This window comes from Cornus florida, unplaced genomic scaffold, assembly GCF_030987335.1.
Source record: "Cornus florida cultivar Cherokee Brave unplaced genomic scaffold, ASM3098733v1 CherokeeBrave_3.0.0_Hap2_Chr04, whole genome shotgun sequence".
Lineage (NCBI taxonomy): Eukaryota > Viridiplantae > Streptophyta > Magnoliopsida > Cornales > Cornaceae > Cornus > Cornus florida.
Genome location: NW_026775574.1, coordinates 98,205,642 through 98,349,820, shown reverse-complemented (window position 1 = coordinate 98,349,820; position 144,179 = coordinate 98,205,642). Strand labels below are relative to the sequence as shown.

The 144,179-nt window shown below is 35.3% G+C and overlaps 5 protein-coding genes across 7 annotated transcripts in view; 2 read left to right on the top strand and 3 right to left on the bottom strand.

The window, feature by feature from the left end:
• Positions 1-8,354, bottom strand: part of LOC132304138 ((S)-ureidoglycine aminohydrolase) — a 9,232-nt gene extending 878 nt beyond the window's left edge. The window contains exons 1-11 of the mRNA XM_059801694.1: positions 8,155-8,354; positions 7,907-8,035; positions 7,052-7,139; positions 6,892-6,968; positions 6,375-6,414; positions 6,155-6,221; positions 4,418-4,503; positions 3,801-3,882; positions 2,829-2,885; positions 1,471-1,509; positions 959-1,029 (exon numbers count right to left, since the gene is read on the bottom strand). Coding sequence (XP_059657677.1) covers positions 959-1,029; positions 1,471-1,509; positions 2,829-2,885; positions 3,801-3,882; positions 4,418-4,503; positions 6,155-6,221; positions 6,375-6,414; positions 6,892-6,968; positions 7,052-7,139; positions 7,907-8,035; positions 8,155-8,212 — 794 coding nt within the window. The 5' untranslated portion in view covers positions 8,213-8,354. The remainder of the gene's footprint in view (positions 1-958; positions 1,030-1,470; positions 1,510-2,828; positions 2,886-3,800; positions 3,883-4,417; positions 4,504-6,154; positions 6,222-6,374; positions 6,415-6,891; positions 6,969-7,051; positions 7,140-7,906; positions 8,036-8,154) is intronic.
• A 15,706-nt stretch (positions 8,355-24,060) lies between these two features.
• LOC132304137 (uncharacterized) lies at positions 24,061-76,917 on the top strand. 3 transcript variants are annotated; one of them, XM_059801692.1, is made up of 36 exons: positions 24,061-24,432; positions 24,640-24,733; positions 26,602-26,696; positions 26,808-27,328; positions 27,458-27,668; positions 27,797-28,105; positions 29,734-29,887; positions 29,984-30,121; positions 30,678-30,759; positions 35,865-36,151; positions 36,242-36,355; positions 36,451-36,713; positions 37,984-38,229; positions 38,641-38,793; positions 39,679-39,801; positions 39,955-40,197; positions 40,831-40,958; positions 49,071-49,194; positions 55,750-55,911; positions 56,023-56,170; positions 56,335-56,435; positions 59,626-59,784; positions 60,895-60,942; positions 61,200-61,307; positions 63,978-64,052; positions 68,029-68,079; positions 69,418-69,561; positions 69,649-69,779; positions 70,848-70,935; positions 72,931-72,990; positions 73,055-73,289; positions 75,044-75,195; positions 75,349-75,419; positions 75,822-75,978; positions 76,156-76,399; positions 76,530-76,917. In XM_059801692.1, the coding sequence occupies exons 1-35, from the start codon at positions 24,256-24,258 to the stop codon at positions 76,318-76,320; spliced, it is 5,517 nt and encodes a 1,838-aa protein (XP_059657675.1). In that variant the 5' UTR covers positions 24,061-24,255; the 3' UTR covers positions 76,321-76,399; positions 76,530-76,917. The 3 variants fall into 3 exon arrangements, with proteins under 3 accessions (XP_059657675.1, XP_059657674.1, XP_059657676.1); XM_059801691.1 differs by having other exon boundaries at positions 39,664-39,801; XM_059801693.1 differs by lacking the exon at positions 39,955-40,197 and having other exon boundaries at positions 39,664-39,801.
• Positions 76,918-77,640: 723 nt separating this feature from the next.
• Positions 77,641-79,410, bottom strand: LOC132304136 (ankyrin repeat-containing protein BDA1-like). Its single transcript, XM_059801690.1, has 2 exons — positions 78,756-79,410; positions 77,641-78,581 (listed from the first exon to the last, which is right to left on the bottom strand). Exons 1-2 carry the CDS (start codon positions 79,338-79,340, stop codon positions 77,781-77,783), a joined length of 1,386 nt encoding a protein of 461 aa, XP_059657673.1. The 5' UTR covers positions 79,341-79,410; the 3' UTR covers positions 77,641-77,780.
• An 18,524-nt stretch (positions 79,411-97,934) lies between these two features.
• Positions 97,935-101,274, top strand: LOC132305458 (protein FAR1-RELATED SEQUENCE 5-like). The gene is made up of 7 exons (XM_059803098.1): positions 97,935-98,169; positions 98,689-98,898; positions 99,195-100,093; positions 100,576-100,656; positions 100,770-100,913; positions 101,016-101,063; positions 101,179-101,274. Exons 1-7 carry the CDS (start codon positions 97,935-97,937, stop codon positions 101,272-101,274), a joined length of 1,713 nt encoding a protein of 570 aa, XP_059659081.1.
• A 37,885-nt stretch (positions 101,275-139,159) lies between these two features.
• On the bottom strand, positions 139,160-140,364 carry LOC132305457 (ankyrin repeat-containing protein BDA1-like). The gene is made up of 2 exons (XM_059803097.1): positions 139,786-140,364; positions 139,160-139,645 (listed from the first exon to the last, which is right to left on the bottom strand). Exons 1-2 carry the CDS (start codon positions 140,362-140,364, stop codon positions 139,160-139,162), a joined length of 1,065 nt encoding a protein of 354 aa, XP_059659080.1.
• Positions 140,365-144,179: the final 3,815 nt, after the last annotated feature.

The window sequence follows — 144,179 nt, the reverse complement described above, 5'->3', positions numbered from 1 at the left end:
TGGGAAAGGAATTTGTCAACAGGTCATAAATATAACAGTTTTGACATTATAAAATATCAATTTTTGTGTGCAAATGATACACAAAATTAGAAGTCAAGGGGAGAAGTCCTGTCATAACGATATTGTGACTCATTTCTTTGTATCTACAATATTTTTCTAAAGAATTCTAAGGCCATGCTGTGCAATTACCAGCACAACTGATATATAACCTTTTGAGGCCTGCCAAAACCAAAGGAAGTGCCATCACTTGGACACTTAAAATGATACTCCATGCACATTGTTGTTGACAGTACAAACAACCGATTCAAGACATGCCACCAGATGCAGTATATAACTCCTTTGCAGAGTGTGATAATGACAACATTTACTATTGAGGGGTTGGGACTTCTGTTTATCTATAAATGTTGCCAAATATCATGCCACAACTAGTAGAGGCAGCACACTAAACAAATGCGGACATAAATTTGACACTGGTATCACTAACCAAACTAACCATATATATATGCATAAATGTGTAAATATACATATATAAATAGTGTTCATAAGTTTAGCACACGCGAGTTTTATATAGACAAATTCAAGTTCATGCCCATGAAAAGCAAGCAAGCACCATTGCGAGCCATGGCTGCTTTGAACTCAACTGATGATATAATGTGGGGAACTCCTGTAAGACTCATCCAAAAAACCATATCTATAATAATGTCATCTGGGAGAAGCTACAGCTTTTTGAATCTGGAGAATGATTTTTCTTGCTTTTGGTGTTTCGAGTAACTGATAAAATTTGAGATAGTCTTCAATATTTTTGTCCCAAAAACAATTACAAATATGCAACTTCCATCCAGACAGGCATATAAATAATAATGTCAGCAGGTATTCCATCTATTTCAAAAAATCTTATGAAATCAGCAGTATAAATATATGTACTCGTGCAGTCTCAACTACTGAACAAAACTCTTACCAGCTATCACCTAAGCGATAAACACCCTGTCCCTCTAAAAGTAACAAACCATGCTGATTGTAATGGACCTCCTGCCACAACAAACAAGCCGAACACATGGTGTAATCTTCCACAAACAGAATTAAAGAAACGGCACCTCAAGAATCCCAAAACCAGGATAATTAACGAAACCACGATGACCTCCAAGAAAAAAATATTATAACCTAAAAATTAAACATGATTATATATTAGAATATTTAATAAAAAGTGGGTTAAAAAACATGGTTTAACGATTGAAAAGTTCCCATGGATTATTTCACTTATGGTCTGAACAGAGCATAGCTTGAAACGAGAGTTTAAATCATGTAATATGTAATTTGTCAATTTGGTTTAAAATTTCACAGACTTCCGTTTACTCCCTAGGATTAATTCCACTCTAAGCAGCAAAAAATTAACGTGAAGTATAAATTTTATGAAATAAGACCTTGGGCATTATATATAGATGTTTCACTCAGCAAAAATGAATAGCATACCTTCACATTAAGAAATTCTCCTGGTTGAAAATCCATGATCTGCAGCAAGGGAATTAAAAAAGAAAAACAAAAAAGTGTAAGAAAAAGTCAAGACCAAGTCTGAAAGATACGATATGCATCAAGTGCCAACCAGATACCACAACAAGGAACCTACATTGAAAGTTTTTTTTTTTTTTTTTTTTGATTAGCAAACCTACATTGAAAGATTTTACATTCAAGATTCTGGATGTAACCATTGTCTATATAAACCACATATGTGAAAGTGAAATTACAACTGACATTATGTAGAACTCTCATGTCCAATACCAGTAGAGCTAAAATCTATAAGGGTATGTTTGGCGGCACCGTATTGGAGCTTGTGAATTGGGATTGGGTGTCCCAATTCCAAATCCGCTGTTTGGATATGACATATTAATTTGGGATTGGGATTGCATTGTAATCCTAAACATTGCAAATCGGCAATTTGAATCCTACAATCCAACCAACGATTTCCAATACCAGAATAAATTCTACACAACACCTCTCTCTCTCTCCCATGCTCTCTCAACACACTCATGCAATATCAGAATTGGGCAAATGAAAATTTCATCTGTGACATTTAATAGTGTCTCGTTCTCGTGTGTGTGTGTGTGTATATATATACACACAGGATTATTTGACATTAAAAAATGATGAGAAAAGAGATAAAACAAGAGTAATGCATAACTGTACTTGGGTGTGGTATCCTGGCAGCCTTTTTTTTTTTTTTTCAAGGCTGAAATTTTTTTCTGGGGCGTTTGCTGAATAATATAAAGGTAATGTGGGTGTTGTCTGCTGGCAGCCTTTTATTTTTTATATTATTTTTTCACGCTGAATTTTTTTTCTGGAGATAATTTTAAAACGCTGAATAATAGAAAACATTATCCTTTTTTTTTCTTTTTCTTTTTAATCAAACAAATGGCCTTACCTTTTTAAAAGGCTGAATAATAGGCCCAGGTCACATAGATTATGTATATTCTGGCGTTATATATATATATTTATCAACAACTGGCCTTCTCTGTTTTTATATACTAGTACAATCTTGATATAAATTTGACTTATATATTACATGTGTCCATATAAATTTTTATACATATACCTATATTCATATCTATTTACAATGTTTAATACAATTACAATTGAATTCCAAAGTTAATCCAAACAGTGGATTTGGAATTGAATTGGTGGGATTGTAATACCATAGAATTACAAACCCAATGCAATCCCAATTCAGCGCAACCAACATAGCCTAAGACATTTCAGGTGGAAAAAGCTGGAATTTGGAGATAACGTTCATAAGTACATGATGCATTTAATACAGAAATCAAGTTTGGGCTCACATGGACGTTAAAGTCATAAGGCATAGATGTCGGAAGAAGCTTCCGGAGTTCAAAAACCTGATAACAAGAAAAGAAAAGATGAAAGATGCAACTAATAGCAATTCACAGGGAAAAAAGATGCAACGAATAGCAGATGAATCAAGTTGAAATACCTTGTAACCAAACTTATATATATACATTTGATAAATATGATGTTAGGGACACAACTCATCAGGTAGGTTGGACAAATTGAGAAGTTAGTCCAAGCTCAGCTCAAGGTATGGAACCTTCAACCCAACCCAGCTTTAATCTGCCTTCAATCAGAGTTCTCCAACCCACACTGGAATCGCTGAACTCCGGTTGTGTTTGGATTGGAAAATTTTGACTTGAGAACAGGTTGGCCTTAGGTTAGACCTGAGTTAGGTTTGTCTTATATGTCCTGCCTTTGTTGAAATTGAAAAGAAAAGAAAAAATATATATATAATGAAAAAGAAAATTATGAATTAAGGATCACACGACTCCCATCATTTAGAAATTTATGAATTTGAGTAAGAAGTTTGAAATCAAGCTTGGTAGAACTTACTCAATTGGGTTATTCAAAATTTCAACTTGTACTAACCTCAAATCGGGATTTTCCAATCCAAGCAAGCTTGGGTTTAAAAAACGTAATGGCCAAGCCCGTTAAAAAATTGGTTGGGTTTGGGTTGGCCCGCACAATTTGCACCGATATATGACACACACTTGATTCTTTGGATGATGTACAACTCAAGTTAATAGCTCTTTATGGGAAACATATCAAAATATATAAAGGAGACTCATTAAACTCAATAAATCCAAAGTTTGGTTTTCATGCAGAACGCAGCAAACTATAAGAAAATGTATAAACATGGTCTTCTGAATTTAATAATTGAGAATAAACTAGAACAAATACCCTTGATCATTTTTTAAGAGAGAGTTGGAACATCAGATCATAATATGTAATTGACAACTGACCTCGCCAGGAGTTTCAAGAAGTGGCTGCTTGTCTGTTGAACCAATGATCTGTTCAGTAGTATAACTTCCCAGGTAGGCATACCTAAGAGAAAGGGAAACCACTTGGAAGTCAGAAGTGATAAATGAACCATCACAACTATTCAGAAAAAATATGAGAACAGTAACCTCATCATGATATAACTCAAACTTTTACCTCCTGCATCATCATTATTGTTTTTTTATATTAGAGAATTTATAGTCCTGACAAATACCAAAATATAGCAGAATGATGAAACAGATTCATGTAGTTGACCCCAAACAGTTGGGAAAATGCTTTGTTGAATCGAGAGAGACCCAAAAAATTACCAATAAAGGAACTCTTAGTGAACAGCTGCGCAAAGCATGCCGTGAAGATCAACAACATCCAGGACATCATAGAACGAGAAATTAGCTTATAATCGGCTTATCTTCATTTAACAATAAATTATATTTTACGTTTCCAACCATTTCCCAAAAGTTTCTGTCATTTTTTGCTGTGCTTTTGAAACATTTCCAAAATGTTTTGCATTTTGAACTAAAACCGAAATGGCTTATCAAAATTAAATTTCAATCCTTGGGTAATCTATGGGAAAGCAAACCTTCTTTCAAATACAACAAGTGTAGCAGATGCGTCACACTTGATGGAATGTTCCAAGTTCGGAGGTAGATAAACATATGAATCCACCTACATTCCAAAGATAAAGTATAAAAATTTCTTGAAGCCTTGGTTGAAAAAATTAGAAGGGAATTGGTTTCTTCAAGTTGGAAGAAATTAAGCATGAGAAAATGGCATCAGTATCTAATTTTCAAATGTGGAACCTCATATGCAGCAATTAAGGAACATAAACATACAATCCACCGTTAATAACTTCAAATACCATATAGTATGTACTGAAAACTTGGAGAACTACTGGACGGGTAAAACCAATATATTCACCTTAGCAAAGAAGCCACAGATAGATAGAATGCACATGTCAAGTACTTCACCCATATTTACTCTTGTATAATATACATTTTAAACTTATAGGGGCCTAGACACTACATTATGGGTTATGTGTATCTTTTACACTCTCTTACAAAGTGTGATAGACTGATAGGGTATCACAGCCCTAAAGATAATCTTCATTACCTACAAATTTTAGAGCCGATGATTACATAAATGCAACCTATAGTTTGTTGGTGCAATGGAATTTCTGCTAAAATTAACTGTCGGCCAATTGAAAGTTGACTGATCTACTAAATGGTATCTCAAATATAAGTTCCAGATTTTCCTACATAAGCCAGAATTTGTTGAATTGACTGACTGATTTGGACAACTGATAATTGTGCTAGAAGAGAGTTTATCATGAAAAATTCCTGACAAAGCCAAGTCTGATTCTGAAATGTCCTGAAGGTCCTCTCAGCTTCACTCTCTTGATGTTTTGCACTTTATTATGGAGTACGAGAGATAGAGAAGCATACCTACTCCTCTTTGTTCAAATACTTAACACAATGTTATTCAGTTGGAAATGATTTGTCTCACTTCCAATTGTTCTCAAGCTGGTCACTCCATGATACATAATAACTCACACTAAAGTGTATAATTAACATCCCTTTCCCTTACAGAATCCAACATCACCTCTCTAGGGACTCATCACATGCTTTTATAAGTCGATACGAACTACCTGAAGATGTTTCTTCTTCCCTCTAAATATTTCCAACAATTGCCCAAGAAATGAAGATTCTATGAAGATGTTACCAAAGCTTCACAAAAAAGTCAATTTCAAGAGATGCATTACATTGTTGGCATGATACACGTTATTCAGTTTGAGAGGAGTGCTAATAACCATACATTGTTCATGATCATAGAAGATAATCTCTCTATTTTCACCTTTATTCTTGCCCCTTATCCTGATCTTCTCTTTAGATTCGAAATATCCATTCTAACTAATTACTTAGTGTGATACCAAAGATTTTGAACAATATATGGAGTAATGCAATACTCAACACAATAAAGCCTTTTTCCAACTGGTGTTAAATGCAAAAAACAGCTAGTATGGATTGTTGGCATGTAAGCCTCCACCTCTCCTTTTTGGAGGGCATCGCCGAAGCCATCAATTATATGATGGAACCTGGTGTTGATCTGGAGTTGCGTTTGGGCCAACCCAATCGTCATTGTTCTTATAAGAATCACAACAACTCATTCCCCTATGGACATAAGGATGTGGCCAAAAGAAAATAATACATTTTATAACATTTTACAATCCAGTGTTCAGCAGCATCACAAATTAGACATAGTAGCCTCACAATGAATATGAAATAAAATAAAATAAAAAGGAACAACTCGTCTTTCTTACCATCAGCTTGTGTTCAATGCCAGATACATTAGAGAATGTTGCAGTACCCTGAACCACGAACATGAACCTAATGGATGAACATTAAAATGGAGAATGCGAAGCATGTCAAGTACATATATAACCAGACAAATAATTATATTAGAAATTGTCCATATCTCAGGATATGAAAAAAATTCTTAAAAACATATTTCATGGGGAAGACTCAAAAGGGTAACTACACCTCTCAACATCATTTGGAGGGAGCCCTGATTTTGAATTTTCTGCACAAAATAAAGCACTAATCATAATCTTACATAAAAAGAAAGCTAAACATGGCCAACTATAAGCTGCAGAGTTAATACATGGAGTCGCTTAGAGGTAATATAGATGAAATGCAAAAATTATGTGGCAAATAATTAACACAAGGAATTGATTATCATACAGTACTTAGATTCATAAATTAAAACAATTGCAAGGTAAGCAAGCCATAGCTTGAATCACCGAAAAACAAGATTATGTAGAAGAAACTAGCTCAATCAACCCCAAGGGGTTGGCTCAAGTGGGTAAGAACTTGGCCCTGGTGCCTTAGGAAGCATCAGGTCAATGGTTCGAATCCTCTTGGGTACAAACAATTCCGAGAGGGGGGGAGTATCAACTAGGGAAAAAAAATAGCTCAATCCCAGCAACAACCAAAAAAAAAAAAAAAAAAAGGAACTTAAATGTAACAGTAATATCAGCCGTTTCAAATTGAACCACACCTTTCATCTTTGCAAGGTACATAACAAAGTGTGAACCCATCGCTGGTGAAATCAGATACGCTCCAAGTGTATTCCTCCTATTAAAAAAATTCAAATAACCAAGTCAACAATGGACTAAATCATGAAAAACCAAAAATAAACCAAAGCATGTTGAATATACCACTCGGGTAAAGGGCTGAATACATGACTTTCTGGGGTAATTAAAGCATGATCTCTTTTATACACGCTGCGAGTAAAACCCGGCAAGTCTGCCAAGATAAATACCCAAATTAGCTTTAAAAAATCTGTCATTTTTCCTGTACACACCCTTAAAACAAAAAATGGAAGTCCATGCAACACAAAGGGAATAGCTAACCTGTCTAGTAAAGATGAATCTCATCATTGTCCAACTTGGTGGGAAAATGTATGGTTATGACTAAGGTGAAGAAACCTCATGTTGTATACCCAGCTATTGGACCAAAAGAAAGTGATACCATGAAATTGCATTGGTTTTCACAGGCATCATCTTTTTTTGTTAGATTCTCTCTCAAACCATCATTTTGCAAGAAAACCAAGTAAAAAGCAACTCGATTCCACTCGACAAACCTTTTCCCCAACGTCATGGAATTGGCTAAAAGTTATGAAATTTCATTCTTTTTACTTTTCTCTCTTTTTCGGGGAAACTAGTCTTGAATTTTTACAAAAAAACCACCACCACTTCTTCTTTTTTCTTTTTTTCTCCTAGTTAATAACCACCAACACTTCACTGTATGCCCAATGTAACTATATTAGCTTAATTAATTTTTTCATTGATGAAATTTGAAACTGATCTCATGTACTTGCAATTATTTTCTCAAGTTTCATGACTACCCAGTACATGTTTTCTCTTAATTCTCGCAATAATGGACAATTCCTTTACTATTTAATACAAAATACCATGACCAGAATCGAAACAAATAGCATACACTATATTTTATTTTTCTTTTCTCAGCAAGCAAACGGCTATAGAATCGTCGCGATTATCACAAGCACTGACCTTGTAGATGAGAAGGGGAGAGCGTGGGGTTCGTGACTTTCCAATAGAGAGGCTGTGAGTTCGAGTCAGCATCGATGATTGACGGCGAAGAACAGAAACCCACTTCACTGTCTGCGATTCTGACGAGACCTGAAATAGTTTGAAGTGAAATAAGTTTGATCAGTGAGCCTTCTATAGTTAAAGAAGAAAAAGAGAGGAACTTTGAGAAGTTTTTGTTTAGTTTGAATGGCAATAGAGTCAGTTTGTACAGAGAGTGATTGTTATAAGGAAGATTGAGTGGCTTGAAAATGGTGATGAACTCTGCATTTTCTGGGCAGTAGAATCAAGACTCTGAGATCTGCTTCTGGTGTTCTGATTCAGTTCTCACGCACCCAATTTTGCGTTTTTCGGTATTTTTGGTATTGTAATGAATATATATATGTATATATATAGTAATATTCAGAGAAATAAAGAGTGTGAGAGAGAGGGAGAGAGAGTGTGACGTACCAAGCAGTATATACACAGGCTCAAAATTGTAACTTCCCAAAGGGTTTTCACTCTAACCAAGAGTTGAGCTTTCTCTGTAAGCCAATAAGGCTTTCATCATAAACAAGAGTTGAACTTTCTCCGTAAACTAACAATGCCATCATGGGTGACTTAAGATTGTGGATCCCATAAACATATATATAACACTCTCTTCGGGTTCACAATATTATATTAAGAATATGCCTCGTTAAAATCAAAACTTTACTAAGAAAAACCCAATGAGACAAAACCCTAGTGAAGGAAAAAGAGTACAATATTCTTGTGTATGGTATTGCATAGATTAAAACTACCTTATTAAAACCTTGCTAGGAAAACCCAGTGAGAAAAACCATAGCAAAAGAAAAAAAAATACAGTACGTTAATACTTTTTCGATCACTTACTCCCTCTCATTAGTTCAACCCTAAAGATTCTTTAGTTGACGCATTCCAATGTTTTCCACTAACTTATTGAATGTTATAATTGGAAGCGCTTTAGTGAATAAATCTGCTAGATTATCACTCGAGCGTATCTGTTGAACATCAATATCGTGGCTCTTATCACCACAAGTAAACAAGTACCCTGTTTGTGATCGGGCTGTATGTGGGTCAGAAAGAAAACTTGCATCTGCATATCTAATCAACTGGGGCTTTGATTTTCTTGAATAAAATAACCCCATATCAGTCATTCCTCGAAGGTAACGCATAATGTGTGTGACCCCATTCTAATGTCTTCGAGTTGGTGCAGAACTATACCGTGCTAGTAAGTTGACTGCAAATGCTATATCAGGTCTGGTACAATTCGCAAGGTACATTAAAGCACCGATTGCACTAAGATATGGTACTTCAGGACCAAGAACTTCTTCGCCTTTTTCTTGAGGACGAAAATGATCTTTCTTAACATTGAGTGATCGAACAATCATTGGAGAACTCAAGGGGTGAGCTTTATCCATATAAAAGCGCTTTAGGACTTTTTCAGTGTATGTTGACTGATAGATAAGAATTCCACTTGGTAAATGTTCGATCTGCAGGCCGAGACAAAATTTTGTTCTACTAAGATTTTTCATTTCGAATTCTTTCTTTAAATAAGTAGCAGTCATGGTGAGTTCTTTAGGAGTTCCCACAAGATCTAGATCGTCAACATATACAGTTATAATGACAAATCCAGATTTTGATTTCTTAATGAAAATGCATAGACAAACTTGATTATTCACATATCCTTCTTTTAGTAAATACTCGTTGAGTCGATTGTACCACATGCGTCCTGATTGTTTCAATCCATATAAGGATCGTTGTAGCTTGATCGAATACATGGTACGTGGTTTCAAGCTATTTGCTTTAGGCATTTTAAATCCTTTAGGGATTTTCATATATATGTCACTATCTAGTGATCCATATAAATAAGTTGTAACCACGTCCATCAGACGCATATCCAGTGCTTCTGAGACTGTCAAACTGATCAAGAAGCGAAATGTGATTGCATCCATCACAGAAGAGTAGGTCTCCTCATAATCAATACCAAGTCTCTGTGAGAAACCTTGGGCTACAAGTCGGGCTTTGTATCTTACAATTTCATTTTTCTCATTATATTTCCTTACAAATACCTATTTGTACCCTATAGGCATGACATCTTCAGGTGTCTGGACTACAGGTCCAAATACTTCACGTTTTGCTAATGACTTTAGCTCTGCCTGTATTGCTTCTTTCCATTTTGGCTAATCATTTCTACATCGACACTCTTCAACGTTTTGAGGTTCAGGATCCTCATTATCACCTGCAATATCAAAAGCAACTGCAAAGGAGAATATATCGCTAATAATAACTATATTTCTATCCCACAATTCTGTATAGTTTATTAAGATTTCATTATTTTCAGGTACCAGTACCTCTTCAGGGGCATGTGCTACTTCCGGGGCTTGCTTATCTTCTGGGGCTACTTGCTTATAAAATTTAGATTGATCAATCATTTTCATTGTTCCTTTTGCAAGTATGACCTCTTCAGAAGCGTCAATTTCTTTATTTGATTTCTCTTGTGTTTTCCTCTTCCAGGGAACAGTGTCTTTTGCACCGACTGGTCTACCACGCTTCTGGCGTGTCTTAGATGCATTTATAATAACATTGACAGACTGTCCTACAGGGACATCAATTATTGCCAGAATGTTTGCAGCTGGTATATGTGATTTCATCACTTTCTTTGTGTCAGTGAATGCATCGGGTAATTGATTTGCAATACTTTGCAAATGAATGATCCTTTGAACTTCTAGTTCATATTGATTTGTGCAAGTATCGAAATGAGATAAAGTCGATACATTCCAATTAATAACTCATTGCTCTTCTGGCTTTTTCTTCCCCCCCCCCCCCTAATGGAGGGAAAACAGCCTCATCGAAATGACAGTCAGCAAACCGCGCCTTAAAAACATCACCTGTCATAGTTTCAAGATATCTAATAATAGATGGAGAATCAAAACCTACATAAATACCAAGTCGTCGTTAAGGACCCATTTTGGTGCATTGTGGGGGTGCAATGGTAACATATACAGCGCAACCGAAAACTCGTAAGTGAGAGATACTTGGTTGTTGACCAATCACAAGTTGTAGTGGTGAAAAACTATGATATACAGTTAGTCTAATGCGAACTAATGATGCTGCATGCAATATCGTATGTCCCCAAGCAGAAACAGGTAGTTTAGTTCTCATAAGTAATGGTCTAGCTATTAACTGAAGACGTTTAATAAAAGATTCTGCAAGACCATTTTGGGTGTGAGTATGTGCAACAAGATGTTCAATAAGAATGCCAATTGACATACAATAGTCATCAAATGATTGAGATGTGAATTCCCCGCCATTATCAAGACGGATAGTCTGGATTGGATAATTATGAAATTGTGCTCGTAATCGGATTATTTGAGCAAGGAGTCGAGCAAATGCAACATTACGAGTAGAAAGTAAACTTACATGTGACCACTGTGTTGATGCATCAATTAAGACCATAAAATACCGAAATGGTACACACGCTGGATGAATTGGACCACATATATCCCCTTGAATTCGTTGTAAAAATGGTGGGCATTCAACGACGACCTTGGAAGGTGATGGCCTGACTATTAATTTACCTTGTGAGCAAGTAGTACATGGATAATCATTTGTTAAAAGAATCTTCTGGTTCTTTAGTGGATGACCATATGAATTTTAAATTTGGCACATCATTGTTGACTCAGGATGACCAAGGCGATCATGCCAAAGTATAAAAATATTTGGGTCAGAGCACTTCTGGTGCGTCACTGCATGTGACTCAATTACTCTTATATTTGTATAATATAATCCAGAAGATAAAGTAGGGAATTTTTCTAATATATGCTTCTGGCATGTAATACAGAGATATTCAACACCCCATTCATTTATAGTCTCAATACGATAACCGTTGACACATATATCTTTAAAACTTAATAAATTTCTTTTGAATTTGATAGAGTATAGAGCATCATCAATATTCAATTTTGTTCCACATGGTAACACAATGATAGCTCTTCCGGAGCCTTCAATTAGGTCTGCTGGACTTGATATTATATTGACACGAACTTCAACTAATGTTATATTTATATACAAGATAGCCAAAATAAAAACATAATGTTACAACCTAGATAGAGACATATTGATACATTGAAAATTTAAACATACTGATACAGATAAGATAAAACACACAAGGGATAACATGCTAGAGAAGGACACATTAATTGGTATGGACAATTCCATCACCAATCAAATGATCAATACTACCACTAGATCAGCAAAGAAGTCAAAAACATCAAGGTGAGTAATATCAACTGGTAAGTCGTCATCCACAAAATTCATTTCAATTTCCTTTCCTTTTCCCTTATCATTCATTGAGGCATGGTAAAGATCAGCTAAATATTTAGACGTACGACAGGTACGCAACCAATGACCTTTCATTCCACATCTATAGCAAGGCTTGTCATCATATATCTCAGGAGCTTTGTTATGCAAAGCTTTTCCTTTTGCTTGCTTGGTCGCATTTGAATTCCACTTCTGGTGGAACGGTGTGAAGTTCCTTCTGGGAATCAATGAAGAATTATGACCACCACGATTATTATAATTATTTCTATTGCGACCATATCCACGACCACCACTACATCCGCGTCCGCGTCCGCGTCTATAGCCTTGAAATGAGGACACATTCGCTTCTGGGAATGGTACAGATCCAGTTGGACGGGACTGGTGGTTTTTCATCAAAAGGTCATTATTCTGTTCAGCCACCAGCAAACAAGAAATCAGCTCATAATATTTTGTAAATCTTCGCTCTCTATATTGCTACTGCAGGAGCACATTTGAGGCATGAAATGTGGAGTATGTTTTTTCTAACATATCATCATCAGTAATTTTTTTCTCCACATAATTTCAATTATGAGCTGATTTTAAACAAGGCTGAATTGTCAGTAAGTATTTTATACCAAATATTCGTGAAACTTCAGGCTCACAAAGAGTATATTAATATATGCAAAACTTCGAGTTTGCCAAGTAAATATAAATAATTTAGTATTTACGAGACTTCGGGCTCAGCAATTTACTTTTCTATAAAAAAAAATGGACAAGAATATTCTAATATAAATAAATATTTGCGAGATTACAGGCTCAACAATTTTAATTATATGTAAAATTTGAACAACAACGGTTTAATATAAATAATTATTTTTCTTACCCTTTGAAGTGAGAAAGAAAAATTGAAGTTTCTTCTCAATTGACAGAGTCTCATGCTAATAATGTGTAATGAATATATAAGTATATATATAGTAATATTCAGAGAAATTGTAATGACTCGGTCATTTTCCTTCCTTTCTTTTTCGGTAAATTTTTTTTTCGTCTTTTTCCCTATTTCGTTTTTTTCTTGTTTTTCATTTTTTCTTGCATAACCTCACTTTTTGTGCTCGGACTTGATTCCAGTCTTGCATACATCCACGATATTTAAATTCCATGATATCTACATTTTTACTTTTGTATAAAAGCATATTAAATGTTTACTTTTCTTGTAAATGACATAGATGCATAACTTTTGGTAATTATTCATAACTTGAGGGGTTTTTGGGTAATTATGCAAAGTAATTATTTTTCGTTTTAGGGACCATTTTACAATTTAATTTGGAAGATATTTTCAAAAAGGACATTTTTGCAATTTCTGGGAAATGTGACAAGCGTCACATTTCTAAGGTGCCACTTGTTGACATTGTGAAAGAACTACTTGGAGGCTTAATCTCTTGACACAAGGAGGGTGGAGATTCATCCATTTGTTAGCCTAGGATAGGAGCACTTGTTGGCCTAGATAGTTGACAAGTGTAGGCTTGATATTTAATCTTGGAAGCTTACTTAGATTCATGACAAGTGTAGGACTCACCTTTAGTCTTGCAAGTGTGTGTGTGTGAGAGGTAGTGCAAAATCACCTAGTGAGTGGAGAATCCCACCACTTTAACTTGGGGTTTCATCTCATTTTACTCATTTCATCTCTTTCCTCTCAAGAACCCTAACTTGGCCACCATTGGAGCAAAGTTTGATCCAAGGTTTTAAGCTTCATTTTAGTGCCCTTCCACTCACCTTAGACTTATAAGCTTTGAATACTTTATATTCCTCTCACTCTCCTCTATAAAACCCTAGCTTGGTTTCCTATTTAGAGCTTGGTTGTCTTGGTTTATAGAGATACAATTCTCTATTAAGGTAGGGGGTGTTATAATTTATTTTCTAAGTGATTTGATTGTTCTTATAGTGATATCCAAGTTATATGCTTGTCTTGTATCGAAATAAGAAATAAATTATTAATTGTAGCTTGTATATAATTCACTTTAGACTTGATATATGGCATGGCATGACTTGATCTTTGTTGTGTATTAATTTGGCATGATTTAAATGAGCTTTTAAATCTAGAGAATTAATTGATTTAAGTTGATTTAAATTCTAATTAATTGTACCATGCTTGTATTCCATTTTAGACTTGATATATAGCATGGCCATGAATTACTCCCTGTCATATATTAAATTGGAATCATTCGGACAACTCTTTAAACCTAGAAAAATTATTTAGTTGGTCTACTTAATTTCCATCATGTTAATCTAATGATTTAGTCATGTAATTTATGGAACTTATCGTGTTTTATCACTTATCATGACTTGTTGCTCTACTTGTTGATTTTGGAAACTTGGGATATCATCAAGAACTTGACATGGCTAGGACTTGGTTCTAGTACGAGAGATAGAGAGCTCCCTAAACTATAGTGCGCACTAGGGGAAGTGTGATACCCCTCGATTCTAGAACCACGGGTGATCAAGCCCGAGCACAAATCCGAGTCATACTAAACAATTAATATGTAAACAAGCAAGAATACAAAAGAATTTTAAATAAAATAATAAGCTGAAAAGAATTCTAATATGAAAAATCCTCAAAAGAATAAAAATATTAATATAACTTAGTCTTTCCAATCCGTACAACTCGGGAATCCATCAAGTGGACCCCTAATAATCCCCAACTGTAAATGAAATACAGAACCAAAATCCAAAACTAAAATAATAAAGGAACTCCTATGTAGTCGGAAGAGTGAGTGTTTGTATCTGATTCATCACGATCAAGCTTTAAGCTTGGTACTGGCGAATACCTGAAAAGTAAGAGTGGGTCAGGCCCACATGCAAATTCCATCGTACTACAATCCATACATAAACCCGATACACAGATACATTCTAGATAGCTCGGCAATAGCAAAAATAGTCCATATAGATATAGATAAACACTATAGGACCTCACTAACCTATAGTCATCACACCTGAGTAGAAGGTAACACACAAAATGCACGTAGCGTAGTCATGCACACCTAGACCTACCAGGGAACGTCATTAGGTCCAGTTATCCATCCAAGGCAATTTACGCACCCTAACCGTGATCAGGAGACTCAAGCTCATATCACGGTACTATAATGATATATATTTAAAGTTCTCTCCTATCCATCCATAAGAAAACCAGTTAGTCGTTCAGCTTATTCAACTGCACAGATTAAAAATAAATAGGATTTTATATTCACAATCTATTTCCTTCCTAATACAGAAAAGTCAAACAACCATCCGTTATGTCGTTCAACTGTTTTAGTTGACAGGACATGCATTTATGTTGGATTTAACTATTTTAGTTAATCCGTTCCGTATGTATGAAGAATTAGGACTTAACTTTTTCATCTAATCCATCTCCAATATGCCACTGTCCCATACCGATGCATATAATGCAAATCATCCATAAAATGATGCACACTCAATTGAACATCAAATACATCCCCAATATCCATATAATTGATAACGTCATTATTTAATGGTTCAGCAATTAAAATTCAGCACAATGTCCATGTAATTGACAGACATATTTTAATAGTCCAGCAATTAAAGTCCAAATCAATAATTCAAGTAATTGTAGAATCAAGTTTAATATTTCAATAATTAAATTCCAAAACCGTAATCCATGTAATTGCAGATTAAAGTTTAATATCTCAGTAATTATAACCCAAAGTAAGTGTGCCACTCTTCGAATCTGAGACATGACATAATGCTAATCAGAAATATAAACTGAGCACATTAATTGTGATATCCCTTAGATCCGAGACACGGGTTGATCAGGCCCAGGCCTAAACCCGAGGGAATATCCAATAATTAATATTTTAAAACAAACACAGATGACAAAATAAAATAAGAATAAATATTAAAAGCTGAAAAGAATACTAATATGAAATCCTCAATTGATAAAACTTAATAAAATCCCAATAATCCAAAACCTCCAATAGATTAAACAACTCGGGAATCTATCTCTAGTGGACCCCTAATAATAATCCAAACTGAAATAAAAACAACTGAAAGAAACATCCAGCAATAAACTATGGAGAGAGTCCTACGTAGTCGGTGGAATGGAAGTCCGTATCTGCTCTACACGACCAACACGACCAAGCTCTAATCCTGGAACTGGTGAGCACCTGAAAAATAAGAGAGTGAGTCAGGCCCACATGCAAGTCATAATCTAACTACAATCCATACAGTGACCCGATACGCAGATACACCCTAGATACCCTCAACATATCTATTTAGTCTATAAGTATATATATATCCACACTAAGGACATTCACTGGACTATAATACGGGTCTCAACCTGAATAGAAGACATCATGCGAAAATGCACCCAAAGATGGGCATGAGTACCGAGACCTAATAGGGTACACCTACCTACTATATCCAGTTACGCATCCACTGCATATACGCACCCTAACCAACGACTCTGAGACTCAAACTCATATCGTGGTACCATAATCATATATCTAAAATCCGTCCAAAACTATAGTATGTCATTCAATTATTTATTAAGGAAACATACAAAACACCGTCCATATAAGCACTCAACTTATTCAGCTGATGTGACTTAACTATAACCAATTAATCCAGGAAGTCATTCAACTTAGTCAGTTGATTTGACTTAAACACATTGATGGATTCAATATTTTACAATCCATCCTTTCCATCCGGTAGGTTAGGTCTTAGCGTTTTGAGCTAAACCGTTCCCAGTATGCCACCGTCCCATACCAGTGCATACAATCCTCCATATCCATGTAAATTACAACATATAAATCATAACTGAGTAATTTATAGTCCCAACTAGTATCCAAATAATTTCATAAATGGTTTTGTTATACTAGCAATTGAAATTCAACAGTAATCCATGTAATAGTAGAAAATGTTTACTATTTCGACAATTAAGATCCCAAAGCATGTATAGATCAAAATAAATATATAGAGGACCCTATCATGCGTTTAAAATAGGTTTTTACAAACACCCTACATCCCATTACATTGCCAAAATTTAGCTAGGCAATTAATCCATCTTTCCTCCGTTAACAGCATAGAAAATTAGTAATTTTATACCGTTTGTCCCATTGACTAGAAGTAAGCTTTAATCAGTTAAAGGTCTTAATAATACCTGGGATTAACTTTTTAATCATACAGTGAAGTCCCAAACTTAGTCCAAACAGTCCCCAACTCTTACAGTCTCAAAATTAATCGTAAAAACAAAGTTCATAAACTATATGTGAGAAAGAGCCTTCTCCAGATTTTGGAGCAGGCTCTAGAAACACTTGGAGCCGCCTCCTAGGAGGGTAGAGCCAGCTCTATAATGGGGGGAGCCGGCTCTTTGCATTCCAGAGCCGGCTCTCTCCTTTTCCGAGAGCCTTTTTCAACCTTGTTACTCCTGCAACTTTCTGCAATGTTTCCGGCCATTCTCAACCTGTTTATTTGGTTTTAAACTGTTCCTAAGAGTCCTAACTGTGTCCAGTATAATCCCCAAGATATGTTTACAGCAATTGAAACGAAAAACAGAGGCTACAAGTTCTACAGATTTTTCATGCTTTAAGAAACATTCTGATATCAAATATGCACGAACTGTAGTCAAACAAATTTTAACACATTCAGATCATCGATATAGCATCTATTATACATATAAATCCCAGTTAATGTTTAATTAAACTCTAGAGGCTATCTAGGTGCACAGAACACAGGCAAAGGGAAGGAGGAAGAAAAGAACTTGCCTGTTCAGAACTTGCTTGTTCTGGCAACACGAACCCCTGTCCAGCCTCTTCTGGTTCTAGGTAGTCCACCACCACACCTCCTTGGTCCTCCCTATTCTTCCCTTGACAGACCCTACAATGCTCTGCTCTTACAAAACCCCTCCCTGTTTTCACTCTGTAACCTTGAGACGTGAACAGAGCTTTTGTATTCTAAAACCCTAAATCAATACACTGTCTATACATATAGAGAGACGTAAAAACCCTATTCCTTGTATGTGTAGAGATAAAGCCCTAATCCTAATCCTTATCGGCCCATAACAAAACTTACGTTTTAAAACAGTGTCGGCTACACACGTGAATTCCATTACACAGTTAAAACTATAACCTAATTTAATAAATAAAACACTTAACTTAATCCAATTAAAATAAACCATGAAATTAAAACAATTAATCAATTAAAATAAAATAATTAATCAATTAAAGCAAAACAAAAACCAATTTAAATAACCATTAAATAAACACACAATTAATGCAACCAAACACACAAACAAATAACCAATTAAATAAATTAAGAATGCAATTAAACAATTAAATAAATACCAGGACTATCCTTATAAAATTAGGGGTATTACATTAATCTAATTCATGACGTACAAATATAAAACGGTACATCAAATAGTCCAGAATATCATGAATAATATCATATATTCAATTATTGCATTTAATCTAAACAATAAAACAGTTCTAAGTAATACGCATTTAATTACAAAATAAGAAATTAACATGCATCTCAAATAGACTGTAAAACATCCACAGCATGATTAAACTATTTCAATTCAGTTGATTGATTTAAAATAGTTTAAAACAATATCCCTAAATTAACCATTATGTTAATTTTATCCCAAACCTAGCATACTATTTTATATTATGCATTCCAGTTAATTGTCGGGTCCCAGAAATTCATTAAAATTATTTAACCAGGCCCAACCATCCCTAGATACCAACTCCTGTGCCAAAATCCAACACTGGACAATCCATATGACGATTCTAGGAACTAGTTGATGTAAAACCCCAAGTGTTGACTGGTTCGCCTAAACCGGTTGATGTAAAATTCTAGATGTTGACTGATTCGCCTAAACCGGTTGATGTAGAATCCCTAGATGTCAACTGGTTTGCAAAAATTCACTGAATCTAAAAGATGTCAATTGATTTATCATAGATGTCGACTGGTTTAATAACAAGTTGACGTTTTTCCCCAAGGTGTCAACCGATTTTAACCAACCAGTCGACTGAATTACCAAGGTGTCGACCGGTTCATGCAAACCGGTCGACGTATACATTAAACCGGTTGACCGAACTGTGACAGTTCGTCTTCCACGACTCCAGCGATTACGTCTTCCTCCGTTAAGGTCCTAAGACTATTGTTTTAAGTCTAAAACAACCCTAAACATTATGTAAACCTCTTATGCATAATTTAAACAAGTTAAAATCACAACTTATGCGATAAACTTTAAACAAAATTCAAACATATACACATACAATTAACATACTGTAATTCAAGTTTTAGCATGCATATATGGTTGATTTTTAATAACTTAAAGTTCCTGAAGACTACCTAGGCATGCCCAGAACACAGGTTTAAGGGAAGGAGATAGAAATAAAACTTGCCTTTAGGTTTCGGTTTGAAACCTTTCAACGTCGTCTCTAAGTTCCGGCAACCCCAAGTAATTCTCCTCATCTGATCACTGTTCCATTCCTCTGTTACTTCTTGGTTCAACCCACGAGTAACTCTCTTCAATAATTTCTTGAGCCTCTATATGCTTCACTCAAGCCTCTCTCTGTTCTCTCTCAAGAACCCTTACATGAATAAGGTTTATTTTCCAATCATATTCGACGTATACCATTCAATATATATAGGCATTTACTTAAAACCTAACTTTAATTCCCAACCTAATTATAAGACTGCTAACCTAATTACATAAAATAAAACCCTAAACTATATATGACACCTACAAAATATAAACTAACTAAGTCACACAAGCCATTAAATAAAACACGTCACTTAAACACCAATTAAATTAAACAATGAATTTAAACTAAATAAACAATTACAATTAAACATATAGCCAGATATTAAACATTTAAATGCACATAAACCAAATAATCAAATAAAATGCACATAAAACAAATAATCAATTAAAATGCACATAAAACAATAATTAAATGCCAATAATATCCTTTTGAGAAATAGGGGTATTACAGGAAGGTACCCATGGGTTAATAACCCTAAAGTGATCTCAAGAGTACGGTTTCAATCCGGGTAATATCCAAGTATTTATATCCTTGTGATATTTATATCTCATTGTGCTATGTTAAAAGTTCCAATGTCATTTTAATAGCATGAACTAAATTTTTATGGGATTGTAAACTTCATAATAAATTGAACTTCTGCATGCTCATTCCCTATGAGTAAACTTGTTTACTCACCCCGAAGTTACCAGGTGTTTTTCAGGTAAAGAAGCATCATTGTGGGATGCACAACACTCTTAGGATTGCTTGACTACTTGGAGTATTTTTGTATGTTAGAATATGCACTTGTTAGCATATCATGCTCCATTCTTGTTTATTTGACAAAACATGTATTTAATGCTCAAACTATGTAATATGCACTTAAGTGCACCTTTTGATACTCCTTAGTTGTGTGTGTAATGAGGCCAAGGGCCAAAGGTACTTATATGCTATGTATGCTACTTTATTTTCATAGTTTGTCTATGAAATTTAAGGGATTTCATGCATTGAAGGGTCATATTTTGCATATGACATGCCATGAAGCCGTAGGCCATTGTAGCGCGTCTACTTTTGCATTTTACGTATGCGTGCATGGTTACATTTCACAAAACTCTCAAGTTCCAACTTTTGAACTATTTATGGAGGATTTATGAAAAATTAAAGCAAAATCCATGCATTGAGTTATGATTCAAAGCTTCACTTTGATTTAACATGTTTTAGATATTTGTATGAAGTTAGGGAGTGTTTTGAAGCTTATTTGGATCACTTAGGATGCATGTATAACCTTAGAACCAAGCCAAGCACCTTCCCATGGGTTACAACAGCATTTTCTGCTGTTAACAGGTCCATCGGTCGGTTGATAGCAGTCATCGGTCGACCGATATGTGTTAAAAATGAAATCGAGAGTTTGTATTTGAAAAAGGGTGTTTCGGTTGGCTGGTACTATACATCAGCCGGCTGATGATGGAGTTTTGGCCGGCTGGTACTGTTCCGTCAGCCTACTGATCCTCCCTGAAGCTTGGTTTCCTTTCAGCTTCTTGGACAAATTTCTTGGGTCAACTTCAAAGGGCCATATCTCCTTCATTTCTAATCTAAATCAGGTTATTCTTGAGTCTAAACTCAAGAGCTTGAAGTTAGCTTTCCAATGATACCAACCACACTCAGAAAATCCAACCATAGTGAGAGTTATATCAATTTTAGTAAGATATGGTCGTGCTGTCTCTTAAACGGAGGATGCCTCTTCGTTCTATTTTCATATCTTTTCCATCCGGACTCCAAGTCAGGTGATTCTTGAGTCTAAATTCATTAATTTTTGATTGTCTTTCCAATGGTATGCTTGGTAGCATCCATTCCTCTATGAAGACCGTTTTGCCCCTAAGCGCATTCTTATCCGTTTTTGAAACGTCGCTTCCGCAATTGTTTTCTTTAGATTCCGAGTCCTCGTTGAGGGTCACATTGGTGTCTTATAGACATGTAGTATCTCTAGAGACCATTATTTTACTTCTTGCATTCGCATTCTAGATTCATCATTGGATTTACCTTCGGTTTACTATAGGACGCACTGGTCTAAAAACCAGGGCCGGCACAGAAATAAATCTTTCAAAGAGAGAGAGAGAGTGGAAAGCTTTTCATTCACGTGTATCGTACCAAGCAATATATACACATGGCCTATTTATAGGCTCAAAATTGTAGCTTCCCAAACAAGCCATAATAAGGCTTTCATTGTAAACAAGGATTGAGCTTTCTCCGTAAGCTAACAAGGCTTTCACTGTAAGCAAGAATTAAGTTTTCTCCGTAAGCCAACAATGCCATCATGGATGATTTAAGATTATGGGCCCCAGAAACATATATATATATATATATATATATATATATATATATATATATAACAGGTGTCTGTTTTTTTTAGTTAAAGAATTTTTGGTATTTGGTGATAGTGAGAGCTGAGTCGAATTTTACTAGAAAAAAAAAATACTCTGTATGATGAGAGTGAGAACTGAGTCAGCAGCTGTTACGCGAACCACTCAAATTTTCCAAAATTCACAAATTCAGACTTTATTTATCAGTGTTGTAATTTAATAATATTTTTAAGTAATTTTTTAGAGGTAAGATGATTGCAATTTCTTGTCAAAGTGAAATAATAATAATAATAATAGAAAAAAAAAAAAGACGACGAAATATATGTTAGAATAACTAAGAGCTTTAAATCATTAATTAATTAATGATCCCTCAATATATAGTGTGAGAGGTCATTTTTATTTTTATTTTTAAGCAACTGAATATACGGTGGGTCAGAGACCAAATAACTGCCCATTTGAATGGGACACAAGAAGTCAAAATAGGGCAAACCAAGCAAAAGCCTAGTCCAATCTACTTAAACCAATAACCAAAATTAACAGAATGATTAACTGTTAATGGTGGTTATCATTGCTCTATTTCAGGTGAGCCTCAGCTAAAAGAGAGTAGAGAAAACCGAGTCCAACGGTCTTGGTGGAGGATGACAGCCAGAAGGAGATAGGTTTCAATCACTCAATATTCATCTTGAGGTTAGACAATTATGAAGAAATCCCAATTTCAAAATTGAAGTGACAGTGGAGCAAATTTGGAAAAAAACAACTTTTTATAAAGATTTTTTTCCTTTGAAAATCCATTCATTTCTCTCTTCCCATATATGATAGGTATACCATTGATGAGAAGTAGATATTGCGAGGTAAGTTTGTAACAGAATTTATCTTCCATTGAATGCTTAACCAACAAATTAGGTTCTTCCAATTTGAAATAGGGGTGCATAAGTGACATTTGTCTTTGACTAATCTTCAAATTGGAAAAACAAAGCAACAATTGAAAAATAGATGGTGATGGGATTCTTGAAAGTTTTGGCAGAGGGCACATATGTTTTGATGACGTGCAATTGATTTACAATTCAGATAGTCTTGAATTGCTGATCATAAGTATGGTGGGAGAGGTGACGATCTTAAAAAGTGAGAACTAACCAAAAAATAAAAAGAGAAAAAATAGATGATAATTAGAAATAAGGGTACTCTCGCATGTGTCTTTAACAGTTAAAATGAGAGTATAAAGTCATTTAATTAAACAATTTTGGTAGGGAGTTTATATGAGTGTTCACGGGTATTTTTTTTCACACAATACAATATTATAAAATACAAATTATTACTATATATCAAAAGAAAACTTGTAAAAAAATCGTAAATTTAGATATTTTAAATTGAACTATCACAAATTTAGCTTTTTAATTTGGACTATTAAATATAAAAATACTTGAATTTATGTCACACATAATAGAGTCTATTGAGATGCAGTAGCTTGGGTAATTTAAGAGTGATGGCTCGAAATTGGAAGGGTTCATCACTGGGACAAAATGAAGCAATCTAAAGCCCAAATTGGTTGGGAAAAAATGAAAGGAAGATAAAGAAAACAAAGGGATATAATTATTTTTAAATTTTTTTTTGTGTGTTTGGTATAAAATTTTGAAAGAAAAAGAAAGAGAATAGAAGGATTTGAAGGAATAAATTTTAAACTTGATGAGTTGATGAGAGAAAATGAAAGAAAAAGGGCTAATATTTTTAGTAATTTTTTTTTTAATACCAAATTTTTTTTTATAAAAAACAAAATCTATAAAAAAATGTTATGGTAAATCTCTAAAATAATTTCATTTTCCATTTATTTCTTCTTTCCTTTATTTTCTTTTCCTCTGTTTTCTACTCTTCACTCTCTGCTTGCTCTCTTCTATTTTCTGTTGCTCTCGTAACTAATATTATACTTTATTTTCTTTTCAACTGAAAATAATCTTAAAAAAAGAAAAAGAAAAAAGAAAAAAGAAAAAAGAGAAAAAGGAGGACACCAGTGCAAAGTGTATACCACTTCAGCTTGACAAACCCCTTTTTGTTCCAGGGTTTATAACAGACCACTGAGAATCAAACCCCGTCACTCTCTTTCTCTGTGGGGGGCAAGATGGCCGATATAGAAACCGATTCAATAGTCTCTCTCATCACTTCACTGTTGAACAGCTTCCGGCAAGTTCCTCCGGCGGCTATTCCGGCGATGATAGACTGCGTCATAGCTTCAACAAGCTTATCTCCATCCTCTGTTCTATCTTTGCTCTTCAATGCTTTCCCTAATCTCACAAAGGTACTACCATTTCCTTAAAAACTCATTTTCTGAAATCATCAATAACCTGTTTGGTTGCTAGTATAGCTAAAATACTTCTTTCTGTATTAGGCTTAATTGATTTTTTTTTTTTTGGTCTGGGTCCTAGATAATGAAAAATCATTAAACTTTAATATATACTTAATCTTTCTGAGTTTATACTGAATTGGGTTTTACTGTTTTGGATAGGATATTATGAAGGAGAGTGGAAAGTTGGATTCGGAGGATTCTAATTATATTGGGTCGATTGTGGCTGCATTCTGCTGCCTTCTAAAGAAATCTGGTGAGTTATGGTATTTGCTTGAATTCGGGAAGCTGCTATTCTTTCTGATTTATGTCCATAGATGTAACCTGTTTTATGACCCAAATGCTTTACCCTGTTGTTCAGGTCCGTGAATTAAAAATGGGAAGCTCATTTTCTTTCTGATTTTGGTGCAAAAGAGTCATCTCTAATTTTTAAGTTTTAATAAAAGAGGTTAATTCCACCACGGAAACATTTGTGTTTGTGAATTAAGCAACCATATCTTTAGCAACATGTTCAATGTAATTGAAACAAGAATGAATTAAAATTTCCTTCCATCTTTAATTCAGAGACAATTTTTGAACCTCACTAGAATGACTTGAATTTAGTTGTGCGTTGTGGAGAAGTGATTATTAACTGGAATATAATGAATTTTGAGGTATACAAATAGTCCTATTAGAATGGACTCTAAATAGAATTTACACACAGACTTCTTAATAGAAAATCAATATATCAGACATAATCACGTTGTGAATTGAAATAAAAACAATAGTAATATATATTTAGCTTCAAAGAAACCATAACAATTAAAAAGCAAAAAATTTAACAATGGAGATGATATTGAGAAGAAGAGGCAGTTGCAAGTTCAAACAGGAAGGACCAAGACAGAAAAAAGGACTATGGGATTGAGCATCACAAAAATAGTGATCAAACATTACATGAAGGACAAGGTGTTATTTGATAAAACTGAAAATCAAGCGCCAAAAAAGTTTAGAGCTGAATTTTAAGTAATAGTTACAAATTGAGACCTTTTTTTTTTTTTTTTTTTTTTTTTCTTAATACATTTTTGAATTTTTTTGTGTTCAGTAATAAGTGAAGTAGCCCTCGCCTAAAGCTTCACCTCATTTTTGTTGTGTTATCAAACACACTCACTTCATTAAGTACTTAATTATTCAAAATTAAGTCAGTGATGACTTGAGTTTCAAACTACACATAAGCAATCGTCAAATCCCATAAAAGGTACTCAATATGCATTCAAATTTAGAGCAAACATTATGATTATTATATTAAAAAGGAACTATTCAGTTGTAAACATTAACTTAAGGTATATATTCTTTTGACAGGTTGAGTTTGTTGCATTTTCTTAACGGCCAAAAATTTGCTTACAACTTTATGATTATAGAATGTATTTGGAATGTACGGAATATTTTATTTTATTTTTTGGACTAGGGTAAAGATGACATGTAGTGCATAACTCACCAAAAAAAAAAAAGGTGTAGAAACAACAGATGTAATTCCCGGAGTGACAAATAAATTATTTTCACTCAGCTTTTGAAGAATTGACTGCAGTAATGAAGCATGAAAAGGGCATGGACTCCAATAAATAATAAAGAATGTACCTTGGAGGATGATATGTGAATGCATGGATGATCAAGGACGAGATTAAGAGAAGATTTTGGAGGGTGGTATGGAGGCTAAACTTTAGTGGAATTGGTTACTAGTTCAAATATGTTGGTTGAGTTTCCAGTCCAATGATCACTTATCCAAATAGGACCCTGAGGGGATTCTTTCGACTTGGGAGGTAGATCAATACATGTGGTTTGGTGAGAATTGTAAGTTTCAAGAAACTGGTCGGGAGTGTAGCAACAATCTTTGCAAGAAAACCTCTATTGAAGCTTGAGGCCAAGGGCAGTGATGATATTGTAGCTAATAAAACACTGTGTTTTTCTTATATATATATATATATATATCATCCCATTTATCTATTGTTGTTTTGTTCAAGTCTATTGACCATTGGTTTCTATTGGGAAAAAAAGCTATTGATTGTTAAGTTTTAAGGTCAACAATATTATACTTGTTGTGCTAAGCATAGAGTTTATCTAATTTTATTTAAGGAATTTTCTCTACAGGGGCTAACACTGGTGCTTTGCAATTGTTTATTTGGAAATTTTTTATTCCACTGATGAAGTTGGTACATGATTATAATCTTGAAATACTTAATGAGGTAAATGCCAAGGCAAGATTATTGTGTTCGTACTAAGTTATCCAGTGTCATATATGTGATGGTCGTTGCTTACATTTTATTTTCCCTCTTCGCTTCTGATTTTGGATTTAGATTGTAGAATCATTCTTTGATGTTGTGATTGGAACAAACACCTGGGTGGTTGTGGAGGTAACATTGGTGCCTTTTTTTCTGAGATTGGTTGGTTTATCAATGGGGATGCTTCATAGTGAAGATTTGGCTATTTACAAATGGAGTAGGCATTCTGCCCCCCTGGGTTTTGATGACCAGCTAAATGAGTTGGACATGGATGAAGAGTTCATGCTGTCTAAATCTGTATCTTTTCCATTGCGTGTATCATGCCATATTTTAACCTCTATATTGAATGCTGCTCTACTAAGTCAACATGCAGCAGGAAGCATCTCAGAATCTATTTTAGTAAACGGGTCTTCTGCAGAAACAATATCTGGAAATTTGCTTTGGGATCTTTGTAATATGACTATTAGAATGCTTTCACAAGATTCAGAACACAGATCTGCTGCAATGGGCCTTCTCCTGCCAACCATATTCAAAGCATTTGTTTCGAACTGCTCATTTGAAATCTCAACTCATGGGCAGACATATATTCTTTCCAGGTAGAAGGCTAATATTGTTATGATGGCGACAGTCTTTATGTAGCGTCAATCCATTACCACATCTGTTAGCATTTTTTTTTGTTTTTTCCCCCCCTATAATAAGCATGAGATATCTGTTTGGTTTCCCAGGAATCATTTATTTACGGAAATATGGAAGTGCTGCAGAATACTGTTTTCTTTGGGACCTTTGGAGAGAAAAGATGCATATGGTGTGTTATCTCTGCATTTATCTTTTTTCTCTTACATCAGTGGATGTGAAGATGTAGGTATGGGTGAAAGAGATGGCGGATTTGATCTAAGAGCAGAGAAGGAATTTTGGGAAGAAATTAAAAGAGGCTTGGTACTTGAGCACTATCTTTCTATACTTTATGGTGTTGGATTTATAATGATTGTATCTCTTGAGAAGTATTGAGAAGCTTTTATCTATGTTGGTTTGTTTGCCTTTTGACTTTTGCTGGGGCTTTCTAGGTTGATAAGGAAGGCTTAGTGAGGAAGCATTCGTTACACATACTAAAGATGGCACTGCACATAAATGAGGGAAGCCAATGCTATAATGGTGTTTCAGAAACAATATCCAGTGGGAAAGATTCAGCCCCTTTAATAACAAAGAGGGAGATGTGGGCTGACAAAGAAGCCAAGTCATTGGGCGTAGGGAAAATATGCCATTCAGCTGAATCCTCTTTGAATAGTCAGCAGAAATGGGGGGCATTCTTACTTCTCTATGAAATGCTTGAAGAGTATGGTACTCACTTGGTTGAAGCAGCATGGAATCGCCAGGTTTGTCATCAATTTTATTGTACATATCATTTAATATCTTTCTTGAATTTGCTCTTATGATTTAGGGTGCAACTTTGGTGAGCTGAGCAGGTTTTGGTGTCACCATGAGCCTCGGCCCAACTTAGGTTCCACAACAGCCTCCAACTTGATAAGCCAACCTGAGTTTATTTTACTGAGCTTGAGATAAATTCAGGTTGGTTGGGTTTGGTTTGGGTTAGGCTTGGCTGGTAGGGTTAGGTTTGGGTCGCTAAATCTTAATAATAGTACACTGAATAATATTGATGGTAATGAATAGAATATTTGTTTGTTCGAATTGAGTTTGGGTTGGCCAACATGATTATCCAAGCACAATCTGATTTGAGGTTGGGTTGAAACTTTTTAACACCCGCGTTTGGTTTGAGTTGGTTTGCCCTAGTTGCATCTCCCAATTAAGATGAGATTTCCACTTGTGAGGTAACATGTTATGTGCTTATCACTGAATAGGATATGGGTAAGTGGCCTCACCTCTGGTATTCAATTAAAGAGGAGTGTGGATAAGGTACCAAGATTCTAAGATTTTTTCACATTTGAGAAAAGGAGGTCATGTAAGCATGAAAATTGGCATGGAAATGTTCAAATTCAAATAAATACTACTATGGGGTTAAAATCCTAGTATTATTTCATTGGCATATCTATGAAAGGTGCATTTGGGTATGAACTAGGAAGATCTCGCTAAACTTAAGGGCTGACTAGCTCAAGGCACTGTTTTCACCCTTGCAATGTGTCTGCATGATAAATTTAACTCATTCCATGGTTGCGTCAAAATTGTCACTTCCTCAGCCTGTGTGTGGACAATACGGGACCATCCAATAGCAACTGCAACTGCTATTCAAAAAGTAAAACCACCATTTAGTCAGAATGATGATTACAGCTACCATGTCCCCAGAAGTCCACTATACAGTAAGAACTTCATGAAACCCACACCCATCACTTTGTTTCTATAATGAGAATGTTAAAGAAGCGGAGAAGGTCATGTTATGCTCCTCACATTCATTGCTTCCATGGACGTGCTGGTTACCTCTCAACCATTTTCATCACAGATTTGGTTACCTTCACTTGAAATCACTCTGATTATTGTTGCTTCTGTTCATGGCTGTTCTCTATTCCAAGTGGATTTAAATACTGCTAGTTTGAGTGGGGATTTTACAAAGAAGTTTATATGTGTTCTCTCCTTGGCTTAACTCATCTACGTGAATATTTATCGTCTTTGTAGTGCTATTTATGGTCATAAGAAGCTCCTAGAGCTTGGTTGGAGAAATTAAATTTTACCTGGCCTTTAACTCCAACCTCATGATTCTCTAATGTTTTTATGTGATTCACCTCATTGTCGTGTTGTGTTGCTTCCTTAGATTGATGATATGATTACCACTGTTAGTGGTTCAACATGTATTACTAATATTAAGAGCAACTTCAATTATATATGTTGTGATGTTGTTGCCCGAATTTTGTTTGGGCTCGGGTCGTGTTGTGGCCCGAATTTCATAATCACCGTGCAATCACCAGCAATGCAGAACTTCTGTTTTATATGCTGAAAAGTGCAAATACTCTTTTTTGTTTTTTTATTTTTTAATTTTTGTTTTTTTTCGCAGATAACCTTGTTGCTTCATTTATCTTTCCCACATGATAACTCCATGAACTCTATTACTGGGGAATTTTATCAAAATCAGATGGATATGTTGGGAGGAATATTTATTTGGTTAGCTGTTTTGTGGGAGCGGGGATTTTGTCACCATAATCCTCAAGGTAACTGGAACTTCTTAGTATAACTAGTTAATTTTATTATGGAAGTTAGTTTTCTATAAACTATGGAATAATTGTTTAGTCTTGTTTATGTTGCAGTAAGGTGCTTGATTATGCAGTCATTTTTGGGCATTGAATGGAAGACCTATGGAAATAATGCAAAATTAGTGCCTGAAGAGTTTGTGATTGGTCCGCTTATAGAAGGGTTGAATGATCCTGTGCACCACAAAGATTTTGGTTTGTTCCTAGTTTAGTTGATTATCTGCATTAGTTTCAATTTTAAACAATACTCGTTCCTTATTTTATTTTATTTTTTTTTCTCCTGTTGAAAATAATTAATGATTTTTATGTCGTAAAAGCCATTATCTGGAATTGTTACCAATTAATTAATATGCATGGACTCAGTACATACTTAACAATTTCCATCATTTCTATCAAGTACCTAACTTTATAGTCCAATCCCCTTTCTCACCCTTGGTAACCCAAGCTTTTACCATTATATTAAGCAATTTTTTATACTCATTATACTGATATAAGAGTTGGCATCAGTGCTCGCCATGGGGTACATTGGAATGAATGTATACTTTCTACAGCTGGTGACCGAAATAATTTTTTTGCTGCCCATTATGGCCCTACCTTTTTGCTTGTCTGCTGAAAACTGTTTTATTTAGATATTGATTACATTTATTTCCTGAACTTCTCAACAATTAATTACAAGAATGTGAATTCGTATCTTGCTCTCTGTTTTATGTTTCTTCTTTCTTTAAGATGTTTCTACATCTTCCTGTTCTAGGAATAAAAGGAGTTTACTCTTCAAGGACAATTCAAGGTGCAACCAAATTTTTATGCCACTATACTACTGACCTAAGTCCAAGGTAAACTAGCATGTTTTGAGTGCGTTAACTTTTTAGCTTTTGTGTTTTTTCGCAAAGAAAAAGGGACTTCAGGAAAATTCGATGTCTTTGCTTGAATATATCTATTTAGACCAGGTTACTGGATTTTTTTGCATGTCTTCAAGTAGGAAAAATGCAAATCTTTACTCTATTTTGTATATACATGATAGAAATCGGCTTCATCCCTGGTTTCTCTTGCATTAGAATTGTGAATAACAAAGTTTGTAATTGTAACATTGCAAAAAATTTCTAGGATAATAAGGGAGTAAAGATGCTGTATTAGGCCTTTCGAGAATGGGCGACTTAGGTTAAATTTTTCCCAAAAAGATCTTTGGAGACTTAAATGAAAAAGAGGAAAGGAAGTGGGTCAAGTCCTAGAAGACTGAAATCAAAATATTAAAGTTGGCGGAATTCGATGAATCGACTATAAAGCCAGTGATAAAGGCATTAATTAAGGTTGATCTTATTCTCCCCCACAGCAATGAGTCACTTGAGGGAAGCGTGACGACTACACCTTGAGTTCATTTTTTAAGCACCTCGCCCACCTATTCCACAGTGCTTGGAAATTGGGGATTTTATATATTATTTATTTATTTATTTTTATATTGACTGGAATTACAATGAATGTAGGGGGGAAAAAAAAAACGAAGATGGGGAATTCTACATAAACGCAAATAAGAAAGATACAGGAAGATATGCAAATAAATTAGCAGTAAAACCCCTCCAGCATTACAACCTAAGTTGGTTGTAGCCTTTTGTATTCACATTATTTTGGGCATCTTCTTGTCTCACCATCTGCTTCTTAGGTTGCTCAGCTGTGGGTAAACAGGTTCTGCAAGTGTGCTGCTAGCTTCTTCTGATCAGGGTCAGAGTATAGATGATGTGCCGTTTGTTGTCTATGCAACTTCTTGGCACAACTGTCATGTTACTGGAGGTCATGGGTTTGACACAGAAAACAGCCTCTCCGCATGCAGAGGTAAGGCTGCGTAGATCAAACCTTCCCCAGACCCCACAGTGGCGGGAGCCTCTTGCACCGGGCTAGCTCTTTTTTGTTTTTGTTTTTGTTTTTTTTTTTTTTTTTTTTTTTTTTTTTGTTTTTGTTTTTATTTTTTTTATCTAGCTTCAAAGTCAGGTTTAAAATGTACTGAGGCTGGAGCTGTAAGTTGCTGATCACATTTCATGCGAAATATAAGATAGCTAAATGTGAATTAGGGTGTTGTGTATGGAGCTTTACATGTTGATAAGAGGAACCATATATCCACTTGTGCTTTGGTGCAGACACAGACAGACAGACAGACAGACAGACAGAGAAAGGAGGGGGGGGGGGGGGGGGGGGGGGTGTTGGGTGGTATGGTGGTTTGTTAATGGGGTGAGGAGGATTAATTGTTGGCTATTGGCTCATATTTAATTAGGCTATTTAGGCACACTTGTGTATTGCTTTCATGGACAGCTAGGCCACATGTCACGACACCACACAGGCATGTTGATTCGGCGAATCAAGTAGAATACAGACACCGTAATGACACAACAACAAAGAGATATGTTTTGTTCATATATAAAAATTATATTATATGCAACAGATTAATTTATGATAAGTAAATATAATATTATATAACAGCATCAAGTTTGTGGCTCATAAATTTTAATAATGATCTCTCTTGTCTTGTGGATAAAGAGCTAGTAAGGACACACCATAGATTTGTATGTAAATGTGGATATGTATGTGATGAATGCCTTTCGAATTTTTCTATATATTATTTCTATGTTTTAATTATGGCCAAATTCTGTATAAATATTTATAAATATTAAATTTCCTTTTCTCATGTAATTATATTGTTTTCATACTAAAAAAAGTGATATCCAACATTTGAGTTTCCTGTTCACACGTGGGTGATTTCCAAAAAGTGTTAGTTATATGTTTAAAATTACGAGCTTTCTTTTTTCATAGATATGTCCGAGATGTGTAACGTGTTAGACTCATGACTAGGAGTGTCCCAAAAGTTTTGGTGTCCAACATTGGTACCACTCCTCATAAGAAGTGTATGTGCTTCTTAGATTGTTATAGCACTGATTTTCTCAGTATCTCTAGGTGTCCTATGCCACCCAGCATCTATTCCAGATTTAAGGAACCACCTCAGCTTGTCCCCCAATTATAGGTACCTGTCCAAGTACCTTATAATGACCCTGCCAACATCACTGCGCGAAGCCGTGTTGTTGGCAAGCACTGGACCTTTCTGTAGAACAGTCCCCCAGGAGATGCCTCTGAGCAGGAGTAGGCTTTGAACCTTAACTGTAAGGGTGCTATTCATAAATGCCTCACTTTGAGGAATGTGGTATTCTGAAATGTTCTCAAGGTTCGTCCACTCATAATTACACAAGTTTGTTGTTTTAAGAGATGGATGTTTCTTTGTTAGTCTTCCCTTCGGGGAGATTGAGTAGATGTAATGATGTGAAACCATGTGGCAATCGTTTGGTTAGTGATGCCACTATACTTCCATGTGTCTGAACATGTTGCAATCCCTGGACTCAATCTTCAAGTGACGGAAGAACTGATCATATTTTTCACTCTTAAGAGTTTAAAGGCATTAATTAGGTACCCCAAACTGATGGTTGACATGGGTTTGGTAGTAGTGCCCTGAAGCAAGAATTATTTTAAGGACACTTTCTTCATGTATATAGTGTGTTTATTATAATAATAATCCTCGGGTGTGATTAGGGTTAAGTACTGGTACTTGGGTTTTGGATTGATAGGCAGAAGCAGGAAGCTTTTATTATACCGTAACTCTTTTGGGTTTGAATCTCACTCTCCTTTGTGGAAACAGGCACATTGTAGATCAAACCGAGCTTGCAGTCTTTTGTATCTTTATTTAACTGCTTTATTTATATGGCTTTGTGGTTTTCCCCATGGTTTGTTGTTGCGGTCTTCATGTCTAAACTTTATTCAGCTTTATGGCCCTTGTACTCATGTCTATATGTCTTCGAAATCTAATTGTCTGTTGGTGTTTTGTTGCCAAGAAGGGAGCATTCCTTCTAAAGAAAATGATATTCTCATTAGAATTAGGAAATGACCGCTCCGTTCTAAAGAAAATGATATTCTCATTAGAATTAGGAAATGAAATTTTATCTATTCCTTTTGGTGATAAGATGGGATTTATTCCACTTGCTAACTTTGCAATTGGGATTTCATGCCACAATCTCACAGTTGGTGATCTCTTGTGTCTGGACCCTTTTTTGTTTGTGTGGATTCTACTCGGCCTTTGATTTCTGAGTCCATCTGGTGGGTCAACTGCTTGGTTCTTGTTAGCCAAGATATGATAGGCGCAAATCATGGGATGTGACTTACCATATTATCGGGGATATGATAGCCACAAATCATGGATTTGACTTTATTTACGCATATGTCTAGGCATAGAATATGCAATGATTTTATTTAGTTTCCTTTTTTGTAATATTAATATGTGCTCTTTTTAGTATATAAATATGAGAGTTGTGAATGAGTGTTTATACATCTCTTTCAAACCTTTTACATATTACTCCTCTTTCTTCTATATTATATTTCTTCTTGGTATCGGAGTCAGGGTGGTCTGACTGCAATGAGGGCATTGCAAGTTCGGCACCACCCATTTGAGAATGGTCTAAGGAGACATCCCCCATCTGGCCATTCAGAAATGGTCTGAGACGTGGTTGTTTTTTTTATGGTCTGAGGAGACATTATTGATTCTTTTATCTACATTATTTAAACATATGTATGAAGGGGAATGGTTTGAGGAGACACTGTTGATTCTTCTATCTACATATTTTTAACATGTGTATGAAGGGAAATGGTCTGAGGAGAAATTGTTGGTTGTTTACGGTCTGAGGAGACATGGTTGGTTGTTTTGGGTCTGAGGAGACATTGTTGAATGTTTATGGTCTGAGGAGACACTTTGATTTGTTGATCGGCACTTCATTTGACAGAAAAACATTGCTAATCAGATTTGCACGTGTTGGCAAGACCGTGTTTAATGATGCATTGTCCAAGTTAGGCGTCTCAGACATCCACGCACCAACTTGAGGGGGAGTGTTAGCCGAGATCTGATAAGCCCAAATCATGGGATGTGACTTACCATATTTTCTGAGATATGATAGCCACAAATCATGGATTTTACTTTATTTACACATATGTCTAGGCATAGAATATGCAATGATTTTATTTAGTTTCCTTTATTGTAATATTAACATGTGCTCTTTTTAGCATATAAATATGAGAGTTGTGAATGAGTGTTTATACATCTCCTTCAAACCTTTTACATATTTCTCTTCTCTTTCTTCTATATTATATTTCTTCTGTTCTGGCCTCCTCTATTAGGCTAGTTTGTCTTGTTTTTAATCCTCCATTTTGTTTGTTCCCACTTGGAGATTGTATCTGTCATAGTGTGGAACGTATGTGGCTATTAAATTGATGTTGAGTCATTTATGGTTCATCACAGCCGTCAACGTTTTGCTGCCAAGTGTTAATTAGACTTTGTGGCCGATCTCATGCACACATACGCATGCACCTTCCTTTCTTGCCATTGTAAGACCCTTCCTAATCAAATCCTTTTTCCTCTCATTCTCTAATCACACTCTGTATACGGTAGTAAAAAAAGAACTTAAATAATTCTTGCCTCATGCGACCATCTCTTACCATTCTTATTCCCATGCTAGATTTTGCTGAATGAATGGAAGCCATTAAGGGGACTTTTGTCACAAGAGTTGAACTACCGGTTGGATCACAATATAATTGTATATTTACTTGTTTCATCTCATGGTTATTGAAAATCCTGTATATTTACTTGTTTCATCTGTTGGCTATTGAAAATCCTCTTATCCACCGTATACGTTTATAGCACATGAGCTGATTTTCTGCATAGATGTCCATGAGTGGTACAGAATTTGGATGACTAGTGTCATCACATGGCCTAATTCACTATAGGTCCTTCTTAGAGGTAGTATTTTTGGAGGGCTGTTCTTCCCTTCTATTGAATCAGTTGGTACTCTGTGTAGGAAAAATTGCAAGGGCCCTAGGAAGTAGTTGATATATGCAACAAGTTATTTCATATTTACAGGAAACGTATAGCATTTTTGAACAATCTAGCATCTGTTGCTAAACAACAATCTTTTGGGCGAGCTGGATTGATGTGCTTTGCAGAATGCATTGCTTCAGCTGCTTGTGGGGTTCAAACTGACAATGGCAATGAAGTGGAATGCTGTAAAGGTGCTTTCCCTGATATGGTCCAAGTAGAATCTGATCCAGGAAGTTCTTCTCACAGTGCAAAAACAGATTTAGTGGAGGATTTGAGATATGTTATTGAGACCAGCAAACGACATTTCAATTCTAATTATCGTCTTCGAGGTATCTAATTATTACTGTGGTTATTTACTCGGCAATCTGTAAATTTGCCATAGCATGGTGATCCTGAAACTTTTATTGTATGAGAATCAGTTTGTGAGAAAGTGCTGGAGGCTGCTGCTTCAGTAATATGTGCATCTGAGTTATCTCTTGAGATTCTTCTGCACTTTATTTCGATTCTGCCGCGGGAGTTTACTGATTATGGTGGTATGTGAAATATATTTGACTTGCTACTGCATAATTACTCTTGGATTCCACCTTTTCTTCTGATATTTCTTTCTTTCTATATGTTTCCACTCTAGGTTCATTGAGAATAAAAGTACACAAATGGCTTTTGGCGTGTGGTGAGAAGCACCGTCTATCTAATTTCTGTTGTCCTAAGGTGCAACTTTTGAAGAATATATGTGATTTCCCTAGAAATTTTACAAGTCATGATCATTCACTCAGTGGTTCTGGTACTTTTGATGACGAAGACTTGGATGCTTGGGCATTTGAGGCAGAAAGATGGGCAAGAGTTCTATTCCTTGTTATCAAGGGGGAACATCATATAGATCCTATATTGACGGTTTGCCTTCTTTATGTCTGCTGATTTTGAATGTTTTATTTTGTTTTTCTAAGCATACACTTTTCTGTCACTTGTTCTCGGGATTGTCAGTGATTTAAATTGTTACTCAAATTAACATCAGATCTTAGTAATGATATCTGATTCTTGTTGTTTAATGTGCCACGGCCAGGAGAATTTGAATGCCACTAGGTGAGTGTGTCAGTTTGACTTGCTTCACATGACAGGAGCAGAATATTATTGTTTCAATTTTGTCGAGAAAGTAAAACTTATAATTTGTGCTGCTTGCACCTCATCTGATGTTGTATTCTTTAATTGTTTTCAAGTCTTAGTCTTTGAACAGATGCTGATGGTTGAAATTTAGCAGCTCAATTTCACCTTTTGTTGAACACAGCTCTATAATGCTTTACTTGTACTAACATTGTTATTATAGTACAAGCAGACAAAAAAGTGTACTTTGTGTCTCGTGTTGATTCTCTTAAACTGTTGAATGTGGGTGGTCTCATGATTTTACTGTACAGTCATGTCCAATAAGAGTCATCTATTGCATGTTTCAGTTATGTCAAATATGCTTCTAATGATGAATAATATCATGTATATTTTAGAAAATATGTTGCATGTATCATCTTCCATTGAAATGCACAAATTCAATTGTTGGATTTAAACCTACTTTTTGAACTTCAATCTTTTACTTGAGCAATGAATATGAGAGACACATAAATAGTCCAACATTTGTGATTTTGGGGTAAGCACCATACCACGCACCAATCTCCATTCCTCATACCACATTGATCCACATTGTTAGTATATTCGATTTGGTTTCTTGAATCTATTCAAGGAATTGCTGTAATTTTCTTAGACACCAATTTATGCCCTTCATGGCTGAAACTCTTTGATAGTCATTGGCACATAATTAGTAACATCACAAATCACATAAGTTTTGGCATTCTGTCCTGTGTCTTCTCTCTTCCTCTCAAGTGTTTTCCTTTGTTTCTTTGGCATCTGCACAACAAGGTTTCTTTAGTTATTCTCTTTATGTGATTATGTAATGCTCGGGATCTGATTGCTGTGTGACTGTGTATTGCTCAGGGGCCTCCTTTGTCAAGTTAAATGATTTTGCGTTTTGACAGTATTAAACAGTTTTTCCACTTAAGATTCTTCTTTTTGCTATTTACAGGCAGATTACTATATTTTTAAAGAATTAGGTATTGGTATCGGTTTGCCATTTCTGTCTTCAAGAGGTTTTGATACTTGATTAAATTTGTTTTTGTAGTTCATTAAAAATCATGGTGTTGATGGCAAACGAACCAAGCATTTGGAGTGGGTACCTGTGAGGTTTCTCATCCTTGTCTTGAGTTTAATTCAAGAACTTCAAATAATTCAAGAGCGAATGGCTGTCTGTGGTATAAAACGAAGAACCAGATTGGAACTTGGATTGCCTGAGATAGTGGATCATTTGAGTTCTGCAGAAGCTTCCGTAGTTGTGGAGAATTTTACCGAATTATTATTTTCTATATTGGTACAGAGCATCGGGTGCTAAGCTCTCTCAGTTTTCTTTCCCTTTGTGCTGTTTGATAAAATTGATAATTAATCGCTGAAAATTTTGAGAGTTAAATTTTATTCGAGTAATAAATTTGCAAATTCAGCGATAAGTAAACTTCAATTTTTTTGTTTAATTCAATAAAAACTTTACACAGATTCTCATTAAATGTATTCAGTGATAGTTCTATTCACTTAAAAATTTGACTCATAAGTTTCTAAGTGAATCTTAATTTTTTTTTTTTTTAAGTGACACTTCAATGCAAAATCATTTAATGCGTCTAGGTTTTAAGTGCTGACTCAGTTTATCAAACAGCATCTAGTATCTATGTACCAAGGTTTTGTATTACTTGTTTTCACGGTTCTGTGTATGATTTTTGTCTGTGTTCAGGAGGAACTCATCTCATTTGCGAGATCTTCTAGTTTAATTTTCTGGTCCAATATGGTGGATGACACATTTCTGCCATGTTCCATTAGAGGAAAGCTTGGAGGCCCAAGTCAGCGTCGATTGTCGTCGTCCACCACTACTGCTGTGCTTCAAGCTGTATGGCTCTTTCCACTTTTTGGTGTCCTTGTTTAATAAATCTGATCCTTAGTACTACTGCTGTGCTTCAAGCTGTATGGCTCTTTCCACTTTTTGGTGTCCTTGTTTAATAAATCTGATCCTTAGTATTTCAGTAATCTTTAAAAAAAAAAAAATCTGATTCCTTAGTAAATTATGTATATTTTTGTGCATAGTTCTCAATGAGTTATTTTTTAGTTAATTAAATCTATGAGTGGGGGTATCATTCCTGCAACCCGGCCAAAAAAAAAAAAAAAAAAAAAAACCTGATTATATCATATATGGTGCATCCTGGGTGAAACTAAAGGAATGGTTTTCTTGGCCATATGGTGCTGCCACAGTTTCGTGATCCATTCTGCTGATGATGGAAGACTACTATTCACTTATTTACTTTTTGATAAACTAACTACTAATACTTGATCTTACTGGAAAATTGTTTTATGGTCGACTATCTGAAGCAATACAGAATTTACTTTTGACGGTCTCTTGTTTTCTATACTGCGTTGTAAATTTTTATAATATTGTTCCATGTTTTTGCAAATTTTAACTTTGTTGCTACAAGGTTTCTAATATCCTGTAACTGATTTTGTTTGTTAATTCTTAGGTGCTTTGTTATTGGGATCAAATTTTAGGAATTGTTGTTACTTTAATCAGAGTGGCCCCTATGGATTAAAGTTGACAAATTTATCACTCCCTTTCCAATTTCAACATTGTGATATGCAGTCCTGTAACAATGAGATTGTTCGTCCTTTTACGAATTTTCTTTCCCATTGGTCATCACGCACCGGGTTACTATTGCTTATACTTAAATTCACTAGCTTTGTAATTTTCATCTTTCTTCCTTATGGATAGATAACATCTGTGAAGGTTGTCGCGTCCATCTCATTGTGGTGTTCAAAGTTTAGAAGTGATGTTCTGCTGAATTTTGCTTTCAATTTTCTGTGGCAATTCTTCTGGAAGATTGTTTCATCTTCAAAATATGATTCAGAGGTATTGTTTAAATGTATGATTTTATTCTTGTAGACGTTTGAAATTTTGTATCATAATTCTTAATTTGAATCAGAATTCTTAATGGTCTTCCACTTTAAATTTGTTAGTGGATTTTAGCTTCTTTCACTAATTGTTTTAATTGGCCCAGTATAGACTGAAGCTGAAATCTTTCTAGCGTCGTATGAAGCATTAGCTTATGTTTCAAAAGCCCTTGCGTCCACGTTCTCTTCCTTTTCCTTGAATCTTCTTATGGAAAATGATAAACCATCAACACCAGTTGCAGAGAGCAGACCTTTGCTGGATTCCTTGGTTATAACTTTTCTTCAAAACATCAATAATCTAATTGCAGTTGGAAAACTGGTGCGAAGTCGAAGGGCAATTTTGATTAATTGGAAGGTAATTAACATTTCCTGATTACTTTTAGTTTCCCCTTTGTGTATGTATATTTGCTGGTTCTTCTCTACTTATGCATGTATTCACGCAGAGTTTAATGATTTGGCATTTCCAAACTTTTTGCCAAAGCATTTGATAATTAGAAACACTATGATAAAGTGGTCTATCATGGCGGTATCTATATCTTTCTTTTTTTTTTTTTTTTCTGTGGGACTGATGGTATGTATTTATCATTTGTGTTATTCTCTTATTTGTTGTGAACAAAATTTGTACCTATTTTCTTCTTCAATTGACCTCTTCTATTTCCTAGTGCATCAAAGTTATTTTGGACTTATACTATTGCTTGCCTTCAGTCTCATGCAGCCATCAACTAGTAAGTTACTTTTACATATTGTTTTTGATTATGGCCATTAGGGTGCTTGTCACATCTATAAGGGGTGATAGGAGTGGAAAAAGGAAAGAGACCTAACTTTGGAAGCTTTGCACAAAGGGACTGCTCTCTGGTTGAAACTTTTACTCACCCTTGACATCCTGACATTTTACCATTGCACTAAGCAGTGGCCCCAATATCTAGCTGCTGACGATGCATTATAATCATCTAAAGGTTCTAACTTTTATCTCTTCTGATTGATTCAGTGGATCTGCATGGAGTCTCTGTTGTCAATTCCTACTTCTGCTCTCATGAATGGAGTTCGTCTAGAAAGTGGTTATTCTTTCTTCTCCGATGCTACGGTCAGATGGATTTTTAGTGACCTTGTTGATAGGTAAGCCACAGGATGACATTACATTCATCAGTTCTGTTACAATATTTCTTCTACAGTATATTTCCTTCAGAAAGTATTTAAAGGGACAGTTAGGCAGTACTTTCTTTATTTGTGCCCTACTGTAGCAGTCTGTTCTTATTCTTTTATATAAACATAGCAGTTCTTTTGGTTGTTTATTCAGATGTTTATACACACGCAAAGACTGTAGGACATTATCCATTGTTACTTCCTGTTAATCTATGGTGCAAGGAGGGGGCATTCAACATTGTTTGCCCAAAGCGGCTGTCCTCAGAAATTCTTCTTTTCAACAAGTTGTATGCCATGAGATCAAAATACTTATGCACTGAAGAAACTATAAATAATTGAGACAACTGACAAGTAGTCTCCTCCATGAAGAAGGAAAATAGGGGAGAGCTTCTTTCTCTAGAATTCTAGAGGGAGTGCTCTCCATGAATTATCATGCCTACCCTTTCCCCCTTCCCCTTCCCCTTCCTCCTTCCTTCCATCCTTATGCTCCCCTTTGGATCCTGTTGATCACTCACTCCCCCAGTGGTCGATCATCGCCTCCTTTTAAGGGCTTCATATGAATTTCGGCTGTGTCGCTTTCTCCCATGCCTGGAACATGGTGGAGGTTATCATGGTGGTCCGATTCTTTTAACCTGTTTGGGTTCTTCCTCTCTTCTCTTCTTTGGTTTCATTACTCATATCACCAGGTTGATCACAACAATGAATTTGAGAGGTGCTTTCCTGAGCTGTTTGATAGGCAGACATTGATATACTCGTTGAAATGGCATTCCATGGGGCCATGGATGTGAGTTACAGATGCCAGCCAAGTCAAACTTCTTAATCCAAGCTTATGAACTTGATGCTAGAATGCTGTGGTAGTTATGGTCATGGATGCAAGATTTAGAACGTTCACTGGTTTCTTGTATTGGAGAGGGCGTTTGAGAGGTTAGTTGTGGCTTTCAGGTGGAGTTTGCACACCTTTCTGGCCACTGAGGAAGCCATTCAGAGATGTGCTTTTCCTACCCAGTAAACGGGCTTTGATGTTCAGTAACGGGCTTTGGTTTGTTCCATGGTCATTGGGTATGTGCATGTTGAAGCTCCAATGATTCGGTAACATGGTAGTTTGAAGGTTGAAGATGATCATATACTACACATGGTTTGTGTGTAAATCTCAACAGTTTTTTTTTTTTTTTTGGTAGGGGAGTTCATTTGATCCGTGAATCCGATCTAATCCAATCCAATCCCTGCGGATCGGATTGGATTTTTAGCCTGACGGTTTGGGGACGGATTCATAAATTAGGAATCCGTAGGATCGGATATGATCATGATTAATGTCTCCAAAATGCAATCCAATCCGTTACAAATATATTATGTACAAATATTATATATATATATATATATATATATATATATATATGATACGGACTATGGAGTAATAATTTTAACCCTAAACCTAAACCCCCCCTATATTATATACAGTTACATATATTTGTTCTACTGTTATGTTACTGGATAGTATGTTTAGTGAGGGGAACTTCAACTTGTTTTCCAGTTTATTTGGGTAGTTGGGTTTCATAGCTTGCTGTATCATTTGTGTAAGTTTGTGGCTGTTTTGGCTCCAGTATCAAGTTCTCAAACCTCACTTGTTGGATGTGTTGCAGTAACATTGTTTGGGTATGATGCCAGTGCTCAGGACTCATAGCCTGTAGGCCTGTGACGAATTTTTCTGGGTTTTGTATTGAGGATGTTTGTTAGCTATATTAATCCTGTATTACTCCTTTATTTTTTCTGGGTTTTATTTTGCAAGTAATAAATGATTTGTTCTACTATTATGCAGAAAGTTCCCAAGTGAAGCATTTAGATTACTGAATACTATTATGCAGTTGGATCATTTTTTTAATTGGATTGGTTTGGCTTGAGAAGCATTTATTTTAATGGTATAACGGAAAAAAAAATTATGAGGCTGTTTAGAAAGCCCAATCCAATATTTTACGGATTGGATCAGATTGGATTAAGCATTCCCAAGGATCGGATTGGATTGAATTTTCACCAATCCATGGGTATTGGATTGGATTAGGTTTTGTTCAAAATCATATGAAAGAGAGAGAGACTGTATCTTGTATATGACACATTACAGACCTAATAAGCCTATACAGGCTTATATAATGATTACAAGTCTTACTTAATAACACAAGGGCCCTATCAACTTTTTGTAATTACATAATGACCCAACACTTATATATATATATATAACATTCTAACACTCTCCCTCAAGCTGGAGAATATATATCAAATAATCCCAGCTTGGAACAGATAGTTCTTAACCGGTTATGACCCAATGCTTTGGTAAACATATTAGCTAATTGATCTTTAGACTTCACAAATGGAGTAAAGATGCTCCCACTTAATAGTTTTTCTCGAATGAAGTGACAATCAACTTCAATATGTTTGGTCCTCTCATGAAACACAGGATTTGATGCAATGTGAACTGCTGCTTGATTATCACAGAACAATGGAGTAGGAGCTTTAACTGTCAACCCAAGTTCTTTTAGAAAATGTTGTATCCATGTTAACTCACTAGTGGTATGGGCCATTGCCCTATACTCAGCTTCAGCACTAGATCGAGCTACCACCGTTTGCTTTTTACTTCGCCATGTAACGAGATTTCCTCCTACAAATGTGCAGTATCCTGTAGTAGATCTCCTATCTGAAGGAGAACCAGCCCAGTCAGCATTTGTAAAACCTTCCACCCTGAGATGACCATTTGATTTATATAGTAACCCTAAACCTGGAGCTTGCTTGAGATATCGGATAATCCGAAGAACAGCAATCCAATATGGCATTCTAGGGACTCCCATGAACTGACTTACAACACTAACTGCATATGAAATGTCAGGTCGAGTGATAGTGAGATAAATTAATTTCCCAACAAGGCGACGAAATCTGCCTGGGTCATTAAATAGATCACCCTCATCAGACACAAGTTTTGTATTTGAATCCATAGGAGCATCAACCGGACGACCACCCAACATACCTGTTTCTTCTAATAAGTCCAACACATATTTCCGTTGGGATAAACTTATACCCTTCTTGGATCTAGCAACTTCAATACCCAAGAAATACCTAAGTTTACCCAAGTCTTTAGTGTAGAATCGATATTGCAGAAACAACTTCAACTTTCACCTGTGATCACAATATCATCTACATACACCACAAGAAATATGAAGCCAGCTTTAGTGCGCTGGTGAAACACTGAATGGTCGGTCTGACATCTGTTAAGACCAAATTGTAATGCCGCCTCAGAGAATTTTCCAAACCAAGCCCGTGGAAACTGTTTTAATCCATACAGGGCCTTTTTAAGGCGACAAACAGTGTGAAGATACTCCCCCTGAGCAACAAACCCAGGTGGTTGCTCCATATAAACCTCTTCTGCTAAGTCACCATGCAAAAAAACATTTTTAACATCTAACTGAAACAGAGGCCAATGTCGATTAGCAGCAATAGAAATCAAAACACGAATAGAAGAAATCTTAGCAACGGGGGCAAATGTCTCATCATAGTCAATACCATAAGTCTGGGTATAACCTTTGGCAACAAGATGTGATTTTAGACACTACAGACCCATCTGGAAGATACTTCACAGTATATACCCAGCGACAACCAACAGGCTTAGTTCCCGGAGGTAATTCCACGTGCCATTCTTATGCAAAGCATCCATTTCATCTTGCATTGCTTTCCTCCAGCCCGAATCAGACAAAGTATCCTGCACAGTCTTAGGAACAAATGTAGTTGACAACTTAGAGGAAAAACATGAGAAAGATGGCGATAAGGAATTATAAGAGACATACTGAGCAATGGGATGTTTAGTAACACACGAGCGAGGAGCTTTACGAAGTGCAATAGGTAAGGAATCAGACACAGTGGACGGTGTAGGATCCAAAGACTCTGAAGACGATGGAGGAGGCACGACAGCAGATGGCTTTGGTCTTCGAGTGTACACCTGTAACGAGGCAGGCGAAGGAACCAGAGATCGTGGTTGAAGAGAAAGTAAGGGAAGAGGAACTGCAAAAAGAGATGACTCAAGAGTGATATCAAGAAGTAAATCAGTATCTAAAAAATATGGGACGGATTCACAAAATGTGACATCCGCGCTAATAAAGTACCGTTGAGAAATAGGACTATAGCAGCGATAACCTTTATGAGAACGAGAGTAGCCAAGAAATACACACTTTATGGCACGTGGGTCTAGTTTGTCAAAACAAGGACCAAGATTGTGGACATAACATACACATCCAAAAACTTTCGGAGGAAGAGAAAACAAGGGAGAATCAGGAAATAAAATAGAATGTGGAGATTTGCCATCTAATACAGATGACGGCATATGGTTAATAAGATGACAGGCAGTAAGAACAGCATCACCCCAAAACCGTTTAGGCATACGCATATGAAACAAGAGAGCACGAGTTACTTCTAAGAGATGTCGATTCTTACGTTCTGCAACTCCATTTTGTTGAGGAGTATAAACACATGAATTTTGATGAATAATTCCTTTATCACTAAGATATGTATCAAATGGAGTTGAAGAATATTCCTTAGCATTATCAGAACGTAGAATACGAATGGGACATCCAAATTGAGTTTTGATTTCTTTGCGAAATTTTTGAAAAATTAAAAACAACTCAGAACGATCTTTCATTAGAAACAACCAAGTCAGGCGAGAATAATCATCCACAAATGTCCCAAAATAATGAAATTTATTGATTGAAGAATGTTTTATTGGACCCCATACATCTGAATGAACCAAATGAAAAGGACTAGAGACACGATCATTAACCCTAGACTTGAAAGACACGTGATGGTGCTTACTAAGTTGACAAACTTTACATGAAAAGAATTTCAAATGACTAAGACTAGGAACTTGACGCTTCAAAACTTGAAGTGACGGGTGACCAAGTTGACAGTGCCACTGGAATGGAGACAGAGAAGACTGAAGAGCTACAGGATAAGGTTCGAAATCAAAATAATATAAGCCACCAGCTTCATGTCCCCGTACCAATCGTCTTCTTCGTCTTGAGATCCTGAAACACACAAGAAGTAGGATCAAATGTAACAGAGCACTGGAGAGATTTAGTAAGCTTACTGATAGACATTAAATTAAAGGGAAACTACGGAACATGTAAAACGGACAAGAGAGACAATGAATCACTAAGTTGAGTTGTCCCCAAACCTGAAACCTGAGTGGAGGAACCATTAGCAAGAGTAACTCCTTGAGAAGGAGGTACAGAATGAAAATCAGATAGAAGAGAAGAACATCCCGTCATATGATCAGATGCTCCAGTGTCTATGATCCAAGGACTGCGAGTGGAAGACAATAGACATTTGTGTGCAGTACCTGACTGGGCAAAGGTAGCTGTGGAAGATGAATTAGATGTTTGCTTATAAGACAAAAACTGAGTATACTCATCCCGTTGAACAGGGACCGTATCTGATTCAGCCACGTTGTGAGATTCAGAAGCAACATCATTCGGAGAAGAGGAAACTTGATTTGCATAACTAGATGGTTTCCCATGAAGGTCCCAACAAAAGTTCACAGTATGATTAGAAAGACCACAATGAGTACATTTTCTTAATTCCCTGCCACGGCCACGTCCTCCTCATGAATCACGACCACCACGTGTGGAGCGTTCCCCACGACCTCCACGGTAAGCATTATGTTCACCCTTGGAAACTACCAATGCTGAACGCTCACTACTCTGTTCAGCATTCAAATTTGATGTATCACTTGCTAGTGTAGCACGCTGAAGGCGAGAAAACACCTCAGCAAGAGAGGGAAGTGTTGGACTGCCCATAATTTGTGCACGAAAAGGCTCATATGCTGATGATAAACCAGTAAGAAAACGGACAACATTAAAGTCCGCACGCTATTGTTGCATACTGCGAACATCAGCAGTAATGGGCTGATATTCAGCTCTTCACAGACTCCCATAACTTTGGAATAATACTCTTCTATACTTTGAGTACCTTGTTTAAGATTGAAGTACTGCTTACAGAGTTCATAGACACGAGTGATATTACCTGTCCCAGAATACAATTGCTGCAATTTGTCCCATATCTCCTTGGCAGTATCCAAATAAAGTAACGTAGAACTGATTTGGGGTTCAATGCTGTTTATCATCATAGAGAAGATTTGCGCATCTTCCTTTTCCCATGCATCAAAAGAAACATCAGTTGCCTTGAGTTTCTCTTTAGTCAGATGAGTACCAAGACCTCTGCCTTTGAGAAAAATGGCAACAGATTTAGCCCACAGTATGTAATTCTTCCCATTGAGTTTAACTGAAGTCATGGGAGAATGAAGACTGTTCGTGGGAGAAAGCAAATCTGAACTGGATGCCATGGTGAATCTAGCAAAACAGAGAAGAAAGGAAAAAAAATAGCAGAATCTGTATTTTAGCCGAACCTGGAAAACGGGCCGGATCTAAGCTATCCCAAGTTTAGTAAACCAGGGTTGGAATAGCTATATCCGTGTAGCCAAACATGGGTCTTCTTCTTCACACCTTCACAGATGCTGGTGAACAACGCAGCGGAGACGATGACAACCCACTCACAATCAACGGCCGAATCAATAAGCAGTGATCGCAAACCGAGACTGTAGATGTCGGCGAATCAAAAGGATGAACCTCACCTCTGCAAATCGAGACTATCGATGTCGGCGAGATCGCTGAAGAACAGAGAAGAGCTGCTGGTGACGACGAACAAGGCAAATACGACGACGACCAAGCTGACGACGACGGTGAACAAGCTGAAGACGACGACCGAGGCTGTAGATCTGACGACGACGGTGAACGATCTTCAGATCTGACGACGAACAAGGAACTTCCAAGATCACCAACACCACAATCGCGATGCCGATTTAATACAATAACAACCCAATTATAGACTCTCACACCCATGATCGCAGCGCTCTAATACCATGTTCAAAATCATATGAAAGAGAGAGATTGTATCTTGTATATAACACATCACAGACCTAATAAGCCTATACAGGCTTATATAATGATTACAAGTCTTACTTAATAACACAAGGGCCCTATCAACTTTCTATAATTACATAATGACCCAACACTTATATATATATATAACATTCTAACAGGTTTAATGCCTAATCTGATCCGTGTTCACCCCTAGCATTTTTGAGTGCGCTCCACATGAAGTCAAGGTCCGTTGCAATCAGGGTTGTGATATTTGTAGGCAATGTGTTGGGCTTTGCGCCTAACATTAGCCTTTGTGGAATTAGTTTTTGAAGTGCCACCAAAATGTGTTTGGTGGTTTTACTTATAAAAAAAAAAAAAAGAAGTTTTTTAAGTGCCGCCAAAATGTGTTTGGTGGTTTTACTAATTAAAAAAAAAAAAAAAAATGGAAGAAGAAGTGTTTGGTCGTTTCATGTTGGTGCCTCTTGCATGGACTGCCCAGTCAATGATCGGTGTTATTTGCACTGACTACGTTGCAAACCTAGATCTAATGCTTATTTTAAAATTCAAAATTTGGATCAGGTAATCTTTGGTGGATATTTGCTGGAATGATCCATGTTGGCCCAGTATAAAGTTTAGCGTTTTTGGGTCTCTCTATATGGGTCTTGTTCTTTCTGACTTGCTGGCCCATTAATGAAGAGTGCCTGACAACTATTTTTTTTCTTTCAAGGATATACCCTTTCTTTGGTTGTGTTTTTACTTAACCTAATCTCTCAGGTTGTGAGGTATCTTTTAGATTAGGGTAGGCGTGTTCTAATTGCGAGGGATGTTTGAGCATTTGAGAGTGAACTTCAAGAACTTCACTGTAAATTTTGTACCTTCTTTCCTCCCTGGTTCAATAACTTTCTGTTTACCTACTGAACAACAGGACCAATTGGCTTATTACAGGAATGTTTGCCTCCCCCCATCTGCAGTCATTAACTCTTTTAAAGAGATACCTGTTCTCCTCCATATTATTTTTGTTGTAGTTTCTTAATGACCAAATTTGGCTCCTGTCTAAATCAGTATTTTAAATAATTTGTTTTCAGATATTGATGATTCTTTATGCTCATCTTCTTCCTCCTGAATGAAATTTCAGCCTTGAGAATGCTGGGGAAGGGTCTGTTTTGCACATGCTCAGATCCGTCAGATTGGTATTAGAGCTGTTTGCCTCAGGAAAAACGGGTCCAGTTCTGTCCTCATGTAATGGCGTGGATGCCCAGGTTCTTCCCATTTTACCTGTATAATTTTTTGAAATATATTTATTTATTCTTTAGTTTTTGGCGAGGATGAGACAGATTAATGAAGGACCTGTTTCTATGAGATCATGCAAGAGTGTCAAGTAACTATGATGATGTTCCTTGAGTCTAAAGTTTCTACTATTATTTGGAAGCAGAAACAAATAATTGCATTTTTAATAAGTGCATAAATACTTTTTAATTTTTTATATTACTTTAATTCATCTGTTGGAATCAGAAAGCTTTCAAATATGGACAGTGTCTACTATTCGAGTATGGGCAAGAGAAGAAGAGAGCATGAAAGAACTTGCTACGTTTTGGTACTGTCATTCCCTTTCTCATGTTTGGTAGGTCACAACAAAGTAGGAACACTCGTTTCCTTGGAATGACCATTCCTATAGAATGTGGGGATGACCAATCCTCTTCAAGAGTAAAGGAATGTGTCATGACCCGCACCGCTGTGTGGATATTATTTGCTTTGGACACTCTCCATACTCGCAATTTTCAAAACGTGTCCACACAAAATAGTCACGGCTCAGGATTTATGAACACGTGGGGTTGGCAAGGAGATAGTCTGTTACCGTGATTTGAGATGCCTTTAATGGAATATTGGTGGATTTACTTACATATCGAGGTTAAGTATTTGGGTGGTGTTATTTTAAATCCACTAATCTCATCGTTGTTTGAGGATAAAAATAGTAGATACAGCTGAACGGAGGTCTTAATAATAAGTTAGGACAATTAGATTTGATTACTATAAATTAATTTTGGTTGATTTAATATCACTTAAATGGAAATATGATGGAATAGTGATCTTCCTAATGCATATTGTGATCTTAGACGTTCAGTCATCGAGATTATAAATTGTTTCTTTGATAAAAAATTCGACTCTTGCTAGGAAGTTTTATCAATACCAAAGAGAGTTGCGAAATTGTTGATGATAGTATTAAGTTTAGGGTAGTTGTATGAATGCACAAACTATTGTTATAATTGTGGTATCTTGGCAAAGATTGCCACTTGGGTGAGAGAATTCAACCATTATGTACGAGTTTGATATTAAATAGTTTATTACCAGTATGGGGTTTGCATAAATAATAATAAGTTATGAATAAATTAAGTTGTTGTCCATAAAAATAATTGATCGCTTGAGAGGACAAATGGGAGATGTTTATGCGAATCATGATGATAGGAATGCAACGTGTGGTGTCTGAATGGCACCCACTTGAAAGTAAGAAATAATATCAGGAAGCTTTAGAAATGTATAGAGCTCCATAAAGTTTCATAGAATATTACATAATCATGTATTGCCTTGTGAATATCTTGCATAGTTTGTGTTAAGCTTCTAAAGAACCAATCTTGTCCTTACATTAGATTGATCTTGACTATCCACTAGGGAAGAGAATGTCTATATATAAGGTTGTAGTTCAATCAATCAGCCATAGGTGTTTTAGGTAGAGACCAGGCCTTGGAAAGTTTTAACTTGGAAGTATACATTTTTACAATTTTCGGGGATGATTTTATTTTTTATTTTTTAAAGGAGCGTACAATTTAAAAAATCTAAAATATATATTCATATATAGAGATATATAATAGGGTAAAGCTCAAAAATCCCCCCTGAACTATTGCCCTTTTGCAAATAACCCCCCTAAACTATAAGTTACACCCCCGAACTATCGATTTATTGCAACTAAGGACAAACCCGTCACAAAAGCTATTTTACCCTTTCTCATTAAATTTTTCATTTCTTATTAAATTATTTTATTATTTTTTCTCTTATCTAATATTAATTATACCATTTAATTTTATTATTAGTATCAATTTATCATAAAAATGAAAAAAAAAATTGTAATTTTCATTTTCTAAAATGATTAACTTATAATTAAAACTTTACTATTTATAAAACGTATTATACTTAGTTTAAACTTTTTTACGATAAAAAATACCTTTTTTTTCATACAATATATTCATGAAAAATTAATAAATTACTTAAATAAAAATTAACTTCTTTTTCATGCAATATATTCATGAAAAATTAAGAAATTACTTAAATTGTTTTAAAATTTTCTACTTAAGATTCTTATTTAAACAATGAATTTTAAAATTAAAGATAAATTTTTGCAAATTTAATGGAATATGTCATCAAATTAGTTTGATTTTTTTTTTTTTTTTTTTTTTTTTTCATATTTTTTTTTCAATAAGAAAAATAGATTTAATGTAATTCAATAAGAAATGGTATTATGGTTATTTAATGAAAAATAGTCTAGACATTGGGGCATTTTGCAACAAAATGTGATAGTTCAGGGGGTATTATGCACAAAATTCAGAGGTATGTATTTAAAATTTAAAGAGAATAAGTTAAATGGATAGTATTAGTTGCCGAAGTTCTTTCATGTTGGTTCACATGATAACCACTTAAGTGACCCCCACTAACACTATCATGTTCTCACTAATATCTGAAAGAACAATGTGTTAATGTTGCAACAACGTTAATAAATATAATACACACAAGTTTGGACAAAGCAATTCTAAACGCACTGAAATACCGAACTCTGAAACCTACTGCAATGTTATGGAATCTGAGTCCAATTCTAATCCAAAATATGAACTAGGAGAGTTTCTTGCGTTCACGACTTTCCACTGGGCTGTAAGAGAAATGCACCACCCATGACGTGGGGGAAAGTGAAGTAGATCATTAAGAAGCGTTAGAAAGTAGAGTTTGTTGGTGATCCTAAAATAGAAGAGTTAGTTGGAGAAGAAAACGAGAAGCAACCAGGCAAATGAGATTCTACCCTATTCCATCCAATAGTAATTGTTAATCTTGGGACCCAACGTCTTCGCTGGCCTAACACTCATGAGGTTGTGCACTTTCTCATTTTTGGCGAGGGTTAAGTGCTGCTACCATATGTCACGACCTGCCTCGCTTTATAAATATTGTTCGTTTTGCACACTTTATGTGTTCACAGTTTTCAAAATGCGTTTACAAAGGAGGTGTCCACACATATAAGTGTTGGTGATGCCATATGGAAAAACGAAGAGACTAATAGAATGGCAGAGACTAATAGAATGGCAGAGACAAATAAAGCTTTTGCACATTTTCGTACAACCTCTCCTCCAGACGATGTAGGACATCACAATCACCCCTCTTGGGACCAACGTCCTCGTTGGCCTGACTATCATGGGCTTGTGCATGCTCCCTCCATTTTTGGCTAGGGATTGACTCTGATACCATCGTAACTGAAATAAGGTAGAGTCCTCCTTGCCTGGTTCCTTCTTATTTTCTCCCCAACTAACTCTTCTATTGTAGGATCATCCGAAAATTCTACTTTCTTACACTTCTTAATGATTGACTCCAATTCATCTTGTGTGATGGGTTGTGCATTCCTCCCACAACCCGGTGGAGAGTCACAAACGCAAGGAACTCTCATGAGGTTATATTTTTTATTAAAATTTGTTTGGGGTTCCATAATAGTGCAGTAGAGGTTATCGAGGATGCTTTCAAAGTTTGGCTTCTTAGTGGTTTTAGAAACGTTTTGCCCAAACTAATGTGTTACGACAAACGCAGCGAACCAACCAACTATTAGAAACACGACAGAAAAATAAACACACCACACAAAGAACACAAATATTTATACGTGGTTCGGCTAAGCCTGCGTCGACAGTGGAGATCCGGCGAAAGTCTTCACTGTGTGTAAAATTGGAGATTTTAATTTTCAGCCCCTCACTCTCTCTCTGTACGATTTCTGTGTCTTTGAATTACACCAATCCAAACCCTAAGCACCCTTATATATCGGGCTATAAGAGAGTACTAATTAGGGTACACGACCCATGAGCTAAAACGGGTCAAAAGCTCATCCAATAGGTTGTCGGGTGACCCAACACCAAATTCGGGTCACAACATCACATAATGCATATTATATTTATTAACGATGTTGCGATATTAATACGTTCGACAATGTGATAGCGTTAGTTGGTCAAGTTAGTGATTATTATGTCAACCAACATGAAATAACTTCGACAATAGATACCATCTCTTTTAACTTCTTCTTTTTGAATTTAAATATATACACCTATCTCATATTATGTATCTATATGTGTGTGTATAGATATACATATATTTTGAGTCTTTACATTAAAAATATATGTCGTGACTTGTCCCACTATGTGGATATTGTTCACTTTTCACACTCTCCATGTTCACGATTTTCAAACGCGTCTATATAGTTAGGAGATGTCCATTCGTATAAAAATCTCTCCCTCGGTAAGGTGGGATGTCACAATCACCCCCTTTTGGGACCCGTCGTCCTTATTGGCCTAACCCTAATGAGCTTGTGCATGCACACTCTCTATGTTCATGATTTTTTATTTTATTTATTTATTTTGATAAGTAAGACAATTGTATAGAAGCGCTCCAAAGGGGAGCGAAGCGCTCAAAAGGGGAGCGAAGCCCAAAAGAACTACACAAGGCCAAAAAGGGCCTCTAAACTCTCAAAGAGTCCAAAAAATCAACAATCTCCTCTAAAGATGTATAATTGTTCCCCACAACTCAACAAAAAAGAGTGAAGATAACAGAGAACGTAAGTATAGACATAGGATTCTCCTTTCCTTCGAAAGATCTCCTGTTCCTCTCGAGCCAAATATACTACCAGATACACAAAGGCGTAACCCTCCAAGCATCCCGGACTTGGACCCCACTGTACAACCTCTCTAAGCCTCAATTAACCCTAGAGGATCTAGGCCTGACCCACTGAACCCTAAACAAACCAAGCATCAAATCCCAACAGTCCCTGGCCATGGTGCAGTGCAAAAGGAGGTGATCCATCGTCTCCTCTGCACGAAGGCACATGCAACAATAGTTAACCACCACCTGATTCCTCCTCCTCAAATTATCCTGTGTCAAAATCTTCCCTAAAACAGACGTCCAAGCAAAAAGGCCACCTTGAGGGGGGGCTTGGAGTGCCAAACAGCCTTCCACGGGAAAGGAGCCCCTGGCACCTCCGTAAGACACCTATAGAAGGATCGAATTTCAAAACGACCCTGAGAAGCAGGGGCCCACACCCAAATGATTTACACTGTTGTATAATATTATATATTAAAAAAATATTTATTATTATTATTTAATATTTTATTTAAAATATTACAAATAATACATAGCATTGTATGTACTTATAAAAAAAAAAAAAAAAAAAAAATACGTAGCATTGTATGTAACATGAATTTTATTTGGAGTGAACCGTTCTAGTGTAGTAGTAGTACCATAAATGTTTTTGCACTACAGTGCCAAAAACATATTAAGCATAAAAACGTTTTCCTTTTTTATTTTTATTTTTTTATATATAACAAAAATGAAAAACATTTTCCACTTTTAAAAAGAAAAAAACATATTACTAAACATGATTTCTGTTTTTTTTTTTTTTTTTTTTTTTTAAAGGATTCACAACAGAAAACAATAAACTGAATGCCCCTTAATGAGTCAGAAACTTAATGTAAACTGCAATTTGTGATTGTGTAATTGATAAGTTAAATAACTATATAAGGTGAGCATGGCAGTTTGCATATATGGGAGCTTATGGTGTCATGTAAGCACCTCAAGATAACAAAAAACCCTGTCAAGTTTACAAATACCACTTTTATGGGAGTCAAAAATATTTTTATTTTTCTGGAAGTTAAGTAAAAAATATTTCATTTTCAAGTGATAAGCAGTTCTTACCGGAATATGTGATTCTATAGTTGATAGTCTTTGATTTCTTTCATTGTTGACTTCTGGTTGAAAATTTGATAGAAAAATCACCTAATTGATCATTGATACCGATTCTAAATTAAAAATTGTGAATGAAATTGTGTTCCCAAATTTCTTACTTCTAATCTGTAATATTGTTTCCCTCACATTCTTTCTCCTCTATTTTCATGATCGGAATCATCTAGTTGACATAGCTTTTTAGTTTCAAATTATGCAGTTGAAGGTTTTTGGAAACTTATTGAGTTAATCAACTCAAAAGAAGTTCCAGAAACTCAATAAAGAAGTCTGATAAATATTTTATTTTTATTTTATTTATTTTTTGTTTGGTAAATACTCACACCCAAACCCACACCCACACCCACAAATGCCCATTATGGGACTCGAACCCCTCTCCTCCCTCAAAAAGGGATGAGAGGTTATACCAACTGGGCTAATGGGCCAGTGGTAAGAAGTCTCATATTAATACTCATTAAAACTTATAAAGGACAGGAATGTTTTTATAAGTAAGGGCCATTTTCTGGTTGCATATTAATTAGGTTGGCATATCTCGGGAGCAGAGTGCCAAATTTACCATATGAAGTTTGTGAATATAAATTGCTAAGCACACTTACCAAAAAAAAATGCTAAACAAGTTAAATCATAATTCAGTGAACAAACATGGTGCTTAAAGAAAATTGGCTTATATTGTGGAATGGATTTTGTTTTATATATTTTCTACTTAGTGGTTGTGGATATTTAGTTTATTTGAGCATAAAATCTAAAATCATCAATTTATTTATTAACAACTAATAATTTCCATGCAGATGATGTGGCATTTGGTTCGTGCTTCTTGGATATTGCATATCAGCTGCAACAAGCGTAGGGTTGCACCTATTGCTGCACTTTTGTCTTCTGTCCTGCATTATTCAGTTTTTGTTTCTGAGTGCATGCATGAAACTGACAATGCTCCTGGGCCAGTAAAGTGGGTGTGTGGTGTCTCTTTTCTTTCTTCCTGTCCTTCCTGTTGATTTCTTAAAGAATAGTTCCTAATGGTGATTTTAGCAAGTTTGTTACCATTTATAATTTCTCTCCTTCAGTTTGTTGAAAAAATCCTCGAGGAAGGAACAAAAAGTCCGCGTACTATTCGTCTCGCAGCGCTACATTTAACAGGTCTGTGGCTGTCTACTCCAAGGACCATAAAGTACTACATGAAAGAATTGAAGCTATTAACACTCTATGGTTCTGGTATGTCACTTAATTACCCTATATGTTTTAGAATTTATTCCTTAAGTTATTATTATTATTTTGATAAGTAGTTATTTGTTTTCCTTCTTTTTAAATATTAGAAATTTACAAATTCTAGCATGCATGTATATCTATATGTTTCTAAGATCTATGTTTTTTACCAGTTGCATTTGATGAGGATTTTGAAGCTGAAATAGCTGACAATCATGATGCCAGGAGTGAATTATCAGCATTGGGCAAAAGCCCGGACCCGGAATTGACTGAAGTAAGTTGAATTGTTTTGAATTATATGTATATAAATTTCTGCTGTTGAGTGCAATCGTAAAAACTTTGGTTGATATGTGTGAGCATTTGGGTTCCAGTTTGAGAACTGCCACCATCTGTAAATAATATTAAAGTATTGGTCTATATCATTTCTTCCCCTTCTACCACTCAGCTTAGGCAGGACTTACACTGATGATGGCCTTTAATATGTGTATTCAAGTTTTGCTTTATGCTGTAGTTTTTTAATTATGTATATGTATTTGAACTGAAATATAGTTGATTATAAATTTCCTTGTAGTTAATTAAGGGCAGATTAAAAGGTTCTCTACAAGTATCAAGAAATGGTTTCCTATTCTAGGAATAACTTGCTTTTGGCTCTTCTCCTGCTTATAAGCTCACATTGAAAGGCTTATAGTCAGTGTTGATCTTATAGTTTGATAATTTTCTTGTGAAAGGCTTCAGTATATACTTGTGTAGAAAATAGACACAAATGTTTATTTCATTGTGGCAATGTTGGTCCTCATGGCTTGAGATGGTCAAAATGACTATTTTTTAGAAAAAGCATTTCCAAATCAGAACCTTAAATAGTGGTTTTTTTTCTTTGTTTTGTTTTTGTTTTTTGCTTTTGTTTTGTTTTTAGAACTTCATCTACAAAAAGAGGGAAAAAAAATTACACTGTTGATTTTCTATTTGTATGATCTATTTAAGTGGTTTTTTTTTTATTTTTTATTTTTATTTTTTATTTTTAAATTAATCTTTTATTATCATTTTTAGTATCCTGGTTGAAGCTGGATTCATTAGTTTGATTGGAGAAATGCGGTGCAACTGAGTGGAGTATGCTTTTTGGTTTGAAGGTCTTGTTTCTGCTTTTTTCGTGTTTTTATCGGTCCTTAAGGTTAGCAAACTAATGAAATTTATAGAGGGATGTGGTACAATCGAGTTTATGTCATTCTTATGGGAAAAGTCTTATATTTTTGTCCAAGAGTCTCTTAAGAGTGAAAATAGGTAGAAGTAGCCACACTTGGTTATCATAAGACTCACGCAGAAAATTTATTCTTCTTGCAGTTCTGTTGTACTGAGCGAAAATATTTTACTTTCCATTAAGAATTAACTACTTTACGTGAGTTTGCTGAGCGTTGTATATAAGCTATTTACTTATTGAAGGTTATTTGTTTATTGAGAAGGCTAATGGTAAGATATAAAGAGAAGAAGAAAGATTTTCATATGGTTTTTATTTATTTAGAAAAGATCTATGATAGGATACTTACAGATCTAATATAGAATTATTGCTTACACACACGCATACACACACACACACACACACACACACACACACATAAAGAGTTACAAGGGGATATATTGACACAATAAGGTACATGCCTAATGATTGTGTGACTAATTAGAACAGCTGTTGAAAAAATAAGTGAATTTCCTGTAGGTATAAATTATGGGTCAGCATTAAGTCCATATCTGTTTGCCTTAGTTATGGATGAACTAACATGACACATTCGTGATGAATGGTGTATGTTATTTGCTAATGCTATTGTTTTTATTGCTGAAACTAGAGAAGGAAGTGCTAAATTGAAGGTTTCGAGGGAAGCTTATAGCTATAAAATTATAAGGGTTTTAGATAAGTAGGAATAAACTGAATATATGGTGTTAAGCTATTAGAGTAGATGGTTGTTGTGGCCCGAGTTTCAGTCCAGGTCGTGTTGCAATCCTAAAAGGGAATTTTTTTGGACCCGTTCCCTTTTGTGGGTTGTGGAGCTGGTTCTTGAATTCTCTTGTAGCCCAATATATAAGGGCATTTAGGGTGTGTTATGAGAGAACACTGAACACCACAGGAAAGAGAGAGAGAGAGAGAAAAAAAGAAAGAGTTAGGGTTTGGGGGCTAAAACTTGTTATCTCCTATTTTTTGCATAGTTAAATCTTTCACCGGATCTTCACCGTGAACGTAGGCTTAAGCTAAAATCACATAAATCTATGTGTTCTTTGTGTGTGGCGTATTTACGTTTTTGTCGTGATTCTTGATGTGTTCTTGGTTCGCAGTGTTTGTCGTAACAATTCACATGATATCAGAGTAGGCAGGTCTTGAGTTCAAACTTCGCCGTCACCTTAACAATTAAAATTGAAGTTTGACCAAAAAGAAGTTCACACACGAGGGGGCGTGTTGGAGGATTTAAATATTAAAGTTACACCCTCTCTAACAGTTTAAGCTTTCGTTAACAAATATCTACTCTAAAAGCTTTAAGTTTTTTAGATTAGATGGTGGTTAACATGGTATCACAACAATCAAGGTCCCTTTTTAAAACCTCATGTCACCCTGATAGTTAAAAAATAAAGTCACACCTCCTTTACTGTAGATGGTTGTTAAACCTATGGATTGTAACTTTAGTAATTCGAGAAATACAAATAATGATGCAATGAAGATTGAGGATCAATATATACCAAAGTATGAACATTTCTGTTATTTAGGTTCAATTATTTATAATGAAGGAGAAATTGGAGATGATATTGATCATAGAATCAAGGGAGGATGGGAAACAGAGGAGTGCGACTTGTATATTGTGTCATGGTGTCTCTTTGTAAGATTAGAAGGGAAGTTCTATAAAAAAAGAAGAATAAGAAAAGACCAGTAGTTCATGGACGGCTAAGAAACAAAATATACATAAAGTAAGTGTGGTGGGGATGCAAATATTATGATGGATTTGCTGCAAGTTCAGAAAGGATATAATTGTAAATGGACAAATTCATGAGATGGTTAAAGTGGCAACGATTGGAGATCGAACAAGAGAAATTCGATTTAGATGGATTGGAGATGGAGATGTGCAAAGAAGAACACCAAGTGCATCAGTTAGTAAGAGTGATATGGTTCTCGCTGAGAGTACTGCTATGGGAAGAGGAAGATCAGAATTAACGTGGATAGAGTTAGTAGAGAAAGATATGATAACTTGTCATTTGGACGAGGCTTTGGCCTTAAGTGGGAAATGGAAAAATATAATTTGTGTAAATTACCTCAAGTCGTTGGGAAAAGGCTTTGTTGAGTTGAGTTGCTGAACATTGTTGATGTTGCTTGCTAATTGTTGTTTGTAATGTTATTGATAACGGTGGCTGGTCCATTTTGCAAGTACATTTTATTCCTCTATAATTTGCCTTCTTTAGAAATTCCTAATGGTGGCTTCTCTTGTCAGGCATTCATCAATACAGAGTTGTATGCGCGTGTATCTGTTGCTGTTCTGTTTAACAAGCTAGCAGACTTGGCCGATATGGTGGGATCTGATGAAAATGAAAACTGCTTTCCTGCCCTTGAATCTGGCAAACTGTTTCTGCTTGAGCTTCTTGATTCTGTGGTATTGTATCTTAACATTGACATCGGAATCTTACCTGAACTCTCATAAATATGAACTGACTATAAGAGGAATATGGAGATAGATATTTTTTTGATATGCTGTATGATTGGATTTTGATGATTTATTTTCTGTCCCATCTTTTATACTTAGGTCCATCTCCTGCTCAATTTCTTGTACAAATTGTCTCTGGTGATATGTGTTACTGAAGTAGCTAAGTCTGGTTGTTTCGTGGCAACTTAATTTTGGAATAGCTTTGGTTTTCCAAATTCATTGATCTCAATAAGATAGTGGTGCACCAATGCTTGTGAAAGCTCGTCAAAGATAGCTTCTTGTTAAGAATATGAGTTGCAAATAAATCACTTATGTTCTAAAACATAGCATTGTAAGGAGATTAAACTATTAAGAAAATGTCTATTTATTGGGTATAAACAAAGGACCATGGAGGCCTTACCTAACATGTGCAGGTTGAACCGTTGAAGTCGATGAACTTTAAGATTAAAATTGACTTTCCAATTATTTGGATCGTACATTGTTTTAGTTTACAGAAACTACACAATCAGAAAAGCTTAAGATCGGAGAGTACAAATATATGAAGGAACATGAGATTGAGAGAAGAAAGAGAGGGAGGGGGTTGCATTCGCTCTGTGTTTCTTCTTGTAGGCCTATTAGCCATGAGGAGTCTTCATCTGTTCCTAACACGGTTGTTTGTGAACTGTATTCCTACACTCGTGCTACTGACCATGATTTGATCTGTAGTAAGTCCATGTGTTTGTGCATACGTGCATGCATGGCTTTCTCACAATAAAAAAGTTTTATAGTATATGAAGTTTCTTTGATTAATTTTCTACAGAAATTATATATTTAATTTGAAAAAAAAAAAAAAAAACTTTATAACAAAAGTATTGTACTGTTTATCCTAAGAGAGAGTATTCATGCTAACTATTTATATTGCTTATTTTTGGGGCACTGACTAGTTTATGATTGTAATCATACTAGTACTACAGTTTATTAGTTTAATGTCTTTTGCATTGGTACATGTCAATTCTTTCCATTAAATTGCACTATTATTGTTATGAACCATAGAGTTAATCTCAGTATTTGTTGATGTAGGTAAATGACAATGATCTTGCAAAGGAATTGTATAAAAAGTATAGTGGGGTGAGTTTTTTTTTCCAGCCCCAAGATTTGGTACATTTTGGTGCCTCGTAATACAGTGCTTGGAATTTATTTGAGTTGAGATGATACGGTATGGAAACTGGAAATGTGCAGCAAAAAATAAAAAAAATAAACCATTATTTTCGAAGGTTAAAAATTTTCATTGCACCTGGAAGAGAGAGTGAAAAAAATTGGCAGCTCTGTTTTGTATATCTTTTCTGCATCTTTGGGCTAATTTGCACTTCTTTTGGTCTTGACAGATCCATAGGCGCAAAGTTCGGGCATGGCAAATGATATGCATTTTGGCACGATTTATTGACCAAGATATCTTGCAGAGAGTTATACATAGCTTGCACATTGCTCTACATGTAAGAATGTTGTTTATAGTATCTGGTATATTTTCTCAGGTTTGAACACTAATAATAATTTTTAGTCGGATACTTTTGTAATTATCACCCAATTCAATATATATATATATATATATGGGGGTGTAGAGATGACAGTTTCTCATTCTCTCTAACCCATTTTAATGTTCTCCCATCCTCTCATTCTATCACCCCTTTCTTTCTTCCAACCCTAATCTCGGACAATATTACATTCCAACTTGGCATCAAAGTGTCCAATCGAAGTACTTTGGAGTATGCCAAAAACCGTCATATGGGTGTTGACGTCATTGTTTGTATGATGGCATCATGCTGATATCAGTCGCAGTATGGTGATATCATACTAACATCAGCATCCGTATGGTCAAATTGAGCCAAAAGCACATGGACTGACTCATCTCATCATCCAAAGATTTATGATAGATTTTTCAAAATAAAAAATTAACCATCTTGAAGGCTTTCACGATTTTTTTATATTATTATTATTATTTTTTTATTATTCTCGATTTTTTTGTTTTTGTTTTTCTGTTTTGTTTTGTTTTTTGGGTGCTGTTTGGAGGCGTTAGGGCTGTTTGATTCAGTGCTATGATGTGTGCCTAGGCCATATTGGGTCTTTCGTTGAATTTTGTGATTGCTTTTTTGGTTCAGACTTCAGGTTTGAGGTGCGGCCAGTGAGTTCGATGGTCCAATTTGGGCATGCTGAAATCTTTCATATTGCTGACTTGTTGAGTTTTTTATTTTGATGTTTCTTTTTTGTTCTGTTTTCTATTGGCTTTAAACTTCTATTCTGTGGGTAGTCTTCCATTCTTTGTGTAGACATTTCTAAAATCAGTGATGGAGTGGTTGAGTTGGGTAGGAACTCTTAGAGATTATCTCTCCCTTAAAATCATCTAACGAAGTTAGAGTACAGAATATTCTAGAGGAGTATTTATACACGTGTCCTCATTCAACATAATACATACATATATGTGGGTGTAGAGATGAGTATTTTTATAAGTGTCACTCATTCAATGTCTAAAATATAAATATATGTGGGTATAGAAATGAGAGGGTATCATTATGCCTAACCCTTTTCAACGTTCTCCCTTTTGTCTCTATAAAGTCCACAAGAGAACTCTTCAAACCATTTCCCTCAGAAATGTTGTTTAGTTTGTTGTTAACACGAACTTTGTTATTTTTACAAACATATACATGTTGCATAAATCAGTGTTACCTTTTTTTTCATGGTTATAATTATTCTTTGTTAAGGTTGCACAGTTCTTAATGTCCTGGCATCAATGTAGCAGCCATTTGCTTTACTTAATGCATCTATTTCTGCATTATTTCACAAATATTTATGAGTTATTTATTCAATATCCATTACTTTCTTTTTATTGGATCTTGCTCGAGTACAAATGAGATTTTTATTTTTATTTTCTTACTTGGTACTCACACACACATGCCTCCACTGAGGTTCGAACCCCTGACCTCTCTTTGCATTACCTTTTTTCTTAGTTTGCATTACCTTTTGTATTATGTTAGATGACTGATGCTTTACATTGCGTGCTTCACTTGTCAAAAATTCACTCTAGATGCATAATTAATTTTTTGCTTTTTAATTTTTATTTTTATCTTCTGTCTAAAATGGTTATTATAGTGGACCTTGTTATGGAGCATTTCGTGTGTACCGACTACTTTTTGTTGGTTTCAATGTTATAGTGGACCTTTTTTCTTAGTTTGCATTACCTTTTGTATTATGTTAGATGACTGATGCTTTACATTGCGTGCTTCACTTGTCAAAAATTCACTCTAGATGCATAATTAATTTTTTGCTTTTTAATTTTTATTTTTATCTTCTGTCTAAAATGGTTATTATAGTGGACCTTGTTATGGAGCATTTCGTGTGTACCGACTACTTTTTGTTGGTTTCAATGTTATAGTGGACCTTTTTCTTAGTTTGCATTACCTTTTGTATTATGTTAGATGACTGATGCTTTACATTGCGTGCTTCACTTGTCAAAAATTCACTCTAGATGCATAATTAATTTTTTGCTTTTTAATTTTTATTTTTATCTTCTGTCTAAAATGGTTATTATAGTGGACCTTGTTATGGAGCATTTCGTGTGTACCGACTACTTTTTGTTGGTTTCAATGTTGTTCATTTGATTATACAATCTGAGATGATGTTTTGGGAATATGGAAGAGGGACCGGAGTTGGTCAATTAGTGTGGGTGCATTTTCTTTAAAATTTATTATAGCTTTGTAGAAAAACATTAACACAATAAACAAGGAGACATCTGCTTTCTTGGGGCATTACCCAGTGGCCTAGGTGGTAGAGTGCCCAGCTCCCCGAGCGGGTGTGCTCGTGTTTGAGTCCCCCCTCCCCCTAGTTTGCTAGGATATATATAAACTGCTTTCTTGATTGTGTCGAATCCTACGATCTATGATATATTGTTGTGTGCAAGAAAATTTGATTCTGGTAAAAAAAAAAATGATGCTGACAGTGATATCTGATCAATGATTGTTGGATTCCTACATTGAGTGTTTACCTTATGCAGTTGGAATGAAAAAAATGATGCTGACAGTGATATCTGATCAATGATTGTTGGATTCCTTCATTGAGTGTTTACCTTATGCAGTTGAAAGTCCTAATATGATACTTTAATTTCCTTGTAGAGAAACAACTTGCCAGCTGTTCGCCAATACTTGGAAACGTTTGCAATCCATATGTACTTGAAGTTTCCATCACTGGTATGAAACTTTTCAATTGCTTTGTTGGGTAAATTGGACCAATCCTCCTTATGGTGGTTGAATTTATTATCTTCATTATAGCTATTTTTCTATTAAATGTTCAACTTTTGAAATTTATTTTTCTGGTTTTTATCCTACTCCTGTTATATTTGAAAAAAGTTCAATCTGCATATGAGTCTTTGAGCTGCTTTGAATATTATTGCTACATGGTCATGACCTTTTTAATGTAAAACAATAAAGAACTTTAATAAATCTGATCTTAAAGATATATATATATATATATATATATATTTTTTTTTTTTTGTATTTCCTACATATGATCTATTCCTCAAGGGTTTATGTGGAATGTCATTAGGATAGTAATGTAGGAAAAGTTTACTGCTGAGGTGACGCTGTGTTAAATCTGTTCCATGTCCACACAAGTATGCTTAGCCAGGCTAAGTTGTCCAAACTAAATGCATGCAGAAACTACTAATTGGTCAGATGAATGAAATAGATGAATTCTGCACTATTTCTGTATCGAAGTTATCGGACATAGTATCAAAACTCTGTGAGGGAGTAAATGTTCCAAGATTGATGCATTACAAAGAGCACTATTAATTCTTCATGTCTTTTTAGAATGTCTGTAGAAATTATATTTCTATACTAGGTATTATATTGAGAGATTTAGGTTGATCTCCTTATGGTCCATGCCTCATGTAATGGGATATTCAAAGAGATGGTGTGATCGATTGTGGAGAAAAAGGGTCATCATTCATGTAGATTTAGGCGACTCTGGACCTAGACTGGAGTTACAATTAAAACATAGGAAGAAAGAGAATCCAAAATTTCGCTGCAATAGGCTTACATATTGGATGCCTTGAATCTCAATATAGTTTTGCACCAGTAATGCTTCAACTAACAATGCATATGCATAAGGATATGGCTATACAGATGGAGGGATATCTCAAGGTAGAAGTCCCAAAATTGGTCTTCAAGCTTGATGGTAGTAACGCTCATTATGTCTTTCCCAAAGTGACATTATATTGGTAGTAGTTAAGCCATTAGTAAAATTACATGTCAATCTTAATTGCTATAATTTGTATTGGAAGAGTAATCCAGAAATAAGCACTTCATACCTCACGTGCTAACAAAATTATATATAGTCATAATCAATGGTTTGCCATCACGCTTAATCAGGTTCTATCTGATGCCCTTTCTTCATCTTAAAAGTAGCTTATGTGCCAAGTAAGCAAAATTTTGATGTGGTGCTTTTCTCAAAATGAATGGGTGCAAAGTTGGAAGTGTAGATGAAGGAAAGTAACAAGCTTTTCTAAAAATGAATATCATCTAAAAATAAATGAATAAATCAATGGCATCTAAATCAAAAGAAGTCCTCATAACAAGCTCAAAACTTAGCAAGTAGTGATCCAGCCTTACCACAATACATAGATCTGTATTGAACAGTGGAGCTATCATGGAAGTCATAACTGTCTCAATAGATAAAGTTTAAGCAATTACAATTTAACAATGTCTATCATAATATTCATCTATCAACAATTTATTTTTCAAATCTTATTGATCAAATTATTATCTTACCCAATTTTTCTCTCAAGTAAATAAATCAGCTCAAGAGTCACACTTCGCTTATCAAGAGCGTTGTGGCTGGATCCTTATGCAACATATAAGGGATTGCACACAACCCAATTATGCATGGGGTAGTGGTTGGGGTTTGTGTATGCCTCAACCAAGGGGTCATATATAACTCACTCTATGCCACTGCTACCAAGCACACTTGGCCAAGGATCACATACAATTCACTTATTGAAATATTTTAAGGATCACTGAGTCACTGACACACAATCTCTCTTCTAATCCTTAATCGGGAAGCTCATTGGCCACCTCATCCCTATTCCAAGCAGTTTTTCTCTTGGGGGGGAACCATATGCCCCACCATAACTACACCAATTAACCCTACATAAACCAATTTACATAGAAAGAGCAGTTTCACTTCCGCTGCTGATGACCCACCTCAATCTATCTTACCACTCTAAGCATGTTACATTTTATTATGTTTCCCTTATTGCATCTTTGTTTATTTATGTGACACGACTAGGTTACTAGGTTATGTGTATCATTGATCCCCTGTGTAATAAGTTTTTCTTAATGTGATGTCTAAAAGTTTTATGATTTTTAAATTTTTACGCAACATGTCAACCTTCCTATACTTGGCCCCTGAATAAGGTGATGCGAATATTCTTACCATTCAAAAGATGAAAATTTAAGGGTTGATCTGTGAGAGTTTTGAGAAATTTTAAGCTTGCTGCATTTTAGATTATTTGAACTTTTAAAACATGTGAAAAACTTGGACATTTGAAAAGTTATAAAACCAGTCCAAGCACAAAAAGAGGAATCTGGTTCTTTGAGAATGACATTTGACTTTGGAATTTCATTCTGCTACTATTTTTGATGAACACAGAGATTGTTTGTTTGTTTATTTATTATGTCTTATGTGTATGAAAATAAATAAAATATTGTAAAACCAGGACCTTAAATTAAATGATATTCTTGGATATAACTCTAGTTTACTGGTCAATTGAATATTAGTGTTAGTTTTCCCTCTCCAACTTCAATCAATCTGGCTAAAAGCTCCATTGATAAGAAATCTACTTGAATGAGCTCTACCAAATGGACCAAATCTCTCTATCGTTTGGGTACCTACTGGTGATAAATTGATCAGTCTGTTTTGACTTTGATCGATCATGTCTTCTTGTGTTCACTGGATGACACTCAATTAATCTACAACGTTAGCTCAACGAATCAGACAACAGGCAGCTCTACAATTTCAACGCTAAGCTTGTTCCTTCATTATTGTTGATATAAATTGAACATTCATATAATTATGAGAACATCATGTAACATTTCTGAAGCAATTTAAGACACAAAATCAACACTTTTAATGGTTCAATCCTCACAAAACGTACGATTGTGTTTAGTCATTTATTTGAATACTCAAATCAATCATTCATCTAGGCTTTGTAGGAATTTTATAATGTATTATTTGTACTTATTAATCCTCTTGTCAATGCTTTATATATGGTTCTATATAACTCATACATACAATGCAGAGATTAGTGACTATTGAAAATTATACAAGCTCCATGCATGAATGCAATGAATGGAATATAGAATTATTAATTGCCTGATTGGTATTTCAGATATATATATATATTCTCATTGCACCACCACCTGGGAAGGAGGAAGACTGTGTCCTCTCTCTGTTTTTGTTGAGTAAGATATGTGAAGGGTACTAATCAACAAATAAAAGATTTATCTCAATAAATCCATGTTCGGGTATATGATTATGCGTCTTAACTGATTTTTCATTTACATCCCTGTTTTTTTTTATAAGGTTAAGCAACGTAATCGATTTTTGTTCTTGCCATGGAATCAATTTTATCCATATTTTCGATTTTTGTTCTTGCCATGGAATCAATTTTATCCATATTTTGGCTATCCAAATCTACTCCTGATTATTTGGATTCTTTTACCATTCTAACCCATAGGGACAACCAGATTAGTTTATTCTTACCCATGTTCAGGTCATTACAGTATGATTAAATTACTGTATGTAAAATGTTTTTTAGTTTACCATTTACGGTTGGGTGGGGCATTGACTTTACCCTACTTGCACAAGTTGCAGCCTTTGTATTGAATTGAAAATTATGAAGTTGGGGTGTATAGATCTTCCTATCTCTTCTTTTTAATCATAGTCACGAACATGCTGATGCAGTATTTGTCAACTTTGGGTGGACTTGGTTTTTGGATTTGAGTCCTTATGCTTATTGGGATTTTTGGGTCTGGTAATAGACAATGTAATAATAATAATATAATATATATATATATATATATATTTCCAACTTGAACTTTATTTACTTTCTTGATGCCTTAAGTTGTAAGGTTTCCTTAACTGATTATTATCATGTTAATTTTACAGGTTGGGGAGCATTTGGTTCCTGTTTTACGAGATTATGATATGAGGCCTCAAGTGAGTATTGTGTTGGAATGATTTAACTCTTCTTAACTTGTATTCTAGATATTTCTCAACAACATTCTGTCTATGTTTGAATTTGCCACTAAACTTAAATTTTTTTTGTAAGTAATTTGCCACTAAACTTTAGAGATAACGGACATGGAAACATAGTTGTTGAAACTACCACACTGAGCGACACCGAGTGTGTAAACTGCTATTTGTTATTTTATGTATAAGCAAGTGAAAATTTCAGTTCCTTCTTGACAAAACTGTAATTTGATTAACATTTTACCTCTAACAAGCTTGATACAAATTTTTGCTATCAATAACTTAATACTTATTATGTTTTAAATATAGGAGCCACAATGGAGGCCATTATGAAATTGCTGAATCACGTTAAATTTGATTATGAACTAGTTTCTTCCTTAATTATTAAAATAAAAAATAAGTCATCTTCGTTAACTTTGGGTAGTTTTATCTTTTTGTTGTTTATATCCTAGCCATATTCCTAGTGTGTATATATGTTTTAATATTTTTATGGTGCAAACATTCCCCTACTCACCTTTTGTCTCACCAGATCTTGCAACATTGGGATTAACCCTTAGTCCTATATTATGGCTCTAAGAAATTGTGTATGGTTACTTTTACAATTGAAAATTTCTCTAAACTTGATTAAATACTGTATAAGTACCCAACGTTTTCAATAAAAATTGTTAAATGGATGCCATTTTACTAGTATGTTATGTTGAACTTGCAGCTCTGCTTGTAACATGATTTAAATGTTCCCAAATTTTACTATTTCGCTTTTATTCTGGCTTCATAGATGCTATTTCTTGAACACTTTACAAATTCAAATGTTTATGTTTATAACATTTCTTACTTTGACCTTTTAAGTCTATAATCGTGCATGTTTTATGTTGTTTTTAACAGACTGTTAATGGTATTAAAAACCGCATTGCTAGGGTGAGTATAATGTCTCATCAGTAGGCATGTTTTGGTGTTCAATGGCATATGTATTTAATGGAAAATGAAGTCTTATACTATTATGTAATTGTATATGTTGTCTCACAGATTCATTGGTTGGAATATGTGCATAATACGATATTCATTCTCCAACTCTATGGGTTAAAGTGAAAACAGTTGGTCTTTAAGCCCTTTACTGTTAACTTCATTTGTCTATCCTTCCACACGTGTCAGCTGACAGGACACTGATTATATTAGCAGTTCTTTCTTTTAATGATGTGGTAATTTAAATGACAAATGTGCTTTTACAGATATCTATAAACAATCATGAATCAGAGTGAACATTTATACAACACTTCAGTTTTAAATTATTTAGACATTGTTATGCAGGCACTCTCTTCATATGTATTTATAGCAGCTAATGTCATTCTCCATTCAACTGAAGCGGTTCAATCTAGGCGTTTGGATGAATTGCTTCCTCCTATAATTCCATTGTTAACCTCACATCATCACAGTTTACGTGGTTTTACCCAGGCAAGTTCCTTTGAAACTTTTTGAGTGGTGAGGCTTTTTTCATTCTTACTATGAAACTGTTGCACTATTTCTGGTTTCCTTTTTCAGTTGCTAGTGTACCAAGTTCTTCACAAAGTGTTGCCCCCTCTGGATTCTAGTACCTCTGAAATCATGCCTTTAGAGAAAAGGTGCTTTGAAGATTTGAAATTATACTTGGGGAAAAACTCTGATTGTGCTCGGTATGATATTTATCTCTATTGTCAGAGACCATTTTCTGAAACTTGGTTTCATTAAAATCTTTGTGACTGTTAAAATTCAAAATCCAATATGCTCATAGAAAATTCGCAACAGAAGAAAAAATGCCACAAATTCTCATAATGGATTTTTCTCCATTTTTTTTTTGTAAGCCTTGATTGTTGTTGAGCACTCTGATTGTTTTTGTGTTTTAGATTGTGTTGTACACATTATTTTTTCTAATCCGGAAGGATAACCGTGACAAGATGCCTTTTTCCCAATATGAGTCCAATTTTGCCCTTACTCCCCTCGTGACTTCATATAGTATGGATGGTTTAGAATTTGAGCTGTGTGAATATGGTTTTACTCGGATAATTGTTTTAGAATTTTGGGAGCAGAGATATTGTTCATGGCATACAATTATAAAGGAGAAGCCTAGGGTCAAAGAACTTGGTTCTTTTACCAGGTAGTCGTGTGGGTATTTTGCTCTTTTCAAAGGAATTCTATTTTCATGTTTGTGTTTCATTTTTGCAAATTTACAGTGCTGTTCTAAATTATTCATGTTGTCAAGAGGTGAATGGTGATCTTATAGCATAATTTACCTAACCAGTTGACTTTTACTTCTATCGTGAGAGACTTGAACCTAAGAGTTCCTAGAATCAAATGCTCTGATACATACCATGTTAAATTACTAAATATCCAAAGTCTTAAAACTAGAAACTATAATGAACGGAAATGGGCTAAACAATGTATATCAAGCTTTCAGAGGGTCTTGAGTATTAAGCACTTTGATTTGCTCCATAAGAAACAAAAATTGAAATAAGATAGCATGTCTTTGTGTTTGTTTGTGATGAATATATATATATATATATATATATGTATGTATGTATAATATTATATATATCGTTGTCTAGCAAATATTCCCATTCCACTTTTTTTGGCAGCTAACAAGGACCAGTATGGTGAATTTTGAGCCTGTTATATATATATATATATCTGCTAATGACTTTCAAGTAGCTATGCAACATGCTTGAGAATATTGTTTATTTACTAAATTGATTAATCTGTTGCAGATTACGGGCATCAATGGAAGGTTATCTTGATGCTTTTAATCCCAGAGACTCTGTTACTCCTGCTGGAATTTTCGCCAATCGGGTAGAAGTCAGTGATATATTGATCGAATGAAATCAATACTTTACACACCAGCCTTGTTGGAATGGGAACATAATTTAGAATATACACTACATGGCATTGTTTTAGAACCCTAAGGCAACATGGGTTTGAACTTCAAAAATTAGAGTACTTGATACTGCCAAAATCCTCTTAGTAATAATAGTAATATTTATATTCGTATTAATTTTTGCACAAAATCTTGCAATTGCTGCGGTAATTGGTTGCTTACTTGAAACAACCTGCAAACAACCAAAAATAAATAAATAAAAGTCCCAGAATTGTTCTTTGCTTGTTGACACTGTTAGAAACTAGTTTATACTTTAATATTTGGAGCATTATCTAAAATACCTTTATAAATTCTTTATGCAAAAAAAAAAAAAAAAAAAAAAAAAGTCAACCAGTCATCATCATCATCATCCTTGTCTTAATCCCATATGAATGGGGTCAGCCACATGAATTGTCTTTCTCCAATCCTTTCTATCATGTGCCATTTCGCCTACTATATTCAACTTTTTAAAATCATTTTTAATAAACTCATCCCATGTTAGTTTTGGTCACCCTCTCCGTCTCTTACCTTCCATGACAACTAGTCTTCCTCGTTTGGCTGGCGCATCGCTAGGCCTCCGATGTTTGTGACCGAACCATCTAAGTCTACTCTCTAATTTTCTTACCAACGGGAGCCACCCCTAATTTCTCTCATACCTTCATTAGTGATCCTATCTCTCCTAATCACTCCAATAATCCATCCTAACATTCTCATATCCGCTACATGACGACATTGTTCTTGTTTCTTTTCTAGGTCCTAACACTCCACTCTATACAACATAGTTTATCTATAGCGGTCTGATAGAAATCTTCTTTTAACCTATTTTTAATTCTTTTATCATGTAAAATCCCACTAGCTTGTCTCCACTTGGTCCAACCTGCTCCAATTCTACTAGTTATATCACTATCTCTCTCCATCCTTTTGTATTATCGATCTTAGAGAGCGAAAATAGTTATTTTGACTTATCTTCTGGTTTTGAAGTGTTATCATTATGTTATCAAAGTCCGAGTCTTTATTAAATTTGCACTCCATGTACAAGGTTTTAGTTCGACTAATTCTCAATTCTTTTGATTTTAATTCCTTTCTCCACATTTCTAGTTTACTGCTAAGTTCTCTTTAGATGTGTCTAAGAGCACTGTATCATCCGCAAACATCATGCACCACACACACACACACACACACACACACACACACACACACGCATATATGTCATCTACTGTTGCAGGTTATAGCTTTTAGTCAATCAATATTGAGAAAGTCTTCTTTGTTGAAGTTGTTAGTCTTTTGTTGAACAGCTGTAAGTTTATTTCTGCTTTTTAATATAGATATAAGCATGACTTATCAAAAAAAAAAAAATATATATATATATATAGATATAAGCATGGTTTGGGCTTAATTGATGCACAAATTATTGAGAGCTGCTACTTTGTGCAATAACGTCAAAAAGTAGGTTTGCATCATGTCCCCTCCTAGAACCTTGCATTGCAGGATCAAATCTGGATAATGGCCTCTTTTATATAATTTTGTTTCATCAAAAGGCTATTATTAATCTTTTTCCTTAGCATGCTTATAATTTTCTTCCATCTAGTCTGTATGGACAAAATTTTTAAACTGTTTGCTAAAAATAATTCTGTACAGTTCCTTGTTCAACTAAAATTTTTTAGATTCCTTATTAATTTAACTGTTATGATAAGATTCGGTGCCATATCATTTATGTTTACATCTGTATTCATTTATTATTTATGTTCTTATTGCCAAAATGACATCATAATTTTAAACACTAAAACAGTGCATTTCTATTTTATTTTTTTATCCTGACAAGTGACACACACACCCTTTAACAGTGCATTTCACTTGACATATATTCTCTACCTTATTTTATTTATTCTAGTTTTGATTTTGTTTTGTGTAGTAAATTCTTTTGCCTTATATTTCAGGAAGATGAGTTTGAATGTGTTTCAATCTCCCTCATGGATCAAGTTATCGCCTTTCTTAATGTAAGCACTCGACCAAGTTCTTGTGTTTTCTTTTGTATGATCATCATCTCATGACGACTTGCAGGATGTTAGGGAAGACCTTAGATGTTCAATGGCCAAGGATGCAGTGAATATTAAGAATGAGAGCTTAAGAATTGATGATCTCAACTGCATGGAAGTATCGGTGAATTCAAGCAAAGAGCTGCCCAAAGAAGTATTAATGGATTTTCAGAAAAAAATTACCTTCTCCAAACATGAGGCTGGAGACACCTATTCCAATTTTTTCTCAGGCAGCAATGAAACATACAAACGACTTATGGGTATGTAAAACTTTGGACTTGACTAGTTATGCAAAAAATGGCTAAAAAAATTATTAATAATTTAGAGAATTAGTAGAGAATTTGAACTATATCATTAAGAGGAGATTCATATGTCTTCTATTGATGGAGAAGTGAAAACCTTTGACTAGACCGTCCTGAAGGCGGATGCAACGGGAAGAAGTGATGTCCACATAATATTTCAACATAAACACATGCCCGATACAAATTATGGATATGCTTAGAAATTACTGGACATGCATATGCGAGTATCCAAGGAGCGTTGGCATCCAATATAGATACAAGATTGAAGATGGATAGAGATCTCATGTACTACATCCAATTCCCCAAAAGTTTGAACTGTTAAAAAAATGAAGCTCTCGCACCCTGCCTCATGGCCGGCCAACTGTCTAGAACTGGTGTCAAATGCATATGGACAAAAAGTGGAGAACAAATACAGTTAGAGTGGCTTGAAACCAAGACCTTACAGAACTAAAGCAACAAATGCAGACAAAAAGTCTTGAACTAGAGACCTCTCAGCTCTGATACAATGTTAGATTAGCAATTACCCTAAATGCTTAGGCTGTTGAGGAATGTTCCCAGCAATACATGTCAAGCTCTCGCAAAACTACTGAAATATCCATGAAACACAGGCAATAAACATCTTTTAACAAACTAGCTTTCTCCTCTGTTGAGGAACAATGAGTAGTATAGGAAGGCAACTTGGAACAAGAACTTATAAGTTGATAGTTTGACTAGCTTCTGACTAGCTAAAATTTAGAGCTGCTAGGTGAACTAAATCCCTTGTAGTTTACATGGTGTAGGCTCTTCATATTTTCTCTACTCTGACCTCGAATTTTGCCTCCATGTGCAGATGGAGTGAGTTTCAAATGTCTATATGGGAAGTGTTTTGGTTCCATATGTTCCGTATGGACACTACTGAGATCATGTAACAGTATGCAAACATGATAATTTGTAAAGAAAAAATTCTATATTCTGATGCTGTTGGTGTCGGTTTTGACTACAATATTTAACTTTCTTGCTTACTCAAATCCATTGGGAAAGCTCTTAGTTCATGTTGACATTCTTTGTGACAAAGGTTTAGAGAAAGCTAGAATGATTCATTCTCCTATATTCTATAATCCCGTCCCAACACTAGATGTTATGTTTGGCTACCCGAGAATCTTTGTCAAATGTGAGAATAATTATGTCTGGAGGGGCGATCTGAAGCAGAAAAAAATGAAGTGACTTGTGGAAGAAGACATAATTTCCTCATATAGGATATTTACTTGGCCAAATAGTAAGTCTGTAACCAGAAAACAATCTGGGTGTTGAATTATATCTTTGGACCTTATTATATTCTATTTTTTTTCCCTTTTAAATGTTTCATCCATTGCCTTGGAAATATCTAGTGAGTTTACACTAAGTGGCATCAAATCCATCCATGTACTGTGAAGTCTGAATAAATCGTGTAAGAGATGGAAAAACCATATATTGCCTAGAAAACTGAGTGCTTAAGTTTCTTCTTCTAAATGTCATATCCAAAAGAATGGAGTGCTTAAGCAAAATAAATATTGCTTGGGGAAATGAGTACTACAGGATTTATGAGGCAAAAAAAAAAAAAAAGGAGAAAAATTAGTACTATAGGAGGAACTTTCTTTTCTCAGCTAATTCTCTATGTTGTTTACTGCATCTTTTTCTTTTTGTTTCTTTTTTCTTTCCCGAATAACTATTATCTGATTGTGTTCTGAATTCAGAAATGCAAAAGGAAGATCAGCTTCTTGATCAGTTGTTACATTCAAGAAGTCTAGCTATGGAAAAGTTAAGAGCAAGTCGACAAGATTTTATCCTCGTAGCATCACTACTTGATCGTATACCTAACCTTGCTGGATTAGCACGGACATGCGAGGTTTGTTATATGGACTCGGAATTACATTCTCTCCTCCATGTACTCAGAATTATCCTTTTCTTCTCCCTCCCTCCCTCCTCGCTATTATTGTCTCAGGAGTCTTGACAGTTTTATACAGCCCATATTTTCTATTTCAATCATGATTCCAAGCAGGTTTTTAAAGCAGCTGGTTTAGCCATTGCGGATGCGAATATACTACATGACAAGCAGTTTCAACTCATCAGGTTTTGATAAAGCTCTCTGCCATTTGTTCTATAACTTTACATGTTTACTACTTCCATGGGCACTTTGTTGCATACCGATTGTGTTTTACATCGGGGAGTCATGTTTGCTTGCATGAAATCTGAATATGATATTAGAAGAATTGCTGGGTCATGGTTGGCTGACAGCATGTTTGTAATCCTGGCTTCTGAGGTTTGGAACACTCTTTCATGGTTAATAAAAGGATTTCTCCTTCAATTGAAGGGAAGGAATGAGAGATTGATAGCTGATTTGTGTTACAATAAGTCCATAACAATGTGTTAAAAGAATTTCTCCTTTGTCAATTCTGTTCTTTTTATGTTTTGAAATAAATTTATTTTGCAATAATGCTTAGTTTTTTTATCAACAAGCGTTGTTGTTTTCAGTGTGACAGCAGAGAAGTGGGTTCCCATTATAGAAGTCCCAGTAAGTTCTGTGAAAATTTTCTTGGAGAAAAAGAAGCGAGAGGGTTTCTCCATCTTGGGTTTAGAGCAAACGGCAAACAGCATACCTCTTGATCAGTATAGCTTTCCTAAAAAGACGGTTAGCCATAATTTCTATATTTACGTTCAATTAGCGGTCTTTTTTTTTTTTTGGGGGGGGGGTTGGGGGGTTATGCAGTTTCTGTTGTATATTAATGGAAGTATCTCAATCAATTATACAAAATAAATTCGAATCATTTAAATTTTATCACAAGTTTTGATTGCTTCATTTTTGCAGGTCCTGGTTCTTGGCCGTGAAAAGGAGGGTATACCCGTGGAGCTAATTCACATTCTGGATGCTTGTATTGAAATCCCACAGTTGGGAGTTGTTAGGTCTCTCAATGTCCATGTTAGCGGCGCCATAGCGCTCTGGGAGTATACTCGGCAGCAAATATCCAGATAGCCCTGTATTCTCAACATGAGATTCTATTTTAACTGAATACAACACTCCTCTTGATCAGTGTATCTTTCCTAAAAAGAGGGTAAGCAATCATTTTTATTCTGTTGTATTTTAATGCAAGAAAGTATATCTCCAATCAACCTTATAAGAGAATTTTCGAATCATCTTAAAATTTATCACCACTTTTATGTCTGCTTGCTTTGGTTTTGCAGGTCGTGGTTCTTGGCCGTGAAAAGGAGGGTATACCAGCGGAGATAATCCATCCACATTATTAAAATCTCACGATTGGGAGTTGTTAGGTTACTCAAGGTTCATGTTTGTGGTGCCATATTCAGCAACAAAGGATCCCTTATAGCCCTGTATTCTCAACATGAGATTGTATTTTAACAGAACACAAAGGGAGCTTACCCATTTAAATTACTTAGCTGTCTAACTTTTAATCATGAATCACAGAGTAGGGACTTGGTTATCCCATGTAATTTCACACACACAGAAGGTCCTTATTCTTTCTTTTGCATTTTATGTTTTGTTTAAAACAAGTGGAATGTGGCTATGCTTGAGGAAGAACCTAATGATATTTCATGCTTTACTAGTTCAAGCGGTCCAATGCTCTCTCTCTTTAGGCCTTGTTTCGTCTTTATATATGTTAATTTTATTAATGCTACATATTCAAATTTAAAATCAAGAATTCAAACCTAAGTGAGCACTTGATTTGAACTCTTGAACAAAATGTAAATGGCATAACATAAGAAGGTGCCAGAAGTAGAAATTAATTAGTTAAGGATTTCTTTCATAAACTTTTTGAGAAAGTATTATGTAGAGCATATTTTAGTTTTCTTTGTACTATTAAATTTTATTATTATTTTAATTATATATACGTGTACAGGTATTTCCCAGAACAGATTACACATTAATTTACAATATTTCTGATTACTCATTGCGAACTTTGTGAAATTGTTCCTGTCAAAATTGCTTCTTCAAAGGCAGATAATTAAACATTTAACCAGTGAGAACTGAATTAATATATATATATATTATCCTAAAATCACTTGACGTTAGTGTACAACTTGGTGAATCGATTTTACACTTCAAAAAATGAATTCAAATTGAAATTCAGAAACAAACGGTTTGTTCAAAAGGACCTTTATATATAATAACTAAGCTTGTCTTGATTAAAATTTTGGTAGTGGAATGTCTGTCATTATTTAAGGTTAACTCGCCCTTAATAAATAAATAAATAACTAAAGATGGCAAGCAATTGTGATTCTGGCTGAATAGATGATGGTGATAAATCAATAAAAATAAAGTAAAAAAGAAGAGTATGACTAGCAATGTTTATCAATTACATCCATATGGTAACTACTTTATTAATATCATTTCAAAATGAAATGACATGATTCTTGAGTGTTTTTTCTTACAAAATTATTTGACATAAAGATTCTGGGTATGTATAGGTGACATTACTATGCAATAGAAACGACAAATGTAATGGCAAATATTATCAATTGGAAGATAGGAACATATCGTATTTCAAATTTCTTTTTTGGGAAGATGGATGGTACTTCAATTTGTTCCGTACGGATGATGAAGCGAATCAAGGGAAATGCAAAGAAATGAAACAACCATAGGGCTAAGAATATCCCCATGTAAAAGGATGTGTACGAGGATGTGTATGGCACGATAAGGAGCACAGAACAACAATAGGTGGCACTGAGAAATAGTTGGGATATATTTAGTAAAAAATGTCCTTCCGTGTGGAGACGGATTGTGCTCATGGACGCATAGAAGGTCACACTGTTCCAGAAATAGAAAGCACCGAACTGCCACGGTGTCATTGTTGACGTCCCTGCAAGATGTGGTCCTCTACGAAACCAGATTCCACCAGGTGGGCTGGTGGTGTTGGCAGTTGCATTGTGGACTGGCTTACGGTCATCTTGCCAGATTCCACCAGGTGGGCTGAGCGCGGCTTGGAATGTGGCTGTTGCAATTAGTACGGCCACAGTCAATACCGCCTGAGACATGTCCTTGTTTGCACCAAGTCCAGAGGAGTACTTGTCTATTTTTTCTAATTCTTCAAGGGGATCATCATGTTTAATAGATATTCCTCTCAATGCTTTAGCTTGGCATAGCATATCTCCGATCTCTATGTTGATGTCCAATTCCATTGGAAGTTGAAAGATGTCCAAAGCTGTTAAGCCCATAACGTTCTTCGCATTTACCTTAATCATTCTAAACACTTTTTTGCCTAACAACAATCTCACAGCCTGCACTGATTGCACAGTGGATATATTATCAAGCCATTAGTTAATATATATATATACTCCTATATTCCTGCATATACAACTAAAAGAATTCTAAAAGAACACGCACCACAGAGAATATGATATGGAAAGAAAAGGGCCGGGCTGGTTGTATATATAATTAATTAAGACTCTTGCCTGAGTTTGATTCTTGGATATGGCCATATGCAAGATGGTGTTGCCATCATCATCTGGCCAGTTTAAGATGTCTTCCTTGTCGACCTTCTTTAGCCATCCCACCAAAGCCTCAAAAATCCTGGGAACGTAGTATTTTAGGGCAATATGCAGTGCAGTTTCTCGTTTCGTTGTCAAATCTTCAATAGAGTCTGGGCAAGCCAGTAGGAAAGATCTCAAAAGATTAACATTTCCTTGAGCAATCACATAATGCAGAGAAGTCATGCCCTCATCTCCTCCTTTATCACGGACCAAGTTGCTATCAACAGAGACAAACCACTCGACCACGCGATCATCCCCACCACTTCGTAGAGCAAAGTGAATTGGGCTCAAGCCACGTGGGTTGAGCTTCCTGGCATATGAAGGCTTCAACTTCATGACTTCTGCTGCAAATTGAAGGTTACCCGTTGATGCAGCCACATGTAAAGGAGTATCAGCTAACAAATTATCATCCATATTGCGATCCAAAATATTTGGATCCTCTTGAATTAATGTGTACAAAAGTTGGATGTTTCCCTCTTGAGCAGCCACCCTCAACCTGTCATCCATTCTAAGACAACTAGAGTTATAGGTAGTTGAAGAAGATTGCTTTGTATGTGTGTGTATATGTACAACCCAGATTTTTAAGGTTGAAATTATATTTATTTTATGATTTTTAGTTGTCAAAATTGACTTTAATTTTAAATTGAAGACTTACCGATTGAGAGATTTAAATTAGTCTGATTTGATTTTATTACATTATATATATATATATATATATATATATATATATATATTGTATGCTTGGTGGAGCTACTTGCCGAAATGAGATAGAAGCAAAGAGCAGGTGGATGAAATTTGGTGAATCAATTGAAGAGGAGTGAGCAGTAGCCGAATTAGAAGGAACCAAAATGGGAATTGTGATGCGGGACCCACGAGAGGAATTAATGGGTTTTGATTTTTTTTATTTCGTATATATATGATTTATATGTATATATATATATTTGGTACATCTAATGTTGGATAAGGGGTGGCTGCCGAGCTGTATTGGAATCGAAGAAGATGGGTTTTGGGTACCTTTTCATTTCACATCATATTGTTGTTGTTGTTGGTTATTTATTTATTTATTTATAAAATGGGTCACTAAGGGCATTTTAGTTCAATTTTATCCTAAATGTGTAAAGAGGACACACAAATGTCATAGTTTATAGGTATTTTTTGTATGAAAGGAATGCAATATTCACTGTAAACATACTTTAAGAGTGTTTTCTTCGCTTGTTATGGACTAAAATAATTTTAATTAATTTGCTTTGATAAATAGGTGTGTAAGTGTCATGTATATAACTGTACGAGGGGTGCAAATCCCCTACTATTCATTACCCTACAGTCCCCTGCTGTGAGCTGATTAATGCCGTGTTTGGCTTGGCACAAGAAAAAGAAGTCAACAAACGGCACAGTAACTTAACGTGCCAACTGTAAAGCCAAAAAAAAAAAAAAAAAAAAAACACAAAAAGGAAAAGTTGAAATAAGCTGCCACCCCCGTGCTTCTGCACTTTCACTTTCCCCTTCTTCCTTTTGCTTTTGTTATTTCCCTCCTTCCTTTTTCATTTTGTTCATTATTTCTTTTTAATTTCTTTAATCCAAACCCTAATTCGTCTCTCTTTGTTCCATAAAAAAACATATTACTTGTGAATTCCCTTTTTATTGAAAACCCTAATTCATCTCTCCTCTATTCTTTCTTTTTTACTATCTTTTTTGAATCAAAACCCAAATTACAGTGTGTTGATTTCTTCAATGCAATATCAGCTCTTCATCTACAGGAAGGAAATCTACAATTGACTTGAGTTGGTATCTACAATTGACCTAATTAATGCTTGATTGTTGGTAAGTCTTAATACATGTTATTAATATTGTGCATTTAATATATTGTTCATTTACAGTAAAATTTTTCTTTTGAACGGAACAATGTAGATTTAGAAAATTTATGATTATTTCATTTGTCATCGATCTGTCATTGTAATGAATGTAAAATCTTCCATAATTGATTTTTAGAACTGAATTGGCTTCAGTGGGTATGAATGTGTTATAAAAAAAAATTGGTATTAAATGTATGCGGCAATTAGACATTTTAGAGGTTAATATTTGATATTTATAAGAAAAAAAAAATTGCGAAGTTTAACAAATAGGGACTCTAATCACCTTCACCATCAAAATAAGCTATTCACATAGTACTAATTAACTTATGTCACACATAAATTTAAGAATTTATGATTATTTCATTTGTCATCTGTTAGTGTAAATTATGATATTTTTTATTTGAAATTAACATTGGTTAAGCATTATTGTGAATCTGAAATCTTGGATAATTGTAGGGTTTTCTTCTATAATCATAAATAAGCATTCTAGTGAATGTAAAATCTTCCATAATTATTTTTTTTAACTGAGTTGGCTTCATTAAGTACCAATGTGTTATCCAAATATTTGGTATTTTCATGTATACGGCAATTACAAATTTCACAGGTTATTATGTGATATTTATGAGAAAAAAAATATTGTGAAGTTTAATAAGTAGGGATACTGATCACATTCACCATTAAATTAAGTTATTCACACAGTTTTGCAAACTAATTTCACACCTCTGCAAAACTAATTTCACACCTAAATTTAACATTTTTTAATTCTTTCATTTGTCATCCGTTAGTGTAAATTATGATATTTTTTTACTTGAAATTGACAATGGTTAAGCATTCTAGTGTATTTGAAATCTTGGATAATTGTAGGATTTTCTTCCATAATCTTTAATAACCATTCTAGTGAATGTAAAATCTTCCATAATTATTTATTTATTTATTTTTTTTTAATTGAGTTGGCTTCATTAGGTACCAATATGTTATCCAAATATTTTGTCTTCTCATGTATGCGGCAATTACACATTTCACAGGTTATTATGTGATATTTATGAGAAAAAAAACACTGAAGTTTAATACGTAGGGACACTGATCACATTCACCATCAAATTAAGTTATTCACACAGTTCTGCAAACTAATTTCAAACCTCTGCCAAACTAATTTCACACCTAAATTTAACATTTTTTAATTCTTTAATTTATCATCCGTTAGTGTAAATTATGATATTTTCTTACTTGAAATTGACATTGGTTAATCATTCTAGTATATTTGAAATCTTGGATAATTGTAGGATTTACTTCTATAATCTTCAATAACCATTCTAGTGAATGTAAAATCTCCCATAATTGTTTTTTTTTTTTTTTTTAACTGAGTTGGCTTCATTAGGTACCAATGTGTCATCCAAATATTTTGTCTTCTCATGTATGCGGCAATTACACATTTCACAGGTTATTATGTGATATTTATGAGAAAAAAAACATTGTGAAGTTTAATAAGTAGGGACATTAATCACTTTCACCATCAGATTAAATTATTCACATAGTTCTGCAAAACTAATTTCATACCTAAATTTAACATTTTTTAATTCTTCCATTTGTCATCCGTTAGTGTAAATTATGATATTTTTTTACTTGAAATTGACATTGGTTAAGCATTCTAGTATATTTGAAATCTTGGATAATTGTAGGATTTACTTCTATAATCTTCAATAACCATTCTAGTGAATCTAAAATCTTCCATAATTGTTTTTTTTAACTGAGTTGGCTTCATTTGGTACCAATGTGTTATCCAAATATTTTGTCCTCTCATGTATGCGGCAATTACACATTTTACAGGTTATTATGTGATATTTATGAGAAAAAAAATATTGTGAAGTTTAATAAGTAGGGACACTGATCACCTTCACCATCAAAATAAACTATTCACACAGTTCTGCAAACTAATTTCACACCTCTGCAAAACTAATTTCACACCTAATGTAATGACCCGGTCTTTTTCTTCTTTTTTCATTTTTGGCGATTTTCTTTTTTTGTCTTTTTCTTATTTTGTCTTTTCCTTATTTCGTCTTTTAGTCGTTTTTCATTTTTCCTTGCATAACCTCACTTGTTATGCTCGGATTTGATTCCGATTTTGCATGCATTCATGATATTTGATTTCCATGAAATTGGTATTTTTACTTTTCTTGAAAAACATGCTAGATATTAGTACTTTTCTTGTAAAGGGCATGAATGCATACTTTAGTGTAATTATTTATAACTTTTGGGGTTTTAGTGTAATTATGTAAAATAATTATTTTTCGTTTTGGGAACTTTTTTGCAATTTATTTCGGAAGATATTTTAAAAAGGGACCATTTTGTAATTTTTGGAAAGTGTGACAAGTGTGACAAGTGTGACACTCTCATGGAGCCATTTGTTGGCATTTAGGTGAAAAGACTTGGCACCATGACTTCTTGACATTTGGAGGGTGGAGATTCATCCATGTGTTGGCCTTAGATTGGTGCACATGAAACCATTGATTGTTGACAAGTGTGGGTCTAGGATTAAGTCTTGGAAGGGGCATTGGATTAGTGACAAGTGTAGGTTCACAATTTAGTCTTGCATTGTGTGTGTGACAGAGGTAGTGCAAGAACACGTTGTGAGTGGAGGATTTTTAGCCTTTCCACTCACCATTTTTACACTTTACCTTCTTCATTCCATTATCTCTTATGAACCCTAGCAAAGACTCCATTAGAGGAAAGCTTAGTATAGAGCTTTGATTTCACATTTGGCACTCTTTCACTCACCGTAGACTTTTGACCTTAGGAGAGAAAAGATTCCTATCACTCTCCTCTTCAAGAGTCCTAACCTTGTTTTCCATTTTATGCTTGGTAGCTTGGATTATAGAGATTCAATTCTCTATTGAGGTAGGGGTGGTAGTATGTTTATATTCTAAGTGTTTTATAGTCCTTGTGGTTTAATATATATTGTGTACATGCTTTTGATATGATAGTATTGCATATTATGGGAAACCCTCATTTCTTGACTTAGGGTTTATTGATTTAAGCATGTATGATATGTGTAAACTATGTGTAGGAGGATTATATAATTTAGTAGCATGCTAAATTCTAGAAATCTCACATGTGTTAGTGATGTGGGACACTTGTAGAATTATTGATGTTATATGCAATCTCTATTGATATGAGTTGCTATATTTGTAGTTACAGTAATTCTATGCCCTTATGAATTACTAATTGTAATTATTTAGGAGCTTATTGCTATGATGTTGATAATTAGTATATAGAGCTTGTTATTGAGGCATAACTTGAATTGATAAATTTGTGATATTGTATTGTGCATAATATCATGATGTGAATTTGTCATTTGGCATGCCATTCTAGATTTGGAATCCTAAGACATGGTTTGTATGGTTTCAAAATACTTGTGCATGGAAGGTGGTTTGTATGCCTTATTATATATATATATATATAAGTTTTGAACTCGATATAGATTTTGAAATCTCTTGGGACATTGTTACACGTGATATGGCTAAAGTTCGGGTTTAGTGCGGGAGGTATGAGTTCTCCCCAATTGAGATAGTGCGCACTAGGGTGGTCTTCCCAGCGTGTTAATGCCCGGAATAACCGTATTGATCTTGGTTAAGTCCGAGACGTGATGTCCAAGTCTTCCATTACTTGTTTTCGCATTAAATTTCAAGTTGACAACCAATGCTTAATTGTAGCTTGAAGTTCTTGTTATTGGCGAATTGATGTTGTTAAGAATATTAATATTGATTTGTATTGCTAAAGAATCATTCAAGTTAGCTTAAGATGATCCCTTAGCACTCCTTGAACATAGACGTTAAGTGGAATGCTCCCTTGTATTCGTCTATATTGATCTTGCAATGATATTGAAACTTTAGGCTATATGCATATGCTTCTCCTACGAGTAACTTGATTACTCACCCCAGTGGTTTGGGTTATTTTTCAGGTAAAGAGACTATGTTCATGGATGCTCATCATCCTTAGAAGCTTTTGAGCTTGTTGAAGCATTTTTGTATATTAACATATAAGTGTTTAGCATGCTTAACTTTTGAAGTTATAATTTTGTATACCATGTATGTGTGGTACTTTTGAAAATTATTTAACCTCTTTGGTGTGTAAAGATGCTTAATTAATCACTCTTGACATTAGAAGCATGTATGTAATGAGGCCAAAGGCCAAACATGTCTATTTTTGTACTTAGACACTTTTTGTATTAAAGTTTTGTTTTAAATGTCTTTTAATTAAAATTTGAGGTTTGAGAGGTCAAAATCTTGTAAATGATGTGTATGAGGCCATGGGCCATTATTTTGTATTCAAATATCTATAGCAAAAATGTTAGCATGTTCACATATCCATTTTTCATTGAGCAATCAATTTTGTGCATTCATTTTGAATTAAAGCATCATGGGATTCAAGTTGAAGTGGAACTTTAGCACCTTCAGCAGATAGCAGGTTCAGTAGCAGGTTTTCGAAGTGTTTCGATCGATCGAAACTCCATTTCGGTCGACCGATGGTTAATGGTTTTGTGTTTGCGCAGTAACATCACATTCTAGTAGCCAAAAACACTGTTCAAGGGTCATTTCGGTCGACCGAACCTTTATTTCGGTCTACCGAAGCAATTGGAACCTTTTCTTCATGATTTTAGGTCTTAGCATCTTCATTTCGGTTGTCCAAAACTTCATTTCGGTCGACCAAAATAGCTAGAATCCGAGCCTTGCTTCTGTTGAGTTTCAACACTGATCATCCAACTTCAACAGGTCATAACTTCTTCGTTTCTAATCCAAATGGGGTGATTCTTGAGCCTGAACTCAAGAATTTTGAGTTAGATTTCCAATAGTATCAATCCCATTCTCAAATTCCAAACACAGTGGGAGTTATGTATGTTTTAGTGAAGTAGTGTCAGTTTTCACTTCAACCGGGACAGGGCATTTTGTGGGATTCTTAGGCAATCTTCACGGAACCTCTTGGAATGTTTCAAAATGATTCAATTAGGTTGTATTAACCTTGTTTGACTTGTTTAGAGTCAAGTTTCTCCTTTTAATAGTGAATTGACCTTTTTGACTTTTGTTTCCGTTTTTGTCCTCTTTAAGTTATGTGACCTCATAGAGGGTCACATTTGTGTCTTAGAAGTGACTCCTATCTCTAGAGACCTTGGTTTACCTTTAGCTTTCGCATTTCAGATCCATTATCGGATCACTTTCGGTTCATCACTGACGCACCGGGTTGAAAAACTTGGGCCGTCACAAGTGGTATTAGAGCTCTTAGGTTTGAACACCTTAGGACGACGGGTTTTGGGTGCATATCATGCTTTTTTTGATGTACTTTGATGCATTCACATGTTTTTGATAACATGTTTTGACTTTGTAACATGTTTAGGTGTTTCGTGATAACATGCTTAGTAGTATGACATGTTTTTATGCTTATGTGCCTATGTGGTTAAGAGCACATTTGTTTGACATGTATGCTTAATTGCTTAAGTGCTTAATTATTTAAAAGCTTTTGTTAATTGCTTTGGCATGACAGTGTGTTGCATGTCTCGTCTTTCTTCTTGTCTTGTACATTCATAGTGTGAATTGCACTTAGTCATAATAACTTGAGTTATTGTTGACCTCATTTCTTTCGTGTATTTAGCGTCATGGTTGTCACGCGTGGAGAGTCTTCGCGTCAGGGCACTGAGGAGCAGGTGGTTGACACCGAGTTCACATGGGGTCCGGGAAGGCCCAGGATTCCAGTTCGTGGCATGGATGCTAATCCGCCACGGGTACCGACTTATGAGGAGTGAGTGGCACAGGGAATCAATCAGGGGATCGCTGAATCTCTATAGGAGTTGATACGCAGACAGGTGGTAGGGGTACAGATTCCAGCACCGGCACCGACACCGATAGTCAATGAGGCACTGGAGTACTTCATGCGACTACAGAGGGTCAAGATTAATCCATTTGCAGGGATTTCAGATCCGCTAGTCTCAGAAGCTTGGTTGGACCTTATAGTTTACAAGTTAGACAGTATGGCGGTACCCACGGATAGGTTGAGGATTTCCTTGACTGCTTCTTTGTTCATAGGTGATGTAGATATCTGGTAGAGGTCTATGACCAATGTCCACAATGTTGAGTTGATGACTTAGAATGAGTTCAGAGATCTGTTTTTCGAGCGTTTCTTTCTGAGGGCTATGAGGCGGGAGATGAGGACACAGTTTGCAGGTCTTTATCAGGGCATTATGAGTGTCATTGAGTATGAGACACGGTTTACTTTTCTCTCTCGTTATGCCGAGGATATGGTAGCAACAGACGAGGCCAGGGCAATGAAGTTTCAGGATGGGCTACGTCTTAACATTAGGCCACGGGTCTCAATTATAGATTTGAGGACCTACAAAGAGGTGGTCCAGAGGGCTGTGCTAGCTGAAGCAGAGGAACGAGATCAGTTACGGATTAGGGGTTCACATAAGCAGCCTCGTGGAGATAATCCATCATCTTCCGGGAGTCAGTGGAAGAAGGCTAAGGCAGGGAACAGTACTCACTCATAGGGGGCATCACAGCCGAATCGTTCTGTACCCACAGTTCCTGTATCTATGGGATCAGCACAGGGAGTGGTTTGTTACCATTGTCAGCAGCCGGGGCACATCAAGCCTCACTGCCCACAGCTTCATCCACAGGCCAGTCAGACCAGTTTCTACGAAGACAGGGCAGGGATCTTGCTTCTATTGCAAGAAACCAGGTCATTTCAAGAAGGATTGTCCAAGATTTTTGAATAAGCCACGTAGTGGTACAGATTCACAGATGGTACCGGCACAGTCTACAGGGGTTCAGTCTAGTTTCAGAGTTCCTCAGGCACCACAGTCAATGGTGCTGGTTGGCACTTATCCAGCCAGGAGTTCTACACCTACTATTTCTACACATCAGTTAGGCTATCATGGCAGTTCACAACAGGGCACAGGGACTCAGGGACGAGCCTATACTCTTCCATAGGCGGATGCTTCCGCAGGCACCTCTTCAGTTCGAGGTATCTTTCCAGTTTTCAGTTCTTCGGCACGAGTTCTTGTTGACACGAGTGCATCACACTCTTTTATTTCTACATTATTTGCATATTCATTGGGTTTGGAGGCCACACTTCGGGACAGTTTTCTCTATGTTGACACACCAGTGGGGGGTCCAGTGTCTTTGGATCGTGTTTGTTGGGATTGTACTATTGAGATAGCTGGGCGGACCTTGGAGTTCGATTTTATTGTTTTCGACATGACGGGTTTTGATGTCATTCTTGGGATGGATTGGTTGTCATTCTTCGGGCTACAATCGATTGCTTCTGCGGGAGGGTGACCGTTTGCACTCCCAAGGGAGATTGTTTCCATTTTGTAGGAGATCGGGGTGATTCCCACCCGGCTATGGTTTTCAGCATTAGTGATTGGAGTCGCCACAGATCCTACTTGGCTAGTTTGCTAGTTGACGAGGATAGTAGTTTGGGCCTTGCTTTTTCGGCAGTTGTTGAGGATTTTGTTGATGTCTTACCAGAGGAGCTAACGGAGTTACCTCCTTTAAGGGAAGTGGTTTTTGCCATTGATGTCATTCCCGGCACAACACCCATTTCTATGACACCGTACCGTATGGGACCAGCAGAGCTTGATGAGTTGAAAGGTCAGCTGGATGATTTGAAAGCTAAGGGCTTTATTCGTCCTAGTGCTTTACCATGGGGAGCACCAGTTCTTTTTGCGAAGATAAAGGATGGGTCTTTGAGACTTTGCATCGATTATCTCAAGTTAAATCAAGCTACGATCAAGAACAGATATCCTTTGCTTAGGATTGATGACTTGTTTGATCAGTTAAAGGGAGCGACATGCTTTTCGAAGATTGATTTGAGATCAGGTTACTATCAGTTGAGGGTTAAGGATGAGGATATATCCAAGACTGCTTTTCGTACACGGTATGGCCATTATGAGTTTCTGGTGATGCCATTTGGTTTAACCAATGCTCCAGCTTCTTTTATGGATTTGATGAATCGTGTATTCAGTGACTATCTTGACAAATTTGTGGTGGTGTTTGTTGATGACATTCTCATGTACTCAGCTTTGAGAGAGGAGCATAAGTATCATCTGAGAGCAGTTTTACAGATCCTTAGGAATAACCAATTGTATGCCAAGTTCGAGAAATGCGAATTTTGGCTACTAGAGGTGAAGTTCCTTGGACACGTTGTGTCAGGGGGTGGTGTTGCAGTGGATCCGTCGAAGATTGAGTCTGTGATGGATTGGGAGCGTCCGAAGACAGTATTTGAGATTCGAAACTTTCTTGGCCTAGCCGGCTATTACAGGAGATTTGTTCAGGATTTCTCTTGTTTAGCGGCACCTATGACTCAAGTTACTCGCAAGGGGGTTAAGTTCATATGGAATGAGGCTTGTGATTTTGCTTTTCAGGAATTGAAGGTCAGGTTGACATCAGCTCCAGTTTTGATCATACCTGAACGTGGTTTGGGTTATATGATTTATTTTGATGCTTCGCGAGAAGGTTTGGGTTGTGTTCTGATGCAGACTGAACGGGTGGTAGCTTATGGGTCTCAACAGTTGAAGACTCACGAGTTGAACTATCCGACACATGATTTGGAGTTAGCAGCAGTTATCTTTGCCCTTAAGGGGTGGAGACACTATTTGTATGGGGAGAAGTTTGAAGTTTTTTTCGATCACAAGAGTCTCAAATATCACTTCTCTCAGAAGGATTTGAATTTGAGACAACGCAGATGGGTTGAGTTCATGGAGGACTATGACTTTGTGTTGCAGTATCATCCGGGGAAAGCTAATGTGGTAGCCGATGCATTGAGTAGGAAGTCACGGGGTACTCTTGCTAGCATTTCCATTCACAGATGGAAGATGCTAGAAGAGCTTGTAGATCTTGGTTTGCAGTTGTATGAGGATGTTTCACCAGCTATTTTGTTTAGCCTTGTGGCTTAACCGGCTCTTGTTAGCAAAGTTAGTAAGGCACAGCAGGAGGATGGGGAGATGAGGTCCATCCACAAGCAGATTTTAGGTGGTGGGAATGTAGAGGGTTGGACCTTGCATTCAGACAGTGGTCTCAGGTACAGAGGGAGGATGTTTGTCCTTTTGTGTTGTCGTGACGTTGTTTTTCGGGATTTTCACCATTGTCGACTCGCAGTTCATCCTGGTGGTACAAAAATGTATCACAATTTGAGGAGACAGTTTTGGTGGAAAGGTATGAAACGGGACGTTTCTCAGTTCGTGACTAAATGCCTTACTTTTCAACAAGTTTTGGTGGAAAGGTTTGTTGCAACCACTACCAGTGGCGGAGTGGAAGTGGGAGCACATCACTATGGATTTCGTGACGGGACTTCTGAGATCTAAGGCAGGGAATGACGCCATTTGGGTCATTGTTGATAGATTGGCTAAGACGACTCACTTTTTGCCTATGGCAGTGATAGATGACGGAGAAAGACTTAGTGGACTATATATGGGGCAGATTGTCAGGTTTCATGGGGTTCCAGTATCCATTGTTTCGGATAAGGATCCCAAGTTCACATCTCACTTTTGGCAGAGTTTTCAGGAGGCTCTTGACACGGGGCTTCATTTCAGCACGGCTTTCCATCCTCAGACTGATGGTCAGTTAGAGCATACCATTCAGATATTGGAGAATATGCTACGGGCTTGCATTTTGGATTTTGGGGGTAGTTGGGAAGACTGCTTACCCTTGGTTGAGTTTGCCTACAACAACAGTTACCAGACCAGTATTGGTATGGCACCTTTTAAGGCGTTGTATGACAGACCTTGCAGATCTCCAATTTGTTGGACCGAGATAGGTGATACAGTCGCCTTAGGTCCCGATATTGTCTTTGAGACTGCAGAGAAGATTAAGTTGATTAGGCAGCGGTTGGCTACAGCTCAAAGCAGACAGAAGAGTTATGCTGATAAGAGGAGGAGATCCTTGTCTTTTGAGGTAGGGGATCACGTCTTTCTCAAGATTTCTCCATGAAAGGGACTTCTGAGATTTCGGCAGACGGGCAAGTTGTCTCCTAGGTTCATTGGGCCATTTCAGATTTTGGAGCGCGTCGGTGAAGTTGCTTATCGTGTGGCATTACTGCCAGACCTGGATAGGGTTCACGACGTCTTTCATGTATCTATGTTGAAGAAGTACGAGCAGGATCCATCGCATGTTTTATGGTGGACAAATGTTGTTGATGATGAGGACGTGACCTACGAGGAGGGTCCGGTCTAGATTCTTGATTCACGGGAGCAGGTTTTGCGGACCAAGACCATTCCATTGGTTAAAGTCTTGTGGAGACATCACGGCGTTGAGGAGGCTACCTGGGAGCTCGAACATGAGGTTCGCTCTCGGTATCCCCATTTGTTCTCTCTTTCAGGTACGACTCGATTTCGGGGACAAAATCCTTTTAAGGAGGGTAGGTTGTAATGACCCGGTCTTTTTCCTTCTTTTCCATTTTCGGCGATTTTCTTTTTTTGTCTTTTTCCTATTTTGTCTTTTCTTTATTTCGTCTTTTAGTCATTTTTTCATTTTTCCTTGCATAACCTCACTTGTTGTGCTCGGATTTGATTCCGATTTTGCATGCATTCATGATATTTGATTTCCATGACATTGGTATTTTTACTTTTCTTGAAAAACATGCTAGATTAGTACTTTTCTTGTAAAGGGCATGAATGCATACTTTAGTGTAATTATTTATAACTTTTGGGGTTTTAGTGTAATTATGTAAAATAATTATTTTTCATTTTGGGGACCTTTTTGCAATTTATTTTGGAAGATATTTTGAAAAAGGACCATTTTGCAATTTTTGAAAAGTGTGACAAGTGTCACACTCTCATGGAGCCATTTGTTGCCATTTAGGTGAAGAGACATGGCACCATGACTTCTTGACATTTGGTGGGTGAAGATTCATCCATGTCTTGGCCTTAGATTGGTGCACATGAAACCATTGATTGTTGACAAGTATAGGTCTAGGATTAAGTCTTGGAAGGGGCATTGGATTAGTGACAAGTGTAGGTTCACCATTTAGTCTTGCATTGTGTGTGTGAGAGAGGTACTGCAAGAACACATAGTGAGTCGAGGATTTCTAGCCCTTCCACTCACCATTTTTACACTTTACCTTCTTTATTCCATTATCTCTCATGAACCCTAGCAAAGACTCCATTAGAGGAAAGCTTAGTATAGAGCTTTGACTTCACATTTGGCACTCTTCCACTCACCCTAGACTTTTGACTTTAGGAGAGAAAAGATTCCTATCACTTTCCTCTTCAAGAATCCTAACCTTGTTTTCCATTTTGTGCTTGGTAGCTTGGATTATAGAGATTCAATTCTCTATTGAGGTAGGGGTGGTAGTATGTTTATATTCTAAGTATTTTATAGTCCTTATGATTTAATATATATTGTGTACATGCTTTTGATATGATAGTATTGCATATTATAGGAAACCCTCACTTCTTGACTTAGGGTTTATTGATTTAAGCATGTATAATATGTGTAAACCATGTGTAGAAGGATTATATAATTTAGTAGCATGCTAAATTCTAGAAATTTCACATGTGTTGGTGATGTGGAACACTTGTAGAATTATTGATGTTATATGCAATCTCTATTGATATGAGTTGCTATATTTGTTGTTACAATAATTCTATGCCCTTGTGAATTACTAATTATAATTATTTAGTAGCTTATTGCTATGATGTTGATAATTAGTATATAGAGCTTGTTATTGAGGCATGACTTGAATTGATAAATTTGTGATATTGTATTGTGCATAATATCATGATGTGAATTTGTCATTTGGCATGCCATTCTAGATTTGGAACCCTAAGACATGGTTTATATGGTTTCAAAATACTTGTGCATGGAAGGTGGTTTGTATGCCTTATTATATATATATATATAAGTTTTGAACTCGATATATATTTTGGAATCTTTTGGGACATTGTTACATGTGATATGGCTAAAGTTCGGCTTTAGTGTGGGTGGTATGAGTTCTCCCCAATTGAGATAGTGCGCACTAGGGTGGTCTTCCTAGCGTGTTAATGCCCGGAATAACCGTATTGATCTTGGTTAAGTCCGTGACGTGATGTCTAAGTCTTCCATTACTTGTTTTCGCATTAAATTTCAAGTTGACAACCAATGCTTAATTGTAACTTGAAGTTCTTGTTATTGGCGAATTGATGTTGTTAAGAATATTGATATTGATTTGTATTGCTAAAGAATCATTCAAGTTAGCTTAAGATGATCCCTTAGCACACCTTGAACATAGACGTTAAGTGGAATGCTCCCTTGTATTCGTCTATATTGATCTTGTAATGATATTGAAACTTTAGGGTCTACGCATATGCTTCTCCTACGAGTAACTTGATTACTCACCCCAGTGGTGTGGGTTATTTTTCATGTAAAGAGACTATGTTCATGAATGCTCATCATTCTTAGAAGCTTTTGAGCTTGTTGAAGCATTTTTGTATATTAACATGCAAGTCAAGTGTTTAGCATGCTTAACTTTTGAAGTTATAATTTTGTATACCATGTATGTGTGGTACTTTTGAAAATTATGTAACCTCTTTGGTGTGTAAAGATGCTTAATTAATCACTCTTGACATTAGAAGCATGTATGTAATGAGGCCAAGGGCCAAACATGTCTATTTTTGTACTTAGACACTTTTTGTATCAAAGTTTTGTTTTAAATGTCTTTTAATCAAAATTTGAGGTTTGAGAGGTCAAAATCTTGTAAATGATGTGTATGAGGCCATGGGCCATTATTTTGTACTCAAATATCTATAGCAAAGATGTTAGCATTTTCACATATCCTTTTTTCATTGAGCAATCAGTTTTGTGCATTCATTTTGAATTAAAACATCATGGGATTCAAGTTGAAGTGGAACTTTAGCACCTTCAGCAGATAGCAGGTTCAGCAGCAGGTTTTTGAAGTGTTTCGGTCGACCGAAACTCCATTTCGGTCGACCGATGGTTAATGGTTTTGTGTTTGCGCAGTAACATCACATTCTAGTAGCCAAAAACACTGTTCAAGGGTCATTTCGGTCGACCGAACCTTTATTTCGGTCGACCGAACCTTTATTTCGGTCTACCGAAGCAATTGGAACCTTTTCTTCATGATTTTATGTCTCAGCATCTTCATTTCGGTCATCCTAAACTTCATTTTGGTTGACTAAAATAGCTAGAACCCGAGCCTTGCTTCTGTTGAGTTTCAGCACTGATCATCCGACTTCAACGGGTCATAACTTCTTCGTTTCTAATCCAAACGGGGTGATTCTTGAGCCTAAACTCAATGATTTTGAGTCATATTTCCAATGGTGTCAATCCCATTCTAAAATTCCAAACACAGTGGGAGTTATGTCTATTTTAGTGAAGTAGTGTCAGTTTTCACTTCAACCGGGACGGGGCATTTTGTGGGATTTTTAGCCAATGTTCACAGAACCTCTTGGAATGTTTCAAAATGATTAGATTGGGTTGTATGAAACTTGTTTGACTTATTTAGAGTCAATTTTCTCCTTTTAATAGTGAATTGACCTTTTTGCCCCTTGGATAGCAAATTTTGTCTTTTTTGACCTTTGTTTTTGTTTTTGTCCTCTTTAAGTTCATGACCTCATGGAGGGTCACATTTGTGTCGTAGGTGTGACTTCTATCTCTAGAGACCTTGGTTTACCTTTAGCTTCCGCATTTTGGATCCGTTATCGGATCACTTTCGGTTCATCACTGACGCACCGGGTTGAAAAATTTGGGCCGTCACATCTAAATTTAACATTTTTAATTCTTTCATTTGCTATCCGTTAGTGTAAATTATGATATTTTTTTTTTACTTAAAATTGACATTGGTTAAGCATTCTAGTGTATTTGAAATTTTAGATAATTGTAGGGATTTTCTTCCATAATCTTCAATAACCATTATAGTGAATGTAAAATCTTCCATAATTGTTTTTTTTTAACTGAGTTGGCTTCATTAGGTACCAATGTGTTATCCAAATATTTGTCTTCTCATGTTTGCAGCAATTACACATTTCACAGGTTATTATGTGATATTTATGAGAAAAAAAACATTGTGAACTTTAATAAGTAGGGACACTAATTACCTTCACCATAAAATTAAGTTATTCACACAGTTCTGCAAAACTAATTTCACACCACTGAAAAACTAATTTCACACCTAAATTTAACATTTTTTAATTCTTCCGTTTGTCATTCGTTAGTGTAAATTATGATATTTTTTTAATTGAAATTGACACTGGTTAAGCATTCTAGTGTATTTGAAATCTTGGATAATTGTAGGATTTTCTTTTATAATCTTCAATAACCATTCTAGTGAATGTAAAATCTTCCATAATTGCTTTTTTTTTAACTAAATTGGCTTCATTAGGTACCAATGTATTATCATATTTTGTCTTCTCATGTATGCGGGAATTACACATTTCACTGGTCATTATGTGATATTTATGAGGAAAAAGACATTGTGAAGTTTAATAAGTAGGGACACTGATCACCTTCACCATCAAATTAAGTTATTCACGCAGTTCTGCAAAACTAATTTCACACCTCTGTAAAACTAATTTCACACCTAAAGTTAACATTTTTTAATTCTTTCATGTGTCATCAGTTAGTATAAATTATGATATTTTTTTTATTTGAAATTGACATTGGTTAAGCATTATAGTGTATATTTGGATAATTGTAGGATTTTCTTCCATAATCTTGAATAACCATTCTTGTGAATGTAAAATTTTCCATAATTGTTTTTTTTAACTGAGTTGGCTTCATTAGGTACCAATTTGTTATCCAAATATTTTGTCTTCTCATGTATGCGGCAATTACACATTTCACAGGTTATTATGTGATATTTATGAGAAATAAAATATTGCGAAGTCTAACAAGTAGGGACACTGATCACCTTCACCATCAAATTAAGTTATTCACACAGTTCTGCAAAACTAATTTCACACATTTGCAAAACTAATTTCACACCTAAATTTAACATTTTTTAATTCTTTCATTTGTCATCCGTTAGTGTAAATTATAATTCTTTTTACTTGAAATTGACAATGGTTAACCATTCTAGTGTATTTGAAATCTTGGATAATTGTAGGATTTTCTTCCATAATCTTCAATAACCATTCTAGTGAATATAAAATCTTCCATAATTGTTTTTTTTTACTGAGTTGGCTTCATTAGGTTCCAATGTGTTATCCAAATATTTTGTCTTCTCATGTATGCAGCAATTACACATTTCACAGGTTATTATGTGATATTTATGAGAAAAAAAACGTTGTGAAGTTTAATAAGTAGGGATACTGATCACCTTCACCATCAAATTAAGTTATTTACACAATTCTGCAAAACTAATTTCACACCTCGGAAAAACTAATTTCACACCTAAATTTGACATTTTTTAATTCTTTCATTTTTCATTTGTTAGTGTAAATTATGATATTTTTTGAATTGAAATTTACATTGGTTAAGTATTCTAGTGTATTTGAAATCTTGGATAATTGTAGGATTTTCTTCTATAATCTTCAATAACCATTCTAGTGAATGTAAAATCTTCCATAATTGTTTTTTTTTAACTGAGTTGGCTTCATTAGGTACCAATGTGTTATTCAAATATTTTGTCTTCTCATGTATGCGGCAATTACACATTTCACAAGTTATTATGTGATATTTATGAGAAAAAAAACATTGTGAAGTTTAATAAGTAGGGACACTGATCACCTTCACCATCAAATTAAGTTATTCACATAGTTCTGCAAACTAATTTCACACTTCTGCAAAACTAATTTCACACCTAAATTTAACATTTTTTAATTCTTTCATTTGTCATCCGTTAGTGTAAATTATGATATTTTTTTACTTGAAATTGATATTGGTTAAGCATTCTAATGTATTTGAAATCTTAGATAATTGTAGGATTTACTTTTATAATCTTCAATAACCATTCTAGTGAATGTAAAATCTTGCATAATTGTTTTTTTTTAACTGAGTTGGCTTCATTAGGTACCAATTTGTTATCCAAATATTTTATCTTCTCATGTATGCGGCAATTACACATTTTACAGGTTATTATGTGATATTTACGAGAAAAAAAACATTGTGAATTTTAATATGTAGGGACACTGATCACCTTCACCATCAAATTAAGTTATTCACACAGTTCTAAAAAAGTAATTTCACAACCTCTGCAAAACTAATTTCACACCTAAAGTTAGCATTTTCTAATTCTTTCATTTGTCATCAGTTAGTATAAATTATGATATTTTTTTACTTGAAATTGACATTGGTTAAGTATTATAGTGTATTTGAAATCTTGGATAATTGTAGGATTTTCTTTTATAATCTTCAATAGCCATTCTAGTGAATGTAAAATCTTCCATAATTATTTTTTTTAACTGAGTTGGATTCATTTGGTACCAATGCGTTATCCAAATATTTTGTCTTTTCATGTATGCGGCAATTACACATTTAAAAGGTTATTATGTGATATTTATTAGAAAAAAACATTGTGAAGTTTAATAAGTAGGGACACTAATTACCTTCACCATTAAATTAAGTTATTCACACAGTTCTGCAAAACTAATTTCATACCTCTGCAAAACTAATTTCACACCTAAATTTTACATTTGTCATCCGTTAGTGTAAATTATGATATTTTTTTTACTTGAAATTGACATTGGTTAAGCATTCTAGTGTATTTGAAATCTTGGATAAATGTAGGATTTTCTTTTATAATCTTCAATAACCATTCTACTGAATGTAAAATCTTCTATAATTATTTTTTTTAAACTGAGTTGGCTTCATTAGGTACCAATGTGTTATCCAAATATTTTGTCTTCTCATGTATGCGGTAATTACACATTTCACAGGTTATTATGTGATATTTATGAGGAAAAAAAATTGTGAAGTTTAATAAGTAGGGACACTGATCACCTTCACCATCAAAATAAGCTAGTCACACAGTTCTGCAAACTAATTTCACACCTCTGCAAAACTAATTTCACACCTAAATTTAACATTTTTTAATTCTTTCATTTGTCATCCGTTAGTGTAAATTATGATATTTTTTTTACTTGAAATTGACATTGGTTAAGCATTCTAGTGTATTTGAAATCTTAGATAATTGTACGATTTTTTGACCCTTTTCATTAGTTCAGTAAATATTTAGTATTTTTTTTTTTGTCACAAGTTATAAAAACTGACTTTAACGTTTTGATGGACCTTTTGCTTCTTGTAGCATTCATACTGAAGTTATCCCAATGGACGATGACTTGAGTACTAATGATGTGAGAATAAGCGTTCCAATCGTTGCTGAAATCAATATTTCTGAAAACTTAGTAGCAGAAGTTGTCAATCCCATTGACGTAGAATTCACACCAAAATTGAACGTGCAGTTTGACACTGAGGAGGAAGCATGTGACTTTTACAATGCTTATGGGGGTAAAGTTGGATTCAGTATTCGTAAGGATTATGCAAATAAAAGCCGTAAGACAGGTAATATTACAACAAGCAAGTTTGTGTGTTGCAAACAAGGTTTTAGGGTGAAGGACAAGATGGATATCCATACAAGAAAGCCCAGGGTTGAAACTCGAATCGGTTGTGGTGCACTGATGCAAATTAGATATGACCACAAGAAGGGAAAGTATGTTGTATATAATTTTGTCGAATCTCACAATCATCCTATGATAATTGAAGAATGCACACATATGATGCCATCACAACGAAGAATAAGTGTTGCCCAAGCAATTAATGTGGAATTGGTCTGCCAATTTAGAGTTCCACTCGGTGATGCATTTGAGTTAATGAGTAGGTAGGCTGGTGGGATGTAATCAATTGGCAACACCAAAGTTGATCAACAAAATTTTCTAAGGACAAGAAGACAGAGTGAGTTATAATACGGAGAGAAGACATGGCTGTTGAATTATTTCAAAATTCAATCTTGTGAAAATCCTACATTTTTCCACACCGTGCAGTTGGATAACGATGAAATGGTAACTAATATCTTCTGGGCAGATTTGAGAATGATAATTGACTATGGGCATTTTGGAGACGTCATCACATTCGACACGACATACAAGCTCGTCAAAAGCAATCGTCCTTTTGCGGCTTTTCTTGGTTTGAATCATCATCGAGAGACTGCTGTCTTTGGACTAGCATTGATGTATGACGAGACTGCCAATTCCTTTGCATGGCTGTTTGATTCATTCTTGAATGCAATGTCAGGTAAATACTATAAATGTAATTTTTTTTTCTTCTTGCAATTATTTTGGTCATCCTATATATATATATATATATATATATATATATATATATGTTTTAAGCCTTTAATAATTGAACATGGCCATTCTTTTTTACCTTTTTTTTTTATGTGAATTACTTTTTCAAATGAAGATATTTTATTAGGCATAATGTTCTTGCCTTTATATTTTCAATACTGTTAAAATTTTTAGTAATGATGTATGATAAGATTGCCTATTCATTTACATGCCTTTTTGATATATTCTTGAATGTGATGGTAGGTAAAGTACCACAAACGATTCTTACTGACCAAGATGGTGCAATGGTAAAGGCGTTGGCACAAGTTATGCCGAGGATAAGACATTTACTTTGCACGTGGCACATCATGGCAAATGCACAGAAGCATGTAGGCACCATTTTTAGGAATGATGGAGGGATTAAAAGTGTGCTGAGTCAATTCATGTATTGTTATGATGATGAGGATGATTTTTATATACAATGGGATGTAATGTTAAGGGAGTACAATGTTGTTGGTAACACATGGTTGAATAATTTGTTTGGTTTGAGAGAAAAATGGGGTTATCCATTTGTTAAACATTGGTTTACAGCTGGAATACGGACAACGCAGCTGAGTGAAGGTCTAAATAGCTGCTTGAAAGAGTACTTAACCAGGAAAATGAGTATTCCAGATTTCTTCATGCACCTTGACAGGCTATTGTCAGACAAACGGTACAAGGAATATCAAGCTGAGTATGGTTTACTCAGTAAGCTACCTAGACTTAAACAAAATTGTCCCATTCTAAAACAAGTGGGTAATATGTATATGTTGAAGATTTTTAAACTTTTCCAGGACCAATTCATAGAAGCTTGTGTGGTTGCTACCATGGAAGGAACAAGTTTAGATGAAAATGGATTACGTGTTTTTAGAGTATCTGTTCATGATGGTAGTATGGATCGGACTGTGACAAGGTGGGATGATGGCTTTCTAAGTTGTTCGTGCGGGAAATATGCAATGAAGGGTATTTTGTGCAGCCATGTACTTAAAGTACTGAAAGACGACACTCATTATTTCAAAGAATTACCTTATATGTATATACTAAAAAGGTGGACGAGAAAAGCTAAGGATAACAGAATACAAGACATCCGTGGATGTGAAGTTATTGCTGATCCTAAACTTGAAGTACGCAGAAGGTATAGGATGTTATGTTGTTTTTTTTTTTATTTACAGAAATCAGCTCATTTGCATCCGAGAAAGAAGAGGTATTCAATAATTTGATGCTAAAGGGGATGAAATGGAAAAGGAAACACATTAATGTTGAAAGGCAATGTTTCGATGTTGAACAAGAGGCAACCAATTCAGCTTTTTCAACTGAAAAAAGTAATAATCATGAACATAATGAAAGTATCATTGGGTAAGCCGTGACCGGAAGTAATGCCAAGGGTATAAAGAATAAAGAAACAGGTGGTAAGGGACCAAGGCGCAGGAAGAAGAATAAGTTTGAACAATACATGCAGAGAAAAAAAAACTATGCGAAACGAAAGGTTAATTTAATTTATTTTTTATTATTTGATAATTTAATTTTCCAGTATATGTCATTAACATTTTGATATTAGCAATGTTATAATTTTGTTTTTACAATGAATAAATCTATTGTTTTGTAGAAATCAAACGGCAACAACAGTGTTGGTGCAGGGGTAAGTGGCAGTGGTACCGTGCCACCTATTACATATGTACGTCTGAATGTGAGTTTTCTCCTTTTCTTAAATGAAAACATTGATTTTTTATTTATTTTTATATATTATTATAATTTTCAGTACGATAATGTCTTAATTAAGAATGTTTATATTGAAATAAGGGTTGTGACATTCCTAGCGACACCACTTGGATTTACAAAGATCATCACCCATGTGCGCGTTTACATTCAGAAACAAATATCGACCAAATGACATATTGTCCTACCACTAACTTCAATCATCCCATAACTCCACCAACTGAACAGGTATAAACAAACTTTTATTCTGAACTAGGTATATAAATTAATGAACATTATTTCATACTTTTGAAATCCATTAGTTAATGAACATTGAGAATATATTGGCAGGGGACTCCATTTGTTTCGTATCATGAATGCCGATTCTCAGATAATCTTGTAAGTTTATCTCTTATAAAATTTATGCTTCTGCAATATATTCTAAACATGTATGTTTTAACTTTGCATTAATTAACGTATGTACAAACATTGTTTTTGTATGATCCATTTTAAGGATGTTGATCACACCAGTGGTGACCGTAATTTGATGCCAATGTCGGAGGAGACAACATCCGAGATCAATCCTCCAGCTTGGCAAAAGTTGTTTTGAGTTAAGAAATTCTTGACAAATTGATGGTGTATAGGTATGCTATGGTTGATGGATGATAACAGAATATGGTGGTATAAAAAATATATCCCTTTTTGTGTAAAGATTTGTAAATGTATGGATAACTTGTTCACTTTTGTTTTTTGGGTTTTGTATATATAGAAAATGAAATGGATTTTTATTCAAGCCTATTTATGTCAATTGAAATATGTATGTGTACATATGTTGTTTGGTCCATTTTGTTTGTGATTTGGGACAGGATGAAACCATCAATTTCAAGGTGACATGGTTCCGTGAATGGCATCTGGCTATTTTCTCCAATGATGGCGATACTTAATTGCCTCTTGCATATGGCGATTTTATGTTAGACAGTGCTAATTAAATTGTCTATCCCAAAAGTTCCATTATGTTACTTCAAAAGTTAAATACAACATCACACTACATACATCACATTACATACATACACACATATCACATTACATACAGAAAACGACGTTAACGGTTATCATCAGTTGACTATGACTTTTTCTCCAATGATGCCAAACACCATCAATATGTGGAGATCGCAGTGGCAAAGATTACATTTTATTTTCTCCTTATTTATTCGCTCGACCATCCACCATTTGATGTGAACCATGTCACCTTCATAGTTCGGTGGTCCATAATCTTCCTCACAACAAGCAGGAATGTTATGAAATAACCTATTTGACCACCCTCTTTTCACTATTAAAATCATTTGTTCCCTCTGATGTTTTATGATCAGTTTATTTGTTATGTCTGTGTTCATGTTCGAAAGTTGTTGAATACCATTTACTTTATCAGCATTATTGCCATATATTAATGCAATGGCTAAAGCAAACTTACAACCAGTTGAAGATATACACCTTTGGTTAGAATACTTAGCCCATCTGCCCGATTTTGATGCAAGAAAAATAGCTCCTACATCCAACATCAAGTTATTAAAAATAAAACCCGATTAAATTACTTTCACAATTTAGTAAAGTGAGTGCAATCAACGTACCACTCCGAAGACAAACATAGCCTCCAAATTGCCATCATCAACACACTTTTGCATAAACATGCATTGCAAATAGTAAGTATCACTGGTACCCCCCGTTTGTATTTCGTACAAGGATTTAAAACCGAGATGTCGTAACATATGTGTCTCCAAACACACCATAGCTAGCTTATGAGAGCTGCACATATTTAAACACTTTTAACTTTTATTTCGTGAATAAAGAAAATATTATAAACAAAAAACAATAATGTACAATTAAATCCTTACCATTGTTGAAGTTGTAGTAGGTCTTGAAAATTATTTGCTGCCACTCTACTAACCACCTCACTGAGCAACGGTGGTGGGAGTTCTTCTATTTTCATTTTTAGACTACTTGTTTTGTGTATGCTAGTTACCTTTTGGGGGAAAGTTAACCATTGGTTTACCAGAAAGGGAAGAACTTATGTTGGATATATAGTCAATATGCACAGCCAATTAATGTGGTAGGTTAGGATTAGTTGAACACGAAATTATGTAATAAGTTACAGGTGTTGGTTGTAAATGTATAATTAAATGCACTGCTTGTTTGATATGACTAAGTTTATCTACAACTCCTTTATTTTATATAGATATTTGGTTGAACCGGCAAAACTCCTCTAAGTACATTCACCATCTCAACTAAGTATTCACATCCTGCTATTTAAGTAATAACACATATGAAATTATCTGAATTCACCATACTATTTTTCTGATTTGAAGTGAATATAGAGAAAATAATATGTGTGTGTGTGTGGGCGCATGTGTGTATATTAATAAGAAAGCATAATTTTTTTTTTAAAAAAAAAAAAAAATACAATCTTCACCTCATAATTAAGTATTCACACCCTGCTGTATAAGTAATATCACATACAAAACTATATGAATTAGCCAAACCACAATTTTTAGTATGTTAATTCAGACATTTATTATATTTTGTCTTCTCATGCATAAAGAGTATCTTATAATTTTTACTAAAATTAAAGAGTTATATAAGAAACACTTGTAAATATTCAGAACTGCCAGTCAAAATGCCACAAGATCCTAACTTTAAACAAGCTATAACAAATGGAGTTGCAAAATAATTTCAAACAAAAAAGATTAATTTCCTATGTCCTTGTATTCAATTACATCAAAGGATCACACAAGTCTCCAATGAAAGCTTTCAGTTCTGAAAATGGAGAAGAATTTAAGACAGCCTTAAGTGAAAGCTTTCAATTATGAAAATGGAGAACAATTTAAGACAGTAGAGACTTGCTAAATGATATATGTTAATGAGGTGAACATGTCCCATGGTGCGTAGAATCCAAATAAACAAACCTGATGCCTTAAAAGGCCCTCAAAACTATGCAGAGGATAGAGTGTGTTTCAGACCTCACTAGTAGGTATTTATTTATTTAATTTGATACGTCAATATTAACTGTGAACTACTCAAAAACACCATAGTGGGTGCAACCATTTACTTGCAAAGCATATAAAAGCAATAAAATATACGCTCTGATAAGCTTAGATTTCCTAAATGAATCAACCAAATAAACATGTTGAGATATGAAAAGTAGTTTAAAGATTGAGCAGATTTAGTATATGAATACAGAGCCCAAATTTTTACAAAACTAACCTGTACCCAAATTTATACAAAACTAACATGTACAAAACATTCACATAATAGCCCTATACAAGCCTGAATCGTTACAAGGTAGGACAAAAATAAAACGGAGTAACTTTCATAACAAAAGGCATTCCATTGACAAAAATTAAACCTTAACATAGCACCAGTTTCATCACCACCTAAAATTAAAGCTTGCAACCTGGTGCAAATTTAACTTTTCTCCCATGCTTGGCACTGTTGTTCAAAATCTCTTGCCTACATTCGTTCAAAGGATCGATCAAAAGTTGTAGTGCCATTTCTAAACGGATCACAGTAGAGTCCGTCTGTACCGTTACATTGAAGTAAAATACTGTTAGGAAAAAAATATATATTATGTTTAAACCACTGTAAAATAGAAAAATATTTCACAATGACATTATACTAACGTTGAAGTTTCCCAACAATCTTCTGCCATCCCATAACTCCATGAACCTCATAAGAAAAAGTCCACATGAATGTCTGAACAATAATTAAAAATTGTATAAGAGAGCTACTGAGGAAGTTCATGCCAAACATATAGGTAATAAGTTAAATAACAAAAAGATTTCAAAAGTATAAAGTCAAACATACGGGTCAGGCTGCACGGGTAAATCTTGATGCTTTATGATATCATAAAAATCCAATTTCTCTCCTAGTGCAATGTCAAGAAAATCTTTCTGCAATACGAAAACAAAATTACTAACAATATGATCATATCAAATTAAAAAATGAAATGAATTAGAATAAAAGAGTTGTATACCACCAATAAACCATAATTTGTGTGCCTAAAACCAACTCCGCTGCTACATATGTAATGAATAAGCTTATCCGGACGGTGAATGACAAACAAGAACCAATGATTACTGACGCATGCAGGGAAATAGATCTGTTAAACACACGACATATATTAGTAGTGGAATATTATCACAACCAGAAACTATAGGCAGAAGACATGGATTGTTAAAGAAAATAACATACCAACTCAGATTTATGAAAGTCGTTGGTCTTTGTTTTTAATTTTCTACAGTATTTGTCCCAAGCGCTCACCAAGCGTTTCCTGCGCTCCTCCTTATTACTTACAAACTCCACATTCTCATCCCTGATGCAACTTACTGTAAAGCTGGAAAAATAGTACTTCATTTTCTTCTCATCCTGTTTTTTGTTTAGAAGCATTGAATAACAATCAATTACTTATAAGAAAGGAAAATCATATATTAAGGACAAAAAAAAAAAAAAAAAAAACCGAATTTAACATGGACTAAAAATATGAATGGGGTTAATATTCATGTAATCCACTCACAACATTTGCCACCCACTCATCACCGAACATCGTAAGAATATCAGCCCGATTTAGTTGTGCAGTATCAATATTTACCAAGGTTTCACTAACATAACAGAATAAAGTAAGTATTTAAAAAACATTAAACATAAGATTAAGCATAAAAAAGGGCATGCCTAGAATCTGTCATAGGCCATTTTATCCATTACTTACGTTTTGTCACGGTCAGGGGCTCTGACATATTTCAACAACATTTTGTCATCAGTACTGAGTCTAATTTTTTTCTTAGACTCTGTTTGGTCCCAGGGAGAGCGTGCACATTGTGACCTACCTCGTCGACGACCACTAACAGTTTCTTTGGGGACATAATCATCAACTCCTGTCATATATAATCAATATCAATTACTAATTTAAGGTAATCATAATAGGATAAATGAAAAGATGGTTGGGCATTTAAAGAATTATACATATAGTGTTGTTTAAGAAATTGATATCCTTTTGTGCATCTTGCACAACATTTAAGCTATCTTCAACACCCTCCCCTGCAGCCTCCAGATTACCCGTCCCAGCATGAGCCATGGATTGGTCAGTATTTGAGATATTGGCTTCGACATTTGATTCTTCTACATGATTAAAGCACTTTTCAACTTGGTCAGAATTGTTATCAACTCCATATTCATCGTCAAATTCAACAATGTCATTTTCATCAATATTTACTCCTTCACTGCTTATTCCATGAACCACCGAATGGGGATAGGACGAGTTGCTTTGCGGATGCATATTCAAATGCTCACCACTTTCTTCTTCAATACTCGTGCGACCTGAACTGGTGTTAACCTCCACAGTACCTTTCTTTCGTTTGTCCCGTCGCCTTTCCCTAATGGATTGAAGTCTCCTGAAAATTTGGTTAGTATTTTGAAGTTGCATCTTCAATTCTTGAAAGCAGCGCTGCACACATCAGATAATAGGTTAAGAAGTTGCGATCTTATGACAATAAGAACAAATATACAAAAAAAACATAATGTAATGTAAACTTCATAAAAATATCCATTTATTAATGGAATGTTTATTTACCTCGTATTTTGAGTCCGAACTTGTATCGGCAGTTAGATTAGTCATACAAGATGTAGAATATGAGGGTGACGAATAATAATCACTGATAGGGACTTCATGACCACTTGTAGAATTGGTTGTGGGACGGGCCTATCACAAGTGTTTTGCACTCGGTTATAAAAATGAATACAACTATGATGCTTTAATTAATTAAAAATTAAAAACTACAAGTACGAAAAAAATTTAAATTACCTGACCATGTCCAAAGCCTCCCATTTTTTCCTCCCATTGAAGGCATTTCTTTACATTCTCATCTGTCCAAAAACTCACAGATTGGACATCCCCTTTGCCAGTCCATTTCACATCAACTCGGATGAGATATAGTAACTGAATTCAATGACATCAAATAATTAACATATATACACTTGCCCTGAGATATAGAGGTTTGAGGAAAGGCTTTTCTTTATCCAATATACTATGTATTTTAAAAGGTAACATTCAGTAAAAAAAAAATATTATACCTGCAGAAAAATTAAACACCCTGTCCAACTCTGTCTTTCTTTTCCCGTCTTTTTAAGGGGTTCAACCAAATGTTTATAAGTATAACCACACCAATTGTAAGTCCTAATTGAATTAACTTTGTTCACAGATTCAAACCCCCTTAGGTGGGCATTACTCCGACCAATTGGCCTTAGGACTGTTGCACATGCAAATAAAACAAATGCTCGCTTAAAATTGTCACCAACATCAAGTTGTGTAACCTTGTCTTGCAAAGCATTTATGTGCATCCCTCCCGGACTACAAAATCCACAGTTATTTATCCATTCTGCTTTAACATCAGAACCTTCTAGCACGTCCGTCTCCCCACAAGGCAAGCCAAATATGAAATTGACATCATGTGATGATACAGAGATATATTCATTATGGCCGACTCCAAGAAGACCGGTGTGGCAGTCGAAGTTATTGAATATATAACGAAAGAGGTTACGATCCAGACATGTGCATTTCAAGTTCAGCAACTGCCCAAAGCCAATTTCCTCAATCGCTTTGATCTTCTCAGCACCAAGTTGGGATACACATTTGACAAATTGATCGATCGAGCATCTGTGCCAATGATTCTGATTTTTCTACGGATAAAAGTTCAATTAAATGATCAATTACAAAACAAAAATACTATAAACAAGGGAGCGTGCCTCAAATAATGAAACAATAATAGAAGGGAAGGGAAGGCAAAATGACATAATACCTTTTGTTTGGGGGCTTGTTTTGGTGCATTTTTTTTTTTCCTTTCTGCTTCTTCCTTTTCCCACTCATCCTTAAAAGGTTGTTTTTCAGTTTCACTCATTTTATTCCAAACTTCTCCGGCATCTTTACTGATTTGTGCATAATCAACTTTTCTCCAATTCTTGGAAGGGTTTTCTGGTTTGCACTTCTCTTGATAATATTTCCTGAAATTATAAACACAATGAATAATTAAAAATTTTAATACATTTAAAATTTTCTAAAATTTATTGTTTAATTATATTGCGACTTTGTTTTCCATACATCAACATATATATCACTAAGGTAAGAACATTGGTGTAATACATCACTTTAAAAAAAAATATAATTAAATCAAGTTTAGTAAAAAAATAGAAAAGTTAAAATCAGTACCAAGGATCTTCATAACATTACTTGATAAAATCACAGTCCACAAAATAAGTCCAGCACAAACAATTTTGTATGTGCCTATTTAAATGGGTACGAATCCTCTGAAGTGCAATAATGAAAAGAGCGACATCTATTTTTTTTTTGTTTTTTTCTTCCAAATATTAAAAAAAATACACTTAACTATAGATTATTTAACATATCTTTGAAAATTTTTGGGCAAAGTTTAATGTTAATTGTCACACTTACCACTTTCATCGTCACCGTCAAAAGAAAAAATTTGGCAAAATTTATTATTAATTGCCACACTCAACACCTTCACCATCTAATTAAGGTATTCACATAGTGCTGAAAAACTAATAGTCACTCATAAATCTAAATCAATTCACTATGGTGATGTTATATATACATACTTATATACTAATATATATTCAGTACCTTAGTCTCAAAGCATTCTTGTATATATACATACATACATATATATATATTGAGTTGTTATATTTCTTTCTAATCAATATATATTCAGTACCTTAGTCTCAATATTTTCTTGTTTTATTTCTTTCTAATCAAATTTTTGTATTAATCAAATCAATAACTTCAATAAAAAATATATGGAAACAACATAATTTATCATTACAAAAAGATTTTTTTTAAAATAATAACAGAATACATGAAATTTATAATAATTTGATCTCATTGTCATTCAGGGTTTTGAAAATATACCTAAATTTGAAGAAGCAAGGTCTATGATGGCTTACAGTTCGTCCCTTCAGCTTCAGTTTTGAACTTCCTACAGTGTTTTTCAAACTCTTACTCTGTCTCAATTGACAAATAACCTTTCTACGCTTTAAATGACCTCCACCTTCAATCTCATCGCTACTACTTGATGATTGAGATGGAGAACTGGCAGAAGGAGAGTATGAAGCATCATCACAATTACTTTCACTATCTAAAACAATTCTTTTTCCATCGCGTTTGGATGCCACATCTTTTTTTTTTTGTTTTGTTCATCTCCTTTGGCTTTTGTTGCATTTTTTCCCTTTTTTTCAGCGCGCTTGGCCACATGCTTAATCCTTCCCATTTGATGTTCCTAGATTATGAGTTCATAATGAGATGTTGCACTTATAAAAACAGAGATCATAATAAGACTTTAAGTAAATTTAGAAGCTTAAAAGATCATATTATTTATATTTATTTAAAGTTAAAAGTTGAATTTTATCATATAAAAAAAACATCCAAAAAAACACAGTCACATGTTAATTTAAAGAGGATTTTGAAAGGGATTATGAGGTATTTGGTTGTCAAAATTTTTCACTTTTATGTAATTGAATTTTTAATATTTCGAAGAAAGAAAAAAAAAAAAAAAACAGATGTGGTTCTTTTCGTAATTTTTTTAAACATCAAGTATTTTGTTTGGTACGAAAGTAATTGGAACACTATAAAAGAATTCCATGATTCAGGTCTAGAGAATAACTAAATTTATTATTTCTTTGATACATGGGAATAAAACAAATTTAAGACATGATCATCTATTTTCATTATGTTTCCAAAAATAATGAGACGTGGCCAATTTGAGCCCATAATAAACTGCACTGCAAGGGACTGTAGGAAAAGGGATAGCAGAGGATTGGCGCCCCAATGAACCATCTCCTTTTTCATTGTCCTATGGCTAAGGATGGATGGCCGATATTTTTGGTGTTCAATGAGTAATGTCAGATTCCACAAAGACCATGCTCGAAGCTTACAGAGGTTATGCAGTGGGGAGTCGAGTTAAAATGAGTTACTGGCAAAATTTAAATTCAAATAATATATTGAATTGAGTTAAATTTATGTGTGACATTAGTTTGTTCGCACTATGTGACTACCTAATTTTTAGAGTGAATGTAGGGTTATGTTTAGTTGAGTTAAATATATGTGTGACATTAGTTATTCGGCATGGGATAGCTGAACAAAATGACTATATTGTTTTGGAACTATCTTATACAGTGCTTATGGTTTGTCCATACAAAACATTGCAGTTCAGAGTTTATAAGTTGGAATTTGGTCAAAAGAAGTGGGTAGAGGTAAAATCTTTAAGCAATTGCATGTTATTTTTGGGTGGGAATCACTCGATGTCACTCTCTGCTCACGATTTTTCAAAATATAAGGCAAATTCAATTTACTTCACCGACGATTACTGGGATCGAATGGTTGAGGATTACTTGTACGGAGGCCACGATATGGGTATATTCAACTTGGATGATAGAAGTTTTGAGCCGTTCTATCAATGTAATATTCAAGAATTGAAGATGCAACTTCAAAATATTAACCAAATTTTCAGGAGACTTCAATCCATTAGGGAAAGGCGACCGGAGAAACGAAAGGCAACGGGAGACTTCAAATTTTGTGCATTTATGATTTTTCAAAATATTTCTAATTATGTCCATGCTTTTATTTGTGTTTATATATATGTATATGTGTGATGTAGAAGAAAATTAGCATTTTCTTACTTCCTTTTGCTTGGTTACCTATGGGTTATGGACATTGTGATTTTCTTTTAAATTTTTAAAGAAATATCTTGGCAGGGGTTATCTGTATATGGACTAGAAAAAAGAAGATGACTGCAGAAAATGGCGAATCATTGGATCCACTACATGTTATGCTTATTTGTTAGTTATACAATTGAAGAGTTAAACAGTTTGTTGAACATAATATTTGAGATTCAAGAAGTTTATGAAGATGAAGAAGTGGTCAGGAGGTGGGTTGATTATAGCTCTTGCTATGATCTTGTTTATTCGATACAGCTACATGGGACGAAACCAACCACCAAAGTAATCTGCATATGATTTCTTCAATGGCCATCCAACCAATGATTCTAAGTTAAATAATACTGATAGTGATAATTCTGCTTAAGCCATCCAGCTAATGATTCTAAGTTAAATACTACATTAAGGGTTTTTTTTCCCACAAGATTCACAATTCATAATGCGAGAAAATATATTTATTATAATTAGTGTTAATGCATCCAAGTCCAAATGGAAATAGATGAACACTGATAAATCGCAATTTCAGGAAATGTGGATGAATTTATTTAAGGTATGCCATACGAAGGGAAATATCTTTATAGGAGACGGCTTTTTAGTAGGATATAGGAAAAGATCATATAGGGTATGACATGGTGCATGGTGGACAGAGATAGTAATGACAATGGGGACACTATCCTAGACTTCAGTGGGCTATGATATTGTGATAGTCATACATATTTTTGGCTAAAAGAGATTTATGTTTTATATCCTTTAAAATTGGATCAAATGGGTTAGTTAGAATTTTGTTTTAAATAGAAGAACTGATAAACTAATGTGACAAGATTTAAGGTTACACCAGATTAGAGTATATATACATACGAACACACCTTTATATGCTTATGATATCCATAAAAAATCTAATTAAATTTGATTAAATGAAATTAAACATAGACAATGCTGCAAGGGAGAATCTAATTTGGTTGGTAATAGTACAACCACAAACTTAAACACAATCTTCATCTTTCACGTCCTCCCCATAGTTGAAAGAGACATAAAAAAATGGCACTGTTTCAACTTTAACATGCCTTGATCTTAGTTGAAACAAACCTACAAAGGACATTGTTTTAATTTTGACAAAAGGAGAGGGCTGGGGTGGTAATTTAAAAGGAAAAATAAAATAAAATTTATGTTTTATGCACAACCATACTCTCACCCAAATCCATTTCTATTGAAGCTGCATCATCTGCCATACCTTTGTAAATACAACTATTTGGATTACAATCACACACACACATACACAGAAGACTGTAACTCTATGAATGATTTTAATCATCACAACCACCTTAGTATTCTTGATTAATCTGAGTATTTAAAAATTAACAACAATGTGAGAGTTCTATTACTGCTGATAGAATTCCTCTCAAGAATAAATAATGAATTATGTTTAAAATATTGTCTAGCAAAACTAAATAATCCAACCAAAATAATTATAGTCAATATCATTGACATTCTCATCTAGATAACACAACTCACCAGTTTAACAACCCAATTCATAACATTCTCATGACATTAAATCTACAAATTCTCTCCTTTTTAAGGTGTTTAGTTATAAAAAATGATCAGCACTGTCAAATTAAGTCAAATTCTTGTGAAAGCTACACGTTTTAGATTGTTCAAAACTTAACAATAAAGTGCTCAATGACCATCAAAGAACCGATCGGTTCGAGGCTTAAACAGGTTTATGTTGCTGCAGTTGCACTCTTCATTTACAACAAGTTTCAAAGTGATTTAGGGTACTTGAGAAACCAAGTACATTGATATTCTGTGATTGAATCTAATAAGGAGCTTTATTGACATACTAGAAACAATGAGCCCCCCAAGCTACTGGTGGAATGACCTTACAGACAGAATAAAATTAAAATTTGGAACTTGATGTGGAAGAGTAACACAAAATATGCCAATACATGATACATAAACTTAGCTTTACCATATTTTCCAAGTAAATTCTTAGTTCTCCTGATTAACTCGACTTGTTAAAGCTACTCAATTATGAACTACTCTTTTCTTTGTCTCCAACTCATGACTTTATCAGGGGTAATCCATCACTCATCCTAGAGGTTTTCTCAACCACCACATTTACTTAGATTTTTCTGAAACTTTAAATGGTGAACTTTTCATCACCATTATAAATTTAATCAATTTTGCCTCACTAGTAAAACTATTAAAACTGAATTTAACAAGCAAGTTGTATAGATTTAATTAAATTTACAAATACAGATAAAATTTAGACAATAAATCATATCAACGGTAATCACAACTGTGACCTTCTTATTCGTGAAAAATAGCAGCATCTAAGAGCATAAAAAAAGGAGTAAATTCGACTCAGCTAAACAAAAACACAAAAGTGAAGCAAACCGTGGCCAGATAAAAACCCAGAATCACGGCTCCGGAATTTGACGGCAAGCAAACCAAGGCTGACGAAGATAGCAAAGCAAACCATGGCCAAAGAAGAACCCAGAATCAAGGCGCTGGAATTTGACGGCAAGCAAACCAAGGCCGGCGAAGATAGCGAAGCAAATCGTGGCCAGAGAAGAACCTAGAATTACGGCGCCGAAATTTGACGGCAAGCAAACCAAGGCCGACGAAGATCACGACCAACAAACCCGCTGAATTTTGACTTTCCTTTCTTTGTTCGAAACCCAGAGAATTTAGGGTTCTTTGCCGCCTCTTTTTCGTTTTGTTTTCTTTGCAGGGGTTCATCTTTTCTCAGATTATCTTGGTTTAGGGCTAACTTTTGTCAATAGGGTTAGCTTTTTGAGTATTTGTTTTTTCTTTTTATGTAATAAATAACAATATAAGTTAACGGAAGACAGATTTAACGGAATAATGTGTTTTGCACCATTTTAGTGGAGCCCACAGACATATTACAAACTGAAGCATACGTGGCCAAACTAAGGCCTTTCATCAGCTCATAGCAGGGACTGTAGGGTAATGAACAGCAGGGGATTTGCCCCCACTGTACGAGTGATAGTAACCATTTGGTCTTTTTTTTTTCGAAAGGTAACCATTCAGTCTTACACATCCCTGCCAATGATGAATAGCATAATTCAAACAAAGGCTTCAACGTGTCCAGATTGTTAGACGCTTGGCTCATGAACAGCAAAATCATGACATGGTAGGGACAATCCGAGTAAATAAGCCTTTTAAAATCTCGACTCCAAGTCAAGGCCAAGGGTCCACAAGTACGTAGACAAATGTCTTTTGAGATTAGTTAGAAAAATGGGTTAACTAGGGATAACCAGGATTTAATAACAATGTTAAAAAGTGTATATAACCCAAAGGAGATGGTCTAGTGCTGGTAAAATTGTTTGGATTTTGGTGCCTTCATTACCTCAGGTCTGGGGCTTAATTCCTCACTACGTGGAATCTGCCATGACACGAGATTGACTTGTTGTCTCTTTGCCATCATTTTGGTCCAAAGTGTCATATTGGACGTTAAACTACTGTCAAGGAGCCCTCGGTTGTGGAGTGGGTTATTAAGTCCTGGCGCTGTGAGAGAATCCACTGGTTCGTTCTGGCGCTCTGGTTGAGGGGCGATCGGCGGATCGACCTGTTGAATAGTGATCCGGAGTCCTTCATTCTCCTGACGTAGAGCATTGATTTGTGCTATATTGGTTTCATTGGCTTGCTTCAACGCATTGATCTGCTCGGCACTACCCTTATTGGCTTGCCGAAAGATGTCAAATTGTGTTTGCATCTTTTTGCTCATCTTCTGAATGACTTCTTGCTGTTACACTTGTACGGCATCTAATTCTGTTGCCCTTCCTGAGCGATTTCGTATAAAAGAGATAGTGAAAAGTCTTTTCGTAAAACGCTTCCCACAGACGGCACCAAAGTGTATGTGCAGATTTTTACACTCGAACACTTAAGAAGAATGCAGAAAATTATGAACAAGAAAATATGACTGAATATAAACAAGTTTGACAATAGAAGAAATGTAATTGGAATTCGATGATCTTCCCTTCTTATTGCCCCTCTATTTATATATTTTTACAGAGCTTTACATGGACCTGTTATTGACGGTTTTTGAATATGGGCATTCATGGTCCCTTGTTTTACACCATCTCCTTCATTATGGGCGTTATGAAAATCTGGAATATGTTCTGTTCAGGCCACCCCGGCTTGCGTTCAGCTGACTGGGCCATGCCTTGTCAAATGGGTTGCGTTCTACCGAGTGGGCTGCCTTGGTCTTTTTTTGTTGAGCTTCCGGATTAGTTATACAAAATATAGGTGCTCTTATTTTGTGGACGTGTGGCGTGTTATGATTGGTAGGTAAATTTCCCTCCACATATTGTCATTTAACTTATATGTAGATACAGAGCTCTATTTCTGTATCGCTCTTGAATATTATATTAGGTGGATTAATTAATTATTCTATAGGTGTTTGATGTGTGATTTATTTTGGGGAGAGGTGATGTTGTTGTCTGCCGAAGGTGGAGATGGTGATGGTTAGGTTCTTTGGATGATCTTGGATTGGTGTGATGGGTATTGGGCAGTGGGTTGTGGTGGCGATGGTGGGATGGAAGAGATTGAGAGGTTAGAGAGAGAAAGTAGAAGAAAAAAAAATTGTTGAATAGGGTAACTGTTTAACGGGTATTATCGTCCGAAACATAACTTCTTAAACAGACAACACTTAAAATGCCATAGTTGAGGAAATTTTTTTGCTAACATATGAAAGTTGAGGGTTTTTTTTTTTTTTTTTTTTTTTTTTTTTTTTTTTTTTTTAACAATTTGCCCTTTAATTAAACACTTCTTGGTCTTACTTTTTAGGACTTCTTTGGTGTTATTTTATAGCTTTATCATTTGCATGGGCATTGGGGTTAGAGGTCAGTTAGTTAGAAAGATCGCTTTGTGTTGACACGCCCATTGGGGGTTCAGTCACTCTTGATAGAGTTTGTCGGGGTTGTTTTATTACCATTGTCGGGCGGATACTTGAGTTCGATCTCATCCTTCTCGAGATGACAGGGTTTGACGTCATTCTTGGGGTGGATTAGTTATCGTCCTTCAGAGCTGTTATTGATTGTTTCAGGGGTAGAGTGTCAGTGTATACCCCGGATGGGGATTGTTTCTGTTTTGTAGGTGATTGGTATGATTCTCTCATTCTTTCTTTCTATGGTGTTAGAGGTCGGGATCGATCGACAAGATGATGATGTTGAGTTTTGTGGGGTTGATTATCCAGTGGTTGTACGCAATTTTCTAGATGTGTTTTCGGCAGACTTGACTGAGTTGCCTCCACACCGAGAGGTGGAGTTTGCTATTGATTTAATGCCTGGTACCATGCTAATCTCTATGGCACCGTATTGTATGACACTGATTGAATTAGAAGAATTAAAGAAGTAACTTGATGATTTGAAAGTGAAAAGCTTCAAACGACCGAGTGTGTCACTGTGGGGCACACCTATCTTGTTCACTAACAAGAAGGATGGTTCTTTAAGGTTGTGCATTGATTACCAGAAGTTGAATCATGCCACCATAAAAAACAAGTATCATTTGCCAATGATAGATGATTTGTTTGATCAGTTGAGGGGAGCTAGTTATTTTTTGAACATTTACTCAAGGTCAGGCTACTATCAGTTGCGAGTTTAGGATGAAGATATCCTAAAGACAGCGTTCCATACACGATATGGACATTATGAGTATTTTGTCATGCCCTTTGGTTTGACTAATACACCAGCAGCATTCACGAATCTAATGAATCGTGTCTTCTACGATTACTTAGATTAGTTTGTGGTAGTTTTCGTGGATGACATTCTTATGTATTCACGGACTCGGGAGGAGCACGAGATCCATTTGAGTATAGTGTTACAGATTCTATGGGAGCATCGTTTGTATACCAAATATGAAAAGAGTGAGTTTTGGCTACAAGAGGTGAAGTTTTTGGGACATGCTGTCTCGGAAGGTGGGGTTTCAGTTGATCTTTCAAAGATATAGGCAGTTCTGAATTGGGAGCAACCCAAGAATGTTTTTGAGATTCAGAGTTTCCTTGGACTAGCGGGTTATTATAGGAGATTTGTAAAGGATTTTTCCCATTTGGCAGCTCTTATGACCAGATTGATCCAGAAAGGGATCAAGTTTGCATGGAATGAGGTCTGTGATTCATCCTTTCAAGAGTTGAAAACAAGGTTGACTACGGTACCATTGTTGGTGATACTCGAGTGTGGCTTGGGTTATGTGATCTATTGTGATGCTTCACGTGATGGTTTGGGTTGTGTACTGATGCAGGATGGTAGAGTTATAGCTTATGGGTCTCGAAAGTTGAAGACTTACGAGCATAACTACCCTACTCAAGACTTAGAGTTAGCAGCGGTTGTGTTTGCTTTGAAGTGTTGGAGACACTACATATATGGTGAGAAATTTGAGGTGTTCTCGGATCAAAAGAGTCTCAAGTACCTTTTCTCTCAAAAAGACTTAAACAATAGACAGAGGCGATGGGTTGAGTTCTTAGAAGACTACAACTTTGATTTGCAGTATCATCTTGGTATGGCAAATGTGGTAGCTAATGCTTTAAGCCGAAAATCTAGTGAGACTTTGGCCGGGTTAGCCATTTGGAAATGAAAGATGCTTGAAGATTTGACAGAGATGGGATTATATTATTTTGATGATGATGTTGGTAGTGAATTAGCATTCTTGTTTAGTCTCGTGGCTCAACCCACTCTGTCGGACGAGTGATTGAGTTACAGAGACAGAATCTAGATTTGGATGCTATTCACACTCTGATTTCTGGTGGTGAGACAGTGAATGATTGGACCTTACATGCAGATGGAGGTTTACGGTTTAGGGGTTTGTTGGTTGTCCCCACAGTTTGTCGTGAGGACGTCTTATGGGAATTTCACACTTCCTACTTTATAGTTCATCGAGGTGGAACCAAAATGTATCACAATCTGAGACATCAGTATTGGTGAAATGGAATGAAGAAGGACGTTGCACAGTTTGTAGCTAAATGTCTTACCTATCAGCAGGTGAAGGCCAAGCACTAGAGACCAGCTGGTTTATTGCAGCCATTGATAGTAGCGCAGCGGAAATGGGAATAGATTGTTATGGATTTTATGACAGGACTTCCTAAGTCACGGAGGGGAAATAAAGTTGTATGGGTCATTATTGATAGATTGACCAAGATGGCTCATTTCTTGCCTATTAAGGAAAGAGATGAAGTAGAGGCACTTGGTGTACTGTATGTGAAGGAAATTATGAGGTTACATGGAGTTCTAGTATCTATTGTGTCGGATAAGGATGCCAAGTTGACCTCAAAGTTTTGGGAAGGAATTTATGCAGCGTTCAGCTCACCGTTGCATTTCAGTACGGCATTCCATCCACAGACGGACGGCCAGTCAGAGCATACCATCCAGATCTTGGAGGATATACTTCGGGCATGTGTTCTTGATTTGGGAGGTAGTTGGGAGGATCACCTTTCACTTATTGAGTTTGCTTACAACAATAGTTATCAGGCGAGTATTCAGATGGCTCCATTTGAGGCGTTGTATAGTAGATCTTGTAGGCCTCCTGTTTGTTAGACTAAGGTGGGAGAGACAGCTGCCTTAGGACCCGACATTGTACTCGAGACTACCGAGAAGATTAAGCTGATCAGGCAGAGATTACTTATAACTCAGATTCGATAGAAGAATTATCGGATAGGCGGAGACGACCGCTATCCTTTGAGGTGGAAGACCACGTCTTTCTTCGGGTTTCTCCATAGAAGGGGTTGATGAAAAGTGGTAAGTTATCGCCAAGATTCATTGGACCTTTTGAGATCTTGGACTGTATATGAGAGGTTACTTATAAACTAGCATTGCCACCACAGATAGATAGAGTCTATAATGTTTTCCATGTATCCATGGTATAGAAGTACGAGCCGGATCTATCTTATATATTGAGTTGGGTTGATGTGGACATTGATGGGGATGTTTCTTATGAGGAGGGACCAATTCAAATCCTTGACACGCAGCAGAAGGAGTTGAGGAAAAAGACGATACCATTGGTAAAGGTTCCTTAGAGGCATCACGGAGTTGAGAAAGCTACTTGGGAGCTCGAATAGGAGGTTCGCTCCAAGTATCCAGAGTTGTTTTCTCCCTCAGGTATGGCTTGATTTCGGGGATAACATCTTTTAAAGTTGGGGAGAATGTAATGTTTTTGAATTGTTTATCTATATATATATATATATATATATATATATATATATTTAATGTTATTAAATTTAAAAGATATTTAAAAAAAAATAAGTGGGCCCTGTTGTTTAGTTTATAAATAATATATAACCACTCGTAATAGTACGAATCTTTGTAGGACAGCACTATTAAGAGGGTGTCGAACCCACAGGGAGATGAGTTATTATGTTCTGGTTTTAATTAATCTCTTATGGTTTATAGGTAACTAGATGAATTATTTGATTGGTTGTCACGATTATAAACTAAAATTAAACAAAAATTAAACTAAAGAATCAGAGAAAGAGAGATCTTAGTGCTTTGACTTCACCACAACTTTCATACTATGGTTAACTGTTTCAACTCTGGGATTTAACAAATTATATTTTAAATGAATTGAACTCAATAGCATTCATTCAATTCGGGTTTTTAAAGAAAGATGTTTTATAAAATGCAGTTAACTATATCCAATAAGAATAGGTTGAGAATAGAAAACGAACAGTTATATCTGAGATATGGTAATAATAATTCAAAAACTATTTAAAGCATTAAATCCAATTGAGTCTTCTCAATTGCTCATAGTCATGTAATAAAAAACATAATATATATTAAAATATTCCAGAGTTAAGAACAATCAAACCATAGTACTAGATTGGGTTGCATCAGTGCCCTAAGAGAGGAATTAGCTACTCATGATGCCGAATATCATCTGTGTTGTAGTCGTCTCCATCATCACGGACGACACTTCTTTTTCTTAAGATCTTCACTTTTTAAGGTTATGGAAACCCTAAAAGCCACCACCACAGTATCAGCCAATGAACTTCTTCTATTAAGGCTGGTGCCTTCTTTTATAGAAGAAAATAAAGGTCTGGTGGGCTTTTAGGTCTTCTGGCCCATCTGGAATGAGATACGACTTGATAAAAGAATAATCCCGTAACTTAAATCTGAATTGTTATAGAAGGCTCGAGTTTTAGGGTGTAAAGCTCAAGCTTTGAGGTTCAGGTTCGAGCTTTGGGAACAAGGCTCGAGCTTCTCTGGATTAATGCTTGTGCTTTAAGGAATGGTGCTCGATCTTCACTTTGACACTTAGCCAAATTTCTTCAACTATTTTTCGAAGCGTTTTTTCCTTCAACACTTAGAATATTTTTGGGATTCATCTCTTTTAACATTGCTCGATCCAAGCTTCATGGGCTCGAGTACTAGGTACCATGCTCGAGCTTTAGGTACTCAAGGCTCAAGCCTTGAATGATGGTGCTTGATCCTTAAGGTATGGCACGAGGCCCTGGGAGTTTGGTTCTTCTATTAAATCAACTCTTCAACTTCCAACACCTTATGCTCGAGCTTGGGGGCTAAGGCTCGAGCGTCCTTAGTTGGGGCTCGAGCTCTAAAGGTACAAGGCTTAAGCTTTAATGCCTTGTTGATTTTTCTTTTATTTCTTGCAAGGCTCGAGCGTCAGGACTTGGGCTCGAGCTTTGGTTCCTGAATTCTTCCAAACTTCACCATTTAAGCTCTCGGCTTGCTCTGGATGACCGGCAATGACTCTATAAGCTTCGATATCATCATAAAGTCCCAGTTTTAATCGTTTCTCTGAGAAAGTACCTTTAAACACACATTAAACATAAATCACTCTAAGAATGGATAGAAGTATCACTTTGGGCCTTAACATACGTATATTTAGGAGCTCAAATATGCAATATTCAGCGTTTTTTTTTTTCTTTTCTTTTACAAATTTCAAACTTGATCTATATCGAACCATTAGGAATTTGGTATAACCTTATGAAGCAAAGTTGTAGAGCTCGTCGAGGCCATCGATTCGATAGGAGCGAAGCACTATTTAGCCAAGCCTAGGGATTTTGAAATTAGGGTTTGAAATTGGGGATTTTGGGGCTTTTCTTCAATTTGAGGTAGTTGTCTCTAATACAAGATTTCTTATGCTTTTGTGAGTTATTTCTCTATAATTTATTGATTTGCATGCTTAATTAGTTTGAATTCTTGCAAATTACTTAAATGTTGTATATGAAAAATGTGGTTATGTGTTAGTTGATATATTGTGTATAAGCATGACTATGTGAAATATAATTTATGCTTTGTATGCTTACTATGTGGTATCCATGTTGAATGAAAGCATGAATTACATATTTTAGAAATTTAATTTGGAAAGCATATGTAAAAATTCTATTGTTGAATTGATGATTAAAAGCATGAAACATTCATACATCCAATGGGAAAGAAAAAAGGGAAAAGTGTTTTGAAAGAAATGAAATTGTTTTGGGAAAAAATGGTTTTTGAAAAGTGTTTGTAAAAACTCGAACGCCTAGAAGGCGCATAGTGGTCCGTAGTGTTAATGTGATCTAGAGAGAGCTAGAGAAAGACTCTAGTATGGTTGAGTTACCTAGGTCCAAACGACACCATGGAGGTGCCATGTGGTCAGAGAAAGCTAGCTAACCCTCCCCTTGTGGCGCCATAGAGGTGCTATGGGCCGGATTGCATTAACGGTTTGGAACGGCAAAAATTTTTTTTTTTTCAGAAAATGGGGGAGCTACATTGACATGACATTGCATTTCATTAGCATATTTGGTGTATTTGTGATTGGATGATATTTATTTACATGCTTGTTGTGGTGTTATTGATGTGTATTCCCTATGATATGATCCTGCTTACGTTTTACCTATTCTTTGCGTGGATTTACAGGGTCATAAGAAGTGTGTCTTAGCATATTTGGCGGACGATAATCCACCACAAATCTAGATTGGGTCGAGATTATCATTTTGTAGTCTTTTGTGTGGAAACAGGAACCATATTCTCTTGCAATGACCAAATGTAACTTGTGTAGTGTTGTAGTAGTGGATGTTATAGAAACAAATGTAATTTTAACTATTTTGTGAAACTTTAGTTTAATTAGTATAATATTGTAAGTTATGGATTTTTAATTTTAGCAATATTTCATGGACTGTAACTTAATGTAGTTGAAGTGCGTTCCTTGTTTGGATGAGATGGAGGAATGAGACCTTTTTATATGTATGTAATCTTTTTGAGAATGTGGTATAATATTTGTATTGTGCGTTGGGACATGATAGATTAGTTTTAAGGCCAAATAAGGTCATTGCATTTTTATGTGTTTCAACAGGTTGTAGAGGGACGTTTTCTGCGGAGGTCATGCCGAAATTTTATATATTTTATTATTATTATTATTATTATTATTTTGGTATTTTTTTTGGGTCGTTACAGTAGAAGTAGATCTGCTTTTGTCTGATCGATTTAGATGCAACTGTATGATCACGATCAGGATTCGATTAACACAATTCTAAAATCACTATGTGAATATGTGTGTGTGTTCTAGGAAGACAACAAAAAAATCAACTTTTATTTTCTAAGAAAAATAAACTTCCTAAGGTTTTGTATGATATATGACAAGGTTTATATAGAGTATAAAATGACCTAATCTATTTGAAAATAAAGAAAAATTCATGCATAGGACTTGGTACAATTCTAGACCAACTAGGAAACAATTCTGAAACAGGAAACTAAAAGTTGGAAACTGATCAGGGCTACTTGAATTGTTCAGAGGGACTGATCCGGTTCAAGATTGACAGAAGTTTTTCGATGCCAATCTTGAGCATCTTGAACCGGTTCAGAGGGGCTGAACTGGCTCAAGTCTGGCAGACTTGAAATCCTTGATTCATTTAGCCTAAAAACATTTTACGGGAAGTTCTGAAAATTATGAAAAGTGTAAAATGTGTCATAACCTGTTTAGAATCCTTCCTAATGTGTTATTCTTACTTTTTTCTTTGATTAATCTTTAATCATGGTAAGTTGAACAACTTCCCAATTCCATAGTTGCCGTCGATCTTGATAACTTGCATTACAAGTAACTTGAATTACAACTCGACTTGGACTTGTTTTGTCTACGATAATTGCCAATTACAAAATAATATCTCACATAAATGATTTAATATGATATTAATTTTAGTATTGAGAGCTATATAGGGAAAATTCGATCAGTAGTTAGGAGTTTAGGGAGGATTAGATGGACGTACGTATTCTTACCTCTCCATGTAGAAAGCTTTTTTATTTTATTTTTAACCCATGACTTCGAAGTTATAATAGAATATCTTTACCATTCTACCAAGACTTAGCTCTTTAAATTCATTGAGAGCTGGAGGACATAGGAGACCATTTATATATATATAGATCTTACAGGAAATCTTTACTAAAAGTGACAAGAATGATGGTATATATATATATATTTCATTTTAAAAAAAAAAAATCTAAAAATATAAATATAAATGTTAGGCTAGAGGGCATATGAACTTTTCATTGTTTCCAGTGTTTAATAGTGAAATCTCTCCGCACCATCATTCTAGTCAATTTTAGTAAAGATTTCCTGTAAGATCCGAGCTTACATATGGGTTTATATCAAAATATGTTTGGTTTAGAGTTTTCATTCTTTTAGTTGGAAAAAGTACATATATACATATCTGTGTGTGTACACACACTTCCAAGTCTCTCACATCATTAGACTAAGGCTATGTTTGGTACAGTGGGTTTGAAGGGAAATGATAACATTAGTTATGAGGGAAAGGGAATGGAAGGAAATGGAAGGATAATTTTAACGCCTCATCATGTTTGGTTGATTGATGAAGAAAAAGAAAGGGAAATATAATAATCATGTTTGGGAAAAGAAAGGAAAGGAAAGGAAAAAAAGGAAATTTACTATTATACCCTTTTCTATTTTAAAAGATATATATATATATATATATATATATATATATATATATATCTATATAAATAGACCAAAAATAAAAAAGTAAAAAAAAGACCAAAACTAAAAAAATAAAATAAAAAGTAAAATATCCTCTGTAAGCCACGTATATGGATGATGGGCCACAAGATTTAGGGCAAATCATTTCAGCCTCCCTAATCTCTCCGCCTCTATCTCTATTCTCGTTCTCAACTCTGAACTTGCCCTCTTTCTCTTTCTGTGTGCACTACAGCCGCTGTCTATCAAGAATCAAAAGTTCAAAACCCATATATTTCAGTTTATCTATCAAGAATCGAAAGTTCAAAACCCATATCGGCATATCATTTCAGATTGTTCACAAAAATCAAAACCCATATCTTTCAGTTTCCATCGCCCGCTGTTTCAGTTCGGGTTCGCCATTCGCAAGCTTCAGCCGTTCGTAAGCATAAGGTGACGAGAAGAGGGTAAAATTGGCATCACAAATATTACATCAGCCATTGCCTTCCCTTTCCTTCCATTTCCGCCCATTTTTTTGGAGGATAAGCAAATCACTGTACAAAGTAGACCATAACCCTCCAAACCATTCCCTCTCATTTCCTTTCCTTCCACCCATTTTACCCAAATACAATTTTTTTAATCACCCTCCATCACCTTCTCTTCCTTTTCCTTCCCATTTCCACTCTACCAAACTGAGCCTAACAACACTCTGCTTAGATTGCTTCGATGCTAAGGAGAGATATGTGGCAATTGAATTGATCGATTATGTTTCTGTTTGAAGAACCACGAGTTGAGAATGAGAAAGAGAGGGTTTTATTGGGGACCACCATTAACCATGGTTAAGTTGGTAATGACAGCCTGTATCTGCAAGTGTGAACATGGTAATTTAGATTGGGACTTCCATGTCCCTAATTCATTCTTTGCGGTTGAAAAAATATCAAAAAGTCGTCTAGTTGCTTTCGTAATACAGCAACCAGATTTTTAACTAAAAAAAATAAGAATACTGCAACCAGATTCGCATCATGCCTCATTTTGGGCATGAGCCTACATGATTTTACTCATACATTTATTTAAAAAGACTTCATATCAATTGGAGATAACACCACAACATATAAATACGTCACTTTTTTTCTTACTCAGATAATGTGAGATTGTGCACCCATAGCTCGCACCCGCCCCACTGCGGTAGCCTGCCAATATCTCGCACCCGTCCACTATACACCCGTTCACAAGATCGCCACAATCACCTCCAAGAGTAAAACTGTGCGAGCTCAGGCCCAAAGCAGACAATATCATATCACGTGGTGAAGTTTGTCAGTTACACAATGAGAGCAACATAAACCAGATTTCTTTATGTTTTAGTTTTTTTCTAGAGTTACGTTTCTTTATGTTTTAGTTTTTTTTAGAGCCAGATTTTATTTTATTATAAATATGTGTATTGTAAAGTGCAGAATTAACTTTTATTCATTCAATTATCAATACAAATATCAGATGTCTCTAAAATTATCTTTTGCTTTGTACATTCAAAACACTCATCTTGTGAATTCAAGATAATTAAATTTAGTGATATATATATATATATATATATATATATATATATATATATATATCATTTCGTAAAAAAAGAAAAAAAAGAAAAAAAAAAGATAAGTTTATAAAAATATAAGTATAAATGTTAGGCTGGAAGGCATAACGAACTTTTCATTGTTTTCAGTGTTTTAACAGTGAAATTTCTCATTTAACTATAATTAATTTTTATATAAAAAAAGATAATTAAATTTGAATAAAATCTCAGATTATAATAAATATTTCATAACCAAGTTACTCAAAATAAATTATTCCACCCTTATGGTTCTTCTTATCCTCTCCACAGCATCATTCTTGTCAATTTTAGTATAGATTTCCTGTAAGATCCGAGCTTATATCAGATGGATTATATCAAAATATGTTTGGTTCAGAGTTTTCAGTCTTTTAGCTGGAAAAAGTATACACATTTATGTGTGTACGTACATACACACACTTCCAAGTATCTCACATCATCATTCTGACGCTCTCCTTAGATTGCTTCGATGCTAAGAACAAGTGGTGTGGACACAAAATCTTATCTATTTACTTTTTAAAAAATAGAGTGCCACGTAAGCAAAAAGTTGATGACGGGTACTCCATTTTTTGTTATCTATGTGTTCCATGGTGAGGAATACAATTGTCTCATTATCTATTTATTATTTTATTAATTTAATTTAAAAATTAAATAAAAAAAAAAAAAAAAATTATGGAGAAGCTGCCTGTTTTTTTTCTATTTTTTTTGGTCCAGCATCAAATTATGGAGAAGCTGCCTTTTTTTTTTTTTGTTTGGTCCAACATCTATCAGATTCTTTAAACAAAGGAAAAAAAATTATGGAGTATTCTCCATTGGCCGCTCCATCTGTAGAGAATGGTATAGAAAATGTTGGTAGAGTCCACAAAAAAGTTACGCCACTTCATTCTGCACACCACCCCTCTCTCTCTCTATAGTTGCGCCCCGAATGCTCTTAGGAGAGGTAGGGTCAGTGGCAGCCAGGGAGGTATGTGGCTATTGAATTGATTACGTTTCTATTTGGAGAACCACGACTTGAGAATAAGAAAGAGGGGGTTTTATTGGGGACCATTAACCATGGTTAAGTTGGAAATGACGACGGCTTGTATTTGCAAGTGTGAACATGGTAATTTAGATTGAGACTTCCAGAAAACCTTGTCCCTAATTCATTCTTTGCAGTTGAAAAAACATCAAAAAGTCATCTAGTTGCTTTCGTAACAGTATAACCAGATTCGCATCGTGATATTTCAGCTTCGATTCACAATGTGTAACGATTCACTTCACCACATAGTATGATATTGTTCATTTTGAATTTGAGTTCGCACGATTTTGTTTTTTAATTTATTTCAAAAGGTCTCGTACCAATTGGAATACTATCCTTTCCTCTCATTTCTTTTCTTTTCCCTCGTAACTAATATTATCCTTTTTTTTTTCTTTTTTTTTTCACTATACCAAACATACCCTAAATGTCTCACTTTTTTTAGACATAGATATAACATATATATATATATATATATATATAGATACCAAATCTTAACGTGCATATGCATATTCAAAGAATGGAATAAAAGCAAACTTTCATACATGTAAATAACATTGATTCTTTCAAATATTTTGGTACTTGATTCATTTTTGGACCAGCCGATTGCATCTGTTGATATTCTATATACACAAATAATGACCCTTTTTTTTGTCCTCCACCTATTCACAAATATACATGGCAAATATAAATTACTATGAAGAAAAGAAGCAGAAAACAAAATCATCACAAATGTAAAAACATAATTTATTCTATTTGTAAAAGGGTCAATCCACCACTACAATACAATGTTATCCCCTAAACCTTACGCAATCTTTCTATGCCATACATTACGTTAATCTTGATTGAGGGGCGACGATTTATTTGTCAAAGGAGAGATAAAGCCAAAATTAGCAGCCTTTCAGGAACAAAATAATGTAATCTATGACGGGAAGAGAAAATTGAGGATGTGTAAGAACTGATTTTTTGCCAATCTGTAATGATCCACTCCATTACATGATATAATATTATTTGTTTTGGGTCCGAACTCACATGATTTTGTTATTGAATTTTACCTTAAAAGACCTTATACCAATTAGAGATAATATCACTACATATAAGTACTTTACTTTTCCTTTACCCAAACGATGTGGAATTGTGCATCCGTAACTCGCCCAATGATAGCCTGCCAGTGCCTCTTGCACCCGCCTACAAGGTCGCCGCAATCACCCCGTTACTCGTTTAGTGTGGTAACCTGCCAGTGCCTCTTGCACCAACCCATGGCACACCCACTCTCAAGGTTGTTACAATCACCCCCTTTGGGGCCGAACGCCCCAACCACACTTCCGGCTGGGTCAGGCTGTGATACCATTTGTCACAACCCTCACCCTAACTAAATATAATATTGTCTACTTTTGACTTCCCCTCACCAGAGACTTTTCAGGGAATCGTCTATCCTGGTACTACTTCGGAGTTACCCTTGGAAGTCTCTGGCGAGGGGAATTAAAAAACAAACAATATTGCGTCTAGGTAGGGAGAGTTGTCACACCAATGCTCAATGAAATGCCTTAATCTACAAAATACAGCACTCATGATTCATTATCAGAACGGTTCAAAAGGATTAGGCCCATATACAAAAATTTAGATCCTTGGTTCAGCACTAGCAGAGTAATATTCCAAAATTATTAATATCTCAATTAAAAGAACACAATTTTATTGAATGTGAAAGTTAAAAATTCTGGCTACGTATAAAAAACATGGATTTCGTGTTGGGAGATGCTTTGACAGAGACATCCACCACTTGTACAGGTCAAATTCTGAATTAAACCTTCAACTTCAAGGCTAAGCCTTGAGGCCAAAATTATTAATCTCTCGTCAACATGGATATACATTATACACTGTCTGGTGGATGAGTGGAGTAGTTAAGTTATGGATATGTTTACAAAAAGAATATCCAACAAACAAAAAAAACATAGAATTTGTTACCACCACACACTCTTCCTTGGAAAGACCCTCCAATCATCTTATCCTAAACCAACCAAATGCAAACATTGAGAATTTCAAATGTTTTTCATCCACATATATGTAGACCAAAGGGAACTTAGCTAAGTTTGTGGGGCTTGCAGGTTGTGGTGAAAGCTAAACCGTCCATTGTTATATTACACCAAGAGATATGGCCGAATATTTGGAGGAAACTGACTAACTAATATCCTTTCTCCTGTAGCTAGATGTGCAAATTCCCACCTTTTTTTTTTTTTTAATCAAAATTGAAAGAACAAAAGTTATTGAGGTATGAGAAATTGTTTTTGAGGCGTGTGAATACCAACTAAGAAAAATAATGACTTCTTTTCAAAAAAATACCTAATGGCCGGTCTTCACGCATAGTCCCTTCCTAGTTGAAATACAAACCTTTATATCATTGAAAATTCAAATGAATTGAGAAAGAAAAAAAAAAAAAATTGTAACAATTAGGATGTTATTTTTAGTGATAAAGTATCTCTTGAAAAAATTAAATGAGACATCATTCAGTGAGTTAGTTGGTAGAACACCCAGTTCTTCAAACGGGTGCTCGTGTTTAAGTATCCTACCAAAATTTATCAGGATAAAAAAATTTGTTCGGTGAACCAAATCCCTTGCAGTTTACGTGGTAGGCTCTTCAAATTTTTTATTTATTTTTTACTTTTTTCCTTAGTTGTAGGCTCTTCAAATTTCTCTACCCTGACTCCGTGTGCAGATGCAGTCAGCTTCGAATGTCTATATGGGAAGTGTTTTTGTTCCATATGGACACCACTGAAATCATCATGTAACAGAAAGCAAACATGATAGTTTGTAAAGAAAAACTTTTATACTCGTATGCTATTGTTATTGGTTTTGACCGTAATATTTAAATTAATTTCTAGCTTCGTCAAATCCATTGGGAATGCTTTTTGTTCACGTTTACATTATTTGTGACAAATGTTTAGAAAAAGCTAGAATTATTCATTCTTCCTTGGTCAATTGTGAGAATAATTATCTCAGAAGGGGGGAATGTGAAGCAGAAAAATTGGAGAATGACTCGGGGGAGAAAGACATATAATTTCCTCATCTACGATTTTACTCGCCAAATAGTGAGTCTGTTACCGGCAAACAATCTAGGTGTTGAATTATATTGACCATATATATAATTATATTCTCTCTTCTTCTTCTTCTTCTTCTTTATTTTTATTTTTTATTTTAAATGTTTCATCCATTGCCTTTCTGAAATTTCTAGTGAGTTTACACTTAAGTGGCATCAAATAATCCATCCATGTACTTGGAATAAATCGTGTAAGAGATAGAAAAACCATACATTGAGTGCTCAAATTTCTTCTTTTAAATGCCATATCCAGGAGAAATGAGTGCTTAAGAAAAATAAATATTGCTTAGGGAAATGAGTAACTACAGGTATTTCTTTTATGCAGTTTCTGTTGTATATCAATGAAAGTATATATATCTCCTATCAACCATACAAAAGAATTTTCAAATATTTTAAATTTTATCACAATTTTTTTTTTTTTTTTTTTTTTTTTAATTTTTTTTTTTTCAGTTGAATGGTAAGGGCTTGTTTGGGAGATGTTTTGTTTTGTTTTAGACTTGCTACAGTAACCTCTTTCAAGCCCAAAACATGTTTGGTTGGGCTTGTTGTGTTTCAAACAGTTGTAAAACATTTTCAAAATTGGGCCCAAAATATGAAACACCAAATTGGTGTTTTTTGTTGTTTTGGTTTTATTTGGGGTAAAAATTACTGTAGCAGAAGAAGCAAAAACGGGCATTTAACTGTAGCGGATGCAACACTTGTTTCACGTATAAAACCAAAAAGTTGCAACAATCTAGGGTTTGCTTTGCTCGTTTGGTCTGGCGATTGTGGGCGATTCTTGGCAACGGCTGGGCAACAACTGAGAAGGACGATTCCACTACTGTTTTCGGCCGATCTCTTCGACGATCTCTAACCGGGTGCATGCCTCTCTCTCTTGTTTTATCTTTTCCTCCATTTTATTTTCCTCTGTGAAACAGTTCTTGCCCCTCTTGTGTTATTTCGGCTTCCACCAATTGATCATTTTCATTAAAACCTCAGATTCGCTATTTTGAGGGCAATGCCTTCTTATAAGTTTTCAACACAAGTATTGATTGTAATGGCTTGTTGCACATTACACAATTTCATCAGAAATCAGCATCAACCTGATGATTTATTTGATAGTAACGATCCTCCTCAAAGTGATGGTAAAGATGATGAGATTGTTAAGCATGTGTCTTCGGCTCAGCTTCGAGAAATGGATCAGTTGCGTAATACTATTGCTGATCGAATTTGGAATTCTCTTTAGCACTTTTGATCCTTCTGAAAGTGATGGCATATTTTTTCTTTTATATGTCATATATTTGTTGCTATTGTAAGCTTGTAATATATATATGTAATATAAATCATTTTTGCAAATATATAATTCAACTTAAATGCTATTATTGCAGATATGAAGTGTGTTGATGCTCTCTTAAAGGCTACATATGCTGTTATGAAGATGATGTGTCGTTGCCATTGTCATCCACTTTATGAACTTCTTATCAATTTTTACTGACAACTATGTATTGTTAATGCTTTGATCCAAACATTTTATGTACAACTTAAACTTGTTTAATTTGTTGGTTGAATATTTAAAGACTTGTAAATGGTATACACTCTATTTCAATTATGCTTTCAGTTGTGTTTGTTTTTATTTTAATGTTGTGTTGGACTATACAGGTAACAGGATAATAAAATTGAAGCAGGTTATTGCAAGAACTTGTAAATAGGTTATTGCTAATTTTTTTTACAAATGTTGACTCTCATGTAGTATAGTAAAATGTGACTAGAAATGTTTTTATTTTTAATGTTGTGTTGGACTATACATGTATAATGATAATAAAATTGAGGTGAGTTATTGCAAACAACTTGTAAATAGGTTATTTAAAAAATTTATATATATATATATATGTTTGTGGGTTCAAATTTCTCCATATCTATTAAAAATATGATAACTATTTATAAATATACATAAAATTTATAAAAACAAATAAAAAACAAGGATAACTAAACATGTTTTTTTATTTCTGTTTTTTTTTTTTTTTTTTTTTTTTTTTTTTTTTTCACAACAGTTGGACTAACCAAACATGTTTTGTTTTCAAAAATTTTGAAACGCATGACTTACCAAACATGTTTTGCATGTTTTTGCTTTCGACATTTCCACAGCAAAACATCGTTCCCAAACGAGCTTCCGAATTTTTTCCAAAACACTCCTACAGCAAAAACACTATTTCCGATTTAGCTAAAAACAAAACGCCAAAAACAAAGCACATGCCAAATGGGCCTAAGCTTGTATATATAAAAAAGAAAGAATGTACATGAGAATGTCGAACTTGGACACAACAGGGGGCTTCAAGTGGAATGTTGCTCAAGGACGAACAAGTGATATTCCATGCTTTAGAGCACCTCCATCAGTCCATAGCCACTAACATGGACAGATAGCCCTGTATTCTTAACATTAGATTCTATTTTAACTGAATACATCACACCTCTTGATCAGTATATCTTTCCTAAAAAGAGGGTAAGCAATCATTTTTATTCTGTTGTATATTAATGCAAGAATGTATATCTCCAATCAACCATATAAGAGGATTTTCGAATCATCTTAAAATTTATCACCACTTTTATGTCTGCTTGCTTCGTTTTTGCAGGTCCTGGTTCTTGGCCGTGAAAAGGAGGGTATACCTGCGGAGATAATCCATCCACATTGTTAGGTTACTCAAGGTTCATGTTTGTGGTGCCATATTCAGCAACAAAGATCCCTTATAGCCCTGTATTCTCAACATGAGATTGTATTTTAACAGAACACAAAGGGATCAGCTTACCCATTTAAATTACTTAGCTGTGTAACTTCTACTGATGAATCACAGAATAGGGACTTGGTTATCCCATGTAATTTCGCACACACAGAAGGTCCATATTCTTTCTTTTGCATTTTGTGTATTGTTTAAAACAAGTGGAATTTGTCTAGCTTTGAGGAAGAACCTAATGATATTTCATGCTTGACTATAGTTTAAGCAGTCCAATGGTCTCTCTCTTTAGGCCTTGTTTCGTCTTTATATATGTTGTTTTTTTTTAATGCTACATATTCAAATTTAAAATCAAGAATTCAAACCTAAGTGAGCACTTGATTTGAACTCTTGAACAAAATGTAAATGGCATAACATAAGAAGGTGCCAGAAGTAGAAATTGATTAGTTAAGGATTTCTTTCATAAACTTTTTGAGAAAGTATTATGTAGGGCTTATTTTTAGTTTTCTTTGTACTATTAAATTTTATTATTATTTTAATTATATATACATGTACATGTATTTCCGAGAACAGATTACACATTAATTAACAATATTTCTGAATTCTCTTCGCGAACTTTGTGAAATTGTTCCTGTCAAAATTATTTCTTCATAGGCAGATAATTAAACATTTAACCAGTGAGAACTGAATTAATATATATTAATTATATTATATATATATATAATAATAATAATAATAATAATAATAATAATTCAGTTTTCATATATATATTATCCTAAAATCACTTAACATTAGTGTACAACTTGGTGAATCAATTTTACACTTCAAAAAATGAATTCAAATTGAAATTCAGAAACGAACGATTTGTTCAAAAGGACCTTTATCCATAATAACTAAGCTTGTCTTGATTAAAATTTTGGCAGTGGAATTCTGTTTCTAGTTTGTCATTATTTAAGGTTAACTCGCCCTTAATAAATAAATAACTAAAGATGGCAAGCAATTGTGATTCTAGCTGATTAGATGATGGTGATAACGTAATAAAAATAATAAAATAAAAAAGTAGAGTATGACTAGCAATGTTTATCAATCACATTCATATGGTAACTACTTTATTAATATCATCTCAAAATGAAATGACATGATTCTTGACTGTTTTTTCTTACAAAATTATCTAACATAAAGATTTTGGGTATACATAGGTGACATTAGTATCCCGTGGAAACGACAAATATAATAGCAAACATTATAAATTGGAAGATAGGAACGTATCGTATTGCAAATTTCTTTTTTCGGAAGATGGATGGTACTTCAATTTGTTCCGTACGGATGATGAAGCGCATCAAGGGAAATCCAAAGAAATGAAACAACAATAGGACTGAGAATATGAGAATGTAAAAGGATGCGCACGGCGCAATAAGGAGCACAGAGCAACAATAGGTGGCACTGAGAAATAGTTGGGATATATTTAGTAGAAAATGTCCTTCCGTGTGGAGACGGATTGTGCTCATGGACGCATAAAAGGTCACACTATTCCAGAAATAGAAAGCATTGAACTGTACCTGTTGAGAGAGCACAAAGTTAGGTCATTCTATTTTAGGAGAGTTTACTTTTCCTCATTATAATCTTTTTGTGATACCCTCTTTATTTAGTTTGATTTAGTTTCCTGTTGTACATTTTTAATTATATATGAAAACTAGTCAACTTTTAATTATCTACACCAACAAACTCTATGGCTCAAGGTAATCTTATCCCTGCTAATGGAAATCTGATATCTCTAAATGCTTCTTCTCAGATTCCATTTAAGCTCACGAAGAATGGAAGAAACTATGCGTCCTGGAAGTCCCAAATGATCAACCTTCTCTTTGGTTATGGACTTTTCGGTTTTATTGATGGTTCTCAGCCATGTCCACCAAAAACCGACCCAGGCTATCTCTTTTGGATTCGTCAGGATCGTCTTGTGCTTTTTGGCATTCAGGGCACTGTTCATAGCACAATCAGTCCGACTATTAACAACTGTGTCACATCTGTTGATGCCAGGAACAAATTGGAAACTAGCTATGCCAATCGTTCCAATTCACGAATGTGTTTCCATTATGTCTTCTCTCATGTCTAACAAGGAGGGGGGTAAATTAGTGGATGCTTATACGAGTATAGTAAAAAGTCTTGTTGATGATTTAGCTCTCATTGGTCATCCCTTGAATGATGCCCAAATCATGTCCCACACTTTGAATGGTTTGGTCAATGAGTTCAAAGAATTACAAGCAGCAGTACATGTTCATGACACTCCTATTTCATTTGAGGATCTCTATGATAAATTACTTAACAAAGAATTGATTAGAAATCAAGGAGGGCCGAAAGAGGAAGAAGTGCAAGTCACTGCACAACTTGCTCAATGACGGTTTAATGACAGAGGTCGTGGTGGTCGAGGAAATCGGCCACAACACCACCACACATTCTTGGATAGCAACTCAATTGGCCAGAACTCTCAACTCGGCCATTCACAACCCAATTGGCAACAAACCTCTTATGGCCGAGGTATGAGTTCTTCGAATTTCCAATCCTACTCACCTTCTTGGAACTCAAAATCCTGTCAGGGAAATCAAGGCCAACCTTGCATTGTTTGTCAATTGTGTGATAAACCGGGTCATGGCGAAAAAATTGTCGCTCTCATGGTCAACCATCCTCATATTATTCTAGGCCCCAAGCTAATTTTACTGAAGTAGATTCAAGCCACACCAACGAAAATTGAGTCCTTGATTCGGGTGCCACACATCATATTACTTCCGATCTTCAGAACCTCTCCATGTACTATGATTATGTTGGGAACGAGGATGTTGTAGTCGGTAATGGTAATGGAATTTCTATCTCTCATGTTGGTTCATCTATTATTGATTCTCCTATTGCCTCTTTTACATTAGATAATATCTTGTGTGCACCCTTGATAAAGAAAAATCTAATATGCGTTTCCCAATTTTGCAAACAAAACAATACTTCCATTGAATTTTTTCCTAACTATTTACTTGTGAAGGATTTGAATACGGGGGCATCCTTGGCGAAAGGCCGGAGTAGGCACAACTTGTACGAGTGGTCATCTTTCGCCTCACCTCTCAAGCTGTCTAATCTCACACATTCCGCCTCAGTTGCTCTCTCATCTCAATTATGGCATCAACGTCTTGGCCACCCGTCACCTCCTATCCAACAAAAACTTTTATCTAGCAATAAAATTCCAATTTCAGAATCTTCTAATGTCAATAAAGCATGTGATTCTCATCTTTGAAACAAAAGTCACAAATTATCATTTAAAAACTCTTCTATTAGTTGTGATAAACCGTTCCAAATTGTTTATTCGGACGTTTGGGGTCCTGCCACTGTCACTTCTTTCGGGAATTTTTGATATTATGTTATTTTTATTGATTATTTTGCAAAGTACACCCGGCTATATCCTCTTAAATTGAAATCTGACGTGTTTATTGTCTTTGAAAAATTCAAAAAACTTATCGAAAATTTCTTCCAAACTCAAATCAAAACCTTGTACACAGATGGTGGTGGTGAGTATCAAGCTCTCTTTCATCTCCTAGCCCACCATGGAATCCAACATCTCACCTCTCCACCTTACACTCCCGAGCATGTTGTCTCAGCTGAACGCAAGCATCACCATAGAGTAGAAACTGGCCTCACACTTCTTCATAATGCAACCATACCACTTTGTTTTTGGTCATATGCCTTCCAAACTGCCATTTACCTGATTAATCGCATGCCAACACCTATCTTACATAATGATACACCCTACCATAAATTATTTGGCCACAATCCCAAATACATCACTCTTCGAGTTTTTGGCTGCTTGTGTTATCCATAGCTTAGACAGTATAACACCTACAAACTCGAACCAAATTCACGACCATGTGTGTACCTCGATTTTCCCTCTCTCATCATTCTTTCATTTGTTTCGATATTCAATCAAATCAAATATTTATTTCTCGCCATGTTGTCTTCTTTTGAAAAACATTTTCCATATAAAAATACATCGTATCCTGAGTTATCCATATTTGACCAATTTTTCTCCCAGTTTCTTTCCATATTTACAAGCAAAAATCTGGACAAATTCTCAGCTTCTACTGATGACTCCCTCAATTCCATCACCTTACCAAATTCAGCTCCACATTCAATAATTTCCCAATCTAATTCACTCCTGAATCATTCTCGATCTTCTTTTCCAATCTCGAGTTTTCCATCACCTTCTCCCACTCGCAAGGTTGGTTCTACTCCATCTTTTCAAAGTGATGCTTCTCGACATTCTCCAACACAGGTATGTCATTCTCAACCTTCTTCTCCTCAGCACACATCTCATATCCCTTCTCCTGAACCCACCATAAGAGCATAAAACACCCCAGACCATCCCGTCGCGGTGTCCCACATGGGAGGCCGTGACGCGACCCAATCTGTCCAAACTTCTGAACCAAACTCTTCCACTCTCCCTACCAATGCAGCCATTCGGTATGGTAACCCGTGCCCAAAATAACATCTACAAACCCAAAATACCTTTCTCTCTTCATACAACAACATCAACCTCTTCACCTCAAACCGAACCCACATCATTTACCCAAGCTAACCAACATTCTCATTGGCGTGATGCCATGAGAGAAGAATTTCTTGCCCTACAAAATAATAAAACCTGGTCCTTAGTATCTCACTCACCCACACAAAATATTATCGGATGTAAATGGGTCTATCGGATCAAGAGAAACCCTGATGGTTCCATTGCTTGCTATAAGGCTCGCCTTATAGCTAAAGGCTTTCACAAATGGCCCGGCATTGATTTCATTGAAACCTTTAGCCCGGTTGTTAAACCAACCATTATTCGTCTCATTCTTAATATTGCAGTGTCTCGTGGGTGGGTTTTGAATCAATTGGATGTTAATAATGCTTTCTTGCAGGGCACTCTCTCTGACCATGTTTTTATGCAGCAACCCCAGGGTTTTGTGGACTCTAGCTATCCAACTCATGTTCGTATACTACACAAAGCTCTCTATAGTCTTCATCAAGCTCCTCGAGCATGGTACAATGAACTTCGCTCATTTCTGTTTGCCATTGGTTTTATTAATTCTAAGAGCGATACTTTTCTCTTCATCTACAATTCTGGGTCTCGCACTATGTCTCTTCTTGTGTATGTGGATGATATTATCCTCACCGGCAATCATCCTGCTACCATTTGTGTCTTCACTGCCCAACTATCCAATCGTTTATCCCTCAAAAACCTCGGTAAGCTGAGCTATTTTTTGGGGGTTGAAACATCTCGGTCCTCCGCTGGTCTCTTTATGTCTCAGAGGAAATTAATATATTCTGGACCTTCTTTCGAAGGCCAATATGCATGAAGCAAAGGAAGTTAGCGCACCCTTGTCGCAATACTCAAACTTGATGATGGCTCTCATAGCCATGATCCCATTGAATATCGTCAAGTGCTTGGGTCTCTTCAATATCTTTCTTTTACAAGGCCAGATGTAAGTTTTGCTGTTAATAAATTGGCTCAATTTATGCATCGCCCATCCTCTACTCATTGGAATGCGGTTAAACGGGTTCTTCTTCGTTATCTCAAAGGTACATCTCACTATGATATTTTTATCTCTGCTTGCTCGCCTCTTTCTCTTCATGCATTTGCCGACACCGATTGGGCTGGTGACGCAGACACCCATCACTCCACATCTGCTTAGGTCATTTTCCTTGGCTCCAATCTAATCAGTTGGAGTTCCAAGAAGTAATCTACTTCTACTGAGGTCGAGTATTGGGCTATTGCTGCTGCTACTGCTGAGGTTAATTAGATTACCAATCTTCTTCAAGAGCTTGCTCTATCCCTTCCAACTTCTCCAACAATCTACTGTGACAATGTTAAAGCCGCTTACTTCTGCTCCAATCCTGTGTTTCACTCGCGCATGAAGCACATTGCAATTGACTTTCACCTTGTATGTGACCAAGTTGCTCGTAAGTTGATTCGAATCTCTCATGTTCATACCACGGACAGGGGCGGAGCTGGTAGAGGGCCAGCGGGGGCCATGGCCCCACCAAAATTTTTCAAAATTTTTTTTTGTAACCCCTCAAAATATTTATATTGTAAATGAATTTACTTTATGATCCCAAAATTCATAATATATTCTAATTTGGCCCTTCCAAAATATTATCAAAACACTTATTTACTGGCCGAAAAATAAAGTGTGGAAATAAATTTAACTTATTTCCCCTTTAAAGTCATACAATATCAATTTGGAATCTTTTAACCATACTTTTGAAAACTTAAATATTGCGAAATAAAAATGTAAGTTTATTGTAAAAAAAAAAAAAAAAAAAAAAAATTGTTACTTCATTTGCATATAGACATGTATATTATTTTATGGTTGAATAGCATGTAATTTACCATAAAAGAAAGGGCAGTATTGTAAGTTCACAAAACTTTCTCAATAAATCAAAATTTTCTTGTGTTTTTTGGAAGAAAATTTTATGGAAAAATTAGGTGGTTATGGAAAGTGATTTTCACCAAAATTTTCCGTTTCCTGCTAACCAAACCCCTAAAATGTTTAAAAAATTCCTATTTTCTTTCTTTTCTTACCATTTCCATCTAACCAAACGAAACCTGACGGTGTTTACAAGAAAATTATTTAGAATTATATATAAATCTCTATCAACAATTCTTGGGAGTGGGAAGAAAGAAAAATTGTGAGAGCACGATGGCGAGAATGCCAACAACAATAATGATAGTATATATGTTAATATTTTTAGTTATAAATAAAAAAATCTATAACTACTCATTATATAAATTATTAAAGTACTGCTCTATTTAATCATAATAATTGTGTTTTATTAAACCTTGTGAGATATGTTTAGTTAGAATTATATATTAATCTTTTTAAATCTTTCATTATGCTAATAGTGATATATATTTGTGAAAATAGAATCAAAGTATTAAAAAAAAATCAAAAATTAAAATTTTGAAACAATTACCAAAGAAAAATTGATTTTCTTTCTTATATTAGTTTTCCATCTATTTATTTAGGTTGCAAATTTTTTTTTGGATTATATATTTTCAAGATATATGTATATATACACACCTCGGATCAATATTTATATAAAATAAATATTTTGTTTACAATTTTTTCAAAATTTTAAATAATACTAAATCGGCCCCCAAATTCAGATTCCTGGCTCCGCCCCTGACCACGGATCAACTTGCAGATTCATTAACTAAACCGCTAGCTCGGATGCAATTTCGATCATATTCATCAGTCCAAGCTTAGTGTCCTTCTTGGACCCTTGCGCTTGCGGGGGAATGATAGATCGAGCACAAAGTTAGGCCATTCTATTTAATCACAATTGTATATATTGTAATGAAACACAATTCTGTTAATGAAACACATTACAATATTCATCAAAACTCTTTACCTTTCCCATTGTTGACCTCCCTGCAATATGTGGTCCTCTATGAAACATTCCCTCTTCTGTGGTGGTGTTGGCAGTTGCATTGTGGACTAGGTTACGATCATCTTGCCAGTATCCACCAGGTGGGCTGAGCGCAGCTTGGAATGTGGCTGTTGCAATTAGTACGGCCACAGTCAACACCCCCTGAGACATGTCCTTGTTTGCACCAAGTCCAGAGTGCTTGACTAATTTTTCTTGCTTTGACATCTTTTCTAATTCTTCAAGGGGATCATCATGTTTAATAGATATTCCTCTCAATGCTTTAGCTCGGCATAGCATATCTCCGATCTCTATGTTGACGTCCAATTCCAATGGAAGTTGAAAGATGTCCAAAGCTGTTAAGCCCATGTCATTCTTGGCATTTACCTTAATCTTTCTAATCACTTTTCTGCCTAACAACAATTTCACAGCCTGATTGCACAGTGGATTATCAAGGCATTAGTTAATATATACTCCAATATTCCTGCATATACAACTAAAAGAATTCTAAAAGAACACAAAGAATACGATAAATCACCGTGACGGGTTGTATATATAATTAAGACTCTTGCCTGAGTTTGATTCTTGGATACGGCCATATGCAAGATGGTGTTGCCATCATCATCTGGCCAGTTTAGGATGTCTTCCTTGTCGACCTTCTTTAGCCATCTCACCAACGCCTCAAAAATCCTGCCATCGTAGTATTTTAGAGCAATATGCAGTGCAGTTTCTCGTTTCGTTGTCAAATCTTCAATGCAGTTTGGGCAAGCTAATAGAAACGATCTCAAAAGATTAACATTTCCCTGAGCAATCACATAATGCAAAGGCGTAGTGCCCTCTCCTCCTTTGTCACGAACCAAGTTGCTATCAACTGAGAAGAACCACTTAACCATCCGATGATGCCCACTTCGCAGAGCAAGGTGGATGGGACTAAGGCCATCTAGGTTGAGCTTCTTGGCGTACGAGGGCTTCAATCTCAGGACTTCTGCAGCAAATTGAAGGTTACCCGTTGATGCAGCCACATGTAAAGGAGTCTCAGCTAACAATTTATCCTCGATATTGCGCTCCAAAATACTTTGATCATCTTGAATCAATGTGTACAAACGTTCGATGTTTCCTTCATAAGCAGCCTCCCTCAACCTCCCATCCATTCCAAGACATGCAACTACGGTTATATATATAAATATATAGGTAGTTGAAGAAGATTGCTTCATATGTGTGTATACATATATGTGTGTGTGGTTGTTGAATACGTATGCCGATTGAGCATGCATATACCGTCACTGAGCTCGCTTCTATTTATAAGGAGTCAAACGGCTGGCTGTGTTTAAGTATCCTACCCCTAGTTTATTAGGGTGCCGCCTGAGACATGTCTTTTTTATTAGCTCCACAAAAAAAGACGTGTCCTTGTTGATATCACAAAGAAAGAGGAATCAAAGTAGATTTCCATGCTAAAACAAGGAAGCTCCTAATGGCCTAAGTTAACTGATATCCACAACCTCTTTTCAAAAAAGTACCTAATGGCCGGTCTTCACGGCGTAGTCCCTTCCTAGTTGAAATACAAACCTTTATATCATCGAAAATTCAAATGAATTGAAAAAAACAAAAAAGAAAAAAAACACAAAATGTAACAATTTGAACGTTATTTTTAGTGATAAAGTATTGAAATAAATTAAATGAGATATCATTCATTAACTTAGTTGGTAGAACACCCAGTTCTTCAAACGGGTGTCCGTGTTTAAGTGATTCTATCACTAGTAATGGTTCAGTGAACCAAATCCCTTGCAATTTATGTGGTAAGCTCTTCAAATTTCTCTACCCTGACTCCGTGTGCAGATGCAGTGAGCTTCGAATGTCTATATGGGAAGTGTTTTTGTTCCATATGGACACTACTAACTTGGGCCTTTAATAGCCTTTGCCCCATATATCTGAAAACCCAATAAAGGGCTGCTTTATAGTTTGAAGTTCTCAACAAGAAGAAGTCTGGGCAAACCATTTATGCCTTCTCCGATCAACAACAGAAATTTTTAGTACCTTTTTTAGCCTTGCAAGAAATAGTATTTCAATGCCATCCTCGTCACCACCAATTTAATCCTTGCTCGTTAGAAAAGATGAGAAAAAGAAAATTAAAAGAATAAAAAATATCATTGTTTTAAGACTGTAAAAGAAGTAAAGTATTACTTGTCGTGCTTTATACCGGTTGTTAAGAGGAAAGACTCGAAACTAGTAACTTCTCTCACACTGAAACTTGTAATTTCATGCTTCTGTTAGGAATTATGTCTCAAATTCCCATTATTATTAGTTTATATTTTAGAGTGTATTTTTTATGGTAATTTCTTATAGAGACCGTGAATTGGGCTCTAAGAAACTGTAATCCTTGTCCACAAAGGAATTGGGTATGTGACTTTATAAATAGACACTTAGGCTATTGTTGAGAGTTATGAGTTGAGAGAGATGTAGCTTCATGAAGGAGTACGTTGATGGTAGGGGTGAGTTATGGGTTTGGTAGAGTGAACACTGATGACGAGAGGGAGTCTCGTGGAATACACGAAAAACTCGGTCAAAAGTTTGTGTGCATGGTCCGGTGTTGAAATTCTCTACTATTGTAATATCTCTACATATATAGTGAATTTCTTCTCATCCGTGGACGTAACCTTGATTTTAGGTGAACCACGTATATATCTTGTGTTGTGGTTTGAATTGTTGTTTTTCTTTCTTTCTTTTGCTTCCGCTGTGCCCCAACAACTGGTATCAGAGCCAAAGGTGAAGGAGATCCAGAAAATACAAGAAGTCTCAACATGTGCTACAACAGGCTTCAGTTGTAGGTGGAGTCAATCGGCTTGGTTATATGGCATGGAGCTTAAGTAGTCAAGGTGGTGCCTTGGGGTTTTGACTGATTGAGCAACGTATAGTGGGGATAATCCGAGTTCTGCAATAAGATCGAGAAGATTGAAGTTACAGAGAATTATCCAGATTCAATTGCCATGAGAAGTAATGATTAACGTAATGGAATTTGAGCCAAGGTGGAGATTATTAGGAATTATGTCTCAAATTCCCATTATTATTAGTTTTTATTTTAGAGTGTATTTTTTATGGTAATTTCTTATAGAGACTGTGAATTAGGCTCTAAGAAACTGTAATCCTTGTCCACAAAGGAATTGGGTATGTGACTTTATAAATAGACACTTAGGCTATTGTTGAGAGTTAGGAGTTGAGAGAGATGTAGCCTCATGAGGGAGTACGTTGATGGTAGGGGTGAGTTATGGGTTTGGTAGAGTGAACACTGATACTATTGTAATATCTCTACATATATAGTGAATCTCTTCTCATCTGTGGATGTAACCCTGATTTTGGGTGAATCACGTATATATCTTGTGTTGTGGTTTGAATTGTTGTTTTTCTTTCTTTCTTTTGCTTCCGCTGTTCCCCAACAGCTTCTCCTTCTAAACTTTTTATCATTGCACCAAACAATAACCTTACATTTCAAGATTCAAAAGTGGACATATGTAACGATCCTTACTGATGCTAAAAAATTTTAAAAAAATTCAGCATAACCTCCCCTAAAAATAGATCTACCACAACCTGTTTAAAAATGCATTTTTAACCTGTCATGGCTCAAATTCCGAATTCACGGCAATAGTAAATGATAATACACAATCAAATGACCTCGATAATATTTCAAACTAGTATTTCCCTCCCCATTCATCAATAAGGTTTACATGATATTAAACTCACATCCAAAATATCATCTAGTAACATAATTATATTAACTAACCATGGTTTTGAAAAATAAATACACATTACTACACTTTTGGGGCCTTACAAAAATGGGAGATATACAAAAGATACAAAATGAGCTCCAAGTCATCCTTAAGCTTGTGGAAGATCGGCATCCACTACCTCCTTACCGGTTCCTGGAAAATGTTAAATAAAATGGGGTGAGCATAAAGCTCAGTAGAGAGTGCCTAAGACGCACCTCTTGTAGCCCCGTGAATCCAAACAAAGCATAGGCCAATAGGAAGAGGGGTCATGCAAAATGAGGGAAACACATATTAAATTCCAATTCCAAACAATCATATGTAAAATGCCATGAATGCTATGATATGCGTGTCACTCCCTATTTCTCAGAAAACAACCATACTTTTCAAACTGTTAATATAACCCGCCCTTTGGCGACCCCGCAGCGACACGAGAGGAGGATTGGCTAGTGTTCCTGACCCTTGGTAACCCCTCGACGTCATTATGGGGCCCAGCCAGCTCAACCACGCTAGGGCGACTCCCTAGTCCCCTCTAGGCTATATTAACCTCCGGCCCTTTGGTACCCCCGCGGCGACCAGGTTTCTCAAAAAAAACTTTTTCAACAAAGCTTTCCCGAAAATCCCCATTCTTTCATTTTTCAAAAGTCATTTCCATACGTGCAATCCCCAATGATGAATTCGTGAATGCCACATACTTTCAATGTTGTAATATAAGGGATTTCTAACATTTGTCATGCTGTGACAATATCATAAAATGGGAAATTTAATACTACAATTTATCACACATGCTCACAACAATCAACTAAATATTTAGCATTATAATAAGCATGACAAATCAACCATTTATCACAATTTCCATACAATCTAACAAATACACATAGATACATGTTTCACATACACAATTAAATCATTTAAGGAGTAATCCATCTAAATTAAGCATGCTTATCACATAAGTCAACAAACACACATATATAAAATCTTTATATGCACCATTAAATCATTTTTAAAGCAATCAACCTTAAATCAAGCATGTTTGGCCAAAATTCTAGAGGAATAACTCACTAAGGTACAAGAAAAGTGTGAATTAGACACCTTTACCTCTAATTGAGCAAAAACCCCAATTTTCTTCACAAACCCTAGAAATGGGTCCTAAGATTCGAACTCCAAGGAGTGCACTAAATCTGAAATCGCTTGTATAGATGTGTAGA

Coding starts and splice junctions, on each gene's coding strand:
- LOC132304137 (XM_059801691.1), top strand. CDS start 24,256: ATGGCCGATATAGAAACCGATTCAATAGTCTCTCTCATCACTTCACTG. Junction 56,171..56,334: donor ATTAACACTCTATGGTTCTG/GTATGTCACTTA, acceptor GTTTTTTACCAG/TTGCATTTGATGAGGATTTT. Junction 61,308..63,977: donor GCTTGCACATTGCTCTACAT/GTAAGAATGTTG, acceptor ATTTCCTTGTAG/AGAAACAACTTGCCAGCTGT.
- LOC132304136 (XM_059801690.1), bottom strand. CDS start 79,340: ATGGATGACAGGTTGAGGGTGGCTGCTCAAGAGGGAAACATCCAACTT. Junction 78,582..78,755: donor TATCCAAGAATCAAACTCAG/GCAAGAGTCTTA, acceptor CAATCAGTGCAG/GCTGTGAGATTGTTGTTAGG.
- LOC132305458 (XM_059803098.1), top strand. CDS start 97,935: ATGGACGATGACTTGAGTACTAATGATGTGAGAATAAGCGTTCCAATC. Junction 98,170..98,688: donor AAATAAAAGCCGTAAGACAG/GTAATATTACAA, acceptor TCTTCTGGGCAG/ATTTGAGAATGATAATTGAC. Junction 98,899..99,194: donor ATTCTTGAATGCAATGTCAG/GTAAATACTATA, acceptor ATGTGATGGTAG/GTAAAGTACCACAAACGATT.
- LOC132305457 (XM_059803097.1), bottom strand. CDS start 140,364: ATGGATGGGAGGTTGAGGGAGGCTGCTTATGAAGGAAACATCGAACGT. Junction 139,646..139,785: donor TATCCAAGAATCAAACTCAG/GCAAGAGTCTTA, acceptor CTGTGCAATCAG/GCTGTGAAATTGTTGTTAGG.